The sequence below is a fragment of the Mercurialis annua genome, linkage group LG4 (genome assembly GCF_937616625.2).
Source record: "Mercurialis annua linkage group LG4, ddMerAnnu1.2, whole genome shotgun sequence".
Classification (NCBI taxonomy): Eukaryota; Viridiplantae; Streptophyta; class Magnoliopsida; order Malpighiales; family Euphorbiaceae; genus Mercurialis; species Mercurialis annua.
The window spans coordinates 30,111,248-30,232,814 of NC_065573.1; the positions used below are offsets into that span (position 1 = coordinate 30,111,248).

The 121,567-nt window shown below is 32.1% G+C and overlaps 14 protein-coding genes and 1 non-coding gene across 24 annotated transcripts; 7 read left to right on the forward strand and 8 right to left on the reverse strand.

Annotated features, from left to right (window-relative positions):
* Positions 1 to 3,897: 3,897 nt before the first annotated feature.
* On the forward strand, positions 3,898 to 6,873 carry LOC126679402 (cytochrome P450 84A1-like). The gene is made up of 2 exons (XM_050374420.2): positions 3,898 to 4,918; positions 5,963 to 6,873. The coding sequence occupies exons 1-2, from the start codon at positions 4,022 to 4,024 to the stop codon at positions 6,581 to 6,583; spliced, it is 1,518 nt and encodes a 505-aa protein (XP_050230377.1). The 5' UTR covers positions 3,898 to 4,021; the 3' UTR covers positions 6,584 to 6,873.
* Positions 6,874 to 27,965: 21,092 nt separating this feature from the next.
* LOC126678559 (uncharacterized) lies at positions 27,966 to 30,185 on the forward strand. Its single transcript, XM_056105531.1, has 7 exons — positions 27,966 to 28,204; positions 28,282 to 28,677; positions 28,763 to 29,149; positions 29,231 to 29,329; positions 29,410 to 29,502; positions 29,579 to 29,797; positions 29,880 to 30,185. Exons 1-7 carry the CDS (start codon positions 28,085 to 28,087, stop codon positions 30,183 to 30,185), a joined length of 1,620 nt encoding a protein of 539 aa, XP_055961506.1. The 5' UTR covers positions 27,966 to 28,084.
* A 4,178-nt stretch (positions 30,186 to 34,363) lies between these two features.
* On the reverse strand, positions 34,364 to 39,743 carry LOC126676333 (protein FMP32, mitochondrial). Its single transcript, XM_050370512.2, has 7 exons — positions 39,347 to 39,743; positions 39,130 to 39,261; positions 38,971 to 39,030; positions 35,583 to 35,659; positions 35,441 to 35,497; positions 35,292 to 35,358; positions 34,364 to 34,781 (listed from the first exon to the last, which is right to left on the reverse strand). The coding sequence occupies exons 1-7, from the start codon at positions 39,515 to 39,517 to the stop codon at positions 34,662 to 34,664; spliced, it is 684 nt and encodes a 227-aa protein (XP_050226469.1). The 5' UTR covers positions 39,518 to 39,743; the 3' UTR covers positions 34,364 to 34,661.
* A 554-nt stretch (positions 39,744 to 40,297) lies between these two features.
* LOC126679103 (uncharacterized) lies at positions 40,298 to 44,314 on the reverse strand. Its single transcript, XM_050374042.2, has 5 exons — positions 43,965 to 44,314; positions 43,277 to 43,446; positions 42,869 to 42,938; positions 40,820 to 40,907; positions 40,298 to 40,731 (listed from the first exon to the last, which is right to left on the reverse strand). Exons 1-5 carry the CDS (start codon positions 44,137 to 44,139, stop codon positions 40,611 to 40,613), a joined length of 624 nt encoding a protein of 207 aa, XP_050229999.1. The 5' UTR covers positions 44,140 to 44,314; the 3' UTR covers positions 40,298 to 40,610.
* A 424-nt stretch (positions 44,315 to 44,738) lies between these two features.
* LOC126678044 (uncharacterized) lies at positions 44,739 to 52,209 on the reverse strand. Of its 2 annotated transcripts, XM_050372910.2 has the most exons (16): positions 51,761 to 52,209; positions 51,536 to 51,617; positions 50,899 to 51,453; positions 50,462 to 50,630; positions 50,183 to 50,335; positions 49,383 to 49,480; positions 49,183 to 49,274; positions 48,704 to 48,774; positions 48,476 to 48,611; positions 47,657 to 47,716; positions 46,448 to 46,530; positions 46,289 to 46,365; positions 46,118 to 46,188; positions 45,405 to 45,462; positions 45,173 to 45,287; positions 44,739 to 45,099 (listed from the first exon to the last, which is right to left on the reverse strand). In XM_050372910.2, the coding sequence occupies exons 1-16, from the start codon at positions 52,021 to 52,023 to the stop codon at positions 45,032 to 45,034; spliced, it is 2,151 nt and encodes a 716-aa protein (XP_050228867.1). In that variant the 5' UTR covers positions 52,024 to 52,209; the 3' UTR covers positions 44,739 to 45,031. The 2 variants fall into 2 exon arrangements, with proteins under 2 accessions (XP_050228867.1, XP_050228868.1); XM_050372911.1 differs by lacking the exon at positions 51,761 to 52,209 and having other exon boundaries at positions 50,899 to 51,445.
* Positions 52,210 to 54,011: 1,802 nt separating this feature from the next.
* On the forward strand, positions 54,012 to 59,304 carry LOC126677745 (PHAF1 protein At3g51130). Its single transcript, XM_050372511.2, has 15 exons — positions 54,012 to 54,317; positions 54,419 to 54,501; positions 54,634 to 54,708; positions 54,800 to 54,867; positions 54,969 to 55,074; positions 55,168 to 55,228; positions 55,305 to 55,471; positions 55,695 to 55,757; positions 56,801 to 56,848; positions 57,197 to 57,310; positions 57,481 to 57,571; positions 57,685 to 57,734; positions 58,311 to 58,415; positions 58,560 to 58,622; positions 59,088 to 59,304. The coding sequence occupies exons 1-14, from the start codon at positions 54,194 to 54,196 to the stop codon at positions 58,605 to 58,607; spliced, it is 1,203 nt and encodes a 400-aa protein (XP_050228468.1). The 5' UTR covers positions 54,012 to 54,193; the 3' UTR covers positions 58,608 to 58,622; positions 59,088 to 59,304.
* A 49-nt stretch (positions 59,305 to 59,353) lies between these two features.
* LOC126677746 (probable pectinesterase 53) lies at positions 59,354 to 61,267 on the reverse strand. Its single transcript, XM_050372512.2, has 4 exons — positions 60,794 to 61,267; positions 60,414 to 60,603; positions 59,681 to 60,123; positions 59,354 to 59,594 (listed from the first exon to the last, which is right to left on the reverse strand). Exons 1-4 carry the CDS (start codon positions 61,111 to 61,113, stop codon positions 59,444 to 59,446), a joined length of 1,104 nt encoding a protein of 367 aa, XP_050228469.1. The 5' UTR covers positions 61,114 to 61,267; the 3' UTR covers positions 59,354 to 59,443.
* A 14,240-nt stretch (positions 61,268 to 75,507) lies between these two features.
* Positions 75,508 to 78,191, forward strand: LOC126676178 (protein CHAPERONE-LIKE PROTEIN OF POR1, chloroplastic). Its single transcript, XM_050370330.2, has 5 exons — positions 75,508 to 75,611; positions 75,871 to 76,043; positions 76,162 to 76,241; positions 76,995 to 77,439; positions 77,790 to 78,191. Exons 2-5 carry the CDS (start codon positions 75,898 to 75,900, stop codon positions 77,944 to 77,946), a joined length of 828 nt encoding a protein of 275 aa, XP_050226287.1. The 5' UTR covers positions 75,508 to 75,611; positions 75,871 to 75,897; the 3' UTR covers positions 77,947 to 78,191.
* Positions 78,192 to 79,213: 1,022 nt separating this feature from the next.
* LOC126676210 (fructose-bisphosphate aldolase 2, chloroplastic) lies at positions 79,214 to 81,532 on the forward strand. The gene is made up of 6 exons (XM_050370366.2): positions 79,214 to 79,420; positions 79,573 to 79,842; positions 79,957 to 80,066; positions 80,509 to 80,599; positions 80,681 to 80,950; positions 81,131 to 81,532. The coding sequence occupies exons 1-6, from the start codon at positions 79,250 to 79,252 to the stop codon at positions 81,407 to 81,409; spliced, it is 1,191 nt and encodes a 396-aa protein (XP_050226323.1). The 5' UTR covers positions 79,214 to 79,249; the 3' UTR covers positions 81,410 to 81,532.
* Positions 81,533 to 81,780: 248 nt separating this feature from the next.
* On the reverse strand, positions 81,781 to 87,167 carry LOC126676209 (probable serine protease EDA2). Of its 4 annotated transcripts, XM_050370365.2 has the most exons (13): positions 86,932 to 87,166; positions 86,594 to 86,719; positions 86,266 to 86,421; positions 85,512 to 85,694; positions 85,239 to 85,361; positions 85,087 to 85,140; positions 84,924 to 84,995; positions 83,904 to 84,109; positions 83,709 to 83,803; positions 83,021 to 83,101; positions 82,584 to 82,667; positions 82,070 to 82,168; positions 81,781 to 81,969 (listed from the first exon to the last, which is right to left on the reverse strand). In XM_050370365.2, the coding sequence occupies exons 1-13, from the start codon at positions 87,115 to 87,117 to the stop codon at positions 81,959 to 81,961; spliced, it is 1,476 nt and encodes a 491-aa protein (XP_050226322.1). In that variant the 5' UTR covers positions 87,118 to 87,166; the 3' UTR covers positions 81,781 to 81,958. The 4 variants fall into 4 exon arrangements, 2 of the variants coding, with proteins under 2 accessions (XP_050226322.1, XP_050226321.1); XM_050370364.2 differs by having other exon boundaries at positions 81,781 to 82,168; XR_007640250.2 differs by lacking the exons at positions 81,781 to 81,969; positions 82,070 to 82,168; positions 82,584 to 82,667 and adding an exon at positions 83,386 to 83,540 and having other exon boundaries at positions 86,932 to 87,167.
* A 296-nt stretch (positions 87,168 to 87,463) lies between these two features.
* On the reverse strand, positions 87,464 to 88,756 carry LOC126676984 (glyoxylase I 4-like). The gene is made up of 3 exons (XM_050371382.2): positions 88,516 to 88,756; positions 88,294 to 88,408; positions 87,464 to 88,078 (listed from the first exon to the last, which is right to left on the reverse strand). The coding sequence occupies exons 1-3, from the start codon at positions 88,677 to 88,679 to the stop codon at positions 87,785 to 87,787; spliced, it is 573 nt and encodes a 190-aa protein (XP_050227339.1). The 5' UTR covers positions 88,680 to 88,756; the 3' UTR covers positions 87,464 to 87,784.
* A 2,691-nt stretch (positions 88,757 to 91,447) lies between these two features.
* On the reverse strand, positions 91,448 to 95,919 carry LOC126676981 (probable LRR receptor-like serine/threonine-protein kinase At3g47570). Of its 3 annotated transcripts, XM_050371379.2 has the most exons (5): positions 95,681 to 95,916; positions 94,269 to 94,645; positions 92,478 to 94,196; positions 91,966 to 92,403; positions 91,448 to 91,856 (listed from the first exon to the last, which is right to left on the reverse strand). In XM_050371379.2, coding segments are annotated over exons 1-4 (2,493 nt in total). In that variant the 5' UTR covers positions 95,683 to 95,916; the 3' UTR covers positions 91,448 to 91,856; positions 91,966 to 92,008. The 3 variants fall into 3 exon arrangements, with proteins under 3 accessions (XP_050227336.1, XP_050227335.1, XP_050227337.1); XM_050371378.2 differs by having other exon boundaries at positions 92,478 to 94,645; XM_050371380.2 differs by lacking the exon at positions 91,448 to 91,856 and having other exon boundaries at positions 92,122 to 92,215; positions 92,478 to 94,645; positions 95,681 to 95,919.
* A 2,650-nt stretch (positions 95,920 to 98,569) lies between these two features.
* Positions 98,570 to 103,548, reverse strand: LOC126676983 (glyoxylase I 4-like). The gene is made up of 3 exons (XM_050371381.1): positions 103,354 to 103,548; positions 99,310 to 99,424; positions 98,570 to 99,065 (listed from the first exon to the last, which is right to left on the reverse strand). The coding sequence occupies exons 1-3, from the start codon at positions 103,524 to 103,526 to the stop codon at positions 98,775 to 98,777; spliced, it is 579 nt and encodes a 192-aa protein (XP_050227338.1). The 5' UTR covers positions 103,527 to 103,548; the 3' UTR covers positions 98,570 to 98,774.
* A 6,061-nt stretch (positions 103,549 to 109,609) lies between these two features.
* On the forward strand, positions 109,610 to 117,727 carry LOC126676677 (kinesin-like protein KIN-7H). 4 transcript variants are annotated; one of them, XM_056105630.1, is made up of 15 exons: positions 109,610 to 109,849; positions 110,004 to 110,144; positions 110,822 to 111,063; positions 111,447 to 111,536; positions 111,628 to 111,728; positions 111,846 to 111,959; positions 112,047 to 112,128; positions 112,213 to 112,280; positions 112,378 to 112,443; positions 112,518 to 112,642; positions 113,371 to 113,710; positions 114,748 to 114,852; positions 114,958 to 116,229; positions 116,402 to 116,721; positions 117,115 to 117,727. In XM_056105630.1, the coding sequence occupies exons 3-15, from the start codon at positions 110,841 to 110,843 to the stop codon at positions 117,440 to 117,442; spliced, it is 3,234 nt and encodes a 1,077-aa protein (XP_055961605.1). In that variant the 5' UTR covers positions 109,610 to 109,849; positions 110,004 to 110,144; positions 110,822 to 110,840; the 3' UTR covers positions 117,443 to 117,727. The 4 variants fall into 4 exon arrangements, with proteins under 4 accessions (XP_055961605.1, XP_050226898.1, XP_055961606.1 ...); XM_050370941.2 differs by having other exon boundaries at positions 109,610 to 109,811; XM_056105631.1 differs by lacking the exons at positions 109,610 to 109,849; positions 110,004 to 110,144 and adding an exon at positions 110,151 to 110,600.
* Positions 117,728 to 119,278: 1,551 nt separating this feature from the next.
* On the forward strand, positions 119,279 to 119,350 carry TRNAH-GUG (transfer RNA histidin (anticodon GUG)). The gene has a single exon. It is a non-coding gene; the product is annotated as a tRNA-His (tRNA).
* The last annotated feature ends 2,217 nt before the right edge of the window (positions 119,351 to 121,567 follow it).

The window sequence follows — 121,567 nt, forward strand, 5'->3', positions numbered from 1 at the left end:
TTTAACAATAACAAGAGCTAAGTTTTTATGATAGAAATTAAAGTCCAGTTTGACCATTGATAATCTCCACTTAATTAATTAAATGCATAAGGTATAGACCTATATTTTTAACCTTTTCTTTATAATTATAGGTTGTTTTGCATAATAAGTTCTTGGGAGAAATGTTAAAATTCAAATTCTTTTCTTTTATTTGGAGAAGGAACGAATTTCATAGCTAGAGTGCACGAGTCACCTATGATACTATCATGTTATGTTCTTTGATTTATCTATATATTGGTTAAATTAGTCTGAGTTCTATCGAATATTTTTCATTATTATATGCAAAATCAAATCAATATAATGTTGCTATCTAATCCAAATTAAAGCTGATTAATGATTTTAATGGGTAACCATATAAATGATACTCACCATTTTTCCTCAGAGCTTTCGAAAATTTGATAGACCACACGTTGGGCGTGTGTAGCTATTTATGACCCCTTATCATTGTCTATACAAACTATACTCTCTCTATTTTTTATATTAAAGACGGTAAGTATTTTTTCTAATTTTTCGTTGTTGAGTTATTTTTTGTAATTATATTTAAATTTGGAGTAATTTCTGCAATCCCTTATAGAGTAATTAACCGCTAAATCTTTTCAGAAATTTTGGATCGAAAAGCTAAAATTCGGACATAGTCTCATACATATTCGAGCCATATCCCGAGCTAAGAGGAACCATATCATATGATTCAAAATCTCATTGACAGATAACATCTAAACCTCAACGTTTAAACTTAAGACTTGGATAAATTTAGAAACGATGAATTAAAGAACAATTTAGCTAAAGAACATTGATACTGCACACTAATAATAGTAACTATGATTAATTGATAGATTACCATTATGATATTTAAAACAAGAAAATTACAATTGACAACAAGTAATCTCATCGTAATCCATATATGAATGAATAAGTATCTTGGAAATGTAGTAATTGGTTAACCATGTGGAAACCCTTATAATTGGTTAACCATGCCGTTATAATAATGCTAAAGCGCGCAATAATGAAAATTTATAAGTACGTATTCAAAATCCGTCCACCTTTATCCCCTTTTGTAAATATATCCTGACATAAAAATTTCTTCAATTTTATCCTAATTTATCTTTTTATGTTTTAGTACCCAAAATATTAAATTGACATTTTTTCACTTATAAAAACATTTAAAATAATCTTTTATTTTTTATATTATTAATAATGTTAGGATCTAATGCCCGCACAGATTTGGTCCAGTGGTCTAAGTTTCAGCTATCTGGGCGCCAAAGGTCATGGGTTCAAACCCCGGCTACGCCCTTTCTTAATATGGAGTGGTTGAGGTTGGATTGCTGACCATTATAGCCCGGAATTACCAGGTATGTGGGTTTGCGGGCGGTCCACATCCCGGGGTTTGACAATAATATTGAGTTTCAGCTCAGTAGAATGAGTCCTCGTCACCAAAAAAAAAAAATTAGAGTCTAATTCAAATATAGGCTAAAAATGAAGGGTTATTTTAAACTTTTTTCTAAGTGAAAAGAGGTCAATTTAATGTTTTCGGTACAATTGTAATATAAAAGGACAAATTACGGTAAAATTTGAAAAATTCCTATGTCAGGATATATTTGCAAAAGGGGTTAAATTTTGAGTGATTAGGCCCTATTTTAATGCATCGTTATTTTTTGTATTTCTTATATTTTGTGTATGCTGCATTTTTAATATGATAATCGATTTAATTAAATTACATAAACGGTTAATGGTGAAATGAAACCCTCAATGGTTCCAATGTCTAAACACAGAAAGAGACTTTGGAGTATTAATTAGGTAAAATATCAAAATCTCTCACTTTTCACTTCTGATAAAATATTCCTAAAGCTAATACTTGCTTCTAGCCTCATTATAAGCACTTGCCACTTTGCATGAACAATAAATAGATCATTTTGTTGTAGTAGGTAGCCAGCTCTTCTCTCTAATTTGAAAACAGAAATTAATGCAAATAATATGCACTATTTTGAATTTATTTGTCTCAAATTATGGACAGTAATTTATTATTTAAATGTTTGAATTACATACATATCCTTATTAATTATAATATATCTATATTATATATAAAATACTATATTTGGTCAATATATTATTATTTAAATTTCTATTTTATTATTTTTAAAGATAGAAATTAATAAAATTAAGTTAATTATTTAATTATGGTTATTATAAAACCAAATGAAGAATAAATTCAGTATGGAAAAAAAATTATAGCCGAATATATTATATTTAATTTTACAAAAATTCTTAATTAATTTAATATTAATTATAAATAAAAATTGATATAATTATACTAAATTTACTAATATATTTATTGACGAGTTACGTTACGAGACACGTGCATAGAACGTAATGCGAAACTAGTTACATTAAAAAGAGAGCAAACTCATTTAAAAATAAAATCAACACTGATTAAATAAGGGTAAGTGTGGTATGTTTTTATAAAATTATTCATTCTGCATAGATGTACTAAATTTTTTAATATTCGTATTTGTCTTAAACTGCCTATCAATTTGGAACGGAGGGAGTACATGTTTAGAAGCGGGATTTTTTTTTCTTTTATGTTCTAATGTTCGGACTAAATAATATGTGACCATCTGATCCACTTATGATATCTAGCGGTCTAAATTTGACATCTTTGTAATTTTGACTTCATTATAAATTCTACCTCCTCTAAAATATTCAGACAACAGACGGACTCAAATCTACTTCAATCAAAAAATTCACTTCACATGCGATAGTCATATGATCAATTAATGCATAATTTATTTCAGCAAAATAAACTTATCTACCCACAACTATAGACTTTAAATTAAATATACCGTGATTTTTGAAATTTGTTAAGAAAAATAAGTAAAGAATACCACAATTTTAGGAAATAATTAGAAAAATAGTAAATTGTACGTGCTATGTATTAATCAATAATAATTATTCCTTGTTAAAATTAAATTCACTATTTCCCTATATTAGCAATATTTTATCTTTATTAATTAAAAAAAGACTATAAAATCTGTTATTAAAATAAATCTGAAAGAATCTTTCGGTAAATTTGCTTGTCCCCCCCTCTCATCCGTGCTTTTATATATAATATAGATAGATATAGATATAGATAAAGCTTGATATATTACTCTTAAGCATGTGATGTTAGATTATTGATTAGAGTTGGATTAGAAGTATGGCTGAAAGTATGGTTATATAAGGTGGAGATATCCATGTAATGATTATTTTAATTATCTAATCTCATATATATATATATATATATATATATATATATAATATTAAAAAATATGTGCGTGTTGGAGGAAAAATGAAGTTCCAAATTTATATACTGTTTATGTTTTTCGTCTCTGCTCAAAAACTCTAACATGTATTCGATAGTAATAGAACAGATCCAATTAAGTGTTGTATTCGGTATTATAAGAACAGATATTCAATTAAGTGTGACCTAAATCATTTTTTATGCAAAATTTAAATATCTTAACAATGATTAGCCATAGAAGAAACCAGACCATTGAAGTATGATAAAATGCTATCCACCAAAATTAAATACTATCCAATTGACAGTGATGGTACCTACTTTTTGCTAACTTAATCAAGAGACGGTCTAATTTGTAACATCCAAAATTTCAACATGCAATTAATAAAACTCCACAAAAAAATACATTATTTTTTCAAAAATAAAAAATCTAGACGAAAACTTCTAAAATAATTTAGCATGACCACACTGAAAATGAAAATGAGAAATAATTAATAATAATAAATATATAGTCCAAAAATGTACAGTCCATATTTTACACACTAACTGCTAAATACGTATGAACATAAATCTGTATATAAAGAACCTCACAATATCTTCTTTCACTAGCAACATTTCAAGTTGCATACTGTAAATTAATTTTCTTTCTCTCTGTTAATACACAAAAAAACTACCAAAAAATAACACAAAATCAAACCCAAATTAATCACCATGGATGCACTTCTCCAAGCTCTACTCTTTGTTGTCCCGTTACTAGTTTTACTAGGTTTAATCTCCCGCCGGCGCCGGAGATTACCATATCCACCGGGGCCAAAAGGGCTACCAATTATAGGCAACATGATGTTAATGGATCACTTAACACATCGTGGTTTAGCTAAACTAGCTAAGCAGTACGGTGGTCTTTTTCACATGAAGATGGGGAATGTTCATATGTTTGCAGTATCATCTCCTGATATAGCTCGTCAGGTTCTTCAAGTTCAAGATAATATTTTCTCAAATCGTCCTGCTACCGTAGCGATCAGCTATCTTACTTACGATCGTGCTGATATGGCTTTCGCTCATTACGGACCCTTTTGGCGACAGATGCGTAAGCTTTGCGTAATGAAGCTTTTTAGTCGTAAACGAGCCGAATCATGGGAGTCTGTAAGAGATGAAGTTGATTCCATGGTTAAATCAACTGCTGATAATAAAGGAAAAGCAGTTAATGTTGGAGAGTTGATTTTTACGTTAACGATGAATATTATTTATCGAGCTGCTTTAGGTTCGAAAATCGAAGGACAGGCCGAGTTTATTCGGATTTTGCAGGAGTTTTCCAAGCTTTTTGGTGCGTTTAATATTGCTGATTTCATTCCTTGGCTCGGTTGGATTGATCCACATGGTCTTAGTAATAGACTTGTTAAGGCTCGTAATTCACTCGATAGATTTATTGACATCATTATTGATGAACATATGATCAAAAGAAATCAAGAACATGCATGTGATGATGGTAATAGTGATATGGTTGATGATTTGCTAGCTTTCTTTAGCGACGAGGCTAAAGTAAATGAATCCGAAGATCTACAGAACTCCATCAAACTCACTCGAGACAACATCAAAGCGATCATCATGGTAATTAACTTATCTTTATGTGGTTAAAAATATTTCTGGTACCAAACTATCCATATATATATATATATATTTAATATGCTATCAAAACTTCAGTTTATATCAAAATACTTGGTTAATTTAAACTTTTAGATGAATTAACTAAAGGGTTTTTATACTTCGATTATGATCGTTACATTTTAGTTAATTTCCATTGTTTTTCGAACAATATTGAAAATTACTGAGTGAATTTGAACGAAATATTATTTGTGTGGCTGATGGAAAGTCATGGGCATCCAAATTTTCTGTAGCCACATAAGAATGCCGGAACAGCGACAATAACCTCCCCTTTTGGGAAAATGAAAATTAACTTAGCAAAATATAGAAAATAAAACGATGAATTCCAAAAGATAATATTTTATAAATATTTTGTATAATAATGACAAGTAAACTATATTATTAAATTATATTGTCATATATTGGTCACTATATTTCTTGTATGAGTGAACTTATTATATAGGAAATGTGGTGGTGAAATTTCCACCTTTTAAATTAAAATTTTAAATAATAAAATTTAAATAATTTTTTTTCCAATTTTTTATTTTTTATTTGTCCACCTATATAAATTAAATTATAATAAAACATATTATTTTATAATTTGGTCCATTTTATAAAAAAAATTATAAGCTATCAGTAAATTTGCTCGTTATCTGAATGTATATGTTGCCACAATGCCATTACACCATTCTATTTATAAAATTAAACTTGAAATAAAGAGAATTGAAATTTTGATATCTCTGATACAAATTAATCTTTTTATATTAAATTGAAATAAAAAATAAAAAATGTAGTATCACCAAAATGTTAACCCTAATAATTGCATGTTAACGTAATTCAAACTTTAACTTAACGTATATATTAAATAAATATTATTTTGATTACTTGACAATAACCGACATTCGAACTCAAAAAGTTGAAGTCCAAATCAATCTTCAACCTTAAAATCTCATAGTTAAAAAGTTTACACATACATTTTATTGACAATATTTCACACCGTCCGCAATGCAGGATGTGATGTTTGGTGGGACAGAGACAGTGGCATCAGCAATAGAGTGGGCCTTAACGGAGCTAATGAGAGCTCCGGAGGAAATGAAAAAAGTTCAGCAAGAACTCGCCGACGTAGTCGGACTCGAAAGACGGGTCGAAGAGAGCGATTTGGAGAAGCTGACATACCTAAAATGCACCCTTAAAGAAACCCTCAGACTTCACCCTCCAATCCCACTTCTCTTGCATGAAACTTCCGAGGCTACTGAAGTCGCCGGATATTATATTCCGGCCAAGTCTCGGGTCATGATCAATGCTTGGGCTATAGGAAGAGATCACAACTCATGGGAAGATGCTGAAACTTTTAGGCCTTCAAGGTTCTTGAAACCAGGAGTGGCTGATTTTAAAGGGAGTAATTTTGAGTTTATTCCATTCGGGTCGGGTCGGAGGTCTTGCCCCGGTATGCAACTCGGACTCTATGCACTTGATTTGGCTGTTGCAAATCTTCTTCATTGTTTTACATGGGAGTTGCCTGATGGTATGAAACCTAGTGAACTTGATACGAGTGATGTCTTCGGACTCACTGCTCCACGGGCGACCCGGCTCGTTGCTATTCCGAACCCGCGTTTATTATGTCCTCTTTAAAAAAAATTGAAAAATATTTTTTTTTATGAAATTGAAAAACATATTTAGACCATGATGAAGCGGTAAATAGTGAATTTGCATGAAGTTATTTTTTTCAATGTGAATAATAATAATAAAAATAATATAGTATATGATGGGGAAAAAGGAAAATAATAAGTGAAGACAGGAAAAAAAACATGGGAGAAATTGGATTTGAGGTTTATGTGGTTCGTATTCTTCTATGTGAATTTGATATCTTTGTGTAAAGTGGACATTTTGTTTTTCTGATTTACACTTTGTTTTGTTTTTTATTTGTTTTGTTTTCTTATGACACTCAAATAAAATTATAAGTGTAAAAGATTCAATGTAGATTAAACTAAATTACCTAAATATATTAAATTAAATAATAAATTGAATCAAACCGAATCAAACAAGTTCACTTTGAATGATTTCTCATACAAAAAATTTTACCCACCCTATCCTCAGTCCATTGGATCATTAATATATTATAAGATACAGATAGAAAAATTAATATTGATTTTTAGCTATTTTCAGTATAAAAAAGTTCAATAAATTTCTCATTTTGAGTAATTAGCCATGAGGGAGCTCGAAGTTTTCAGACCTTTGTTTAATTTAGGTGGAATATGGCCAATGGAAATGTGAAAGAAAAGGATACCATTTCAAAGTCCATTAATTGCCTACAAACAAAGATTAACTTAATTTAATTTAGATGGTTTTTATACTTCTTATTTTTATAAATTAAAATATAGATTCGTTGAAAATATATATTCAATTAATTTAAGGGGATTTTAATCCTTTTTTCTATAAAAAATCAGCCAGAAATGAGAATGAAATTATCTTTTCATTTACCATTCTCTAAGAGAATTCTTTAAATAGACTCAGTTCACCACGTCATCCATGAACTAAACCTATCACATTATGACGCGTCATTAAAATAATAGCACTATCGTAATATAACTATTTAAAAGTGTAAAAAAGCAATAAACAAAATTACAATAGTGCCACTATTTTAAATGACGTGTCATAATGTGATAGACTAGTCCATTGACGACGTGATAGACTGAATCTACCTAAAAATCTCTCATAAAATAAATATTTTATTTTATTTATGGAAATTAATTCAAACTCTTGACAAATATTTAATGATAATACGTATAATATTAAAATTTAATAAATAAATAACTCAATTTTTATATATATTAAAAATTTAATATTTTTAATAAAGTAAAATGAAAAAAGATAAAATATTTGTAATTTATCACATAATTACATAATAATACTTCAGCTATATTTAGCTTTAAACTAGATATAGTAATAGATTAATTTTTATTCTCATTCTTATGTTATTTTACCGAACCAAACGACATATATATAAAAAGTAAATCTATTTTTATTCTCATATTTATATAGTATATATCGAACCAAATAACATGTAAAAATAATAAATTCATTTTTTTTTTGCCAAAGATAGACCTATTCTACTTGTTAGCGGGGGTTAGCGGGAGTTAATTGTGATTATATACAATTCCTTTTTAAATCAGCCCACATTCGTGTTTAATATTCAATCAAACACATCCTAATATCATGAGAAGACATTTTTATATAGTTTACTTTTTGTCTTGTCTCTAGCTACTTGTAACTTGATAATGAATGGTAAGGAAAAAACATTATAATTTTCTGCCAAAGCTAGCCATTTATACCTACCATATATAGAGAGTGAAAGCGAAAGAGCATTTATAACACTTAAATGTGAAAATAATATTGAAGTTTAAAATTCTAATATTTTTGTATTATTTCAAAGGAAAAGAATTATGTTTGGTGCCAAAATTTCGTCGAAATGATCGCACTCAATCCGAATTCTAGAACCTCCTAGTTTTTTTGTTGTTTTATGATGTGGGTTAGATTCACAACAAATCTAAAATTACTGAATTAATAGTACTTTCAAGAATAACATTTTCAAACATTTAATTTATTAAGAAAACTAATATAAATTTAATATTTTTATTCAAACTTTTACATAATAAGATGATTTAGAAAATCATCTCTAGTTTTTCATTAATTGTTTTTTGACAAAAAATATTGAATATATTCATATCTTTCGTCAGAATAATAAATATATCAACGATTTAATATCTCAGTTTTAATTTTGTAAACTATAAGGTCCTTCTGTTAAATATAAGTATCAAATTATTAGCGGAACAAAACGTGAGGTACCAAATCGTTTGAAAATGAGGTACCAAAATCGTTAAAATAATTAAAAGTGAGGTAACAAATTGTTTACATAATTAAAACTGAGGTAGCAAATCGTTTTAAAGTAGATATCAAATTATTAACGGAACTAATAGAAAGATTTTATAGTATAAAAAATTAAAATTAAGATAATAAGTTGTTTAATTTTCAAATAAGGGGTATTAAACTATAAATTATGATAAACGTGCACGGCCTTATAGTAATATGCTCTAAATTATAACAAGAATGAAAGAAACACGTACATTCTCATGTTGTTCTGGCCATATAGCAGTAAGTACGTAGTACAAAAATCAAATGATTTAAGAATTACGCATTAATTTTTTCATCAATTTATTAATTATGAATAATTAACATATAAATTAATTTTATGAAAAAATCAATTATGAATTTTGGTGACTAAGGTCAATTAATTTTATTTTGGTAATTTACCCCTTCAACTTGTAAGCTAATTGTTTTTTCAATTGACAATTTATCGCCTCAACTTATAAATTAATTTATCAAAATGGAGTTAACTGACCATGATCATCAGATTCATGGCTGATTTACCCAACAACTAATTTATATGTTACTTGTTCATTATTTACAAGTTGAGAGTTAAACTGCTACTTAAATCTGTGATTTAAGTCTTGTTACCATATAACATACAGATTCCAGACTAAGTGTAATTTTTCTGTAGAAATTGAATTTTTCTTTGATGACTGGGGAAGGAAAAACATATGTGGAAGGATTCGAAATCACGACCTAATAATTTGTTACCCACGCTTATATCATTTGAGATATATCTCATTAATAAAAAAAATGGAGTTTAAACCCGTACTTGAATCGGTTCAAAAATAGTTCTCATTACTCAAAACCAGCCAAGGGCCGGTTCTACATAAAACGAATCAGACCTTATTCAGGTGTAGGGTTGGAAATTTGTGTCACCATATCATAAACGCGTCATGTACCCGTTTATAAAATTTAATGGAGTAATAAATTCAATTCTTTTACTTTATTTTACTTTATTTATTTTTTAAGACTAAAATAAATAGAACTAAAATATTACTGCATATTAAGAAGAAAAAAAACATTCATAATATTAAAAATTAAATTAAAGTCGCTAAATCACTAAACCTCATAATAATATATTTTTTATTTAGACATATTAAGAGGATAAAATTAAAGTTAATTTTTTTTTTGTTTAGTATTTTAATTGAGTTGACTAACACAAAAATAAACCTGCAGATTAAACTATTGATAGAGTGTGGATTATGGCTATGTAGAAGTTGAAAAGTAACTTTTATATACGCATTTTGAAATTAGTTTAAACGTCTTTATAAATTTGTTATTTGTGGTGCCAAATTGCTAAATCCTCAAATTAGCGATATATCTTAGTTTTTTTTTTTTGAGAGGATATATCTTAGTTTGAAAGAAATCTTTTGTTATGGATTTTTTTATCATTCCATAAAATAAGTTTTTTAATTTATTTTCTTATATTTATTGACGTTAATATTTTCATGTTTAATCATTTTATAAAATATGAAGTGAAATATAAATATAAATTTACATAATCTAATATAAGTTAACTACATTTAAATTATGATCTTTACATCGGATTTCAAAAATAACATGACCTTTAAAAAGTGTCAATTACAGACCTCATTTTTTATTTCTTTTCAATTTTACCATGGGCTCATTTTTCGGTAAAATTTTATTGACTTATACACCAGATTATTCTATCACATGTCATGTCACGTCAGTAAAAATTCTACTAAAAATTACCGATATTATTTTGAAAAAAATAAAAAATAATGTATGTAATTGACACGTTTTAAAGATTATATTATTTTTAAAATTTAGTATAAAGATCATAATTTTACATGTAATTAACGCTTTAATACACTTCACTTATGAATATATATATATATATATATGTATATATATATGATTGTTTATGATTGCACTGCTAACTAGGTTGATTAATTTACATGGAATGTTGGGAGATGCCATAATTAATTGAATAAATTTATACACTTTGGGAGAAGATAAAAATTAAATTAGATGTCATTTTTATTGAGAAATTATAATTCAATACTCCTTCTATTTTTTTTAATTATCACTTTTAGATAAATTGCTAGAATTAAAAAAGTGATTCTTTTATCTTAAATAATAAGCACAAAAACTAGTTTAATCCTATTTATGAATTCTAATATTGAAAAATTTAATTGTAAAATAAAGTTTTTAATGATACTATTAGATAATTTAACTTTGAAAATTGAACTAACAGTTAATGAAGTGATTTAATAAGAAGATTAAATTTGGAAGATTATTGTAAAAATCACACAGAAATCCTGCTGACAACTATTAATGGATAAATATGTTATTCACCAAAAAATACCAAACCTTTGCGGGTTATGTCTATTTTAGCCAAACCTATAAAAACCACCATATTTAGCCAAATCTTAGGTTGTCCGTTTCTTTTGTAGCCTTTTGCGAATCAAACCGTATTTCCCCTCCTCGTGTCATCCAAGTCAGCAATGACTCACCAAAACGTTGTAGTATTAATGATGACATGGCCTAATCTTGATCAATTAACCGAACTCGGTTTAAACCACAAACAAACCGACCAGATCACCAAACCAAACTCCCTCATGAATTAAAATCAAATCAGTTAACCTTCTCAAACTCATTAAATGTTGCGTTTTAATTGTGTTCTTCAAAACCCCAAGTATCGACATTTTCAATATTACTGAAAAGCTTTCAAATCCCTAATTTCTATCTCATAACCATTGCCGCAGATCCGTTCATTCCCTTGAAGAAATGTCTTTGATTTCTGAAACATCGCGTGTTATGGAAAATGCGACGAAAGAGTTCCTCAATTTGCCTCCTACCAGAGTTCGTGGTAAATGTAAGCACGGAAGACTGTATCTTTTCACATCGTGGACGAGAATGAACCCTAGAAGAAGGTTTTGGAGATGCTCCAAGTATAAAGTAAGTGAAACACAAGGATTGTTTTTTAAAAATTTAATTAGGGTTCTGCGAATTTTGGGATAATTTCGGGGTTCTCCGAATTAGTGAAAATTTAGGGATATTCTGGATGTATCATGTTGTTGTGGTAGTAATTAGTGTATAATTTGGTTGTATTGTGTTTTTTTTTTTGCTAACTGTTCGGGAATTAGTGGGTTCTGTAGTCGTGCTAGCTTTAAATTTTTGATATGCGTCGAAGAGGGAAAATGAAATTGAGTTTAAGGGGCAAAAATAAAATGCAGCATTTTTCTCCTTCTAAATTTAAATAAAACGCTGCGTTTCATTACTTGAGTTAGATTGGTTATTGATTTGGTCAGGTTGTTTATGGGTTAAACAGAGTTTGGCTGTGAATTCAAACATGTGCCATGTCATCATCAATACTACGACGTTTTGGTGAGTCATTGCTGACTTGGATGACACGAGGAGGGGAAATACGGTTTGATTCGCAAAAGGCTACAAAAGGAACGAACAACCTAAGGTTTGGCTAAATATGGTGGTTTTTAAAGATTTGGTTAAAATAGACACAACCCTTAAAGATTTGGCTTTTTTTTTTTGGTGAATAAGCCATAAATATATTAGTCTAAAGTGATAAATGGAGGGAGTATTTGTCTTTTTAAAGTAAATCACACAAATAAAAAAAATACTTGAAAAGAGAAAAAAAAATAAGAGAAATAACATGAAAAGTTTTCATAAATTTAAAAGTCTTCATAAATTAATTGTAATAAATAAGATTATTTTAAGTAAAATTAATGTAATATTTTGACATTTCTAAAAAGTCGTATATTATGAAATTTATTTAGAACTCTAGAAAGACAAGTATTTAGGAATGGAAGGAGTATGATATAATTGATGAATTTGATAGGAGTATTTTACTCCTATCTTTAGTGTCGTTTCCGCATGCTTTATTAACGTTTTATCACGGTTTTATGGTATTTCGTATGCCTTATTACGTGTTTTAGTATTTCAGGTACTTAGGAGCAATGCGGAAGTATTTTGGTGCAAAAGTGGGAAAAGACGACAAAAGCGATGCGGAAGCTCATTTGCAAATCTGAAAAGCTGACCCCTGGGCACTAATTGACCAATTTGGACTATCTATAAGCCTCAAATGAACTCGTGATCTTCATGAAAGTTAAAGTAGACGTCCTAAGCTTTCCAACGGTTCAAGAATCGACTCAATCAGACATTTCTACACCGAGTTACGAAGGTTTGAAGATCGAGATCCGGAGCAGAAAATGGCAGCTCGAATCGGGCTCCTCATTTAGCCCAAGGAGCTCTATTCGAGCTTGGGCTTGCTGGAATGGGGAAATCTTATTTCAAGATGCAACAAGGCTTTATTAATTTGCTATTTTGGGCCCAACACATGTGTAAATGAATGTTTGTCTTTTTCCTTCTTTTGTAAGTACTATATAAGGAGTCTTATCTCTATTTTAGGTATGGAGGATTTCCCTAGACTTTATTCTATTAGTGTACTTTTGAATCTTCTCCTAATTTTAGAAATCCCTAAATTTTAGTCTTCTTCATCAATAGAATTTCCAGATTTTTATATTTCCACCATTGTTGAGATCTTTGAAGCTTCATTGAATGAACATGTTTTATTTTCTATTACAACTCTTATTTGTGGGTTTTTCATCTTATTGTAAGTACTCTTTAACCATGCCTTCCATTTATCATTTTGTTAATTTAGCTCTTGGTATGTGTAACTAATCCCCCATGTTTGGGGGTTGAGATGATTTCCTTCTTGTTATGTTAAATGGTATGTTTGATTGGTTAAATGTTTGTTCTAATTCTAGTTCCTAATGCTTGTGTTAGCCTAGCTATCTAATGCATGATTTAGTGTTTGCTTGACTCATTGAGAAATGGTTAGGTGAATAGACTTTGAAATTAGAAGTCTAGATTGTAATACCACGGGAGTGGATTAGGATTTAGGTGACCTTGAGTTTGTTGATTAATTGATGTTGGGTAATTGGTTTTGTTTAGTATCACGAGAGTGAGTTAGGCATTAATTGATTACTTGATGATTAATTTTGTCGTTCTTAGAGGCTCGAGAGAGCGGGAACGGTGCGCTAGGCACAACTCGGCCCTTGCTAGATACCAATTCATCCATTACTATGTATGCATGACCTAGGAATGATTTCAACCCCTAGACATCTTTTACTTATTGATTAAACTCGTTCTTATTATAGTTGCTTGAATTTAATTGTTTAGTTGTTTAGTTGTTTAGTGCCTATTTAGTGTTAATCTTACTTGAACTTCAACCATTCGTGTTTCGCTAAACGAATTGAATCGCAACTAAAGTTCATTCTCATCAATCGCTCTAGATTTACTCCTCGTGGGATCGATTCCGACTTTCGGATTATTAAAAGTTGTGCTTTTTGCTCAACAGAATTCTTTTGAATAAATAAAATCTGAAATCTTAATTTATTTTAATATTTATTATTTTAATCAGTATTTTATTAGTATTATTTTAGCATTATACTAAAATTTTTATTTCTATGAATTAATTATTCTATAAAAACTGCTTAATAATAATTATTTTATGTTTCAGTGAATCCCACTTCATATGCTCTAAAATTTGAAGCTCCAATTGGTTTTATACGCTTGTAGAAGTAACCAATGAAAATCTAAAAACAATGTGTAAGCAATATCTATCAGCTTTAATTGGATGAAATGTTTTAGATATGTATCCTTTTAGAATTTAAGATTTTTAGATATGTTTTAGATATCTTAAATCATCAACAACATTTGATTTTGACATTCTTCCATTAATTTGGACAGTTTATCACATAATTTGTTTATATTTGCACCAAAAATTTGGACCTATCACTTTCACTTCTCCAATTATTTACCATATAATTGCTTTCTTACTTAAAAATTATTGTTTAAATTGAATATCATATATACAATAGTGGAATTTAAGATATGATATAATAGTAAAATATATACATGTTAATTTTTTATTATTTAGATATCAAATACTCATAAAACACATGCCAATGATCAAACATATGATATATAAGGATTTGGTAATATGTAAGAATTTGTTTGTTGCTATGCAAAAATTAAAACCAATTAGATGAAATTGGTCAGGCTGGAGATATTATATGTTAATGTATTGACATCAATTTAGAATTAATTAATCATTACCTTTAGGTGATACCAACAAACATTAACACAAGATTGATTTAGATTTTGGGATGATATACTACAAGCAGACAATGACATATTGGCCTAATATGGGGATATAAATTAAGGCGAAGTGTCTTCTTATTATATGCAACAAATTAATAATGTAATTTTAATATTAAATTTTGATAAAAATAAAATATTAAATATCCTACAATTGCAAACATCTATGCGTAGTGGTTAAGCTCTGGACTTGGATTCTGTATTCTGCCTTTTATCTATATATATCTACCTTTGGAAGAAAAAGAGAAAAAAAGAATAGCACAACCGTTGCATGTAATAATTACTCTTTGTACCAATAGTTAGTGTGTGTATATATTTTTTGAGTGTTTATCCCATGTATTGGTTGTGCCATGTCATAATTACAACAAGCCAATGGGGATTTGCGATAGGGAATCTTTCATTTATTACTTAATTTTTTTATTATGAATTTTTCCACATGGCTAACGCACCATTGGTTTATTGCACGAATGATATGGCGCAACGGTTGCGTGCAATAATTTTTCATATTTTTTATATATATCAACCTAATTAAAAAAAGGTTATTTTACAGTATTTAAAACGTCATATCACACATTTTAATTTTTTTCATTTTTACATTGTATTGTCTATTTATTTTTCATCAACTAAAAAAACCATATATAAGTTTTATTTGCCATCCATAAAAAAAAGTGTTATTTGCCATTCATAATATAAAATGTTACTATTTGTTACCCTCTTTGTCCCAAATTAATAAATACTATTCTACTTTTTTTTTATTCCAAATTATAGGTAGTTATTTATTGCTTAAATGATAAAATGGCATAAATATCTTTATTGATTATATTATATTACATTAAAAAGAGAGCGAACACCACTAAGAGGTAAAATCAACACTACAGTAAATACGGGTAAGTATATTATAAATTTACTCATTTTACATAGATTTACTAAATTTTTTAATAATTGTGTTTGTCCTAAATTGCCTATTAATTTCAAACGGAGGGAATATTTTATTCCTTTATTAATAACATGATATACAAAAAAAGGATAAGAAAATGAAAAATGTTATCATTGATAATATTATTTTCAGAATAATCAAATGATCTCTCTTTAAATTCAAAAGAATTTAATCCATGTTTGTGTCTTACATATAAGAATACTCATGCTTGTTGATTTGAAAGATGGTAATTTTTTTTAGCATTGAGCATATATATTTTTTTTTTTGGTAAATGGGCCACATGGGTGATTGATAATAAGCTCAAATTGTCTAATTTTCAGGGGATTGCAAAGCCTTTAAATTGTTCTTAAAGTTGGAGAAATTTAATTAAAATAAGGCCCTTAATATCCCTTTATTTGAGTATAAAATTGGAGTTGGAAATAGGTTCTTCTTTTGGCATAATCCTTGGTCTAATGAGGTTGCTTTAGTTGAGAGATTTTTTGATGTGGAGATAAAGTACACTGATGTCCCTAAAGAAAACTAAAGTGAGTGAAGTTTAGGATAGTAATTCCTGAAATCTGCCTGTTCCTTTTGATGATGCTATGCAAAGAGCTTTGGACTTTGTTAATAATAACTTCAGACTTGATATGGTTTTCTGGTAATGTGCCAAGACATGCTTTTATAGTTTGGCTACCTTTGAAGAATAGGCTTATGACAACGGATAAAGTCTAGAATGTGTTGCCATCTGACCTTTGTTGCTTTTGCAATTCTCACAAGGAAATAGTAGACCATCTTTTCTTTGAGTATATATACTCTTCTAAAGTTTGGAAAGGAGTGATGGGAGTAGAATACTCCTATATATTTGAGTCTTTTCGATATGTTTTATTGTAGGTTATTGTCAATTACGGGCGTTTGTGGTGTCTTATTGCATGTTTGAGCATTTTCAGGAACAATGGTGCATATGCAAATGTTTTTAGGTCTAAAAGCGCAAAAGTATCGAAGATTTGGTAAAGTCGAGGAACAAAGAATCAAAGAAAAGCTCCGAATTACTACATGTTTTGAGACATTTCTCTTTAATGAATGTCTCGATCGAGACCCTTTAGAAAATCAAGGTAGAGAGCTCCCCAAATCCAAACTTTCGTTTGCTAAACGAATTGGGATTCAAAGATAATTTATTCTCATCAAATCCTTTCGTCCTCTTGGGTTCGATACCCAGACTTTAGTCCATTTTATTACGAGTTGCGATACTGTATACTTGCAGTAAATGGCCAACAAGGAGTCTTAAGTTTAATGAAGTTTAGAAGAAGTCCTCTCCCTTGTCGTAGATAAGTTGATTATTTCATTAGAAAAACTGCGGGTAGATCCAGGAGGGCCGTTTTTGGTGATTTATATTCGCTCGTTATGATTTATTTACATTTACATCGTGAGTTCAAATATATAATGAAGCATCCAATATGAATGGAAAGTTTAATAAAGCACTCGATATGTGAGCAGTTAATAACCTATTATCATTATTAAAAATTATTATTACGTTCGATTTATCTGTAGTTGATACGAATAATAATATATTCTTTAAAGGGTTAATTCCATATAAAATCATCACCTTTACACGTTTTTTCATTTTAGTCACGTCCTTTAAAAAGTGTCAAATAAAATTATTATCTTTCTTTTTTTGCAAATCTATCACGAAGTTGAAAATTCGGTAAATTTTTCTTGATTTAACAACCGGAATCAACAAAAAAAGAGTAAGAAGAATGTGTTTTGCGTGTTAATAGGGCATTAGTTAGATTAAAACATTTATTTGAGAGGAAAAAGATATAGAATTTTTCTCATCGATGATAGATTTGCAAAAATATAAAAGGTGATGATTTTATTTAACACTTTTTAAAAGACGTGATTAAAATGAAAAAACATGTAAAAATGGTGATTTTATATAGAATTAACCCTTCTTTAAACTAAATTGTGTTATCAAGAAATATTTTATATCTTGATTCAAACAAATAATTGCTAGATTTGATAATTATAGTTTGGCTCATGATAATTTCTATTTCATTGATTTTTTACACATTTTTTAATATTAATTTTATCAATTATCAGAGAAAGATTGTGAAAGAAATAGAACTAACAATCTTAGGGGCCGTTTGGTTCAAGGTTGGGAATGGAAATCGGAATGGGAATCGGAATGAGAAGGAATGGGAATGGGAATGATTGATTTCATTTTTTGTTTGGTTCAAAGTGTAGGAATGGGAATGGGAATGGGTAAATTTAATTAAAAAATTATTTATTATTTATTTAAAAAAATTATTTTTTTAAATTTTTTATATAAAAAAATTATTTTTTTTAAAATAAAATTATTTTTAAAAAAATAAAAAAATATATTTTTTAATGAAATAAAAAAATAAAAAAATATTTTTTAATGAAATAAAAAAATATTTTTTAAGTATATTTTTTAAAATTTAAAAATAATTTTTAATAATAATATATTTATTATTTATCATTAGAATATTTTTTTTAAATTTTGATTCCCATTTTTAAAAGTTCATTCCCATGGGATAAAGGGGGAATGAGTGATTTCCATTGAAGGGGTAATCACATTTCCATTCCCTAGTGTAATTTGACAAAATAAACACAAACAATGGGAATCATTCCCATTTCCATTTCCATTCCTCTCTTTTTTTGCCCAAACAAACGGCCCCTTATTTAAATACCGCCAAGTGCTTATATTTTTGAAGTATAGCTGGTTGGTGAACCATATCAAATCTTGATTAGGTTACACATATGCCTTTCATGCGGCCCAAAGAGAATCGAGTATCTTTTCGACATTGACATATGTTTCAAGTTCTTTTGTTTTTCGTTTTAAATGCTCTCCTTTTGCCAACTCCGACCCTCATAACAACACTTGTGCCTTTTTAGTTAGTGGTTATGCATGCTTTAACGTATATCTACCATTGATTTTGGGTTTCTTATTGTGTCCCAATATTGCCAACTACCCTTAGAAATACCAACCAAAATTTATTTGTTTGAAAAAAAATGAATGCAAAGCTTTATATAAATTGGAATTTGGTTTTTCCATGGTATCAAACATTGTGGTCACCACATTTTTCATTTATTACAAATTATGTACTATCTTAAATTTTATTTTACTTTTTGGTTATTGATAAATCACAAAAACACCAAATTCTGAGTTATCAGCGATCAGATAAAAACAGAGATCGGATGGAACAGTGAATTTCACCCGTTATTCACTCCGACGCTCATAATAGTTTAGTGAGGAAAAGAAAAGAATGAAAGAGTGTAATAGAAGAAATACTTTTAAAATTTGCAAATAAGGTGATTTATATAGACAATCCGTCAAATCTTGCTGAGATACATCTTTTTTTTCTTTGGTCCCACTTTCTGTTAGTTGAGGTGGCATATTCTGTTGTGCCTCGAGCTGTGTGTCAAATGCGCGCAACGCGAGAGACATTCTCGTGTGTCGGAGATTCTTAGTTCTCGAAAGTTGTTAAGCACGCATGCTCCTCGAGAGGGTTTTTTCCCAAATAATTCCTACTTAAAAAAGAATTTCCCATTTAGTGCCTCCCGCTTGAATCCGCAAGTCATACTTGCGGATTCAAGCAAAAACCTCCTTAATTACCATTAAGGAGGTCATTAACTGATTCCCTGTGGGAATCAGTTTGACCCCTGACGAGTCAAGGGTCAAACTGATTCCCACAGGGAATCAGACTAAATGTATCCGCAAGTATGACTTGCGGATACATTTAGTTATATAAGGCACCCGGGTGTGCATTTTCAGCACACCCGGATGCCACCCAGTACCCACCCTATTTTTTTTTTAAAAAAACCTTTTTAATTTTTTGATTTAAATTTACAATTCTATAATTTACAAATATCGGAGCTAGGAATTAACAACGTATCGGAGCTAGGCGTTAACGACGGACAGCGTATCGGAGCTAGGCGTTAATAACGGATAGTGTATTATTGCTTGTGGACTACAAGAGGTTAGTAAATATTTTATTTTAATTTAAATATAAATTGTTAATTAGATGTTAATAATTAATTTCAATTGATATTTTTAGAGTATTTATTATAACTGTGAATATTAAAATTAAAAATTAGTTAAATAATAAATAAAATTTTAGTATGTTAGTTTAATGTTTAAAAAAATTAGAAAATTCTATTTGTGAATATTATTGATTTATTATATAGTATTTATAATGTAAAATGGTAAGTAAGTATTATCATTATTAAATAAAATACTAGAATCAAGTATAATTTAAAAAAATGGCATGATTTAAAGAAATAGTATAATGGATAATGATGGATACCGAATCCTACTGTAAGTATAATGGAGCCGAGTTGCAGGAGATCTACTCTCAGGTGACGCCGGACTCCCTCTGAAGACCGAAAAGGTATGAAGGAGATGCCGAATCTCTAAGATTCGGTAACACGCTAATGAAGACCGAATCCCACATGATCCGCCAAGAGCGCGTCAGGCCCGGGATTCGGGTAAACGACTAAATATGGAAATCTTGTCCTATTTGGACACAAACACTACATATGGAAGGATAAGCTCTACTTTAGGAAGATAAGACTATTTAGGAAGACGTTCCTAAATAGGACTCTTATCAGATTAAGGTAGATCCCGACAAATCAGGAGAATCTCTACGATACGGCCGAATCCCTACAAAGTAGGATTCACCTGCCTTATACAACTCTACTAGGTATATTCGACTACTATAAAAGGAGCACGAGGTATGCCTAGAATCACAATTACATTCATATACTCAAAACGCTGCTCAAAGCTCTAGACTGACTTTAGCATCGGAGAGTTAATCGGACAACCACCGTCCGGTTAGCTTCTACCCTGTTTTGCAGGTTCACTCACCGGTTCAGAAGGCAGACTCCATCAATTGGCGCCGTCTGTGGGAAAAGCTTAACTAAAACTTCAAAAGAAGGAGCTTTTCTGAACTCAAAAATACAAATCTCATTGAAGAAGATGACTTCTGAAAGAGTAAACCTGAAAGACAAACAACCAATGGACCCAAAAAGCACTCCGGAGATAATCAACGTGACGGAAGACGGGCTTCACAACTCCGGGGAAAAAAGCAACACCGGAGGGCCCTCTTTCTCAACACCCCAGTACCAAACTAATCCAATAAGGGGAAGCATCCCAATTGCTTTCAACCTAGGCACTGAAGAACAAGCACCAAACGCAGCAGCACAAGACTCACACAACGAAATGCTGAAGAAGATACTGGAATCTGTACAGGCAAATCTTGACAGATTGGCTAGCGAAGCCAAAAGAACAAACGACAGGCACGAAGAAACTATGAAAATCCTAAGGGAAAACTTCAGCCCTACGGCTCCCAGAAGAAGAGAAAGAACAGAAAATGCAAACTCAGGCCGACGAGAGGCAAGGGCAGAAAACAATAAAAGCAAGGAACCCCGAACCAGAGGGAACGGAGAAAGAAACGAAGCAAGAAACCAGCGAGAAAATAGAACCAGCGACGAGGAAAGTCCGAACAGAGACAAATCCAACGAGGAATCACCGGAGACACCCAGAAATGAGCACAACCAGGAGGACGCCAGGAGTGGTCTGAATTCAAAGAGAGACGAACGAAGGGAGAAGGAAAAAGAAGACGCCCCGCCAAAGAGTAAGCGACAGGAAAGAGATGCAGGGAAAGAGCAAACTAAGAAAAAACACCAAGAAGGAGAGGGCGAATCGTCAGAGACACCCCAAAAAAGCAAAGCCACATATGTGGTGGAAGAAGATTTGGAAGAGAAGATCGCCAAAGCGCTTAAAAAACTAAAATCTGAAGAATTGGATATAGACGACCTCAGGCTGAAAGGATCACCCCTCTCGCCCGAGATCATGGAGGAAACTATCCCGCACAGCATGAAGTTGCCGATCCTTCCAATTTTCAATGGGGAAGGAGACCCCCGAGACCATACTTCTAGGTTCACAGCGACCATGGGGCTACTCAGCGTGTCAGACGCCATTCTTTGCAGGGTTTTCCCTACCACACTCACGGGCACGGCCCAGAGATGGTATAACAAGTTAAAACCAGGCTCGATCAAAAGCTTCGCTTCGCTCTCAACGGAGTTCCTTAATAGATATCTCACAAACATCCCAGCTAAAACCACTACGAGTATCCTGAGAGCCTGCATCCAAGAAGAAGGAGAAACCCTGCGAAGTTACATCGAACGATTCAACAAGCAAGCTATGAAGATAGACAACCTGAACGTCGACATGGCGACAGAAGCATTGCGAGAAGGGACGCGATTCGGAAAGCTGGTGGACAAGTTGCTAGTCAATAAACCCACAACTTTCTCGAACCTAATGGGCATAGCCCAGAAATACTTCGAGTTAGACGAAGGGCGAAGGGCGATTCGCGGTAAGGAAGCAAAAGGAAAAGAATCGAAAGAGAGATCCAGAGAAAAAACCAAGTCCAAACCTGATGACAGGAGAGGAAGACCCGAAGAAAGCAGACGATTCGCCCCCCAGACAAGATACGAATCGAGATACGATCCCAGAGATGACGAGAATAACTTCACTCCGCTAAACACCAGCCGAACTAATGTCCTCATGTGGATCAAAGAAAACGTCAAAAACGTGGTATGGCCACCAAAGATGAAAGCAGAGATAAGAGACACTAGAAAGTACTGCAAATTTCACGACGATTACGGACATGAAACGGATAGCTGCAGGGACTTGAAGGTCGAGATCGAAAGAATGATCGACACAGGCGAGCTGAAGAAATTTGTGGCCCGAAAAGAGAAGAGCAATGACAAGGGAGAAAAAAGAAACAGAGAAGACAAGCCGAAAGAAAAGGAAGACGAGCGCCCATCCAAAATCCTGGGAACCATACACATGATTAATGGTGGAGGACATAGCAGCTCCACGATCAGGAGGAAGCAGAGGAAGGAAGTAATGAACATACGAGAAACTCACATGCCGCCAGTGATCTTCGATGTAGAAGACTATGAACACGTCAAAGCACCCCACAACGATGCTTTGGTAGTAACTACTATCATTGAAAATTGGAACATGGAGCGGATCCTAATCGACGAAGGAAGCGCGGTAAACCTGATGACAAACGCAGCATACAAAATGCTGGGAGGAACAGCGTCAAGGCTACGCCGAGTCCCAATCCCGCTATCAGGACTCGGCGGCCCCTCCATCACTCCACTGGGAGCAGTCACCTTGGAAGTAATAATCGGCCCAGAAAGAGGAATGAACAAGAAAATCATGTCACTATTTAACATAGTGGACATGGAATTGACATATAATGTCATCCTAGGAAGACCTTTCCTCCATGATTCGGCAGCAGTAACCAGCATCAGAGCGCTAGCAATGAAGGTACCGACTGAAAAGGGAGTAGTGACGCTGAGAGGAGACCAAGGAATAGCCAAGAAGTGCTATGACGAGTCAGTGGTGGATCTCCAAGAAAACAAAACCGAAAAGAAGGAAGAATAGGAACGAAAAACGACCCATCATCGGTAACGACTTTACGTCTTACCGGATGGCGTCAAATCTATCTTTAATTTTTTGTATGCCATCTTTTTATCAATAAAGTTCAATTTTGCCGCTATTTGATTAGCCAGACGAACCAATAAAGAAAAGAAAATCAAGAACAATCACGAATGATTAAATCAAAGATGAAAGAAGAAAACAAATCAAAATCAAGAAAGGCTAAAAGCCAAGAAAATGAGTTTAAATTAACTCAAGGCAAAGTCGCCGGACCAGGCGAATCGCCACGAAAGCCAAGAAAATGAGTTTAAATTAACTCAAGGCAAAGTCGCCGGACCAGGCGAATCGCCACGAAAGCCAAGAAAATGAGTTTAAATTAACTCAAGGCAAAGTCGCCGGACCAGGCGAATCGCCACGAAAGCCAAGAAAATGAGTTTAAATTAACTCAAAGAAAAATCGCCGAACCAGGCAAATCGCCACAAAAGGCTAAAAAATGAGTTTAAATTAACTCAGAAAAGGCAAATTGCCGAAAAAGAGTTTAGATTAACTCGAAACAAAAACAGAAATAAAAGAGTTTAGATTAACTCTATAAAAAGCAACGCCAAGAACAGGGTTTAGAATAACCCTTGAGGCAAGACAATTACATAAAAATTAATATAAGGCGAAAACGCATTCTGAAGAAACACGAAGAAAGTATATTCATTAAATTGCAAATTACAAAAAGCAAAATTAGTACATCAGCCAATACAATCAAAAGAAAAACTACTAGACGCGGTCTTTAGACATCTTGACGAGGAGATCACGGGCGATGGCCTGGGGATCCAACCCGTTAACCCCAGAAAGATCAATATTAGGATTCTGCTCCAGAAGCTTCTTCCCAATCGCAAGGCGATACTCGCTTATCAGAGCAGAGTAAAAAGCCTTCGTATCTAGCAGACGGATGTGAAGACCTTCAACCTCCGATCTAAGACTGTCCCTCTCCCCACCAACAAGGGAATTGATCCGAATGAGCTCCTCAATCTCTTGAGTCAAGTCATCGGTCTTTTTCTCAATCACTTTCACTTGGCGATCATTAATCGCATCCTGCGCCTTGAGCTGCGCCAGAAGGGAATCATGCTCTTCCAAAGAGGCCTTCAATTTCGCCCTTTCGGACTCGGAAGTCGCCAAAAGAGCAGACAGACGCTCGACCTCCTCCTCGGCACACTGTCGGCGGTCGTTCAATACCAGAACAGATTGAAGAGCCTACACACCAAAAATAAACAAATAAGAAAACAACTGAATACAAAAAACATATTACACTCAAGAAAGAAAGCACTTACAGAGAAACCGTGAAAACAAGCCAGATCGGAAAGCTCTCGACCCGGCCTACCACAAAACCATGTGACATCAGCAGGAATCGCCAAAGTCCGGATATATTCCGCTAGCACTCTCGGATTCAGCAAACTGGCAGGATCCTGACCTTCGACCCACTGAACCAAGTCTGGAGCAGAAGAAGAGCTTCCAGGAAAACTCTCCCTCATTGGAGAATCATCAACTCGAAGTCTTTTTCTAGATGGAGAATCCGGGTCTCGACCTAAAGAAATCTCTCCCGAATCAGCAACAACAGGCCCCTCTGAGGCCACACCCCCAACTCCCCCCGAGACGATAGATGATGCTAGAGGGGGAAGTGGCGACGGAACCGCCTCGTCACCTACTGGAACAGCCGAGTCATCACCATCATCATCATTTATAACAATAACCTCAGGCAACGCTATCTCGGCGGAAGCTAAGGGGATATCAACAGGAGCCCCATCCACGACAATGTCGCCAGGAATAATGTTGGCGATAGGAACGTCAGGACCACCCATCGGAACGTCCAAATCTACTTGAAATCCGGAAAGGAAATCGTCAGAAGAAGAAGACATCGTACAAAAGAAACATTAAAAAGAACTTAAGCAAATTAATATACCTTGAACAAAAGAGTAGCAAAGATCCGCCAAGCCTCGAGGAGGATCCTCCAAAGGAAGCCATCGACGCCGAAGATGACTATTGACCAAGACATCTAAAATAGGACGCGATTCAACACTACAGGAAGATATGTCGAAAGCAAGTTTTGACTCGGATAAACTTAAAGGAGAAGAACAGCTCCGAACTGGATGAGAAGAAAAACCATCCGAAAAATGAAGAAAAGCAAATTTATGATAGACAATAAAGAAACGCCTTCGCCAGCGACTGGTTAGGCAAGGAAGATAAATACGAGATCGCCCTTCTCTACCAAGGGCGAAAACGAAGCAACCATCACACTTCCTAAAGTCTACAAAATGATATAACACTTTGAGAGAAGGGGCACAGTCCCGGAGCCTACATGCCTCCGAAAAGGCGAGCACTACTCTAATCGTACCAGGATAAAGTTGCCCCAGAGCAACCTTTAAATCCCTACACACTTCTACTAAAAATGGATCCAAAGGAAACCTAAGACCAGCAGCAAATTGCTCTTCGAAAAGAACCGCCCTACAAGAAGATCCGGGAGAATCAGACGCAGCCATATCGACACCGGGTAATATTACCCTATAATCGAAAGGAAAACTATACTTAAAGTAAATATCTAAGACTTCATCCCTACGAAGCTTTGATCGGGTAAAAGCCATAGCAGCGCATGCATCTTCCACTCGACTAAGAGGCATCCTAGAACAGGGAATCACAAACATAAACACAAAATAAGGATCAAACAAAAAATATATTGAAGAACACGTTGAAGAACACATCGAAGAACAACAAGCACAGAAAAGGAATTTCCAGAATATAAACCATGAAGAATATATACAAAGAAGAAAGCCATATTAACATCCAAACAACGAAAGAAAACATACCTGAAAAATCTCTTGAAAACAAGTCACGAAGAATCAAATGATCAAATGAAGAACGAAAAGGGAAAAGCTACAAGAAGTGAGAGTAAATTCAAAAAATAAGTAAGAGGGAAAAGAAGAAATACAAAGAGATTAAATACAAAACGCTTTTGAATCATTAACCGTTGAAATCATTAAATGCTGACACGTGGCAACGCAGAATCTTACTAAAGATGAAACGTCACCCACAAACATATGAAGCGACTCGCTCGGAATGCAGAACGACTCGCCCGTATAAGAGAACTCAGCTCCAAAAGAGCCAAAATCCACTAAGGCATAAATGCCAAACTACTTCAGCTCACTTGCGGGGGGGCTAATGATGGATACCGAATCCTACTGTAAGTATAATGGAGCCGAGTTGCAGGAGATCTACTCTCAGGTGACGCCGGACTCCCTCTGAAGACCGAAAAGGTATGAAGGAGATGCCGAATCTCTAAGATTCGGTAACACGCTAATGAAGACCGAATCCCACATGATCCGCCAAGAGCGCGTCAGGCCCGGGATTCGGGTAAACGACTAAATATGGAAATCTTGTCCTATTTGGACACAAACACTACATATGGAAGGATAAGCTCTACTTTAGGAAGATAAGACTATTTAGGAAGACGTTCCTAAATAGGACTCTTATCAGATTAAGGTAGATCCCGACAAATCAGGAGAATCTCTACGATACGGCCGAATCCCTACAAAGTAGGATTCACCTGCCTTATACAACTCTACTAGGTATATTCGACTACTATAAAAGGAACACGAGGTATGCCTAGAATCACAATTACATTCATATACTCAAAACGCTGCTCAAAGCTCTAGACTGACTTTAGCATCGGAGAGTTAATCGGACAACCACCGTCCGGTTAGCTTCTACCCTGTTTTGCAGGTTCACTCACCGGTTCAGAAGGCAGACTCCATCAGATAATAATAAAAATTAATTACATTTTAGTAAAATGTTAGGGATTAGTAATTTTTAGAAGAATTTTTCTATTTTATTTAACTTTTAAAAATATTAAAAAATTATAATAGTTAAAAGTAAAATTATTTTTATATTGTTAGTTAAATATTAGAAATAATTGTTATAATTATTTAGTGCTAGTAAAATGTGATTAAAAGATGCTTTGTATTTGAAATTGTTATCTTAATTTATGGACAAATATTAAATATAGATAATTAATTTTTTGTAAAAAAATGTGTAGTAATGTCGACACTCAATGTATCCTTTCTGATATGGTTCGATGGGCAAATTGTAAACTCCCCCCGTGGAGTAGAATATCACGGTGGTTGTCGAGTGGAGATGCCACTCAGTGAACGAATGAATTTCGATGAATTGGTTAACATTTGTAAAAGAGCAGTTTGTAGCGGACCGAACTCTACTAACTCAGAAGTGGAGATTACACAAATTTTATTCAGACTGCCTAAATTTGTAAGGGGTGAAGTAGATTCGTACACACTCTTTTTAGTGCAGGACAATAACCATTTATTTGGAATACTAACTGAATCTATGAGATGTCCGAATCTACGAATTATGGAGTTCTACGTTGAGTACCGGATTTTGGGTGGAACTGAAATTTCGCTGGATAATTTGGAGTTAAGCGATTCGAGCGAGTCAGAGTGGGACAGTGAGTCAGTAAGGAGCAGTGACGAAGATGAAGACGAACACTTTTATGACAGCTATGGGCGTTCGAGCGACTGAGGCCACTTCGACCCCAACTGCTGACCCCAATAATAGCAGAGGATCTACCTTTGGGTGACAGGTGCGTACTTACTAGTATTTATAATGTTTTTGTAAATCAATGTATTTATTCGTCAATGTATTTTTTAACAGGTGGGGCGGGCGTAGGGATCGTCGGGCAGTCCCGAGGCACAGCATCCATGCCGTGAGATTAATTTTGGATGGCCTGCGATACGAGGATGTAAGTTTTGTAGTTATTTCAGTTTAATTTTACATAATTAACCACATTTTGACAGTGTGTTCGATTTTATTGTCCAGATCCACTGGCAGCCATATTCTGACGATATTCTCAGCTCGATCCCTCGAGAGTACCTCGATGGGGCACATCTCTGGCGTGCGCGAGTCCCACTCATTTACTATAACATTGTGGAGTGGCACCAGCCAGACAGGGCGCTTCAGCAGTTCGGCCTAGTTCAGCCTATTCCGTTGCCCCCCTTGCAGACTGAGGAGCTTCACAACGTCCGCTACCGGGGTTCCTCGAGCTTCGCATATGAGATGGACTATTGGGTGCAACTTTGGAACAATAGAAACGCGTTTATAGTTCAGGGCCGGCAGCTTCAGCACCCACCCCATTACCATTCCCAGTACATGGACTGGTATAGGCGTCGATGCCGGAGATGGATTACACTTCAGGGTGCAGAGGCTGGCACTAGTGTACGTATTTTGTAAATTAAAACTATTTACATTTTATTAATTTTCATTAATAATATTAGTGACGGTTTATTGTATATTATCACAGCGCGATTTGCAGGAGAGAACCCATGTTACGGGGGAGGCCAGTTCGAGTGCCGCTCGCAGGATTAGGTTTGGTGCACGAAGTTCTCAGCTTGCTACCATGGAGGATCGCAGGGACGTCACACTTCCCCCTCCTGAGCCAGCCGACCAACCATACCAGCTGCCTCCGCTCCCTCCCTGTCAGGTCGATTTAAGCTCTATTAGAGGACGGCGTCGACAGCCACGCAGAATGCCTCCACAGCCCCGTCCAGAGCATGTGTACCCTATCCCAGAGCCATTATTTTTTCACACGGAGGTGGCGGGTACCTCAGACATACCGCAGCCGGACTACTGGGAAAGACAACATTACGGGTCAACCTCCGGGGCGACACCCCAAGCATCATATCCACAGGTTTGAGACAATTTAATATACTATTTCACTTGATTAACTCGTATTTTATGCTCTTACGCTTAGTGCTACCCGATGTTATAGTTTCAGGTCCCGCCTGCGTCGATGCCGTATGTTGACTCATTTTTTGGAGATACGACCTTTACGACCACTCAGGATCGACCAGGGCCATCTGAGTCACAGGTTTGAGTTACTTTATTATTATTGTAGTTAATTTATAATTTACATTTTTAGTTTACAATTTAATAAGTTACGTTGTTCAGGTCCCCCCGGCGCCGATGCCGTATAGTGACTCATCTTTTAGACATACGGCATTTGCCAACACTCGAGATCCTTTTGCGCCATCTGATTCACAGGTTCGACCTATTTTATTATATTTGTAATTTATAATCTTCTATTTCAGTTTATAAATCTAATCAATTCATTATTCAGGTTCGCCAACCGCCGATTCCGTCTTTCCATTCATATCTGGGAGAGATGGGATATACTCCACTAGGTACGCCGGCTCAGCCAGAGTCAGATCAGTCATGGCCTGCACCGCCGACGCATTCAGATGTCCCATGGCGTACGTCGACAGAGTCGGATTTCATTGAACAGTTGTTCTACTATCCCGCCGCACCTACTGCAGGACAGGCGTCATCGTCACATCAGGTACCACCTTCTGGGTCGCCTCAGGCTCAAGATCCTTCGCAGATGTATTTCTCGACTACGGAGCCGTGGTGCTCTGGTGCAGATCTGTCTGCTGATCCGTTTTCCGGTGATCGGTTTCAGCATTTTACGCCTCCTAGTTTTACCCTTGTATCCGGACATCACCTCGCAGGATCTGCGAGACACTACTCCAGCTCCGGTTATTGAACAGCCACACCAGCCTACAGACGAAGACAGTGACGATTCAGAAGACAACGACGATTCTGATACCAGTGACGAGGGTGACAGTGGCGACTATAACCCTGTGACTGATACCTCACGTCACCGACGCACTCAGCAGGGTTATGACATGAGAACCCGCATGCGGAAACCGGCTCGATATCGTGACTAGTTTTAGTACTTGTAAACAATTTTAAAATAATATTGTTATTTTAAATTATTACAAATGTTATAATTTGTATTTAATTTTTAATGTTTAATATTTTTATCAATTTTAAATTAGTAGGTATTTGTTAAAATAGAATAATATATAAATTAATTTTTTTTAATTGATATATTGGGATTAATGATTGGGCACTAAATGCCCAATCATTAATCCCAATCACCAATCATTGGGAGACAAAATTGTCTCCCAATGATTGGTGTCAGCCCTTAATCACTCGATTAAGGGTTAATCACCCTTAATCGGGTGATTAAGGGTTTCTGGCTTGAATCCGCAAGTCAGACTTGCGGATTCATGGGTCAATCCGCAAGTATGACTTGCGGATTCAAGCAAGAGACACCATTTGGGAATATTGTTTTTATAGGGCAATTATTTGGGAAAAAACCCCTCCTCGAGATACAATTTTACAGAGATACTGACTATATGCTTTATCTCGGTTAACATGTTTATGATTAACTGAGATATTAGCTATGTGCTTCATCTCGGCTATCCTGTTGTGTATCTCGGATAGCATCCACCGGAATACTAGCTATATGTTTTGTCTGTATAGATCTATTTAGGGGATTGCCGGTTATTCGTTTGATTTAGTGATATTACATGTCGATGAAGTTGTTTCATTGTCAGTTACTGAATTTATTATTTTATTTCAACTCAAAATTATTTGTCGGAAAGTAAGTTGTTGGACTGTTATCGTTTGATTTGATTTTAACTTTAAAAATTAACAAAGACTATGCTATTTAATTATTCAAAATACAAAACTCAAAATTTTCGCACAAAATGAAGTCTTGAGCCCCAAAGCGAACCTTTGGTGTGAAATTGGCCATTCTATATGGCCGACTCTGCGAGAGGGAAGCTGTGAGCTAGAGAGTGCGAACGACAAAAAATAATGCACGTCAGAATTAGCCGTTCGAATTGGCACTTTGCGAGTGTGAAAGTTGACGAGGGCGAACCCAATTAAAACAATTTGACCATGTGTTCCTCCAATATGCACCAACTTAGATGAATGGTGACATTGATATATTGTCTAAAAATACATATACTTTTTTTTAAAGAGGTTAAAAACCTCGGCCAATTATCTATAAGAAGGTAAATCATGCTGTGGTTCTTTAAAATTATTACTCTTTAAATTGTTAAGAAGGATTTGAATTAGCCCCAAAACTCCTGTTAGGTTTGATTGAATGAGCATTTGATAAAATTCAATAAATTGTTATGGTTCCAGACTACCCTAGCAAATTTTAAATTGTAAGTATTGTTAAAACTTGGGGTATTAGTAAAATAAATTTTAATGTTTCAACTTTATAGCGATTTAATGTCATTGTTCAAAACGTTATAAAATAAATCCTAACTTTTCTCCTGTTTATATTTTGTAGTCCATTTTTAATTTCCGGCCATTTGCATAAGTGTTGCCATAATTTTTCTATCTCACGTATTCAGTGCCACATGACCCATATAATGCCACATCAGATATATGTATTGACGTATTAAACCTCAACGTTTTAAAATGTTATAAATAATATTCCAGTCCTTCACACTTTTACACTATGTAGCCTAAATCCGGTTTCCGCTATTTCTTAATTGTTTCAAAATAACAGTAAGAAAAAATCAAGTTTTTTAATTTTTGAATTAAATCAAATTAATTATATGAAAATTTTAAAAAATATATAACCAAAACATTTCAAGAGCGCTCATATATATATGCTCTTTTAATCCAATTTTTGTAAAAAATAAATTGAAACATTTTATCATTGAATGAATTAAAAAAATTAATAATTCATAAACTATCTGTATATTTAAAAGTTATAGAAGAATGAAATTGAAAAGATAAATAAAAAAACTAATTTTAATCAATTTAATTACTTTTAGACTATATAATGCAAAAGTGCGAAATATTGAGATTTAATCTGCCAATACATGTATCTTACATGGCACTCCGGTCTGCCACGTGTGCAAAAAAATGGCCGGAAAATAAACTTGACTTACAAAATAAAAAAATAAAAAAAATTGGGATTTAGTAACGTTTTGAACAATGGGATTAAATGCCGATCCCAAATTTTAATAAAAATTCACTCAAAATTTAAAATTTGCTAGGCTAGTTTGGAACCATAACAATTTATTGAATTTTATCACATGATCATTCAATCAAACCATAATAAAAATGTGAATTATGGCATATATGAAAGACCTCAAAATAATTTACTCAAAAATACTTTAAACTGAAATATTTAATCTATATATATATCATTGCTTTGTCACCAGCAATTATCATATTTATTTAGCTAACGGCGTAAAAAGCCAAACCTTTTCGATTTATTGAATTTCTATCCAAACCTTTTAAATGTATAAATATATCCAAGTTGAACTTCATTGGAAATATATTCAATTTTTTAAAATTAATTTAACTGAATCTGCGAATTAAATGTGTAACCTTTGTAAAAAAATGTGGAAAATAATTGTTAATTAGAATATCACATGTTTTAGATAATATATATTTTAAAAAATGTCACATTGATCTTAAAAAAAATTGAACAAATTCTCAATAAATTACCAATTTGATATAAATTTACAACTTAAAAAATTTGATCTATCAGACCTTTTTATTTTTATCTGTTTCAACCTTTTTCTATATAGACAATCGCCAAAAATTATATTCAGTCAATTCAGCAAGGGTAAGAGCTTCTTTAGGCCCCCTTTGGAACAATTCTTTTTACTCACTGGAATTCATTTATAAATGAATTCCACAAGAATTCATTTGCAAATGAATTCCGCTGTTTGAAATGAAAAACTGTAAACTATAGAATTAAAATGAATTCTGCATATTTATGTTTGGAATGAATTCTAGAATACAATTCTTTTTAATCTATTCCTATATTAACCTTATAACCATTTTACTAAACATTAAAAATTAACTAAAATACTATTAAAATTTATTATATGCTAAAAATAACTAACTATATTAAAATATATAATTTATTTTTTAAATTTCAAAAAATTAAAACATAGCAACATAAACCACAAAATTAGTATTTCTGGAAATTACCGTGGGCACGCTTTAACTGAAGAGATCTTCTGTTTTTTTTTTGTTCAAAAAATTTTCGAAGCACCGATTTTTATAAATTTTATAAATTCAAAATATAACAACAGAAATCACCAAATTAAGCATAAGCTACTATTTTAAACAAAGATCAAAATGCATAACTTGTTCTTCAAGTTTTACAAATCCAAAATATAGCATATACTTTGTTAGAAGTATATGCTATATCAACATATTTAACATACATATTATTGAATATATTCATAATCAACAAAATAACAACTAATATAAAAAATTTAAACCATTTAAAAATTATACACATATAATTAAAATCAAATACATAATATATAACAAGAAAAAAATAAAAAAAATTCCACTAGTTTATTTACCTAATTATAAAAATCTGAAAAAATATTAATAAACTAGTTGAAATAGTTAATTAAAAAAATAAAGATAAGGTGATAAAAATAAACTTTTTGGTTTGAGATTTGTTGTAGTAGGTATTATAATGATTGGTTGTGTAATATGGAGTAGAGAAAATTAAAAAAAAATGAGAAGGAAAATTGAAATCAAAATGGAAAGAAATAAAATGAAAAGGAAAATTGAATGAAAATGGAAAGAAATAAAATGAGAAGAAAAATTGAAATGAAAGTGACAACAAATAATGTCAAAAGAAAAGAGAACCTTTAAAAAGTTAAGGGTATTATTGTCAAAAAAGAATTGTTCTTTTTGTCATGTGTTGTTCATTTGTAAATTCTATCTATTTTGCTTGGATTTATAAATCCACAAATTATAACTAACATTAATTCCCTGATTTTAATTCCAAGAATTATGTTTGTCCATTCATTCATTCCAAACATAAAAAATTGAAATTATAAATGAATTCCAAATTTTTTTAAAGAATTCATTCATTCCAAAGGGGCCCTTAGTCTTTTACATATTTATTTTATATAACATGAATTATGTGTTGGCAATGATGTAAGCTTATTCAAATCTAATCAGCATTCAGGCAACGGCAAATTGGAGCAGAACACTAAAATTATACCGTTATAATTGGTCTGAACAGTCCATTGAAGAAAAAATTAAGACATTGAAATAAAAAAAAATGAAAAATGTTATAGCACTAAATTTATAATTATCCCTTTAAACTTACTGAACTATACCATATCATAGTTAGCCAACTAGAATATCATACATCTGAATCAGCTTTAATATCTAGTTTTTATTATGATACAGATACAACAATAACCCAAAATAAAGTACAAAATACAAATTATTAACTCTCTAATTGATCTTATTTTTAATTCCTGTTTGCAAATAATAGCTTCTTAAAAACGAGCTATTATTTTCTTTTTTCTGGTTAGGCAATGAGTTTGATTTTCGATTTTATAGGTTCACATCAAAATCCGAAGCACAGCAAGACCAACTGCAGATATGGAAACAAGAGTACCTATGCAATACTTAATGACATCATATTTTGCTGCTTCTAGTTGAGCCCTCAACGTGTGAATTTCCTGCAAATTATATAGCAAAAGAAGGATGTAAATGTTGTAATCATCACAAAACTTCACAATTTGTTACTTTCACTTAAAACAGCCACCTAATGGTGTAATCAAGTCGGTTTAAGCCAAAACTCTCAAACTCAAACTCTACTAGACTCTAAAATTCGAAACTCAATCTAAAGTTGATCAAGTTTTCTTTTAGGAGTTTTAATTGAGAATCTAATTTCAACTCGACTTGAGTATATGTACAAATATTTTGAAAAATAGATTTTAATCTAAAGTTAAGGGTATTATACTTACATATGTATAATGATAAAAGATAAAAAAAATTAATCAATGTTTAATTAGCCTCGAGAGCTTGTCGAGCCGAGTATCTCTACGCTCAAAGTTGACACAACAATTTCCTTAAGTAGCTCGAACTCGGGCTCGACTCAACTAACATCAAATCAATTTCAAGTATTTTTTAGTCAATCCTGAGTAGTTCGCGAATTGACTCGACTCGATTACACCCTCACAACCCACCCTATCTAGCTTGTTAGTGAGGTTAGAGGTTTCAGCCGTCTGCTCCGCTAATTCATCCCGTATCCTCCTACAAAAGTCATAAACCACAAGACCATGTCAGTTATCAGCCTTCGGAAATAATAGAATGGTTGTACAATCAATTTACACACCCTCTTTCAAGATTCAAATCCAATCGCTGGCCTGCATTGACTTTGTCAATTTCATGCCTGAATCACAAGCAAAGTCTTTAATGTTGTAAATACGGAAATAAAAATTGTACACACAGATATCTTGCAGGTTACTCCATCAAACCTCAGTTGACTGTGCATCTTTTCAATATCATTCCGAAGTTTTTCAGTCTCATGTTGCAACAAAGAAAAATGATGTTCCTGTATCACATTGATGTTCAGATAATTTTAGAAAACCAGATATAGAAAATTTAAGCAGTGTCTAACGTGTAGAAGGTTTAAAAAACAGATTAAAAGCCAACACACACCCAAGTTATGATTTTCCTTTCTCTCTTCTTTTCATATATATACTATCAGGAAATTGTCAGACTAATAACCGAAGTTATGATTCTCCATAATTAAGAACTTCTATACTCAATAGTTTAAAACACTTCCCGCACATAGTATGTAGCTTAGTTAGTGACTTTGTATTTAATACGTTTTTTTGGCCTGCGTTGTCCTAGCGATATCTGCAAAGACTGTAGAAAATGAGGCACTTTACTAAAGGGAGGTCTATTTTGGCTTTTTCTAAGGTCAAAAGTATGAAGTGTAGTTTTTTATAACAACGAGAAGGGGGATGCTTGAATGAACCCAGAACCTCCCAGGTTTAAACCCTAGGGAATGGCAAACTAAATAATATTTAGCAAATACTATTGGCTTAATGACCAAACAAATCCAAATGTTTAGCAAGACTCAATTCTAACTGAACCTTTTAATTTATCAATCATAGACAATTTGTTTCAATTGTAGCCCATCGAAACAAAACGAATCCAAACATTTGAACAAGTTTGCATACAATTGATACGAAATAAATCAAATAGGCTACAACTGACAAAATTGAACGGTTTAGATAGAATTGAGATTCTTGCTAAACGTTTGGATTTATTTGGTCATTAGGCCAATATTATTAAACTAGCAATATTTTTAAACTCATTACAGTTTTTCTTGATTTTTGGTGAAAATTGGAGAGAATGTTTAAAAAAATTATCAATGAAATTGATCTTTTTGATAATTATTTTAAAAAGTTCCAATGCACATATTTGTAAAGATGTCAACTACTTTAATCTTTTCCAATAGTGTAAATTTTTTGAAATTTTTTAAAATAAATAGTGATAAGAATATAACTAAACTGTTGCAAAAGTTATCACAGTATAAAAATGAAATAGAGAAAAGAATCCATCCTGAGATAAAGATACATATTTCCTCCCGTGTGGCTTAAGCATGCTACCAACTGCATCTACCCTACAAACGCAAATGCGTCTCTTCTGAAAACTACACTCTATCTAAATCTATCATTCCAATTTCCAAGCACAATGGTCAAAAACTAGATAATCAGTCATGTTCAACAATAATTCAAAATACCAATTCAAAAATGCAAGCAATGTCTTAGATTTATAAGAATTTAAACAATTCCATGACTTTTTCATTTAAGCACCCACACAAGGAAATAATTAAAAAACAACAGAAGGACATCCAATGTTTCTTTGAATAGATTTATTGAAGTTGTATGTGAGAAAATGAACAAAGGCAATATTTGTAATGAAAGAAAGCAAACAACGTAATCGTAAATGAAATGACAAAAAAGAGGAACTTGAGCCAATAACATGCAAAAAGGAAGCGAAACCCAAGGGAAACAAGGAGAAATAGAGAAAGAAATTGACAGGATAATTTACTTTTAAATATCAATATCCATGTGGCTTGACCACCAATTTATTTAGTAACATTAGAAATACACTACCAATTGAGCTAATTTGATTCATGAACAACATATAATGACTATACTGAAATTTCACAATAGCCAAGAGGTATATTTGTCTACTAGCTAGGCCTATAGAATTTCAATACTTCTATGACAGTCAAGCTCTAGAAATTCCAAACGCATCACAAACTTCCATACTTCTTTTGCCTCAACAAAGCATCTCAACTTCAAGAAAATGAAATCGATGATTAAATGTAAGACTGAAAATGGTTATAGAACACTCTTTTATGTTTGCCAGCATAATCTTACTGCAACGGTGGATATGGTCAGCTACTAAATGATTATCTCTCTTCTCACAACACAAGTAATTAAACAACAAAGCAACCGGGCAACTTTTTCATTCATAATCATAAATGTCGCAAGTTTTTGTGTGCTATCCCTAACCTTTAGTGGTAAGTCGAGGAACAATGAGTACATAATCAGAAATGTTATGATGGCAGCTCAACATCAATAACAATTTTCAATATAAAACACTTGTCTTCCAAAAACTCAAAAAGATTTGAAGAAAAAGACATAGTGACATTATGAAGCATGCCATTGTTATACAAAAACGGTTCACTTGAATTGCCTGCAGTTTAGATATCAAGCAAGGTTTGCGACAAAGCAAATGGAAACGATTCACTCACGTATGGTCTGACTATTGGCAACCAATAAAGCATAGAAATCTTAAAACGGTCACGTTTCTGTGTTGAGAACTTTTCAGAAACTCTAGTGCACATTTCAAAACCTTTAATAAAATTTTGTATATTGTTTAATAGTTAGAATCTTTAAGTAAATTTTATGGAAATGTTTTAGATACTTGAATATTAAAAATAATAAGAAACGTTATTATTATTATTTTTATTTACTTAGTACTCATATATTTCGCTAAATATGGATATGCTTTGATGAGTTTTCGCAAGGTTGTTAATTAATTTCATAATAAGTACTATTTTATCCACTAAAGCTTCCTCAAATAGTCCAATTTTTTCTCCAAAGCAGTAAGGAGCTAAAATCTACTACGTTGCTTTACACTCGTCCTTATTTATATCTAAAAGTAAATAACATTCTCGAATAGTACAATAGTGATTACATTTAATTGTCATTACTTTTGGACCCGAACTTGGGTGATCTAACCATGATCAGGGTGAAACTTGGGTGAAACTAAGTGAAGGTTTGAACTTCCTCATGTTGAAGAATCAGCATTTGAATTTTGATTAGGGATCCTTTATAGCACCAGAACGTTGAAAGGAAAGGTTATTCAGATTCTTTTGCTAAATCATGATGACATAGAAATATTTACAATATCAGGGTTTTATATAATATCTTCCATCCTGGTGTATTTCCTACTGCTCCTTTAAGCTACAATTTGTCTATATGAGTTCAGAGCAAGGAGCATGATGGAAGCCAAGCTTATCAACATTAAGCAGTTAAATAGAATCATAACTTATTTTTCCTAAATTTCTCTTTGTCAATGGCTCTTCACATGCTCAGTCCGGCTATTAGATAATGTTTGTTTGCGAGTTGGTTAATTAGTTTTGTAGCATTTAAACAATTCCCATTAATAAGTATTTCATGGATTGTATTAACATCAACTGCAACAAAAGCTGTGCATTTCTTCAATAGGGCAGTCTACATTACATTACATGCATAGAAATAAATTATAATCTTACCCATAGATGATCAACAAAATACAAACAACTTTCCAAATAAACTAAAAGGCAGTCAATCATACCTGAGAATTCTTTACTTCAGATTTAAATTCGGACATGTTAGTTTCTTGAAGCATTTCAGTCTACAAACAACATAAATAACACCCAAAAATTAGCAAATTTTGGACGACATAATTAAAAATTAAAACTACATTAAAGAAAAAACATATATCTAAGCATACTCTTTGCATTTCAGGCTTAGAGACAACAGATTGAGAAATATTTTCTAAACTGTCATTTAAAACATCAGTAATCGCGTCTGTGATTGCTTCTGCTTGCTTTGATGGCACTCCCTGTGCCTCCAATCTTCTCATCTATTTATTCAAAACAAACACAATTCACAAAAATTAGATAAGAAAAAGAATTGCAAATTGAAGAAGGTAGAAGGAAGAAGATTACAAGGGCTAAAGTGTCAACGAGAAACAAACGCCGTTTGACAAGTTGCGAAATGTGTCTGCTTGCAAAGGAATCGAAATTGGAAGCATGAATTTGATTTCTAAGATGAAATGCAGAGTTGGTCCCTGATTGACCTACTCTACTTCTGATTAATGCAAAAGCAGCACCGGACATTCGATGTTTTCGGGAAATGATTCAATAAATTTATCTTTAAAGGTTGAATTTCGAACATATGTAAGGAATTTAATTATTTTTCCAGAGAAAATGTGATTGAAAAATTGAAAGAAATTTAAATGAGAGGCATTGCTGACAAAACAAAGAAAAGAACCAAAGTTCGATCATTCAAAAGAGCTAAACTTAATAACCAAAAGGAAAATATGGGTTGGTAGAGCATTCGAATTAAATGAGATTGTGGGTTCAACTGATATTCACATATGCAACCGATGGTGAGTTCGAATCATGTTCATATATGCAGCCGTTTTAAATTTAAAAACTCGCAATAAATCTATACCGCTCGAGTGAGAACTAGTTTAAACGTACTTCAAAGTCAAATTTGTCGATTGTATTTTTTATTAGTACATTTTAATTTTAATTTTTAATTTTTCTAAAACGAAATATTTTACTTACAATTGAAAAAAAATAGATTTAATTACAATTGATTTTTTTTTATTAAAAACAAAACATTTTCAAATGAATATATCATGAAATTAAACAAATAGCTATAAATAAAAGATAAAATTAAATAGGTTAAAATTAAATGTTTAAAAAATTTAATTAGAATTTTTAGAATAGACTGCAATAGAAAAGGTTAAAAGATAATTTGAACAAATATTTATATTGTTTTTGATATTTGAACCCGCTTACCAATAATAATTAATATTTTATCAAATTATTTTTAAAATATGTACTGATAGTTATGATCTAGCCCCATAAAGCTCAGTAATTATTCCTAAATTAAACAATTACCATGATCATCTATTTGAAGATTATCAGCTTATTACTGTAATACAAAAACAAGAAGCTTTGCCATCCTATTCTCCTCCATTTGGCTCAACCTTGACAATTCCATAGACAAAATGAACCATATTGTCATGTTTTGGCAAAAGAACGATGCACAGGCGTTTCATTATAAAGAGGGTAGATGGAGATACAAGTGGTGTGTTGGAAAGAACAATTACATTATGGAAATATAAAATAGCACATGAAGCATCATTCTACTTCATCTACCCTTTTTTATCCTCCCCTTAGATACTCAAAACCGACAGCCTCACTTCGGCCGTCTTCTGTACGGGTATACAATGTCATTCAAACTCTCTTTAACGTAATTCCCCACTTTACGCAAGTTTTTGGACACTCCTGACGCAACCAGACTTGCATTTCTCGTATACCTACAGTTTTTCAAAATTGAAATGTTTTGACATTCATTTAAATGCTGCAGCTACATGTAGGGACCGACAATTAAAAGAGTTTACTTGCCTGCTCAGGAAGTCGTCTCCAGCAGAATGGGCCGGTTTCTGTGTTCGAGTTTGATACTGATGCTGAGGCTGAGATAAATCTTGGCCACCTTCAACAAAATAATTTCCATTAAGAAAAATCAAACAGGGAAATAGTTTGATGACAGAGAACATTAGGAAACATATGGAAATCAGAAAAAGATGAGATCACACTTCAGGATCATTAATGAACTCTACATATCACAACTAGTTCACACATGAAATTCTAATATAACAAAACATTTACCAAAAGATCTGATTTCTATTGACTGCACAAATCAAATCATACCATCCCCACATTCCTATGTATCACAAAAGCACAGTCTTCCGTGCATTGCAGATTTTATTTAACCCACTTGGGTAGCTAAATTAAAATTCCAGGAAGCTTTAGCTTATCAATTCCATTTCAAAAGCTCAAACTACAGCAGAGCAGCAACCACTGAAATCTCTAAGGAACCTATGAAGTGAAGCATATAAAGGTAATAACAATCTAACTACCCCCAAATACCTATGTATCACAAATCAGAGTCATCATGCACTGCGGACTCAAATTAATATATATGACACAGACACAACACTAAACATTCCACAGGTTAAAGGGTAGATTTCGCTGACCAGTCTTTAACCCATTTTGGTTACTAAATTGAAAATCCATGAAGCATCAGCTTATCAATTCCATTTTAAAAGCCCAAACTACAGCAGCAACCTCCGAAGTCTCAAATAACCTAATAAGTGAAGCATACAGAACCAATACCAATCTGACTACAACCCCAAATACCTAAGTATTGCAAAGCAGAGTCTCTCATTCATTGCAGACTCCTTTTTTAAATACATCTAGGCACAGACATAATACCAAACCAGTCCACCACAGGTTAAAGGATAGATTCTTTAAACCACTTCGGGTTACTAAATTCAAAATCCATTGAGCATCAGCTTATCAATTCCATTTCAAAAGCCCAAACTAGATCAGCAAACTCTGAAATCTCTAAAGAACCTAAGAAGTGAAGCACACAGAGCCAATACCAATCTAACTACACCTGGATTTCAAATAAGATGTGAAGAACACAGAGCAATTAAATTAAGTTTAGCGTGCTCTTCCTATTACCTTATTTGTCATCTCAAACTTCACTATACCAGAGATTTTACTTTTCAGTTTTCACTAATCTCAGTTATAAATCTTTATTTAATTGCTCAAGAAGTAGCCTTCCACAGAAATCCTCAGATTCGCTATAATAAAGCTTTTTCACAAAAATCAATTTTTTTCATATATTTTAAGCAACAAATTTATATGATAATGACACAAATGACTTCTTCTACTTGATCCCTAAACATAGCCAAAAATTAAAAGAAGGCTATTCAAACTTTGTTGAAGTAAGCGAAGAAAATAAACAAATGGCCAGCCCCAACCATATGTGATTTTACATATGGCGCTTTCTTCTCATACCTTGATTCTTTGCTTTCTATACAACCATGATTGTGATTTAGGGTGTTCAAGAACACCATTGAACTAATTCTTGTGAATCAACGAACTATGTTGGAGACAGAATCTGCTAAATATTGAAATTTAGCTTGCTCCATGTATTTTTTAAAAGAAACGGAAATGGATCCTTGAAGAATTTTGATGTTGCTTTATGTGAAATACTGCAATGTACATACAGCAATAGCATTTGCAGAATTTACATGTACCACAGACACATCGTATACATACACACACAAAGACGTTTGTATATGCAACTATTATTCAAAAAATGAGACAAATAGTCCTCACTTTAGACAGATTGCCCTCATTATAGCTTTTCCATGAGATATAATTTTACCCATTATGTTTCATATCAGACATATTGACCCAACACATAGATCAGTGTAACAATATTTAGTGCAGTACTTGCCAATTATTAAAAAAAATAGTGCAGTCAACCATCAGAGAAGAGATGTCGCAATTTATTATAGCAAAAAAACATGTCTAGGGGATACCAATTCAAACTTTGTCAAGAAAAATAAGAAACTGCATAAACAACATTGATATCCATACCTTCTCTACCGTGAACATGAGCTGGTGCGGATGTAGTATTACCTGCATTGACTCTTCTATCTACTAAAAGCTGCAGAAAGTCGTATCAATAAGCAAGCAGCACTTATGTTATAAGAGTGGCGAAATACAGATGAAAATGTGATGCATTGGGCCAGATCAGACAACTAGCATATCACTTAGCCAGAGCAAAACGAAGAACGTAAAATGCCCTGATGAAATTTCTCTTTGCATCAAAAGTTCGTATGATATGGCAGTCAATTAATCACAACATTTATTTGCAACCATATGCTCAATTTCACAAAACCTATAGCTAAAAGGAGACAGCCTTATGCAGATATGAATAAGAATTTAATAAAACAATTTAATCAATCCCCACTTTCCTCTAATGCGACAGCAAAGAGAAGATACCTCGAGGCCAACGCAAACTGGGAGTTGTGTCTTTGCAGCTTGCTTATCAGAAGAAGGATGATCATTATTAATAAAGACCGAATACCCAGCACAGCCATAATAGAAATCTACAAGAGACCGCCCTTCTTTTGAAGCTTCAACCTCAGTTTGCCCAACAATGTAACTGGGAACTACTCACGGGAACACAAATATTAGAACATGCCAAAATATAAACATTGATTTGAAACTAACAAGTAACAAAAAGGTAGTACTATTTCACAATCAAAACCTAACCAAGATTTCAATGTCTAAGTATATGATCATTTCTCTCACACGGAAATAGTAAAAGTGACCCGATCATACACTGTCATATAGCATAGAAGCAAATAATTCAAGAGAACGAAATATATGATTCACAATACATTTGATCTAGTGATTTTGAAAGATTCTTAATTCTTTTCAAAAGCATTAGCCTCCCATTTCTCTCATTCAGCGCATTCATAAAATAAATTTGCCTAATATCATCCAAGAACACCTAACCTAAAACACAATACTAATATTATGACTAGGAACAAAAACTAATAAATACATAGAAATTAACCTCTAAAACAGAAATTAAACTATAAAAGAATTAATAAGAATCGATTCTTTTTCTTTCTGCAGAAAATTCAAGAATCCAATCCAAGAAGGTCAATTAAAGTAGGTATACCTTGATTGAGAGAACGAGGGACGCCGATGCAGCGAGGATTAGAACCGTTAGATTTGAGATGAGAAGAGTAATACAAATATCCTTTACATGATTTTCCTTTCAATCCAACATTTTTTTCGCTTTCATTTCTGATTTCATGCTTTTCTTCTTCTTTACTGCTATTATTTCCGTCCATCGGAATTCGATTCACTCTCTTTATTTGTCTCTGTTTGTGTTTCTGTTATAAGAAATAAAAAGTTTTATGTATATCCGCCACAAAGATGAAGTCGCTGCATTAGCATTACCAAGCTCTGCACATTAGCGTCCTAAAATGGAATGGAATGGGATGACGTCGTTTTGGCTGTTCCCTTCTAAAACTGAAATCTCGAATATAAGTATTATAAAATTTTATAAGTGTTGAATTCAAATAAATAAATTTTAAAATTGATAATTATTAAAATTATTTAATTTATTAAATATACTGTAATTGTTAATTTTTTAAACATATAAATAAATGATATACGAATAAACATTACTATATGTAATTCTTTGATTCTCGACACAATTTATCGGAGAGCTGATAATTAAATTTTACTACATTACAAATTTAAAATAATTCGCTGCAAATATAAAAGAATTTTGACTCACCTAAACAATTTTCCGCTCAACTTTTTTAAAATTTTCCTGTGGTATTCATTTATAACTTTTTTACTTGTTTATGGTCTAATCACTTGATTTCTACCAAAAAAATTGATTTCCTACACTCAAACACTTGATAAATATTAATAACAAGTGTTTATAGTAAAAATTAAAATCAAAGGAAGTATTAAATTACAACACATATGTACAAGAAGAGTTAGGTTACTATTCCAATGGCTAGAGTAGAAGCTAAAACTATTAACAATATTTTTTCATTAATATATTTAAGTTTTTGGCACCATTACAGAAACTTGTAATAGGCAATATGTACAAGAAGGGCAAGAAAATGATCCAACCATTAAAATCTGTCAGAAATCAGCTTAGCCTGAACCAGAAACACAAGATGCTAACATTTGAAGCATTCTCCATCCAAGCAATTGCAGCAAGAATCAGTAGGGTGTTTGATTCTGTGTCCTCGAGTCCTCTAGTATGACCGGAATCGGTAGGATATTCGATTCTGTTTACTTGCAGATAAAACTAATCAAATTCATACTTAGATTCTACCACATTTGCAAAAATTCATTACTCACGGAGGACAGAGCTCATGAAAACGGGATAATAGGCATCCAATTCAAGTCTTTCCAGTATTTTTTGCGTAGCCCATAGATAGGAAGAGTGCCCTTCAATTGTATCAGTAACATCAATCTGTAATGCAATCAAAACATAATTTGATGCAGGCGAAGTCAATAAATGAAAAATAATAATGAAAAATAAAAGTTAAAGAGATCATAAGATATAGAAAGAGAGAAAGGAAATCCATACATTCTCGATTCCTGGAACATCAATTGGTTGAATTCCTGCTAATCCTTGAGTAAGAAGACTGATAAAGAAAATAAACTATTAGTTTATTGAAGGAATTTTTTTTTTGTCTAGGTCAGTTTAGCTATTTATGGAGCAAGTAATCAGTTTTTGGGGTTAGGAACAGCTTCACCGCCGACACTATATTCTCCCCCATTTCTCTCCCCCACAAAACAAAAAAAGTACCTGAATATAATGCCATACCATTTAAATTGAACCGAATTGACTCAGCATCATGTGTAACTTGACATGAATCAGGGGATCGTGACAGGATAATGATAAATAAAGGGTTTTAATAAAATAATCACGAATCGGACAGAGACTAGCTAATAAGAAATTTAAAATATTCAGAAGTTAGGAAAAGGATCATGCGCCGTAACCTAGCATATCTGGTAATGTTAATAATGGTTTACCACCAACTGAACAGATTTGGCCAAAAACCTAGGCAAGTTGTGCTCACCTTGATTATTTAATTATAAATTACAATTGAAGGCCAAGTAACCTTAAGCAGCCTAAAACCATCGCACACTGTCACTCTTCCTGCTTTCTCCTTCCCCCTCAAAATGTTTCATCTTAATCTAACTTATGGTTATGCGAACATTCAGTCAAATGAAACATAGAACATAGTAGTATACATGAATCCCACATATATATTCTGCTCGAGGCTAAAGGGATACCTAGCACGAAATGCAACTCCAAGAATCCAATCATTCGTAGAATATGCATTCACAAATCTCCCGGCTACCATCTGGAGAGAAAAAAAGCAGAAGCTAAAATGAGTCATTCACGGACAGTAACAATTAGAGTAGATATAGCATAGAACTCTTTCAATAAGAATTGCCAATCACCTTTCTTGCGGCTTCCCACTTCTCAGTTTTGATAGGGATGGGGGCTCCAAGAAGAACAACTCTTTCTACAACTTCAGCTGGCAGTATTCAGAAGAATCACATAAGGATTAGGACGCATAACTTGCAAATCTAACTTTCAAGATGATGAGTATAGACTACCATTATGTTCAGTCTCAGCCAAAGTCTCCAGACATTTGAAAATCACTCTAGCTCCTAAAGAGTAACCCACAAGTGTCACAGGCCTGAAGATAGGTAGCAAAACCAGAGTAAGATGACATTTGATATAACTAAGCATTTAAAAATTAAATGTTGATTTTTTAAGGGCTAAATATAATAAAGATTAAAATTTCTAAGTGTTTAATTTAGTGATTTGTTTGATAACTTCAATTGTTAAAAAAGATTTATTTTTTAATTAAATATGTTTTATAATCTAACATCAAATAATTATAAGGAAGCCAAGTGATTTATAAGGAGGTTAATAACGGTACTTAGCACCAGCCATTTGATTTTTATGCAAGATGAGTTCCAACCCCACTCTATGTCACTTGGCCTAACACTCTCAGGATCCAAGGAATTTATATACAGTATCAAAGCGTCAAATGACTTAACCGTCAGATGATCCTTAGCCCATATTTAAAGACCTAGAGTTGGGCTAGCAAAAACAACAACACTCATTAATTATATTGGACCTCAAAGAGATAGGCCAAGTTGTATTAAATACGGAACAGTCATAAGCGAGTACAACTGGTTCATGTCCAATTGCATTTTGAGGGACAGTGTACAAGATGAGTTGCAATCCTACTATGTGTTACTTGGCCCCAACACTCTCAGAGCCATAGAACTTCTACATACTTTTTACGTTGTAGCCATTAAATATGTAATGAGCTATGAATAAGTACAATCTTAAAAGAATAATTGCAATAAAATTATTTCTATATGAATGTAAAAATATAAGGACGTAATAATGAATAATACTATAGAGACAATAAATAATATAAAAGTGAAATAATGATTTATTAATGATAATTTAAAACTAAAGTGAGAGTATAAAAGTCTATTTAAAGAAACTAACAATGTAAAATTTTCAATTAAATATTTTGAGTTACCGTTTTAAGTGATTCTTGACTTAATTAAATAAATTTCATCACATTTAATTTGCATTATCAAATCAACTTAAAAAAAATAAGCACTGCAAATTTTAAAATAAATCATAACTAATAAATTGTGTAGTCAAACACCACCAAATTTAGCTTTCTTTAAGATATTCTTTTCCCTTCTTTTCTTGGAGGAGAGGAGAGAGGGAACATAGAAGTTTAAGGAACTACAATCTACATTGATGATATTTTGAGATAATTTGGAATTGTATACCTGTTCCCATGTAATCCTTTCAATAGCACTTCAGCTAGAAGTTTCCCTGCTTTGTCCGATCTAGAAAAATATAGCAGATTATACAAATCCAATTAAAAGAACCACAAAGGAAACTGTAATGCTAGAGAGTTGCATGTATCATAATAATCATAATATGGTGAAAGCATCAGATAAATTATCAGATTATAAGTCACATTTCAAAAGTAAACATGATATATCTGCAACCGTAATTTTTCCTCCAACAAGATATCTTAATTTGTTGACAATCTCAATTAACTCTGAAATTCATTGCAACGTAGTAATAAAACATTAGAATTCTTCTATTAACGAAATATTGCAGCAATTTGACAAGTTAACTTCAAAGGCTTCTCATAGTCATAGCTGTCACTCAAACACATAAAAATTTACGGACCACCACGACAAGTTACAACTAGCTTAACTTATTAATTTAGATACTTTACATGCGCAATAGAAATCTTTAAAGATCTATCTCCAAAAGTATTCAACAATTATAACAAATTGCTAGATCTGTTTTCCAGTCCTCTTCTGTAACATCTTGTTATTTTATTTGTTTGTTTGTTCAATGTGCTACCACTACCGGTATGTTATCCAAATATCACAAATATTTGGATTAGTCAATTTAATAATGTTTTCCACGTACCTATACTTCAATTAGATATCTTCCGCTCTCAAAATCTCAAAATATGTAGGGATGTGAATATTTCTGACTTAATCATAACCAAATTCTTTATGGAACATTAACTTCTCATGCCTGCTTTGTCAATACAGAAATAAGCGCTGAACTAGAAGGCATTATACCTGTCAATAGCAACCGACCACTTGCTATCTATAAAATCAGTAGCTACAAGTAATGTTGCTGGCCAGGCCAATGCAGCCAAAAGTGTGCTCAACACAGTCATCATAGCACCTTGCTTCATTAAACCCAATGCAATGCCTACAGCAAGCACAAGCAATATCAACATGAATAAGGGTATTCAATAAATTTAGTTTTAATAACACTAGCAGCCATCAGTTCAAACCAATTACTTGAAGTGAGCCAATCTTGAATTGCAGTGCTCACTGCAATTAGATTTTTAGATTCCCACTGCAGCACATACCTAAAAATATATATTAGTCAGGGATATGCATTATAAAATACTTTTTGAATGTCATAAACCCCCAAATGTTGGTTTACATTTTCAATATAGAAAGCAACTTAATTAGACCTGTTGCAACAGGCCTAATTCGGTTAAACACGAGCGATGCAAAATGCTCGAGTACAAGTTAAAAAAAATACACCGCCGTTTATGTAAAATGACAAATAATTGTCAGTTTTACAAACAACATTTGAACAAATAATAAATATCAAATATAATATTTTGTTTAAAACGGGGAGCCATAGTAAAAGAAGTAGCACATGTACTTTTGAAGTGTCAGCAATCGCCGCAAATTGATTATTCAGATTAAATAGAGATTTAAGGAAGATATGTTTTGAAAATAGAGCAAGGCAGTGTGTATGTCTGTACCTCTCCAAATTATCAATATGTCCTTCCCAAGGCCGTACAAAATCTTCCTCGTCAAATACAAATCCTGAGACCATGATCTCAACAGCTAATCGCTGGCAGAAAAAATTTAAGTTTAGCTTCATAATTAACCAGTAATGCACAAGAAGGAGAAAATGCATTTTTGGTGCATTTTAATGAAATAGGAATCACTAGAAACTTACGCCTTGATTATGGTTTTCCCCTGTAGCTTTGAATTCAAATTCATCAATGCTTCCAGTTCTCCTGGCCATTTTGGTACCTGCAAGTCCTGCTCCAGCAGCTGACTTGAGAAAAAGGAAGAACAGCTTTAGTAAATACTCAATCATGTATCCAAAATAAGGACATCCCAAACAGAATACTTGGCTTTCATATGCATACTAGTAAATAATTGTATAAAAGGATATAATATCATCATGCGAGAAAATTAACCAGACATATTCAGACACAATTGATAGTTTAAATCTCTGAAATGAAGAGGTTATAACATTTAATATCCTGGACCTTAGGTTTTTTGTCAAGTATTTTACATTACATCCACATTATTCTTAAAATGGAATATTCCTTAATCAATGAGACATGAACCAATTTTCCTGAATTTTTTCATTCTTATTTCTTGAAGATCTGAAAAACAAAAAAACACTTTCTCCTTTTACAAAAACCTCTTACAGCATACATTAAAGCCCAGTTTGGCACAGCTTTTCCAACCAACTTATGATTTTTCAATTTGTTTATCATTTTTTTCTTAAATCTTCAGAATCTGCTTTTTGCAATCAAATATTTAGAAGAAGCTAGAAATTTCAGCTTCTTCCAAAAGTGAGTTTGTAGTTGCTAATAAAAAAAATTAAAAAATTCCCAAAAATAAAAAAATCAAAGTCACTTCTCCGAAAAGCTATGTCAAACTGGGCCTAAACTAGACACACTAAGAATGAAATTAAATAAAATGAGATCCTTATAGAACCTTAAGAAAAATATAATTATCTACCTCCAAAAGATGCAGCAACGGCAACAGAACCAGCAATTGTTCCTGCAGCACTAGCAGCAGCAGCAAAGCCACTTGCTCCGATCACAGGAATAAGAGTGCCCAAAGTTGGAGCCAAAGCACCAAATCCTGCAGCAATTGCTGGGGCGGCTAATCCTGTTGAATATTAGAATATGTGTATATATTAGAAGTCAAAAATACTTTTAAAACTGACATGATATTTTCAAGTCAGTACGAAACAATTAGTCCAAGACCAGAAACACTTAAAAGGCCTTCATATACCTCCAGTAATAGCCATCAGTGTTCCTCCTGTTATGGCAGCTGCACCAATAATACCTCCACGCTTCCATTTAGCCCATTTGCCTTTAGTTGACTGACTTGCTTCTTCCTTTGACTCTTCCTCCTTTGCTACAGCCATTGCTGAGGAAGCAATTATTGTTTCAATGGCTTCCTGCACAAGAAAAAGTTTCTATAGTTACCAACATATGCAGCCATACACCAACCCAGAAAGGCTGGTACATATTTTTAAAAGAAATACTGATGAGAAAAATAAGAATACAAAGATAAAGTATGAATACTTTCTTTATTTCTTTCTTCCTTTTTGATGTAAACTCATTAAATTAAAAAACCAACGCTTTCAGATACTTTATTAATGTAAATTCTGATTATCACAGTCCCTTTTATGATACATTAGGAAGATTTCATAGTTAAGAACAAACCATTTGAATCCACTTGATATCAAGCCAAGTAGCCAGCAATCTTGTAGCGACACGGTGTCTAGCATCATAACCCTTTCTTCGCCGAGTACATTTTTTCTTACCACTATCATCACGTTTATCAGCCAAACAGCCAGAAAGAATCTCATAAAGAACAGTAATTTTCCTATGATAGCTAAGCATCTTTTCCTCTTCAATAGGTTTCTCATCAGCTCCACTAACACCAGCCAAAACACCGTCCCTCTTTGCCGCTGTTTCTATCCAATCATTCGCTTCATCAGAGTTCAATTCCACCTGTTCACGCCTCTCTTGTGCAGTCTCTAATAACTTTTTAGCCGCTTCAGTATCCGACTGAACCTCATCATTTGACAACTTTTCGCGACACTCGTTCTCGTACTCCTTATGCTTTTCTTTCTTGGATTGAGAAGAAACAGAGGGTGTTTCCATGTTCTGTGAGATAACATCAACAGCTTTCGACAATGCAAGTTCATGATCAGAATGTTGTGAAGACGTAGCATCATCATCGAGATCATTATCTTCCGAAAGTAACCTTAGAAACTTGAACATAACAAATGCAACATTTTAGAGAACTTATTAAGACCTAATTTAGGTTTAAATTTGAATTCAATATAAAACATACAGCTCCAACATGATGTTTAGCTGGAGATGAGCCTGCAGTTTCTTCAAGACCAAGCCAAGCGTTCGGGTCAATGTCTAGAAATCTGTTTCATCAATTACCATACTGCCATTAATTTAAATGCAAAATAACCTAATTAATTTCAGTACAGCATTTGTAAACTTCGATATGATTATTATTATTCCAATCTAAATAAAATTGGAATTCGTGAGGGAATCAATTAGGAACCTGAAAACGGGTCGGAGCAGGCCGGAATCCTTGTGGACCCAAAGTTCAGGGTCGTTGGAAACGGAGTCGCTGCTGTTACTGCTACTGCTGCTAATGCGATCACCGTCTTGTTGTTGCGTTGGGTCAAAATCAACGGAGAAGCCGAGAGGTCGAGTTTGATGGATTTGAGCTTGGTGAACAGCTATTGCGAATAATGCTCCCGCCGCGTATCTCTGTGTCGGTGATAGAAACGACGGTGCGGTCGTTGTCGTCGTCGGAGGCATGGTTTTGAATTGTACTTGTTGAAATGTGAAAGCAGAGAATATGACGTTTGTTCGTGATTTCAAACACCGGGATGAAGTTCGACGTGGTTAATTCTCAGGTATTCTATTGCCACCATCGTTGACCCAACGGCGTCGTTCTGTTAATCTCAATGCTTAAGGTTTTTTTTTTTTTTTTTGCCAAAGATAATAATATATAAATATATAAGAAGATAGACCATCTCATGAAGAAAATGACCTACCTTGAACAAAGAAAATAAAAGTGGACTTAGAGCATCTCCAATGCAATGTTAAAATGAAATGCTAATACCATAATTTAACATTTAATCTTAAAATACATTTCCAATGCAGTGCTATAGTTTGTGCTAAATTTAGCATATGCTATATCACGTGCTAAATTTAGCACAGATTATAGCATATGCTAAAATTCAACAACCAATAGCAATTCACTATTAATTACAATTTTACCACGGTCATTTTTTGCATTTATTATTTTAATCTATTTTTTTTATTTTTTTTTATTTTTTTTCATTTTAAACCTTGTACTTCTATTTAATTTTACAACATCGATTTGATTTTTTAATAGTAGACCATACATCAATATAATAAAAAAATTAAATAATTTATTTTTATATAATTCATCGATTCTTTTAATTATATCTTTTGAAAAGCTCATTATTAAATTAAAAAAAATATTACATAAATTTTAGTTTAAAATATTTAATTAAAAAAATTATTAAATAATTAGCAATCAGTAAAATTAAGAGATAATTATCTTAATAAATAATTATAACATTTTTTTTAACTTTGTGCATTGGAGTAAAATTTGAAATGTTATGCTATCTATAGCATTTTACCACTTTTTCATGCTAAATTTAGCATAAAAAGTAGCATCTCATTGGAGATGCTCTTAGCGGCTACTAATTGAGCCATCCAATTACACATTCGTTTAACAAATTAAAATACCCATACATGGATAATTTGCTAAACGAATGGTAGCAATATATATGGAACAATACAAATAGATAAATAAAAATTACTTACCGCTGGTACCGGCTTAAATAATATAGTGTTACCTTGATTTGTAGAAGTGCAAAAAATTGAAAAGTTTGGATCATCCAGACCAAGTCACACCAGCATTGTGTACCTGATCATTAAATTTAAAAGTAATATAAAATTAAGGTTAAGGTTAAACTTACCTGATAGTAGAGGAGTTCCACCAATCGACGGCGGATGTCGGAAATAAATACCCACAAGGTTGAATGCCGCTTTGTCACTTTTTTTTAAGAACAAAGAAAGATATTAAATAATCCATCAAAAAAAAGAAAGATATTAAATAAATACATTTTAATTTTTTTATCAATTAAATTAAATTAACTTGTATTTTAGGATTTAATATATTATTTTAAGTTATTTTTTATTTTATTGATTAATTAAATTTCTAAATTCTTTTAATTTAGGTTGAGTAATTGCATAATGTATATTTAAAATATAAAATTAAAAATTTAGTTGACTAAATTAATTAATTTGACTCTATAATTTAATTATCTAAATTATATTTATTTTATTTCGGATAAATTTAAAATAAGGTTGATCTTTATTTAATATAAAAAAAATATAGACTTATAAATGTATTAAATTAAAATTTTAAAAAAAATCTCTCAAATATGAGATACTCTTAATTATCAAAAAACAAAATATGACTACTTTTAATTTTAACGATTTAAGAGATGTTTTAAAAGAAAAACATTAAAAAATTATTTGGTTCAATTTTGGTGTAGAATTTACTTTATCTCATTTCATTTCTAAATAAAATTTCTTTAAAATTTACTTAAAAATGAATTCTTTGATTATATATTTTGAAATAAATTAAATATTATATTTAAAGTATAAATATATATTTAAATTATAAAAATTTATTTAAACTTAATATATACAAATTTAATTAAATTTCATAAATATTGTAAATTTCATTTTGAACCAAATAGACCCCAAAAAATAATCAGAATTCGTGGGATCTCAACACATTGACATTTCGTGTAATAAGCATTAAACACATAACACAAGCAAAGCTTTTTCGTGAAGCAAAATTAAAATCAAAATCAAAATCAATCATCACCTTCTCCGATCCAAGATTTTGTTCTCGAAACAAAATAAAGTTCACCTATCAAAAATGTTGCAGCATCAGCAGCAGCAGCCGCCTCCTCACCGTCCTCGTCGACGCTGCGAGGGCACTGCCATGGGCGCTATCGTACTCGATCTTCGCCCTGGTCTTGGTATTGGTCCTTTCTCCCTCGGTAATTCTAATTTCCCCTAATTTCTTTTATCCTTTTCGGCTATTGTTATTTGATTTTTTCTTCAGAAAACATTGGTTTGAATTTATTTGTTATATTTGGAGGTATGCCTATATGCGAAGCTTTTGCCCAAATTGAACAGCAACCTAACATATACGACGTCGTTCATGTCAAGTACTACGATGAGGTTGATTTTGTTGCATTACTACAGTTTTGTTTCATTGATTACTTCAGTGAATTTGGGTAATTAAATTAATTAATTAGTCAATGATTAGTTAATTAATTAGTTAGTTATTCTTTTTTCTTACACACAAAACAGGAGCCTCTTAAACTAGATGTTGTGATCAGCTTTCCTGATCATGGTTTTCACCTTCGTTTCGATCCTTGGTCCCAGGTAACTTCTTTTCCATGGGTCTTTTTGCTTTAATTGTTTTTTTTTTTAATTTGATCATGACGTATGCTTCCTTTTTGTTTGATTCTGTTAGAGGCTACGCTTGATTGAAATATATGATGTCAAGCGCCTTCAAATGCGCTATGCCACTTCACTTATCGGGTACCAATTTCGTATTATTTTAATTTGCTTTAAGATTCTGTTTGTTCTTTGATTATGTATTATATTGATTGTGGACTGTTGTTTGTTCCTTTTACAATTAGGGGGCCATCCACATTAGCTACTTTTGTGGCTGTATATGCTCTATTTGGTCCAACCTTTCCCGGTATTTATGACAAAGATAGAGGAGTCTACACTCTTTTTTACCCAGTATGTATTTTGGAAACTGTATGCTTGAAATATCTATGTGAAGGTGTATTTTCTTTCTGATGTGTTATTAGTTTTGATGCTAATTCGGTCTAGGGCCTATCCTTTGCTTTTCCAATTCCTGGCCAATATACTGATTGCTGCCATGATGGAGAAGGTATGTAGTTTCTTTCATTCCCTAAAATTCTTCTCTCATGAAGTTAATATTGGATTTAATTTTGTTTCTCGGGCAGCGGAACTCCCATTGGAGTTTCCAGATGGCACCACACCAGTGACTTGTCGAGTTTCTATATATGATAGTTCTACTGACAAAAAAGTTGGAGTTGGATCCTTAATGGATAAGGCTTCTTCGCCTCCATTACCTGCTGGCAGCCTTTACATGGAAGAGGTGCATGCGAAGGTTTGACCCCTCTCCTCATCAGCCTTGCTGCCGTTTTCTTTTAGTTATCTTATCTAGTTAATTAATTCCATCAATTATATCTAGTGAGTAGCTGCCCCCTTCTGTTATTCTCTTAAGTATCATTTTGCTCCGTCAATTTTAAAAGATGAATTAATTAAGCTTGATCTCCTTTCATTTTGCCTCTTTGATATATGTGTATTTAATTTCATATTAATGTCTACAGCTTGGTGAAGAGCTATATTTTGCGACAGGGGGACAACATATTCCCTTTGGTGCATCACCGCAGGTAAATCTTGTCTGTATGCTGTTGAAATCTAATAATAAATTGTATTGAAATATGTTCTGTTCAAGTTTTACAAAGATACTATGACAAGGACAACCTGATTTTGGTAAAGATAACAATCTGGATAGTATACTTTTCCTAGCTGTTAAATTAGGATGATATTTACGGTTGGAATGAAAGTGTGAAATATTTTTTAGTTGGAGAAATGATAGAAGTCCCCTGTTGTTGTTTTCTTCTATTATTTTGGAATTTAAACTTTTGTATATTCCTACTAGTTCCTTTTCACTTTCTTTTTCTTTTTAATTATTTTGTGGTCAAACTCTGAGATTTCATTTTAATTAATAGGAGGTTTCTTCAAAAAGTACACATGTAAGGCATGAATGAACAGACAAAATATGTATTTTCTGAATAAAATTAAAGGTATTAAATATTTCTTTTTTTATATATATAAATAAATGATTTTACTTTTCAAGATTGACTGACTTATTTAAATATTTACATTATTTTCTTTAGAATCTGCAATAAAACAATATTTGCATCTTCTAATATTGTAACAAATGAAATAGTTACAATCGCCTCCAAACTTATATAAGTCATAATAATGGAGAAAATAATTTTATTGCTTCAAATATTTAATTTTTTAATTTGCAAATTAGTATCTCACAAAGGAATATGTGAATTTTTATCATGGAGAACCTTGTGCAAATAAGAAGTGTAGGCATCAAATTTTCATTTTGCAAGCACATTTGCACCACCAATTCAACTTAGTTTCCTTTTGGTATATACACTACCGACATGTGACATCTGTGGAATTTTAATATTTGCGGATCAGTAGAAAATTTAAATTTATTGATTTTGATGCTCTGACATTGATTTATCATGGTGAAGAATTGAGTTTTTGTGCAAAATTTATTATTTCTCTGTTTTTGTTTCTTTCTGATGATATTTTTTGGAGTTTCATGGTGATGATTATCTGAATTCCATATTGGACATTAGTACTGTCAATATTTTACATGCATTTTTTTTCATCTTTCTTGTAAATGCAGGATGTATGGACTGAATTAGGTCGTCCCTGTGGAATTCATCAAAAACAGGTAATGAGAACTTGTGCATGAGGTCTTAACTCTGTTATTGGCTATTTGTTTCCATGGAGAAATAAGTAGGCAGTTGATTAGATATGTGGGAGATCAACTGACCTAATAAGCATGATACTTAAATCTACTACTCTTTTAACCTTCCATAAGCCCATAACACATTTTATGTCAACTGCAAAACACACACAAGAAAAGCATTGTTGCAAGAAAAGCATCCGTGTTGACTAATTTACTACGATCTCAATGTAGCTTAACTATTTAAATTTTCAATTACTTCCGTCAAGGTTAGTAAACTGACATGTTTCACAATGACCTAATACATGTGTTAAATGGTTCATATTATTACAGGTGGATCAAATGGTCATTCATTCTGCCTTGGACCCTCGTCCACGGACCACACTTTGCGGAGATTACTTCTATAACTATTTCACTCGTGGTTTGGATATCTTGTTTGATGGACAGGTGTTAATTTATCTCTAAAAAAATCGGCATTCTTTCTCTATGTCCTTTTCACAATTCCCTTCAGTTTGTTGTTTGTTGAAGCATAGGTTGTTTTGAAGGATAAGGGTATTGTAATCGTTGTAGTTATCTTTTCTAACAGAAGAATGCTGATAGCCATTTTGGTTTTGCAGACTCATAAGATCAAGAAGTTTGTTTTGCATACAAACTATCCTGGTCATCCAGATTTTAATTCATACATAAAGTGCAACTTTTTGATTCAAGGTTCTGACAATATTTCTTTTCAGTTTTTGGACTTTTTTCTTCATATTGTTAGCATGTGCTATGCACTGATAAACTATTTTTGTTTCTTTCTTTCTTTTGGGTCTTGGTCGAAGTCAATAACTCTAAACATATCACGCCAAGCACAAAATGGGACCAGGTTAAGGTATGCTCTTCCACACTGCTTGTTCCAATCTATTACTGGAGTACTCTTTTGTTTTTTTTTTTTCTGTTTTCTTAACTCGTGCAAATTTTCTTTGGGTGTTGATGTAATAGAATAACTTACCCGTGCTCATAAATGTGTCTTGACAATGTCTGAATACTGAGAATTTAACATGATAATTAAGTATTTTAAAAGCATGTTATGAAGGTTTTTTTGCCCTTCACTGTCTTTATTTAATTCAAAGTTTTATGTTCCTGACGTTTGTCTTTGGTAAGGTTTTGTGTGGGTTTGTGGCTTTCCTTTTCATGATCTGTTCTTGGGTTTTAAACTTTTTTTTCCATTCTTGGCGTACTCTTCCACATCTACTTCTGTTTTTCCTCTTTTTCTTAGGCCGCTAATAACTTTTTGTGAAGCTAGTGAGATTATCAGTTATGTGCATCCTTGTTTCTTTCTTAATATTCGCCATTACATTTCAGTTATATGTGCCCTATATCTTTCTGAATATTTGCCATTAGAGTTTTTTTCTACTGTCGTCGTTATTTTCGAAAGGTAGTTGCTATATAATTTCATTCATTTCAGGAAATCCTTGGGGACTGTGGACGAGCAGCTATTCAAACACAGGGTTCTACAAGTAATCCTTTTGGATCCACATTTGTGTATGGCTACCAGAATATCGCCTTTGAGGTGGGTTATATTTGAGATTGTGATAAGCTGGTAGTATAAATAAAAATCTTGGACAGATAATTATGTGAATTGATTTTTCCCATCTCATAGGTGTTCTCTGATTGCATTATTTTTGCTAATGATGATCCATTTTGATGTGATTAGGTGATGAAAAATGGTTACATTGCAACTGTAACACTCTTCCAATCATGATCATTCTCTTCTCTGGTATATACCATCCTATTATTGTGATTTTGTTATTTGCAATCATTAATATGCTTAAAAAAATTCATATGAAAGTCAGTTCAATCGAACTCTATTTGTTCGTTTTTTGCCTTCAGTTATCAAAGTGTAGAGTTCAAATTGCTTAGGAGAAAAATTGAACTAATCTTTTGGGTGGCAAATGAAAAAGCTACATTTGGCATTTAATCTGTTTGCTCTCTTTAACAATAATGAGACAAACTCTATCAAAAATCATAGAAGCCCTTTGCCCTTTTTCTTGTAATTGATGGGGGATAATATGAGATTTAGATTAAAGGGATCACCGATTGAAAATCCGATCAGTCAGTGTTAAAGTTCATTTCGAAAATACAAAATATGCTATAATTCATGATTTTATTTGCATTTGACCCTTTTTGTAATAGCACTTTGATCTTTTGTGGGTTTGTTCTTTTGCTGTTTTTGCTACCCTAGCATTTATGCTGCCACTTTTCTGGAATGGGTGGATATTGTACAGCAAATTTAGCATAAAGCAGGAAGGACTGCCATCATCGCATCATAATTCCCCACATTGGTATTGTTTATAACTGTATCACTTTCGTTCATTTGTACATATAATTAGAATCTTTTCTTTAATTAAGTAAATTATGTAATGTTTCGACTTGTTCGAGCTTAATTACTTGATTTCATATGTATACATCTCGGTTCAAATTGTTTCTTACAAATCAAAATTTCCAAAGTTGAAGTGGAAAAGGAATAATTATTTCATTTGATCGAATTACGATAATCTTATTTCTGCATTGATGCTTCTATGAATACAATTGAATAAGTCATGAGCTTGGAAGCCAGTCGTAGCCATCGACAAAATCAATTGAGATAAATGGTTTCACTTCTTGTTCGGTGAGTTCCCTTGACCATGATACTCTTCCTCCGAAGCGGGCTCCGGGTCCTGAACATTGGTACTGTCCGTAAAATACAGTCCTGCATGATGTTTGAATTGCAGCAGAAGTTAACCAATTATTGTCATATGAATGAAATGAAGGAGTTAGAAATTAGGTTAGACGTACATTTCTCTGTTTTTATCTCCCCAGTCATACCATCCTGTAGGAGTAATGATTTTGTCCATGTAAGTATAAACAAAGACAACCCTAGAAAAAGTGCCCCATGCTCTGCCCAAGTAGAGGGCACCTGACCCTGTGACCTTGCAATTGACAAAAGAGAAGCCTGTTTCTTCAAGCATGCTTTCTCTTTTCTGTGCAGTCAATGCTCCAAAGCTATTTGTTTTGGCATGCAAATGGCAATCCTCGTAGAGCGAGAGCCCGTTTCCGAATATAAAATCTACCGAACCTTCAATGTAACAGTGCTTGAAATAATGTCTACCAATGTGATCATAGAGAGTATCTTGTGCTCCAATAAATTTGCATCTTATAAATGCTGCTGCATCAGCCGATATTCGGAGCGCAACCGCTTGCTTACCTAGAGCTCCTGCTGGTGGTGATGGAGCCTTGTTCTGAAGCGAAGAATTGCATCACAACTTGATGGGTTTATAGAAAATAAAACAAAAGGAAATTTTACAAGGATTTAGGTGCATGCAAAAATTGAACAAAAGTGTTTGGTTTGGTTTGATATTATAAGAGATTTTGATTTTTTGTTCAAATGGAACCAAAAAATCAACCAAACTGACTTGTTTAATTTGGTTCTTTTAAAATATTTTAGTATATTCGGTTCAACGTGCTTTTGGAATTTTTTAAATTTTGACATTTTGGTTCGGATTGAACGCACGGCCCTAGGAGAACATACCTTGAAGGTGATGTTCTTGGCAATGAAATAAGGAGAATTGACGGCAAAGGTAGCAGAGCCATAGGTACCCAATCGATGTCCACCCTGTCCCGGCTTGTCAGCCGTGTCGTCCCACTCGATGATGGTCTTGTCTGCACCAGCTCCCTCCATTGTAATGTACCACATGCTCCCAGGAATCTCAATCTTCTCCCTACAGTTTGAGTTTTAGCATCCTCTTCGCAAGATTTTAAAAATTCACGGAAAAGCAAATGCTGAAACGAAAAAAAATAACAAAACTATATTTTTCACATAAATCCATTATACGTGCAAACTTTCAGAGTTTCAAAGCGTTTTCAAAAACAGAAACAAAACTCTGAAACATTGGATTCGATGTAAAGAACCTGTAAGTGCCTGCACTGATGGAAATAACCACCCTGCAATTATTAATAACCGGTATAGAATTGATAGCTTTTGTAATAGTAGCAAAACCTCTTGCAGACTTTGAATATTTGTTAACACTGAGAGTTAAACAAGGCTTGAACTTATTTTTCGCTTTCTGAAACACGGCATTCTTGAAAGAACCTAACTCTTTAGCTTTAAGCCATTGCAAATACTGTTCTTCATCAACCTTAAAGGTGTTAAAAGAATTATTAGAGCCATTTGATGTAAACCAAGAATTTGCATTTCCAAACAACAACATCAAAAACAATATCTTCAGCATTTTTTCTGCTAAGAACTTGAAAATAGAAAAAGATAAGGTGAAAACTGAAAAGAATAAGTTAATTGAAATATAAGGAGTTGAGAGAATGGGTAAGGGAATCTGAGGAAGAATGGGTATTATGTGTATTGTCTGTTTTGTGAGTAAGACCAATTGTAGAATAGACTCAGCAGTGACTTTTCAGACAAGTATTGGGTATTTCTTCTTGTCAGTTAATGTTTTGTCTGCAAGTCAAAAACTGAAATCAGCATTACCTATTAATATTAGAATGTATTATAAAGTGCATCAGTACTGTTAGTACTTCACAACTTTAGGTCATATGACATGTTTAGATTTAAAAAATAGTTATGTCAAGTTTTTTTCCTATATTTTCGTATTTAGTATATCTATTTTTTAATTTATATGATTATATCTATACTTAGGTGTAATATAATATTCGCAGTTCTGTTAATTTTTGTTTCGAATTATCTTGTCCGTAGGAACATAATCTCCGTACCGAAATTCAGTATGAAAATTTATCACTTAGGTAATGTAATGGAGATTTTATTTTAGAGATCATCAAAATCCCGGCTTGGTTACGAAAATTTATCGATCTCCGGCTTCCCTGAACCATGCACAGCCCTACTGAAAACATAAAAGTTACCACAATGCTTATTTTAGGTGGTCCAGCTTGCAGCATATACATATATATATATAGGTAGATAGACTGCGAGATTAATAGTAACCAAATTTCTGGTAAGATGACCTAACTGGTACTTTTTTATTACTTTTTTCTATTTTTTTTGTTTTTTATAAATTAGTTGCCTGTTTGTCCCTTGAAGGTAATTTTTTTAATGCTGAGGCCAAATGATTGTGAAATAATTAATAATCAGAGGCACAAAAAGCTGTAATAACTAATAACCCAGTACGAATGTTCCTAAAATAAGTCAATAATGAAGGACCAAAATAGCAGTAGCTCTTGAATTATTACTACTACTATCTGTGGTATTGAATTGCAGCATTGCTATAATCTATCTATCTATCTATCTATCTATCTATCTATCTATAACTATCTTATATGTGGGAAGGGGGGGACAGGCAAAATTACGATAATAGGTTTCATTAAGGGTATAATTCATAAGAACTCAAGGAAATTGCATAGTAATTAGACATTTGATTTTAATAAAAGAAAGCTAATTCCAATATAAGTAAAGAGATTTACCGTATGTATTAATTGTAACTGAATTAGGATTGCTTTCTCTTTTTCTAATGGAATTATAGTTGGGTTGGAAGTCCATTTTCCGTAAAACAAAGTTGTAGTTTAATTTGTACACCATAAGAATTATGGTTTAAAACATTCAAATACTTTAAGCTAATTCCAAATTGATGGTTCAGATTTAAATTTTGGTATTTCTTACTCATAACATATAAATAATCAAAGTAGGCTTATAAACCGTTAAATGTATGTTGATTTCACTAGCTAATAAAAGTCTAAATTTTGTGCTTATAATATCTAATCGGTCATTTAGAAATAAATAGATTATAGGTGCAATGATTTTGTTATGCCCCCCCCCCCAGGATGTATAATCTAGATTTAATATTAAACATATACGAAAAGTTATACAAATATCACTAACATTTTATTTTTTTATTTTTAATTAAAATAAAAGATAGTTTATAATTAAAATAATATAATGTTAATATTTATTATATATAGCAGGTCATATAAATATCATAACGTACTATGATTTCAATTTTAATAATTTACTATATATAACGGGTCATGTAAACATCATCACGTATCATAATTTCAATTTAATAATTTATAATAATTTACTATAAACTATAGTAATATATTTTAATAATTTAAGTAATATTATATATATATATATATATATGTGTATATATATATATAAAACGAATTATATAAATATCGTTCATCTATGTAGCACGTGGCTAAATGTTATATTTAAATAAAAAATCATCAACCAAACACCACCAATTTGAAGAAAAAAAACAGCCTTTAAATAATCACCCAGATATCCGGCTCCGAGTGCAAACTATATTCATCAGTATTAACTAAGTGCTATAATTTCAATTTAAATAAAAAATAATTAATTATATTCTATTTAAAATTTAACTATTTATATTTAATAATTTAATTAATATTTAAGAGAAAATTAGGAAAAATACTCTCTTTTTAAAAATAATAGGATTTCCTACCTCAAGAAGGAAAAGATAGAGAAAATACCTCACCCTTTTACTATAATTATTTTTTTACTCTAAGACATATTTATATTATAATTATACCTACTTTTTATTATTATTTTACTCTAATTATATTTTTTTTACTCTAATAATATACCACCTGTTACTCTTTTTTTTCCTTTTTCTTTCCTTTCTCTTTTTTCTTCTTTCTCTTCTCTGCTTTCTTTTTTTTCGTCATTCTTCTTCTTTTTCTTCTTCTTCTTCTTCTTCTTCTTCTTCTTCTTCTTCTTCTTTTCTTCTCCATTTTTTTTTTTCATCATCGTTCCTTCATCGATCCGTTGTCGCTCCGCCGTCGTTTCGTCGTCGCTCCGCCGTTCTTTCATATTTGATTTTAGCGATTTTTTTCTTAATTCGTGGTGATAAATACAATTCATTTTAACTTTCAGATCTAAATAAATTAATCTTGATTTTTTTCAATTTTACATCTAAAAAGCTGCATGAAAAACGATTTTATGATGAAAAAAACGATTTTCTGCAAACAAAACAGCATCTGATTATCATATGAGTATCACTGCATTATCATCACATTATCATAACACTGCAGAAAAAATTATTTTTTTTATAAAAAAACAGCCTCTGATTATCATATGAGTATCACTCTATTATCATGTAGTTATCATAACATTGCGGGGAAAAAAATTCTGCATAAAATAATGTTTGATTATAAAATCGTTATCATAATATTATCATATTTCGTTATCATAACATTATCATATGATACCGAGATGATATTTATGGTATCAAGATGATAATGTTATGATAATATCTATGATTATGTTATGATAAAACAATATTTGATTATCATGTCAGTATCAGTATATTATCATGTTGTTATCATAACACTGCAGTAAGATAACTAGATGATAATGAAATATGATAATGTTATGATAATATCTATGATTATGTTATGATAAAACAGTATCTGATTATCATCTCAGTATCAGTATATTATCATGTTGTTATCATAACACTGCAGTAAGATACCTAGATGATAATGAAATATGATAAGATTATGATAATTGGATGATAACGTGCGCAAAAATATAATTACAAAAGGATTTATGATAACCAGATGATAACGGAGTAAAATCATAAATATTTTTAAACCCAGAGTAAAAACATAAATCTGAAAAAAACGTGAGGTATTTTCTGCAACTTTTCTGTGTTGAGGTAAAATGTGCAAATATTTTTATTTTTGGAGTAAATACCTAAATTTCCCAATATTTAATATACACAACGGGTCATGTAAATGTCGTTCACGTGCGTAGCACGTGGCGGGAAACTAGTACTATATATAAAAGCACGGATGGGGGGGACAGGCACATTTACAATAATATCCTTAATAATAATTAAATTTTGTTAAATTAACTAATTATTCTAATCTAACTCAATTATTTCCTAATGCAATTAAAACTCTATCTTTCATTACTAAAAGGTATATTCCTATTAGAGTTTAAATTCAATACAGAATGTAATTAGACTTCCATATGTATGTATTGATAATACGGAAATCTCTACTTAAAATTAAAATAATTATTTAAATATTAAAGGTAAATTTCAATTAGAGTTTAACTTGAACGCAAAAAGTAATTAGACTTCTATATGTTTGAATTGCTAATACGAAATTCTCCTAATCCAAACAAGTGTGATCTAGAGTATGGAATTGGATGACAAGCAAACACTTTGAATGATCACACTCATCAAATATTATTTAAATTGCACTAATATAAATATATGCTATAGATTTTGCTCAAAGATAATTAGAAATTTGTTTTACTTTATTTTTAAAATCTTTCTATGAAAGTTAGTCTTATTAGGATTATTATAACATTCTTTTATTATGATTATGAAATTCATATTTATAAAATTTAAAACTAACAGTGTATTTTTATTATTAAATTCGAATGAAGAATATATCTAAAGTAAAGGAGTTCGGGGAAAAATTATTTCGAAAACTTTAATTTAATTCGAAATTAATTTAAATTGTAATTTGTGTTTAAAATGAAAAAAACGTAAAACGTTGTGCTATATGGTGACATTAATCCTATATAATATTGATTATACATGAAATACATTAGTATAATTGAAATTTAATTAACATAATAATTTATAAGTAAATATATTGACGTCAATTAATTTTAAAAATTAATTAGTTGAAGTATGATATATATTTATTATAAAAACTGTAACTAATTTAATATTGATTATTAACAAAATACATTAGTATAGCTATATTAAATTTAATTAATAAATAAATTGACGAGTTATGTTACGAGCCACGTGTGTAGCACGTAATGCGAAACTAGTACCAAAAAAAGGACACACAAAGGTTTGTACAATTGAGAATATCACACATGGAAGGGAAGACATTACTTTTAGATTTTTTGAGGTTAAATCTATACTATATATAAAAATACGGATAGGGGGAGAGACAGACAAATTTACTGAATAATCCTTTTCAGTTTACTACTAAATAAAGATTTTATAGTCATTAATTAATTAGTTATTTAATTAATCACTATTGTAATTAAAGTCCTAATTAGAATATATAGTTAAATTATCTCTAATTTAATTTTTAGTATGTAAAAAATAACTAAATTGTCTCCAAATTAGTAGGAATACCTATCTTTTAGTTTAATTGAACTACAAAATTAAAATACTATATCTGATCAATATATTATTATTTAAATTTCTATCTTATTATTTTTAAGGATATTATTAATAAAATTAAGTTAATTATTTAATTATTGTTATTATAAAACCAAAATAAGAATAAATTCAGTATGAAAAAAATTTAATAACCGAATATATTATATTTATTTTTACAAAAATTCTTATCTAATTTAATATTAATTATAAATAAAAAATTGATATAATTATAATAAATTTACTAATATGTTCATTGAGGAGTTACGTTACGAGCCACGTGCATAGCACGTAATGCGAGACTAGTATTTAATAAAAGTAACAAAAATTATGAATTATACCTATAAAATTTAAAATTAAAATAAGTTTGACAAACGAGCAAAAATTATAAATAAGTAATTAAAAACATTAAAATAATTAAGTAAATTTATTTCATTGAAAAATTTTGAATATCATTTATTTTATGGAGTTTAAAATTGAAAAATTATATAGTTCAAATTCAAGTCATTGTTAAAAACGTATTGTATTATAGAAATTGTAATCAGAACACACATTATGTCTAATTCATTTTTAAAAAAAAATAATTGAATTTAATTTTAAATTTTCATTACACATATTTAAAAAGACTAGTTTCGAGTTCTTATCTAATTTAATATTAATTATAAATAAAAAATTGATATAATTATAATAAATTTACTAATATGTTCATTGAGGAGTTACGTTACGAGCCACGTGCATAGCACGTAATGCGGAACTAGTTAAGATAAATGTACCCATATTAATTTGGAGAAATTTTTGATGTAAAGTACTTTCTCTATTACTATATTCCTAGTAATCCATTGATTTTTTTTTGTTCTTCTCTTAAAGCTCAATTAGTTTTCCATGAAGCTTTTTTGTGAGATTTTTTCCCAAAATTATGAAACTTTAGGTGTCTGATAAAACATTATTCTGATAAAAAAATTTTGCTCCTACACTTTTTTTAGCTTTTTGTTTAGATTTTTTTTATCATAAATCAGAAGGAGAAATTTAAAAATATATTTTAGCTAAATAATATTAATATAAAAAAAAGATAAAATTGTCGTCCTGGTACTATCCAGGGGTGAAGAACCCCGGAGGTGACTGCAATGAGCAGAAATCTCACTCACTGGTGTTTCGAGTCAAATAAAAAAAATTATAAATTATTACATACAAAGACTGATAAATATAAATTCTTTTGACAATATCTCCCCTCAAATTTTGTCCATAACTTTTTTAGCCTTTCTTTTGATCATTGGTTTTTTGTTAATATACAGAAAAATCACAATGATGATTGCGAGAATTGGAGAATTTTATTTGGCCTTACCTGCTGGTTCTTATGGAATCACCGTAACAAGTTCATTTTTTTAGCAAGGAGAGGAGCAGCTCCGAGATGATTGCTCAGTCTATTCGTCAAATGGCTCATTACTCTTTTTCTGCTAAAACTTTGTCAAGTTATCTAATCCTGGATTACAGCCAAAAATGGAGCAGCTTGTAGGGTGGGATCCCCCCTCTCAGGGCTGGTTGAAGATCAACACCGATGGTGCTGTCCGAGGCCCAGAGAAAATAGCAACAACAGGTGGTTTAGCTCGTACAAGCAGCGGAGAATGGGTTTTTGGCTTTAGCAGGAACATTGGAGCTTGTTCGGTCCTACAAGCTGAACTTTGGGGTGCGTTTGATGGCTTAAAAGTAACAGAATAGGAGATAACTGTTTTTCAGTTATCTAAGTTATAATCAGCTGTTTCTGTTGTATTTAATAGCTCCTGTACTTAACTTGCTGATTAAGCAATTAGATTGTTAATTTCTGTTAGTGAGTCAGTTACTGGTAGTTAGTTAGTTAACATGAGTCTGTTGCTTTTATTTGTTAGATAGCAGTTACAACTTCTTGTATATAAACAATGATTCATTAATCAATAAAGGTGTGAGATTATTTTTCCAAACATACATTTTGTTATGGTATCAGAGCCAGGTTTTTGAGTGTAGCCTTTAGCAACTAGGCGTGCTTTGTATCTCTCTACTGAACCATCTGAGTTATGTTTGATCTTAAAGATCCATTTGCAGCCAATTGGTTTCTTAGATGGTGGTAGTGTTGTTAAGTGCCAAGTCTGATTATTTTGTAAAGCAGTAATTTCTTCCTGCATTGCTTTCTGCCAGCATGGATATTGAACTGCTTCATTGTAGTTTTTAGGTTCAGATGTGATTGACAAGGCTAGTGAATATTGTTTGTGTGTTGGGGAGATATTTGTGTAGGTGAGTACTTGAGATATGGTATGTGGTGATGTTCTTTGAGTTTTTGGTTTGGAAAGAATGTAATCTTTGAGATGTGATGGTTGCTGAATTGTTCTTTGAGAATGTCTAATAGGATTGGGAACAGGTGGTAATGGACAGGTGGTAAGAGGGATGTTTGTAGTTAAGACTTCATCATTTGGAAGAGGATGCAGTGTAGGTGAATTTGAATGATTTATATCAGTTGTTGTACCTGCAGGTGAGTTAGTTTCATATTCATAATTACATGATGAACTAAGATTAGGAAAAACAGGAACTGATGATGGAGTAGTGGAATTATTTATTTTCTCAAAAGGGAATATGTGTTCTGTAAAGATAACATCTCTAGAGACAAAAATGAGATTGTTAGAGATATCAAAAACTCTAAAGCCTTTGATATTGGAAGGATAACCTATAAACACACATTTAACAGATCTTGATTCAAGTTTGTTCTTATTTGGACCTACTTTAGAGACAAAACATTGACATCCTAGGATTTTGAGATTATCAAAGATTGGTTGAGTATTATATAGCATGAAGTAAGGACTATTATCATCTAGAATTGGTGTTGGAATTCTATTAATTAGGTAGGCTGCATGAAGTATGCAGTCTATCCAGAATTTTAATGGAAGGGATGCTTGAATTCTTAGTGAACGAGCTACATTTAAAATGTGTTGGTGTTTTCTTTCTACAACACTATTTTGTTGTGGTGTATATACACATGAAGTTTGATGAAGTATTCCTTTTGAAGCAAAAAATTCAGACATGTCAAATTCTTTTCCATTATCTGATCTGATGCATTTTATCTTAGTAGAAAACTGAGTTTCAATGAGGATTATGAAATTTTTGATAATGTTTCTTACTTCAGATTTTAATTTCATTGGATAAATCCACAAATACCTACTTTTATCATCTACTATGGTAAGGAAATAATGATGGCCATCAAAAGCTCAAGTGTATTGTGACAATCAATCTGCCATCAAAATTGCAGAAAACCCAGTTTTCCATGAGAGAACGAAACATATAGAAATAGATTGCCACTTAATCAGACAGAAAATTCAAGAGAATTTGATCAACTTATTTCCAGTAACATCAGCTAATCAACTTGCTGATTGCTTCACAAAGCCATTACCAGCTCCATCTTTTCAAGCTTCTACAATCAAGCTGGGTATACAAAACTTGTATACTCCACCTTGAGGGGGGCTAACAGAATAGGAGATAACTGTTTTTCAGTTATCTAAGTTATAATCAGCTGTTTCTGTTGTATTTAATAGCTCCTGTACATAACTTGCTGATTAAGCAATTAGATTGTTAATTTCTGTTAGTGAGTCAGTTACTGGTAGTTAGTTAGTTAACACGAGTCTGTTGCTTTTATTTGTTAGATAGCAGTTACAACTTCTTGTATATAAACAATGATTCATTAATCAATAAAGGTGTGAGATTATTTTCCCAAACATACATTTTGTTAAAAAGCGGCTTGGAACCGTGGATTTATCCACATTATTTTAGAAATGGATAGCAAGCTCGGAGTGGACAGCATGGACAGCGATCACTTTAGAATTAATGCGAACGCCAACCTCCGGAATGCTATCAAGTATCTGATTAATAGAGATTGGTCGGTTGTCGTTCGTCACACCCATAAGGAAGGCAATTGTTGCGCTGATCGCATGGCTAGTCTCGGTTTTTCTCACAATGTGGGGCTGCTGATGTATGATGGTATTCCAAGTGGTCTTCAAAGCTACCTTACTGATGATAATGTTGGGATTTCTTTCCACGTATGTTTAGAAGTATCTAGTGCTTTTATCTTTGGCTTTTGCCTTCTTCTTTCATAAAAAAACTGAATAAATTCATCAAAATAATAACAATTATATATATTATATTATAAACTATTGAATTAATATTTTTTAAAAACTTAATAAACATGAATAAATAAATAAAAGTTTAATTTACTAAAATTTCCAATTGAATTGATTAGATTGAACTTTAATTTATAAGTTTTGAATTTAAAATATAGAAATGGTAAATATATTGCCTATTATTCTATTGTTAAATTTGTAATTCCAATTTTTACATATGGGTGCCTTAAACTTTAAATTAATCAGAACAGGTTTAGTTGTATTTTTCGAATTTCACATATATGCATGTATAGAAATTCGTTTGACAAATGATCATTTTACTCTCTTATTACGTGTCAAAATATTAAAAAGGTCAAAATCACTCTGAACTTGTTAAAATCAAATTAAATACTCCTCTGGCATTTTTCTCCACTCTCACCCAGAGAGTATAACACAGTCTTCAATTTTTTTAGAAAAAAATATGTAATGACCTTAATATCTATTTTATTTTATAAATTGATACTTCTTTTTTAACCAAGATAGATCCATTGAATAAGAAAATTAAAATACAATAATGAAAATCATATAACAAGTAAATAAATGATCTTTTAAATATCCTAATCTAATAATATATGAAACAATTAAAAATACAAGCAAAAAAAATTAATTCTAAACCCCACTAATTAGCCACTTTGGCGTTCAACACGGAACTAAATTTCGGTACGAGGGTCTTAACTTGAAACTTGATCGACTATGCTGAGAAACCGTTTGAACTTTTAAAGTTCTAACCTTTGCAACCTTATTCTCAAGGGAATCTAAAAGATAGAAGTACACCAATAATATAACACTAAATATTTGAAAATAACAATAACAAACAAATAAGATATAATACTAAAGAAGATCTGCAATATTTAAAGGTTCATAGATCATAAAAAAACAAGAAAATTTTGACATAAAAGCCAAAAAAAAATTCAAAAATTCATGTTGGGATCATAGATCATAGATCATAATAGTTTCATAATGATTTCATATTAATTGCATCATAGTTTCATTACAAATTTTATTAAAAGAAAAGGCATACAGCAACATTTAAATGAGTTGTATTAACAATAAGATAACTTACCAAAACAAATGTATACCTCTACAAAAAGTAAACTACTAAGAAACAAACTAAAATTGGTAAAATATGGAAAAAATTCTAAACATCTTCATCGAACTTATAATTGATTCCGAAATCACTCTATTTATCAGAAATTACAAAATGGTCTGAACTTTAAAACATAACATTATAGTTACTATATTTATCAAAGATTGACTCTATAAGGATTTTAAATGATTTTTGGCTTTTTTTGCCCAGTTAACCATCAGTTTATATTTGCTTTTCTCTCTCTTCAAAATCAAACACACAAAAGACGTGTCACATTCCTTTGTCATGTCCTTATTACCTCCCAAAATAAAATTAGGATGGTTTATAACCCCCAACAACGGAAGCAAAGATCTCTTTGTTCACCAATCTTCAATCAAAAGTGAGGGTTTCGATAGCCTCGGTGAGAATGGAGATATCGAGTATCAGATTAAACACCCTTTTGCTGGCCGTATTAACGATGATGACGTCACTGGTCCTAACAGTAACCTCGTTTAAGGTGGTGGAGGCGGAAGAGGCCATAAGGGTAGCTTTGGTGTATATGGAGATGGTGGCAATAGTGGACGGGGGCGATCTAACGGTGGATATGGAGGTTCTGGTGGACGTCGTGGTCGTGAGTGTTATTCTTGTGATTAGCCAAGTCATACTGCTAGGGATTGTTTTCAAGGAAGCGACAGCGGGTGTGAGAGGCAGTGGCTCTAGGGTGGTGTTGGAGGCGGCATGAGCTGTTATCGCTATGGGGGATCTGATCATTTTATAGGGATTGCCCCACTATTAGGCTTTAAGGTTTAATTAGAGACAAATGTGGAACTGTTGTCCATCAAAGCAAACCCGTCCGGTAAACAACATTCGACTAGCATATGTTAAATATGTAGCTAGTTTTCCTTCTAATCCCAATTCCAACTTATGCAGTTAAGATTGTTGTACAATATCTCATAAAAGACGAATGAAAAAAAAAAGCTCGTCCCGTCTAGAACACTCATGTTTGACTCATCTTACACACGGAATAACGGTAAATGGATTTAGGAGAGAAAGATCCCAGAAAAGGAATGAAAAGAGTCCGGCAAGCAAATAGTCTTCTTGTCCAAAGGTGAACAAGGTCATAAGGCTCTTTGAAAAAAATGTAGAAGGACCCTTGTAAAATTGATATATTTATGCAAAAAAACCAAATTAGTCCCACTGCTATATCTCCCACCTCCGCTGCCGCTTCCTTGAAAACAATCCCTAGTAGTATGACTTGGCTGACCACAAGAATAACACTCACTACCACAACGTCCACCAGAACCCCCTTATCCACCGCTAAATCTCTCTCGACCATCACCGCCACCATATCCACCTCTACCCATTAAATCTACCTCTATTTGGTGAACGAAGAGGCAACCATTATAGTCTAGAAAAGTGCATTGACTTCTGTTTTTCTCCAAAATATACCATGAATTTACTTGCTTTTATTCTTGATCACTGAAGACAAAGTGTATGATTATAATATAGTACTACACTATAAATTATTTACAAGCTTAACAAATGTTGCTTTCCACCTTATCCTCTCACGATGTATAACGTTCCAAAAAAATTCCTTAATTTTGGGATTTATGTGATGCTACAATGCTATTCAATGTAAAATATTAATAATTAAAGTTAAATGCTCAATTTTTGACAAAAAAGGAAAGAGGAGAGAAAATAGAAAGTGGTGGCCAGCTAGGCAAAAAAGTCGTGAGAAAAAAACCAAAAAAGGGGGAAGAATGTGAGGACAAACTGATTTTTTTAGGTAAACTTAGAGTCCATCACGTCATTTAAATTTTTTTTAGGTAAACTTAGAGGACAAACTGAGTTTTTTGAATTTCTCATAGTATAATAAAAAAGAAACCAACTAAACATTTAAATATTTAGCATCAAATCATTTAAATTGTAATTAATTTGAACTGAGTTCAAAATTAAAAATCTAAAATCAAACTTGGATTGAGTTTAAACATATCAAACTAAGTATGACCACGATGTATTAATGCAGATACATGTAGAATTAAGCTACTACATTGCAAGACTCCATTAAAAAAATTCATTAAATAAGTAAAGATTTGATATACAAAATTAATTTGCAAACTATACGATATTTTAAAATTTAAAATAAATTACCTATTAGCCGTATTTCAATTGATGTATATCGAGTTTGAACAACCGCCAGTCGGGATCAATTAATCAAAAAATCATAAAAGAACATTGAAATGAGCATGCTAACATGGTGCCCCAAAGGGGTGACCTGAGAACACAGGTGCACCGAGCATCTCGAGCCGATGCTCCTGCGTTCTCAGGGGCCACTCCTCTGGGGTGAACCATCTGTTATATGGAATGTTGAAGTTGGCAGCATACGATCTGTGATTTTATAGTAGCAAAATTGCAAAAATTTCCATGTCATTATGTGAACATTTTAGGGACACCAGCCCTCGCAGGATGTTGTCATCTTTACCACATTAAAAGAAAAAGCTGAGTTGCTCTACAATATAAAACAACCTATAAATAATTAAGATTAAATAAATTAAAAATGGTGAAAAAGTCTCTTCTTATAAAAATAAGAGTTCACTTTTAATCGCGGCAGGAAATTTGTTTATACAGCTCATAAATTTTGTAAATAAATCAACTTAATAAACTATTAGACGATCGATGGGTTTTATGAATTTTTAAACGAGTCAGCTCGTAATATCTGAAGTTCAATTGAAATTGTAAATTCAACTAAATGGAACATTGCTAAATGTAGATTTGATTCATCAATAACTTGTTTTTTTCTTCGAAGAACACTTGGTTCGTTTAATTTAATAAATGACTTGGAACAAGTTTTCTTAGTCGAGAGTTCCGAGTAGCTCGGGAATGGGTTAGCTTATGATTTACAGCCCTACTTCTAGGGTTAACAGTTTAACTGATGCAAATTGTCAAGGGTGAAATCTGAAGTGCAGCCCTACTAACGTGTTATGAGAAATAACAAAAAGAATTGTAATGTCAACATTCTCTTCAATAATGGCGTCAAAGAACAATTACTTGATCTGGATTATTTTCAATGTCAGAATGCATGTGTTAGGCGAAGTTTCATTGCCATAATATTTCCATTACTTTGTTTCATGTTGATTGGCATAATAAATTACTCCCTCCTTCCCGTAAAAATAAAAAAAGTAGCTACTTTTTTTGTCCCACAAAAATAGAAAAAATAATGTTAGTTAACTATAAAATTATTAAAATATTCTTATATTAACATTAATTGATTTAAAGTTTCAATGTTTGCTTTTTATGTATCTAAAATTCTATTGGCTAATGTTTATATAGTGGCTTTGGGTTGTATGAATCACTAATTTATTATAATTTACTTCAAAAAAATTAAAAGGACAATCTAGAAAAATTATCACAAATCATATATAATTAACTATTTTTTTAAATTTTTGTGAAAGAGCTATTTTTTCTATTTTTACGGGACGGAGGGAGTAATAGAATAGGATAAGTTGAGTGAATATGATTTCTGATGTCAATTATATACACTTTTCATGATGATAAAATAAAGATTTAATCACTAAAAATATCAAACTATTTGTCAGCTATATTCAAACTCTTAAAAATCAGTCCATTTCAGTTCCTTATAGCATATTTGATATTTTTATAGTCATTTTTGTATGAACCGATTTTTGTCAATAGATTTACCACGTTACTATTGCTGACGTGACAACACTTTTTTTCCAACCAAACTACATATAGCTAAAACAAATTTAAAACCAGTTTTTAAATCAAATTACTTAGTTATAATATATAAATTTCATAGATAATTAATATTTCTTAATTAACTAATTAAAATTAATTTAAAATTTTAATTAATTTAATTAAATTTAATTATATCCAAATTTAAATCTCAATTTATGTTATCCACTTCATAAAAAAATTATGGGTCAACCAACATATGCCATATTGGCATGATAAATGCTAAAAATGTTTTTTTTTAAGTGAGTTCAACGGTTAACTTAGATAAAAGTTAAAATCAATGTGATAAATTAAAACTATAGTTGAGGGGTGTTGGTGTTGCAGAAGTATAGTTTATGAGTGAAACTATACATTAAACCAATCAGGCAATGTAATGAAGCACCATGATATGTTAACAACACAGCATCATCTATCACCGTCCAATAAAACAAATCAGATCTAAGCCTTCAATTTCAGCGTGCCCAATCACATCTGAACCCTCAATCTCATCATCAAATAAATAAATAATAATGAAATTCTCTAATTAAGCAGTAGCAGGGTTTTAGCAGTACAACAGTTTAGTCTCATCGTCTTCGCAAACCAATAAATATATTCATTTCATTTCACAACTTCAGGTACTTCTTTTTTAACGTTTATTCAGACTCTAATTGCTTAATTTAGTCAATTTCTATTCCAATTTTAAAATTTTCTTAAATTTTTATGCTTATCTATGTTTTTTAAGTTCTTAATAGTAATGGGTTAAATTTTTTTTATTGATGTATTCTTATACTTGCTTTAGTGATGCTTCTGTTATTGGGAATTAGAAATAATTGTATTGCAAAAGAACTAAATATAACTGAATTGATTGTTAACATTGTTTGTTTTATGATGAAGTTGTTGTGGTGCTGCTGCATTCTGAGGATGACTGTGTCTGGACTAATGGGTAGTCCTTCAAGGTGTTGTCTCCGGATACCTGTAAATGGCCCGGTGTCATTTCGCAGGCGAGTTTGCGGTTTTCCTTGTGCTGGAGAACTTAATGAAAGGATAAACTGTCTTAGTATCAAGAGGTAATTTTTAATTTGTGTGTTCAACCATTATAATTCTGCATTAGGAATATGAGCTATTTTGTTGCTTTTGAATTTTATTGAACTCGCAATAACGCCTTTGGATTTTTTTGTTTTGAAGATGTAATGTAAAGAAAACTGGCTTTATCAAGTGTGCAATGGATGCTTCCTATGGTGGTGATATGACAAATGACCAACCTGGTAATTTTGATTTTCTTAATTTGTGGAAGATTGCCTAATTATGAAAATTGCTAAGATGGTTTGAGAACATAAACGAGTGTTCTTGACGAGATGATCAATATGGTGGAATGTTTACGCTGATATCCTATGCCCTAACAAAAAAAGTGGGCCAATTTGTATTCCATCCGTGAAATCATGGTGTCCCTAGATTCGGGCTCTGAGAAGTACCTGAGAAGAGAATGACTGTGATCTCTAACATTTAGAATGTCTACAGAAAATTGTGAGTATCACCTGTGGTGGTATTCGACTATTAGTTGAAGTTGGATATGGATTGCAGTATTCCTTTAAGCCGTAGCTGCTCATGTCACCAAATAATGGTTTCTTAGAACTGTCTCTGTTTTCCATGTCAAATTAAGTAAAATGCTATTCAATGTTTTTTGCCGTATCCCCCTTTTTATCAATTAAAGTCTAATGGGAAAATCGAATTTAACGCGGAAGTTGTTAATTGTTGTATAACAAGCCTAAGGCGACATCTTTTTTAACTCGGCGGAAACAAAATGTATGATATGTTAGTTTACATTTATGTGGAATTGATAACTGCCATTTAAATAATGTATACTATGCTAAATCTTTGTTGAAAACATGTGCCTTTATGTAAATTTACCTGACTGATTATTACAAATGGTCCTAGGTATGAATGTGTTTGAAAGCATCTTTCAACAAGTAACATCATTCACTCTGAATCTTTCTCCATATTTGTCTTTGCAAGTTCAGATATCTTTCCTAGAATTCATGTAAGGGACCCCTACAAACGGCTCGGGATTAGCAAGGAGGCATCTGAAGGTGAAATACAAGGTGCAAGAAACTTCCTTGTAAATAAATATGCTGGGCACAAACCAAGTTTGGACGCAATTGAGTCTGCCCATGACAAAATTATCATGCAGCAGTTTTATGATAGGAAGAACCCAAAGATTGACATTGGGAAAAAGGTTAGGAAGTTAAAGCAGTCCCGTGTTGTGCAGGCTGTCACAAGCAGGTTTCAAACTCCATCCACACGTGTCATCATAAAAACAGCAATTGCATTTCTAGCACTCGGAGTTCTCACGATTCTATTTCCAACTGAAGAAGGGCCTACGCTTCAGGTAGCCATTTCCTTGATGGCTACAATATATTTTATACATGACCGGCTGAAGAGTAAACTCTGGGCTGTGCTTTATAGGTATGTGATGAGATCTGTCTCCTTTCTCTTATTTGTATTGTTTGCTTTTTTTTAAATCTAAGTTTTCTTTCTTTCTTGATAAATATGAAACCTGCTGTTTTTATTGTACTGCTTTGACAGTTTCTATATTATGTAGCAAAATTTCCTCGCTGCGGATATCTTTTCTTTTTCTGAAATTTGTGTACTAAAAATGAAAATCTACTGTCAATTAGCCTCATTAATTTGTATGAATTAATGCTAAATAGTTCTATATTATAACCTCTATCTTTGTGTTAAATGCATTCTTGAATCTTCCTGCTGTATGTGTTAGTAAAAGTGTCCTGATTCATGAGTTTGTTCCCGTGGTGCAGTGCTGGAGCTTTTATATTCTCATGGCTGTTAGGAACCTTCTTGATGGTAGCAGTGATTCCACCAATTCCGGTTATTAAAGGACTAAGGAGTTTTGAGGTTACTACTTCACTGATAACTTATGTGCTATTGTGGGTTTCATCTACCTATTTGAAATAGTACCATCTTTCTCATAGACCTCAAATTTCCTGCGATTGATTAGTGGTTCATCGATCTCATCTTTTCATTTTAAGCTCTACCATGTTCTTAACTGTAGTTTGATATTTACAGCGCGGTAACATTTTTGTCCCCGAGCCACCCGTTAGGAAGAAAAGGTTTGTGGATTTGTACTTTTTGAGAAAGAATGTAAAATTTAGATGTAACTAATGGGGTGAGTTGATATAATTGTTTTATGGTTTCTTGCATGCTTCTCCATAATCTGTTTTTTCTTTTATAAATCATATAAATGGAAATGTTTTCATCCTGCTCAAAAGTTGTACTACTGGGAGTTTGCGATGGACACTGTGATTTGCTGCTTTTTTTTCTTCGACTCTTCAGTCACAATGCGATGTAAATTTTATTTTTTAGCTGGGTTCAGTTTTTTCAGTTTGATTTGTATCAAAATGTGATGAAATTCTAAGACACACTAGCTCCCCTGAGTTAGGGGTATAATCGAGTCGAAACACTGCTAAGTTCGAGTACGACTCGATTCTAAAATCTAAAGTTTGAAACGAAAATCAACCGTGTTTCATTTTAGGAGTTTGAACTTGAAATCAATAAAAAAATTTGAGGCTTGAGCTCGACTCGCTTTTTTGTATATAAATATATAAAAGATAAATATTAATGTAAAAATGAAAGTATTATTGCTAATTTAATAATTATAAAGGGTAAAATAACAAATAATTAAATCTCGATTAGGTTTGCGAGCTTACTGAGCCGAGTATTTTGAACTTTAAATTCAATTTTTTTGAGAGAAGTTTGAATTCGATCCGATAATTAATTTGAGCAGCTTGACTCGATATTAATGAAGTCGATTTTGAGTATTTTTTGAATCAATCCCGAATAGCTTGCGAGTTGGCTTGACTTTGTTACATTATTTCCTGCCTAAAACCATGAAACAATAGTCCATATCTTGCCTTTTCTGTGATGTAGCAGAAAAGCTGAAGAAAAGGCAAATCGATCCCTGCCATAAATGTTTCTTTAATCACCTTTCAAAAAGAACTTAAGAACAAGGAAATTCCAATAATTCTGCTATAAACAAAACAGAAACAGAAACAAAATCCAACCACTAATTTTCATACCCTTCAAAGATGTCCCATATCAACTTGAGAAGTAAAAAACAATCATCATCCTACTTGGCAATCACAGATTGGTCCTCGAATAACAGCCTCAAATGGGATATCACTAGAGCAATCAATGCAACTACAAATTGCAGTGAATTACAGGAAATTTAGTGTTACACCTCAAGACTCTTCTAACAGAAATGGCTTCTGCTTCTCTGATCAAGACCTCACCGGTTATTGACAAGTCAGACTGGGTCAAGGGTCAGTCTATTCGCCAACCTTCTGCTTCCGTCGTTAGATGCCAACCGGTCTCACCCTCTGCAATCTCAATCCGAGCTAGCTCTTACGCCGATGAGCTTGTCAAAACCGCAGTACGTATATTTCTCTGTTATTTTGTACTACTATAGCATCTTTATTGTTTTAGTTATCATAGCTCCCGTTTGGAGCATGTCCCACGAAAACGTATGACTGGACAAGTTTTCGTGCAATATATTTGACATGAAAGTTGTTGAAATGGATGTAGAAAACGATTGCATCCCCCGGGCGTGGAATCTTGGCTATGGATGAATCAAATGCGACTTGTGGAAAGCGTCTAGCATCAATTGGACTAGAGAACACCGAAGCCAACCGGCAGGCATACAGAACGCTCCTAGTTAGTGCTCCTGGTCTTGGCCAATACATCTCTGGTGCTATTCTCTTTGAAGAGACTCTCTACCAATCTACAACCGAGGGCAAGAAGATGGTGGATGTGCTTGTTGAGCAGAACATTGTACCTGGTATTAAAGTTGACAAGGTAATTAAGTTGCTCGATTTCCTAACAATTAATTTTTCATTTATTTAATCTAGATTATTGTTTGATAGTTAGTTCATAAAGAAGTTAAAATCTGAATGATGTGTACTGCTGCAGGGTCTTGTTCCTTTAGTGGGGTCTAATGATGAATCTTGGTGCCAAGGTCTTGATGGTCTTGCTTCCCGCACTGCTGCTTACTATCAACAAGGTGCTCGTTTCGCCAAATGGTATATATCTTTATTCTGTTATTCATTCTTATGTATGTAGCATGGAAACGAACATATGCTGAAACGGCTAATGGTGAAACGAGAAACATGGAAACAATATTTTTTAGAAGAACAGATTATAAATATAGAGTTTCGCAATTTCAAAAGTTTTTCCGTTAATGGAAATGGAACGCCGAAGCATAGGAATTTTTAAAATTGTCATGCAATATAGATTGTGATAATGCATTTCAAAGACGGTTCTTGAAACTTCTAGTTTCAGAATTTTTCAGCATGAAAAGATCATTAGTTTCCACATTTCGAGGTTTCAGTGTTTTTTCGTTTCCGAGCAACCTAGATGTAACATATTTGATTGAAAAATTTACAGAAAATAGATAACAGTTTCAAACTTTAGCATATACGAATACATATTCCTAATTAGAAATGTTATAATCTGGTGTTGAAGGCGTACTGTGGTGAGCATTCCCAATGGTCCATCAGCACTTGCAGTGAAGGAAGCAGCCTGGGGTTTAGCTCGCTATGCTGCTATTTCTCAGGTAATCAAAAATAATGTCAGTTGTATATAATAGTTTCTGGGTAGTTTTTATGTTAATGGCTATATGTTTCGGTATTTACAGGATAGTGGTCTGGTTCCAATTGTAGAGCCTGAGGTCTTACTTGATGGCGAACATGGTATTGAGAGGACCTTTGAAGTAGCTCAAAAGGTTTGGGCTGAGGTGTTCTTCTACCTTGCCCAAAACAATGTCCTGTTCGAAGGTATCCTCCTCAAGCCGAGCATGGTTACTCCCGGTGCAGAGTGCAAAGACAGGGCCACACCTGAGCAAGTTGCCGATTATACTCTCAAGCTCCTCAGCAGAAGAATTCCTCCAGCAGTCCCCGGAATAATGGTAAGTGAATTAACACTATTTCAGATGACTCCACTTGGATATTTTCCCTAAGAACTACGGGTGTGTTCATACAGAACAGAATTAAAATTTGTTTTTTTTTTATCAAAATCGACCAGAATACTATTTCGGATGAAAAAACAACTCAGTTGCTAAATTGTGTAATTTATTCTCATTGGGCAGTTTTTGTCTGGCGGGCAATCTGAAGTAGAAGCCACCTTGAACCTGAATGCAATGAACCAATCTCCAAACCCATGGCACGTATCGTTCTCATATGCAAGAGCACTTCAAAACACTTGCCTGAAGACATGGGGAGGCGAAGCCGCGAATGTGAAGGCGGCTCAGGAGACTCTGCTAATCCGAGCAAAGGCAAATTCTCTTGCTCAGCTTGGGAAATACACAGGCGAGGGAGAGTCCGAGGAAGCCAAAGAAGGAATGTTTGTCAAGGGTTATGTCTACTAGTGATATAGAAGAAATGATGTTAATGCTTATCATCAACAAGACCCTAATGTTATGTTTGTCATTGTAGTAGCCTGTGTCAAGACTTCCTTTGTTTATAGTATGTTTCTAGCAACTTTTCATTCATGCTTTGGTTCATCTGCGTAGCTTTACAGCTCTAAATGCCGGTTTACTGATAATTATAAACTATTTTTAAAAATTTATTTGAATTTTTGCAATTTTATGAATAACAATCAAATCTTTAAACTAAATCAAATATCAAATTTAACTTACGAAGGGAGATTTGATCAAACGTGATGAGAGGAGACACATAGTTGACTTTTGAAAAGTCAAGAACACTCGGTTCATTTGAAAATAAATTCTATAATCAGCTATTAACATAGAGGATCAATGCATATTCATGTGTAATCATCTCTAGTTTTACATAATCATATGTACATTTTGATTTCAAAGCCACAACATAAATAACAAATAACTGAACTTAAAATTGCCAAATTTGCTGGCATGCGCAAGACGAGAAACTCGTACTAGCAAGGCTGTCACACATATGAGCTATGTATCATCTGTTCAGAAGTTAGTACATGATGAGATTAAGATTAGCTTATTCATCAATTCAGTCATTTACAGATTTCTGCTATGAATTGGATCATATGTAACTCCTACCGTCAGGCTGGCACTGGGACAGCCATAAGTCGATGTGTCGAATGATTTGCTGCCTTACTTTCTGAACTGCTTCTGGGGAACTGCAGTTCTGGGCATTACCTGAAATGTACAATAACATCTTAGAAAGACCTATGTTGCACAAAAATTTGTAGAGTTCTACATTTCGACATTTTCTTTCCGTGTTTCTGAAATAAACTTTATATTTATAACCTATTTTTCTAAAAAAAAGTCGTTTCGCAGTTTCTTATTTCAAGTGTTCCCCATTTCAACGTTTCCGTTTCCAGATAACATAGAAAAAGGCTGAAGAGAGCAATCACTGGTAAAAATGCCAGCAAAATGCTGTCGTGGTCGTAGATATGTAATAAATGGTTGGTTTTTGGTCCCCAAATTTGTTTATGGGCCCAAGAAATGACAAACTTGACATGGCAGTAACCTACTTCGAGCACTAAGTTTCTGATTTAAAAACTCTTAGCTCTATAAATTTATTAAGTAAAAAGAAAATAAAATCACATACCTTCAAGATTTAAAGGAGATTGGGGACATCCTCGCATGTCAGTACCATGACCACAATTATGACATGTGATTAAATAAGAAGGCACTGTAAAATGATAAGAAAAATATCAATCGACACAAATGAATCTGAACGTTATTCATATCACGATAATCTAAATAAAAAAAGAAATGTAACTCTCACAGAAGAAAAATACAATAGTTCTAATCCTAGTTCAATTTTCTGGTAGAAGGATAATTATTTTCTGCAACTGATTATTTTATGAATGCCAAGGTTCACTAGAAATGATCTAAACAGAGGCGCATTATTGACCTTTCTATGTATCCAGTTGCCACGGGTGTTATCAAGTTGAGGAAAATAACAAGACATATTGATTGTCCACCCCTCCCCCACTTTCGTTTACCATGATCAGATACCCAAATAAGTTATAAGAAACTTACTATCATTGGCATCAGATGAGACCTGTTTTGAAGCGTGACGCCAGGGATCCTGCGAGCCATTTGTAAAAACAATTTTCGAGCCTGCAAGATGCAAAAGCTATATGTAAATGAATGTTTTGAGTGGCGATCCGATTAAGGTATCAATATAGAGATCAATGCCAGCAAGTAATTGTTTTGTCCCTGTAATTATTTACAGTTACTAATCTTCTAAATTTTCATTTGTTTTCTCCTTCTATCAAAATCATGTGCCAGCTTTTTGAGAGAAGAAAAAAGCATGTGCCAGCTTGATTTATCATATATGGTTATTTTTCTCCAACTACGTAACTTGGCCAAATACTTGAAGATATAGAATATTCACCACATACCTGAGAAAATAAAATCAACTCAAAGGCCGTAATAACCTGATCATAAACTGACATGTAGCCTACAACGAATCTGACATGTTCATGATATTTTTTTCCTTCTTTTCTTTTAGAAAAATACAACTGTGGTCTACGTATGCAGTCTCGCATTTATATTTCTGAGAGGAAATTTTTGATTTCACTAGACTGAAAGAGAATTGAATTGTCAAAGGGGAAAGGAATTTGTAAAATAAGAATTCCGACTGGGTAAAAAATTTAAACAATAAAAGCATAAAAATAGGGGAGAGGGTAAGTACATGCAAAAAAAAATGGTGTGTCGTTTAAACCTGCAATTTTTGTGCCCCCGTAGTATATGTTTGTGACATCAACCTCTGGGTAGATGCCCTCTCCAAAGACATTCTTGCAAAGGTCTAGATGGTACCTGTGACATTTAAGTGATACTTATGTAAATACGCTTTCACTAGAAGAACCAAGAGTTCAACAAAATTAGGACATATAAGACATTCTGATTAACAGCATGCCTTGTGTCAACTTTTGAGGAGCGAATACTATCATTTGAGGGTGCCACTTGAAAATATGCAACTTCAGTGCATACTTGGAACCACCATATCCGATCAGAACTATTTTCGTTGATGGCAGTGTTTTTCAAATGTTTTTGGTTATATGTTGCAACACTGACACCTAAATCTCCAACATAGTACTCTTTGACATACTTGGCATAAACTTCCTGCATCAAAATAGTTACTTGATTATGACTAAAAGCATATTACAGAGGAATGTCAAGATTTTCCTATAACCATAATGTTTTAATATCATGTCAAATCAGAATAACAAGAGCTTGATTAAAAAAATAGGATGAATTTAAAGCAGCACTACAAAGAAACTACTAATTCACCAAATTACTGACTTATCAAAATCATGTGTCACCTCGTTCATCATCAGTTGGGGAAATAGCAAACGTAATCAGACCAATTATTTTGGAAGACATTTTTGTTTAAAGAAATTACTAGAAGATAGTTAACCCAATTAATCCATTTCTAAAATTAGAATCAACATGATTGTATAAGTTTGATGCCAAGCTAAACATCAGTCAGAACCACGAATTCTTCAAATGTAAAATATGCAAGGAATTACATAAGGTATGCACTCAGTATAAAGTCTGGCATGAAGCTTCTACTTTCTTGCATGAACAATCAAATGAACAAAATGGATGGTCTAGTCCATCATTTAGTTCTTGGAAGGGACACTGCGCATGCACTGACTTCATTTCACAGTTTTATTATACCAATTCATCATAGCAAGATTCAGTGAGTTGTCTTTCAGGGGTTCGAGGCATAATATATCATGCACAAGGGTCCACTTTATTGTGGACAAAAGGAAAGAGAGCAATTTAAGTGCAACCAAAGGGTAAAATTTTAGCAAACCTGGAAAGTCAAGGGGAAAACCAGGGCAAGATAAAAGTTGGTGTATGTTTTATCAAGAGTTAGAGAAACTTTTAAAATTTTCCATCAAGAATAACGGCAAGAAAAGAAGTAACCTACCACTAAATCCTCTCCAGCCTTCTTTGCTTGAACAAGAGGAGTGCATAACTTATCAGGATTACCATATTGAATCTGAAAATTAGGAGAAAAACAAACGAAAAAGATTAATATTGAATTACACTAATATGAAAACAGAGAAAAAAAATAAGGATTCAACAATAACTGCTGTAACAGCTGCATCTGCCAGGAAATACAAGAAATCGCCATCAATCTCAAGCTGCATAAGAGAACAAACATCAATACAGAGCTCTGGAGCACAAATTCATCTCTGAAACAATCAAATCAAGGAAAATACTACAAGAGCAGATCAAAAACCTCAGCAGCATCAAATAATGTTTTAAGTTTAACTGCCTTTTTGTTTGATGCCAGCCTTTCTTCCACAAGTTGAGTAATTTCTTGCAGTGCAGCTTTGCATTCAGGACCAGTTGATTCACCGATCTGGCAACACATGAACAAGAACCAAAAACAAAAAAAGCACACAGGCATATGAACAAAAAAATACTTATAAATATAACAAAAGGAAAACAAGTAAGCATGCGAAAGATTTTATGATATTTATGCTAGAGAGTACGGAATCAACATTGTTACCTGCTGGTCAAATTCAGGGAAATCGTAAACAGCAAGAACAACTGCAGAACTTGCAACGCTTCCGCATGTTAAATGTGGAAACTTAAGACGAAACCATGCACTGAGAGCTCCAGAGTATGATGTCCCAAAAACAATCCAGGGATTTTCAACTTTTGTTCTATTTAGCTTCAGGTTTAAGGCAGTCTACACATGAAAGTTTTTTCAAAGGAAATGAATAACTGAGTAAATGAGCAAAGATGGATTACATCAATGAATGTTAATCATTGCTGTGCTCTTCAAGATGCACAAATAAATTCCGAGAACTGACTCCAACTATGACTGTAAAGGCTGTTATGACCGGAAAATCATGCAATAAATAATGCTAATGATGCCTTGTCATACCTGTGACTAACCAACATCCTGAAAAATTCAAAATATGATCTCTCTGAATTCGTCGCATACTTGCAAGCCTAAAGAAACGCATAGGAAATATGGATACTGGAAACATATAGCTGTGTGCCATGAACGTCTAAAATTCTAAATTTGCTAGCCGGTGCAGCTGCACTTGTAGTTGTTGAGATGAGTTAAGAACTGAAAATGAAAGTAATCCATGACTCCCTATATGTAGATTGTATAATTTCTAAACAGTACTGGCTCTGCACCTCGTCATTGCAAAAGACTGATCTAGCTTCTATTCATTTAAATATCAATGCGCAGAAATACAATTCCTTTACCTACAAAATGATCATGATAAATAATTAAAAAATTAACTTGCCTGATAATGCTGACGGAACACAGCCAAGTCAAAGAGTGCTTGTTTCGATGAAAGAAATCTCAAATTCTTAGTCTCTGATGATTTGAAGGGTGTGCTTTTACCATAGTAACGATGCTCTAGGGAAACAACAGCAGCTCCAAACTTTTTAGCCAAAACCTATGTAACACAACAAGTTTTAATTCATACTTTACCTAATCGTTAAACTCACAAAAGTTAATACTAAATTCAATTATTAAACTCACAAAGAGTTCAAATTCAACTATTAAACTAAAAAAACCATAATAAAACAAGTTAAATAATGAGCTAAAATCAGAAAACTGAATCATACACCAAGATAGTCATTGACTATGCCACTGCAAGCAGATTCACCACAAATTTTCAAGAAAACAGGTCCATCAGGAGCTCTAAAGTAATCAAGAAATTCATAGTAACGCTGCTGAAACCTTTGATGATCCTGGAATATTACAAGTGAATTCAAGAATTCAGTAGTCAGCCGAACAAGAAGAGAACCCAGTTGTAGAATAACACATAGAGCACAAAAAAGTATAAATATAGAGAACAAAAACAAAATAATTTTGAACCCAATTTCAGTTGTGCAAAAACAATTGATGGGCCATATCATAATCAACTTTCAGGAGACTATAAATCAAGTGAGAGGGAACATACGTAAGGAGAATAGTGATCAAGAGTCTGATTGAACCAGAGCTCCTTAGTTGTTAAGTATTTGCTACTGTCACTTCCGGACTGGTTTTGAAGAAAAGAACGAGGATGTGCAGAGACATGAGAGCTGCCGAAAAGAAGCAAGACAAACACTGTCCTAATTGAAAAGGTAACATGCTTCGTCGTCGCCATAGTTTGGTTGGGACTTGCTTGCTTTGTTCTCTGTCTAACTGGTGATGTTGTGACGACGGAGTTTCCAGTTTTGTTGTTTGGTTTAATATATCATTTAACTCCTATACTTGAACTTGTTTACTCATTAGTCTTTTATCTTCTTGTTTATCCAATTGAATGCATAAATTTTTAAATTTTGCATGTTTAACCTCTAAGACATAATTTTGTAATAATAAACGCGCGACGGCGAAATTTAAAATTGATCTATAAATAAAAGTAGAGTATAATTTCATCAAATATAACATCTCACGTATTAAAATCCCTTTTAATTTATTTTTACAACTAATTAATTTAGATAGAATGTGCATAACACAAAAGAAACTGCATGGATTCTCATTGAACAAACTTGTATGGTGACACATATATTATACATTTTTTCTTTACTTGACAGAATTCAAAAGCCACATGTTGGCTTTAGGATATCTCATTTCTTACAAACTCTTCATCACCCAATTCAAACATTTTAACTTATATAAATATATATATATTATGTATATTTAAGGCCTTAACTGCAAAAGGCATGCAAATTTTTGCAACATGAACACATTGATATATGTTCAACAAAATAAAACAAAACAAACTGACCATAATTTGATTTCAAACTCATCTTGGAGTTGATGTATGCATGTCAAAATGAAATGTTGAGCATGTCCATGCTCAAGCTCTCCATCATAACATTCTCCATGAACCCACATTTGTTGAGTGTAATTGGTCTCTTGAAGCTGCCCATTCTAGGGCTAAATGTGCATGCAGAAAGTGGAATAATTGGGATATTTTCACAGTTGCAGAGCTCAATCATGTACCCATCTGGGTCATGGAAAAATACTTGATCCACTTTGTTCCCATTGTCTTCCACTAATGCAGTCACGTACCTCATTCCCATTTCTTCCAGCCTCCTCTTAACAAGTCCAACATCAGTGCACTGTATATATGTTGAAATTTGGAACCATTAATTCAATATTTTGGTCAATTAATTATTTCAAAATTGATATATTTGGCCTAATTGATAAAAACCGACAAGTTCGCGAGATTAATAAGTAAAAGAAGTAGAATTTTTGTGTTAATTGTTCCTCGTGTGCAAGTTCAGGAGGTAAACTGATTATTTGTTTGTTATTATAATGTTGGCAAATAATTTACCTGAAAGGAGATGTGATTATCCTTGGGATTAATGGGGCGAGGTTCAAGAACGGGATCAAATTCATCAAGTGATGGATTCTCAATCAAATGTATTCCAATCCCATAATTGTACAACCTATATATACCATAACATCAAATTAAGTCATTAAAATTTACATAAAAATATAACCAGGCTCCATTAATTAATGCATTGCTAATTAAATGTTAATTAAAAAAACTAACCAGGCTCCATTGAAGTTGAAAGAAGAAGGACGTTTGATCATAACAAAGCCTAAAACATCCTCGTAAAACCTCATAGAAGCCCAAACTGATCTGCACATTACAGAGACATGATTTAAGGACAGAAGAGGAAGTGATTCACAGCTGCTCATTTCTTCAATCTCCATTGTTTTTTACTACGATTGCTCACTCAAGTTTTTGTTGGTGAATAATTAATGAGTATGAATATTTAGTAGTACATAGCTATATCAAATTAATGATTGTATTTATAGATAAACAAGTTAGGAAATGTCTCATCACTTTCTATTCAAATTTACGCTTCAATTAGGAACTTTCCTACCACATTCTTTATTGATAAGACAAACTACATAATAAAAATCTGCATTTAGTGAGCTCCCCTTCTACATATCACTAGATAATTCTCATAGCTGCCCTAATCCAGCTTCATTTGATCACAGAAAGCAATAGGATATGGCTGATTCTTCACTAGATTTTCATATCACAAAATGCATAGTACATTTTTGCTAAAATAAAAAATTAAATTTAAGATAAGTGACTAATTATATTTAAAACTGAAAAATTCATTTAATTTACCTCAAATATTGGTTTCTACACTTTTGATATTCTTTGATATTGAATAGCTATGTTTTTTATTTTTAAAATGAGTTTCTTCAAACATGCTTGAAAAATAAAAAAACATTATACCAGCTAAAAAAGTGATCTTTAAAGAATATCAGGGGCATCTAAAATACAAGAAAAAAAACTCTTTTTTGAAATTTCAAAGTATAATAGTATTGATTTTAAAAAATAAAATTCAGTGATTATATATTGTAATATTAGTCAACATTTTATACACAGTATATTCATCAGTTCCATATAGTAATAGGCATAGAGGGTGTCATGTAACTAAAGTTTGTAATGGGAGATGCCCTTTTAGCTCCTGGAAAAATTGTTTAGAGTGAAAGTACAAATTAAGTTTCTAAAACATTAGAAATTTCTTGGATGTTTCCTCTAACAGCATTACATTCTAATTTTTCATATTCACTGAAGAAAAAAAAAGAAGTATATGAAAATAATTGAATAAGTTTATTTATTTTAAAAAACAATTTTATTAATTCAGCCGGATATGAATCAAACCAAACAAAAGTTTAACCGTACGTATTCCACAGCAAGCTAGTTTGTGAAGATGAAAGTGTGTTGTTGTGTAGAAACTCCGCGTTACGGTCTTGTCCGTAAAAGTTTTGCTGCTTAACCTCACATACACACACTCCACTCACTGGATGCATGAAAAATAATATTTGTATATCAATTTTTGTGAATCACTCTACCAAAAAAAACTTTATTATCTTTGAAGGCTTAACATGTCAAAATAAACTTTAACTTTTTTTATATCTCTGATCCCTCTTAAAAGTTTGTTGTTGTACTATTTATTTTTTATTTAATAAATTTTTATGGAAGAAAATTGCGAACGAATAACAAAAGCCCTCATACATACTTTCAAATTTATGTTTATCCGGTCTCTCTAAAATTTGATGATGCAGTATATTTTACCAACTTATCAAGTTAATTGAATATATAAAATTTGGTCTCATGTGCATTTTACGGCCAATGCAATGTACTGTTCTTTCCGTCCAATAAGACCTAAAAATTCAAAATAAATTAAATAGCTAAAGTAAATTTTAAAAAAGAATAGATAAAGTAAATTTTAAGATTACAAAGACTTTAAAATGAATTAAGCTATTTAACAAAAAAAAATGAATTAAGCTATCTTTAAATAGCGGTGTATAGTCATTTAAGAGTGATACATCATCTTATGTTGCATTGGACAGAAATGATGAAAAGGGGAAATATTAAAACATTAATTTATGAAAATAAATTATAAAGATAAAATTTTAAATCAATTCAAGAAAGCTTTGATTAGCATATGCCTTAATAAAGCATTGGCAATCTCAGGTCTGGCTTCCACATCAAGTTTATGAACATTGGTAGGCGTTCGTATACATCAGTAACCTAATATGTGAAATCATTCATGGCATGATTCTATTATAAAATTCCAGTTTTGGTGATTGCCTTGCTGTGTTACCATAAAACATTGATTATTTCTTTGATTTTTTTTTAATAATTGAAAAAGAGGGGCGTTTATGGAAATTGAACTCACTACTTAACAAAATGCTATCCAACGCTTATATCATTTAAGTTACAACTTGTTTGTTTGCAGTCTTATGAGAAATAAATAGATTATAAAATTTATGCTTTTTTCTCTTTCTCGTTTATTCACTTTGTTCTCTTTTCACAAATGCTAACAGATTAACATCGCTGGAGGTGATTCTTGGCCACTTTTAACCAAAAATCACCTCTCAACTCTAAAACTTTTTTTAAAAAATTAAAATAAATGTTTATACTATGCAATATATGGTTATTGTTGTTCTTTCTGTTAGGTTTATCTCTCTGTAATAAAATCATTGTTTCTGTATGAACTTTTTCTATTTCAATTTGAAACTTCTGCAAGGTATTTTTTTTTATTTTGTGGTTCTCATCTAGTTATCGTCACAGACAAGTGTTCCATCAAATTTGAAATTGTTTTGCGCTTTTCGTTTAGAAGAGTAGTTTACAAATTTAAAATTTACAACTTGACTTCTGTTTCTTAAATTTGGTATAAATTTATGGTTTTTCTGATTATTATTATTTAGATCTATATTTTATTATGCTCATTTAACTAAATTTATTTCTAAATATAGTTTTTACGGGTTTAATGTATTAGATCACTTGTTGGGTAGCCCTCGATAGTCAAAAACTATGTCTTCCTGTAAGTTTTGTTGTAATTTTTAGTCATTTTTTCATCAGTGAAATGTTATTTTTTTAACAAAAAGAATAGATTATACAGTAGTACTGATTAGATTCCTCAGTTGGTGCTATCTCTCCTAAAAGAAGATAATAACAGACATCCCACAATACCCATTAAATGAAAAATAATACAAAATCACTTGGTAAAGAAAACGGGAATGAATGAGATTGACATGACAAACTACAACTACATACTAAATATCATAACCAGAAGAAAGTTATAGAATATTGGACTCAACAAGCATGTGCTTGACAAGTTGTTGTACCTAAACTTCTCAAGTCCTAAATTTCAGAATGTTACTTCTGATTACAAAAAACGTTACTGAAATTTCGAAACTCTATATTTATGATCTATTCTTATAAAATGTATGGTTGCACCATTTTTTGTTCTGGAGTCTCCCGTTTTACTATTCTTGTACCCATGCTATTTAAAATAAACCGTTGGCATCTTTGACAAAATAAACCGTTGGCATCTTTGACAAGTAATCGATCTTATGTACCTAATGGTGAAGACAAAAAATTAGTATCATACATTTTTTTTTTTTGAAATCAGTATCAGACTTTATTTAGAAGGTATCATTGTGACATGGATGTGTACAAAGTTAATACCTGCTTGCTTTTAGTGCAGTCATCTCCGACAAGAAGTGATTCATTAGGTTGGACGAGTGGCAAGAAGCTTCTTTCTAATAGAAGAGAGCTTCATCGTAACGTCTTTAATGTCCATACGCTCTCCTGGCGCTTCTATAGAAGAAGCAACACCAATTCCGATTACCGAAATCAAGCATTCTGCAACTTTGTTGTGTTGTGTGCTACTTGAACTTGGAGAATTACTTGCTCTTCTCATTGATTCATCTATTTCCTGTAACAAAATTGGATCTGAAATATCAACCACTCTATCCGGGAAAGCTGACTTAGCAAATTCATGAAGACTTAATCCATCTTTGAACATATTGTGGGTAGGTCTCTTCCCAGTAAACATCTCCAACAAGAGAACACCATAACTGTAGACATCACCCTGTTTTGACACTTCAGCTCCCAGCCCATATTCTGCAGTTTTTGGACATTGCAAATTATGAAACTAGTTTTAAAGGAAATTATCATCTGATAATAAAGTTACTAACCTGGAGGAGCATAACCAATAGTTCCTCGTAATCCGATAGTACTGGACTGATGACTGCTAAAGGAATCTGAAATGAATTTTGCTATCCCAAAGTCACTGATGTGCCCATCTAGTTCATCATTGAGAAGAATATTGCTTGGCTTCAAGTCGCAGTGGACTAACGGAGTTTCACAATGATGATGAAGATATTCAAGCGCTGAAGCAATATCAATGGAAATGTTTAGCCTTTGAAGAAGAGTTAAGCTCTTTGGTGGGTTATCCGCTCTAGGAAGAGGATGCAACCATTCATCCAGGCTCCCATTACCCATGAATTCATAAACTAAAGCCTTGAAGTCATTTCCTTGAGGATCAATGCTTGAACATACAGTTAACACCTTTACAAGATTCCGATGTCTAATATTTCTCAAGGCTTCGCATTCGGCCATGAAGCTCTTAGCAGCTTTATGATGCTGGAGATTAACAACTTTAACAGCAATAACTGCTCTGCTTTCTCGAAGAATTCCTTTATATACAGAGCCAAAGCTACCAGCACCAATAAGTTTTGAAGAGGAGAAACCATCGGTGGCGTCACGAAGATCTTGATACGAGGCTTGCAAAAGTGAATTTGGAAATGATGAGGAAGTAGATGAATGACCCCGCTTTCGTAACCTTACAAAACACAGCAAGGCAATCATCAAAACTGCAGAGAGAAATCCAGCAACAGAACAAGCAATAATGATAACAAGCAATCTACTACTCCTTTTTAATTTGCATGCAGGTAAGTGAAACTCAGGCATACCGCCACAGAGCTTAGTGTTTCCCACAAGTGAAGTAGCACTTAAATTCTTAAATGCCCCTTCAATTGGCACCATTCCTTCAAAATCATTGAAAGATAAATTCAAAGAGTAAAGAGAATTAAATGTTGCCAAGAATTCAGGAATTTTGCCAGATAAATTGTTGCGGGAAATGTCTAAATGTCCAAGACCTCCTAGGAAACGCAAGGACGAAGGAATTGGGCCTTGGAAAGAATTACCCTGCATGGATACTATCTCCAAGCTTAAACAACTGCCAAGAGCGGTTGGAATTTCCCCACTTAACATGTTTGCATAAACACCAAGCGTACCCAGGTTTTTCAAATTCCCAATCTCGCTAGGAAGAACACCAGTGAAACGATTTTCTGACAAGTCCAGCAAGAATAAGGATAGAATGAGAAATATTTGTGGGGTTATAGAGCCATTGAGTTTATTACTTGAGAGAGAGAGTTGTACCAGAGATTGGCAATTACCCAAACTCGAAGGAATGCTTCCATGAAGATTATTCTTCCTTAAATTTATAAAGGTTAACTTGGTTAAGTTACCTAGAGAGTTTGGGATTTCACCAGAAAATTGGTTTTCCTGTAACTGCGAATACACTAACTTTTGAAGCTTTCCAATGACATCGACGGTACCTGATAACTGATTATTCCACATGTCAAGTCTCTGTAAGTTAATAAGATTGCCAATCCCAGCTGGAATGCTTCCAAAGATTCTGTTGTTATCGACGGCCAAAACTGAAAGAGTTATTGATAGGTTACCTATGCATTCTGGTAAAACCCCTTCAAACTTGTTGAAATTTATGATCAAGCTTTGCAAGTTGGTGGCATTCTTCAAGGAGCACAGAAAGCTTAGGCTATTTCCAAGAAAATTCTTGCTAATGCTAAAATGCCGAAGCCGATTAAGGTTTTTCAAAGAAGGAACTTCTCCTGTGAGTTGGTTATCAGAAATAAGAAGGAATTCTAGATTGGAAGCATTGGTTATTGAAAGTGGAATAGTACCAGTAAAGTGGTTAGCAGAAGTGGAGAAATGTTGAATATTAGGAAGAGTAGTTCCTATGTTTGATGGGAGAACCCCTTGAATTTGGTTAACCGCCACATTGAAATTGATCAAAGAAGAGAGGTTAAAGAGTGAGAGAGGAATGTCTCCAGAGAACATGTTGACTCCTACCCAAAAATCTGTAAGATTTTTCAATCTACCAAGGGATTCTGGGATGCTGCCATCCAAAAAATTAGTTTGCAAAAATATCATACCAAGAGATGACAAGTTACCGAAAGAAAAAGGGATGCTTCCTGTTAGATGATTGTTATTTGCTCCAAAAGCTTCCATCTTCGACAAAGAGCCTAACTCCTCTGGAATTTCGCCTTCCATTATATTCCTTGCAATATTAAGAAACACAAGGTTAGAACAGCCAGATATGTTGGGAGGTATCTTGCCGCTGATTGAGTTATTATTCAACATTAACTCTTCTAGTCTACGGAGGCGCCCGATTTCTGCAGGAATTTCTTGACTAAGGCTATTGTTTTGAAGATTTAATACCCTAAGAAAGCTTAAATTTCCAATATGCGGTGATATGGAACCTACAAGAAATGAGGAACTCAGGTCCAACACGACCACTCGTTTATGTCGACTACCACACGTGACACCATGCCATTGACAAAAGTGGGTGCTGCTATTCCATGAAAGCATAGTCCCAAGAGGGTCATCACTTATCTTGGCCTTGAAGTAGGACAATGCTTGCTCATCAATCTCAATGGATGATGCTTCATAGAGGTATGTTAAGGCAATAATTACATGCATCAAGATACAAGGCAATGACATTGCAATTCTCTAAGTTTTGTTTTTGGATAGTCAGTGGTACAATCTAGGGGACTGGCGAAATTAAACTTTTAGTACTCATGAGTCAAGACCAAACACAAGTAAACTCTAGCGGGACTATTCTAGAGTCCGAGGAATCAGCAAGTAATTCTAAGTTATATTCATTGCTTGTTTAAGCAAGAAACTGCATTAAGAAAACAGGGCTGCGCAGTCTTATTTGTATGATTTATTTAACTCTGTCGGGACAAATCCGTCGTGAAATTAACAAATGCATACAGAATTGACCCAGTATTTTAAATGCAAATTATAATTCAAACAGAACATTAAATATTAAATGAATTTTTCAATCTTACAGGATTTTAAAGTAGTTATATGCATATACTTGACTTATTCTGTTATCTAATTAATCACTAACTAACTAGAATTCTTCCAAAATCGACTTTTGATCTGGGTAATTTAGGGGTGTGACCTGATGGATATGGAACAGACCATCATGACCTAACCAACCAAAATGCAGAAACCTGGTTATTTTTCAAAATCTTAGAACGGAACCGAACCAAAAATGGGTTGAGTTTGGATTTTTTCAATTGCTTACATGCTCACTCCATGAGGACAGCTTCCAATTGCTTCCAGATGCCGGCGTCAAAGTCACCACCAGCGTCGGCTTCAACCAGATTGACATTCCTGAATGTCGCCGTCGTGGAATTGAAACTGCTAACTCCGTGCAACCAGGAGCAGAACTCATCACGAAATTTCAGTTTCTTTATTGACTGTCTCATTAAACTAGATTGCATTTTGTGATAATTGTGAAAAAGAAGGATCCAATTTGAATAAAGTACTGGAGTAGAGAAATGAATAAATAATTTAATTTTATAATAATTTAAAAAAATATAATTAATAAAGATATATTTGAAAAGAATTATTTCAAACAAATAACCAATTAAATTTTATTATTATTTATAATATATCTTCATATGTGAATGACTATTAAATTTCTAGAATATATATAGGTAAATCTACCCTTTTTTAGTTAAAATAGTTTGTTTAATAATGTATAATGACTTCTGTTTCTATTGAATATATCAATTATATAGCTAGAAGATTTAGTCGGAGACGAATTATGAAACAGAAAATTATAATCATGATCTTTTCATACTAATCACGGCAAAGTTTAGAATTATTTTTTCTCTAAATCAGCCAATTCCGACTAGGACGAGCGTATAGCTCGGTTTGTGAATGGCTCCACGACTGATTGACTATGTAGGAATTTTATGTGTTTTCACATATAATTTTAAAGAATATTATGAATGTATTTCGATTAATTACAAGTGGAGTTTTTCCTTGTATCAACAACATTTTGTTGGTAAGTTTTCTAACTTTAATCTTTCATGTTGTTTTATATAATTTGTTTTAAATTTATTTCATAAGTAATAAGTGTTGCAAATGTTCAATATTTGATTTTTTTGATTTTGGGCAAAATTAAAATTTCATGACTGCCATGTGTTTCTATGTTCTTGTCATTTTTGAACTTTGAGTTTTGCCATTTTCAAAACATCTGAACTAACCCAATAGATTTAAAGTTTTGGTTCCATCGTCTACATTGGTAAGTGGTTTATCCTTTTTATTAAACTCTGTTAATTTGGTTTATGAGTTTTGTAGGATCTTCACATTAGTCTGAAACAAATCCATATTTAAACTAAATACTCACACATTATCAATTTCGATGACAACCTTTAATTGTGTTTGATTCCTTAAACGAAGAAGGAAATCCTCAATTTTTGTAGTTAAAATATGATTTTTCTTCTTATTTTTTTATATCACTGTTAACAAAAAATCTTTCCATTTAAATTTCCTTTAATAATCCATAGCATTATGTTAGTGAAGAATGATTATTTTTGCTTTTTCTTGACACGTTTATGTGGCTATCATGCTATTATCACTATTTTGTAAAAAAAAATTGAAATTCTCATAAAAAATTATTTTCGTGTTTATTATTATTTTGGCGTGATTTTATATCACTATTTTGGCCTAGGAAACACGGATACAAGAAAACACAAATATTTCAATATATTTCTATTTTCCGTTTCGAACTAAAAACTACTGAAAACTCATTCGAAATCTAATCTATTATTCATAAAGTGTATTATTCAAATTACCTATAAAATATTTTTTTTTTGAATAGTTATAGAATTACATAATTTTTTCATAATATATATAAAATATTAACTTCAATTTTAAACGAAATTTTATGATTTTATTTGATAAATTTGAATACAATTAAATGGTCCATTTCAATAATTTTCGTAAATATATAAATTAAATTCAGTAATTTTATATTTATAAATATTCTGTCTATTTTTATTATTAACATATTTTTTTTTCCATATTTCGTGTCATTTTTTTTGTTTATTTCTAAATGTCATTTGACTATACCCGTTTTATGTTTTCTGTATCCGTGCTACCTAGTTTTTGGCGTGATTTTATATCACTATTTTGGCGTGATTTTATATCACTAATTTGGCGTGAGTTTTCATTATTTTGGCGTGATATCATATCATAATTTTGACACTATTCTTTTACATAATGAAGTTACTATTTTTAGCAATTATATTCTCTATTTTTTCTTATAATTTTTTCTACAATCAAATGGAATGCATTGGTTTAAAATTATATCATCTCAACATTTAGAACTAATAGAACGATGAATCAATATTTTATGGCTTTTTATAGTTTTATGAAAAGTTGATAATGTAATTATTATAATTTTTTTTCTTTTTACTAAAACACATACTACTTATATATAATTATTTGATAGTTTATTAAATCATCAATTAGCATTAAAATAAAATAAGACTTTATGGCAACGGTGTATTTGTATAATTTAATGGCTTTTCTATAGTTACTTTATTTTTGTTTAGTTTATCTATTTTACTGTTAGATGAAAATTATTTCATCTAACGGTAAAAAATGGATAAAGTAACCTTTAATTTATTAAAATTAATAAAGTAACTATAGAAGATGCATTGGCAAGTTGGCATAATAGTTTTATTTTGACAGGAGTTGGCTTTTTTAATTGTGGCGGAAGTATTGAGATTTCAAGCGGTGATAGAAGAGCTGTTATTCAAAGACTATTATCATTTTATGATATCAGAAATTCTTCTTTTAATGATGATAGTTTTAAGTGGATGATAGCTTTTCTTAATACGTTGTTACTATAATTGGGTGGCCCATTGATGGTCAAATAAGCCCTTGTGGATGACTATTTTTACAGTATCTTCATTTTTTTTTTAGACTGGCTCACTCAGCTTGTTGAGGAGTCACATATTTCTGTAATTCTAACAATTCTATCAATGAAGATTAGCCTTTGGTAAAAAAAAAAAAAAAAAACGAGTCATTCCTTACTTTAAAATAAAATTGATTAAAAGTAAAAAAAATATAATAGACGTGTATAAAACTAAACCTATGATAAGCTTGACATGCTGTATTCGTAAAATTAATTAATATAAACTTGAAGAAGGATTGAATCTTAAACACATTTCCAATAACAATTTTACAATGATCTCCAGACTCCAATGACATTAAAATTCCAATATACACTTTGTTTAATCCTAAGGGATTGCAAGATTTATAAAAGATAACCCAATTATCTTGGGGTTGATGATGATGATGTATACATGTATGTATGCATGTCAAAATGAAATGTTCAACATGTCCATGCTCAAGCTCTCCATCATAACATTCTCCATGAACCAGCATTTGTTGAGTGTTGGTCTCTTGAAGCTGCCCATTCTAGGGCTAAATGTGCATGCAGAAATTGGAATAATTGGGATATTTTCACAGTTGCAGAGCTCAACCATGTACCCATCTGGGTCATGGAAAAATACTTGATCCACTTTGTTACCATTATCTTCCACTACTGCAGTCACATATCTCATTCCCATTTCTTGTAGCCTTCTTTTAACAAGTCCGACATCCGTGCACTGTGAAAATAATTCACTTCAATTCTCCACATGTATATGTATTACAATTTTCAAATCATCAGAGATTCATTTTACCTCTTAATTTACGTATAAAAGATTAAATAAAATTAAATCAGTGGCTTTAATTAAAAAACACTCTTAAAAAGAACATATTTGCTCGTTTATCTTCTCGGTTGAAATTATAAAAAAAACGTTAGCTGAAGTGTAGAAAACTATTGAATAAATTTTGGATGGATAATGTTACCTGGAAGGAGATGTGATTATCCTTAGGATTAATAGGGCGAGGTTCGAAGATGGGTTCAAATTCATCCAATGCTGGGTCTTTAATCAAATGTATTCCAATGCCATAGTTGTACAACCTGCAAAATATTATCCAAATAAGGTACTAATGTTAGAGAGAATAATACTAATCTATAGTAGTATTTTTGGGTGATTTAATTTTTTAAATGATATTGAAATCTCTTTTAATTAGTTATCATCTATACTATATATAAAAGCACGGATGGGGGGAACAGGCAAATTTACGAAATAATCCTTTAAAATTTATATTAATAATTGGTTTTATGGTCATTACTTATCCTAATTAAATTAGTAATTAATAAAGAATAAAATACTGTTAGAATAAGGAGATTGTGAATTTGATTTTAATTCACTACGTTTTCTATTTATTTCCTACAAATGCTCCTCCTAAAAAAGAAGGTTTCTTGCCCTCCTTTCTCAATTCTCCTGGATCTAAAAAATATATTCCTCGGCATCATCAATCTTATGTGGCACAAGTAAATACTACTAAATACTAATTGCACTCCATTAAAGCTCATCCTTGTTATATATACCTATTATTTATAATCATATAAGGAAATTAATTTGCCACTTTCATAGGTAGAGTTTTATTTTGATATAATTGAATTATTAAAAAAATATTAATTTAAAAGCTGTTATTTGCATAGGAAACATATGATTAAGTAGTATGTTTTATTTGACGTTTAATATTTTATATGAATATATAAGGTGGTGTTTAATTTTGAGCTTAAAATTTCTTACAAGTAAATGTCTTTTATAAATAAAGAGTTTAATTTGAAGTCAATTGAAATTTAACTTGAAGTTAACCGGGAGTTTAAAGATTTTATAACGATTTTTTGCAATTGTTTTTATGTAAAATTATGTATAAGTATAAAATCATCGTGACTAAATTGATTTACGGAATTAAAAATTATAATCCCTTTTCCTAAGAATTCTTTTAAATTTATTTATTAATTAATAATCTAATTTAAAATTTAATAGCTATTACTCCAGACTACTAATTAAGGATAAAATTAAAATATAATTATTTCATTATTTTTTTTTTTATGAAGTTGTAGTCGAAAAATCAGGGATCGCACCCGAGCATCTCAACTAGGTTGACACTCTCTTAGCGAATACATCATTTTTCTCGCTACAAAAATAAATAGAATGAAAAATTACAAAATTCGAGAAACCAATTACAAGAAAAGCTCCGGAACAAAATCCAACCGGAAAATCTAAACTCCCTTAAAATCATAACTAACAGGACTAAAAAGTGCAGAACAAGCATAAGCTCCATATCCATGATAATTATGCTCCAAAAAAGCCAACTCGAATTTGTTCCCAGACCCATGAAATATTCCATAATCAACAAGCAGCAACTTTACTGGACCACCAAACCAGAAATCAAAAAGGATAAAGCTTTCAACCAAACTTTCAAGATGACCAACATCAAACTGGACAAATGAAAACTCATGAAATAACATCAATAGTTCGCAAATCTGCAATTCTCATGACCATTTAAGTCATCAGAGATTAAAGAATTAACAAATGAAGGATTTGACTGCCACCAAAAGTCTCCATTACATGAACCATAACGAGCCAATGCATCCGCAACTCTATTGCCTTCTCTATAAATATGTGTCACCACCACTGTCATTCTATTGAGCTGATAAAGACTATGCAACCAACGAATGCGAAGTCTCCAAGAAACAGCCCTAGATCGAAACCTAATCATGTTGACAACGTAAGTGGAGTCTGACTCAATCCAAAGATGATGCCAACCATTCTCAAAGGCTTTATTAATAGCATAAATAGCAGCTAATAATTCAGCCTCAAATGCAAAAACGCAATCAAAATGCAAAGAAAATGCACCATGAGAGAACCCTCTGTACATTCGAAAAATACCTCCGGCGCCCCCTATTCCTGGAACTCCTTGAGACGAACCATCTATGTTACACTTCATTATTAAAAATAGAGTTCTATGTAAATAAGGAATTGAATTCCATTTCATAAAAATAATTTATAATTCAAAAAAAGTATAACTAATTTAATGTTAGGTATATGTAAAATATATGGTACTATAAATTATAAATAAATATTATTAAAATCAATTAATTTCAACGAATAATAAATTAACAAATATTATTTATTTTTAACAATTTTAACTAATGTTGGTTATAAATATATTAAATTGATATAATTATATCAAATTTAATTAAAATGACAAGTCACATTACGAGGCACGTGCGTAGCACGTAATGCGAAACTAGTATAAGTAAATGTGGACATGTATTTTTTTCCCTCTTTTTTTGATAACAAGGCATGTAATTTTTCATACTTTAAGTCCAATCGGTGTTTATGTGCGGGTGAATTAGAAACAATAATAAAATTATAATTATGATTTCACCTAACAACTTAACTTTAGGATGAGTTAATTGGAGTTTTCGATTTTGAGTTCCTGTACTTTTTTATTTTACAATTTGATTATCGAATTTCAAAATATTATAAATTGGTTATTGTAATGGAACTGGTGATGGGATAAAAGGGCGTGAGATGTCTCTTGTTTGTATGGTTGATATTGAGATGAGATAAAGTTAGTACAAATCGGCTGTCACGTAAGCATAAATTGGCCGGATTTTATTAAAATCTCGCTGATGTCACTACAAGTATAATATGGTAATCAATTTGTAAAGTTTCGAAGTTTGATAATTAAATTGTAAATAAACAAATATATGGTGACTCTCATAATTAATCACCCGAATTAATTGATTCACAACTAAAATTCCAAACCATAATTTCTAATCTGAATTACTAAATACCGCCCCTTTTTACTACCTACCGCCTCCGCACTTTACCCTTTTGCCCTTTTTCCTATTTCAATACAAAATTAAAACCTTTCAATCCATTCAAACTAAAATCATATTCTACGTGGTTGTCCCCTTCAAGGGACTGTTTCCGGCTGCGACCGAAAATTTCACAGCCGGATTTTTTTTGTTAAAAAAAAATAGAATTAATTTTTTTTTGTAATTTTAGTTATTGTAGAAACTTAATCGATTTAATATTTACTGAATATTTTTAGTATGACTTAATATTTTTCGTACGGCTGAATCAGAATCTGTGACTAAAAAGACTGATCGCTAAAATCAATTTCATCACCGCCCAAATTTTCTAAATAAACTTACACAACATAAATAATTACGTTTACAATTCGTCGGATAATAATTATCGACGTTCGGAAATAAATTTTTCCGATTTTTCCGAAAAAACATTTTCTTTTTTTTTATTTTTCCAGGGATGTCCACAAGGAGGGACGTCCTCCTCATGGAGGGACGTTGCAGTCCCTCCAAAAGGGACGTCCAACGTCCCTCCATATGGAGGGACGTCCCTAGGGGACGTCCCTCCTTGTGGAGGAATGTCCCTCCGGGACATCCTCGGAAAAATTTAAAAAATAAAATAAAAAAATGTTTTTTTTTCAGAAAAGCCGGAAAACTTTATTTCTGAACGTCGATAATTATTATCCGACGAATTATAACTGTTTTCAGTCATTTTAATCAATTTTTTACGTGTTTGTTCGAATGAGTTGAGAGAATTTTTTGGTTTTGGTTTTGTTAAAAGGGCGAAAATGTCTTTTGCGGGGGCGGTGTTAAGTAAAATGGGGCGGCGAATAGTAAAACCCAATCCATAAGTTAATACACCATAGGAAAAAATATGTAAATAACACAAGTTGAGGTTAAAACAAAGATCGTAAAATAGCCGATGAGCTATAACTCAAATGATATAAACGATGGGCGGCAAAATGTTAGGTTGTGAGTTCAAATCTTCACAATCTCACTCTAATTATATATAAAAAAAATAGTAAAATTAATTAGTTTTCAAGATTATACTCGTATAAAATAATTTTACAATTGTGAATTTCTTGTGAGAGATCCACGAATCAATTTAGATAAGAAAATTTGAGTAAAATAAATTTCTCTAAACATAATTAGAAAAGAAAAAAAAAACTAACCAGGCTCCATTGAAAGTGAAAGAAGAAGGTCGTTTGATCATAACAAAGCCTAAAATATCCTCATAAAATCTCACAGAAGCCCAAACTGATCTGCACAACACAGACACATGATTTAAGGACAGAAGTGGCAATGATTCAAAGCTGCTCATTTCTTCAATTTCCATTTTATTCATATTTCAAATTTTAATTAATTTCTTTTTTTTTTCTCTTGCTGATTTTGAACAAAAGATCGTATTTATAGAGCAAGAATTACGGAAATATCACTTTCATTATTCAAATTTACGCTTCAATAATCAGGAAGTTTCCTACCGTATTCTCATTTCACTAATATAGTGCACTCTCATGACTCCATTTTTGAGCTTCTGATTAAAGATTTTAATCATCTACTATGGGAAAAATATTGTGACTTTTGTGTTTAGTTTTAATTCTAGGTTTAATTTTTCTATAAGATCTACTGACCTAAATATTTTAAATGTTCGGATCTTTTGAGGTGTTGCATTATGAGTCTACGGATGACGTGGTAAACTCGGTCTACCTAAGAATTTTTCTTTGTTAAAATTAATCTAACTTTTAAATTTTATTAATTTCAACTTAATCTAGAGGATTTAATATCAAAATAGATTTAATCTCGCTAATATGGTAACCATATTGAATTATGGCCTAATGGTTTGAAAAATATAAATATTTTCACCTTTTTACAAACTAACCCAAACTATTAGTTTCAGTAATTTTAATTTGATGTAAAAAAATTATTACAATTTTAACCAATTTTGATAATTGTTCAATTTATTTTTAATAATTTCATTTTACCATATTTAACATGCAATTATTAAATTTTAGGTTCGATGGAATGAAAAATCTAAATATTTTCGATTTATGAAAAATTCTTACTTATTTCCGGTCCATAAATTTTCCATACACTTGTTAGAAAATCTAATATAATTTTCTCTCTCTTTTCATTATTCTTGATGAGTGATTTCTGAAAATGCCTTTTTAGCAAGTAGCACCTCCAAAGGCTTATTTCTTTGGGTTGAAAGTACAAATTGAAATTCCAAAAGCATTCGAAATTTCTTGGATGTTTCATTTAAATTAGCTGAATCTCAAATTATTTTTTAAATACTGGAATTATTCATAAAAACATGATGTAACTATTTCATACTACATTTTACTTCTCTCGGGCATATATATATTGTTAATTCAATTTTTTTAATTTTTGAAGCGATCTTTTTTTACTCAAAAGTAATAATAACCGGAGTAATCTTTATTCAAATTACATAAATTCAATATATTTTAAAAAATGAAAATGTAGCACAAACTATCAATTTAAATGTAACTCAAACTTTTATATATATATATATATATATATTTACAATCAATAATTATTATTTATAATGAAATTCTAATTTTAAATTTTAGCTTAATATGATTGTGAATTATATCAGACTTCGTAATTCTTCACTCTCGCAACCAACCTCTCGTACTATACATGTTTCTATTAATTGAACTCTAAATTTCATTTTTGCTCTTTTTGATTTCTCAAGTAAGAAAATATGTTACTTTAAATCCTTTGTCAATGTCTATTAAGAGCAAGCTCTCACGCCCCGCTAACCAATAAAAATTATAAAATGAATTTTATGTAGAAAAATGGTTGGAGTTAAAACTATTTCAAGGTCTTTAAACTATACATGTTTTGATTAATTAGTCCTTTATTTTTTATTTTTATATCTTTAACTATTATTTTTTCGTTAAATTAAGTCATTGTTTTGATGTCCGTCGAATGCATTCACTAACAACAAACCACGTAATTAAATTTCACCTGTGAAAAAAATCTATTTAAATGTTCCAATTTCTCTCTAAAAAAATTTCTCTACATTTTTTCTTTTTTATACTAGAATTTATTAATCTCATAAAAAAACAACACAAAATAAACAAATAAAAGTATTAATTATTTGCAAATTAATAAACATAATTAAATATGAGTTCAAACTCTAAAGAAATCTAAACTTTTTAATTTGGCTCGAATAAATTTGAATTCAATAGACAGTAAAAATAATTATTAAAATATAATATTTAATGTAATTAATTATTTTAGATACGGAATTCAACAAATTACAATAATATATATTTAAATCTAAAAATATAAAAAAATTATATCATATGAAAATACTGTGCATGTAAGAAACTCATTTAGACTTATTTTAAAACTTTAAAATTATTTTTAAATAATTACTAGTATTCCAAATTCACATACAATACTCCGGTCTATAAGTGAAATTACCTATAAGTGTAAAACTCTAAATTGAAAAGCATACATAAATATAAAAAGATATTCTTATTATGTTTTTCTTCACAAATAAAATTAATTTTTATTTTGTTAATAAAAACATATCTGTACATTTCAGATAAACAAATAATGTATGGTACATGGATCTAAAAAATGTTTAACCTTTATCACTCTCCAATAATGGAGCAGAAGGGCACACTTTCAACAGACATCCAATAAGGGACTTAAAGTAACATTATTTTTAGTTAAAGGATCAAAAAGAGCTAAATTAAAGTATACGTAGTTGAAGGATTTAATTATGAGTTTAGCCTATAATTTAAAAACTTCCACAAATAAACCGAAATAAATTAGAATTTCGACCAACTTTATGATTGCCACATTAATATAAACCGAGAAAAAGTTGTTGGATGACATTATCTTTATGAACACATGCAAAGAGGGGACGAATTTGAATAACCATTATTACCTTTTTTCTCACCACATGGGATGTCACTGCACATTTTTCTTTTTTCAAGTCAAAATAAGTCCCTACCCTTTTTAATTTTGCACCCTTTCTGGGTTTGTTTCTTTGTCGAGCCAACTCAATTCAAAAGCTTCCAAAGTTTTTTTTATCAATTTCAGTCCAAGTTCAGTGCAAATGTATTATTAATGCTTCAGTTTCATTAGATTTTTTTTCCATATATTTCAATTAACTCAACAAGAACAAGACAAATTGAATTTTTTTGACATATTTTACATTTTAAAATAGAGATAACTGTAAAATAAATTATGAATTTTAACGAAATATGATTGCTTTGTAATTCAAGCAATTTTTAATATAAATTTATTGATATGGATGCCTGAACAATCCATTTCGGCATTTACATCTGTATATTTTCATTGAAAAATTATCCAGTGTTTTAAATTATAAAAAAATTAGTAAATTTTAAACTGATAAAATTAAAAATTTGTGTTAAAATTGTAAATTATACTAGAAATATTTTGCAATTAACAGGATCAATATACGAATATAGCTTTCTATTAGAATTGTGATTATTAATTATATAAAATTATAAAAAAAGTCAAATATTTTAATATTCTATATTTAATACTTCACATTGAGGGAATTTATGTTCAAAAGTAATTTGAGGGAATGTTTGTTAAATAATCCTTTTTTTTTTCTTCCGCAGTGTTCTGGAATGAACTTTTTATATATTTTAAACAAGAGATGCATTATTTATAGTGATTGTTTTTTTTATTTGAACAGGTCACAAAATAGATATGCATTTCCAAAAAAAAAGTCACAAAATAGATATGCATTTCCAAATCATAGTGCAATTTATAAACAACACATAGAAATATGACCTGTTCAATTAATTATATAAAATTAAATATTTATATTCTCTAATATAGGATTTGAAATCTAGGGAATTTATGTTATAAAATTTCAAGAGAATATCTATAAATTAAATTTTATTTTCTTTCATAACATGCTGATAGGAACATTTCGTTATAAAACTACAGATATATAATATTATTGTTTATATTTAATATTTAATATTTTACTTGAACAAGCAAAATAAATCTGTCTTTTCAAATTGTCAAGTGCCACTACATATTCTAAAGGTATATATCCCTGTAATTTAATAATAACAATAGTAATTTTAGAAAGATGTAACCACTAAATGTTTAAAGCTGATAAGTGATTATCCTAACTTAATTAGTTCTGTGTTATTTTCGAGTTTGAGTTTTATTTATACAATCACCTTAAAATATTAATAAAAATGTAAGGCTAATTTGATTTCTCCTAAATTCAAATGCAACATACTGATTTTTCTAATGAAAAAATAATCTCAATTTAGAAAAAACTAAAATTTTCAATTGATTGATCCAATCATAAAATGTCGTACAAGTATTGTCCTTGTTGAGAGAGACATTAATTTATAATTAGATATCTCTCACCGTGAATTCATATGAACCATTAATTAACAATTAAAAATGTGAAAATGAGCTATGACACGTAAATATTATTCATCTAATACAAAAAAATAACAAATCAGGGCTGAAATAAAAGCATATTTATATTATAAACGCGTTCGTATTAATAACAGTCTGGATTTAACTAATCCAAATAAATTTTCAAGCTTAATCTACTAGCCTAAATAGTTAACCAAGTTAATTTATAGTACTTGAATTTCAAACATGATAAACCACTCAATTCATTCTTACACTCGTAATGTGAAATATTAAGATTCTCTTTCTCTAAATCGAATTAAAGAAAAAGCAAAATAGCCTTCACTGTTTTTTTTTTGTAAATATTTATCCAATTTTTTTGCTATGTATCGCGTTTGTATTATCCATTCCAGTTGATTTAAATAAATGAGTTAAATATATCGTATTGTTAATGATTCATAATCCATCAAAATCTAATAAATTAAGTTAATGAGTCATGTTTGTGTTCGTAATCACAGTCGTTCTATGAAATTAAGAGACTTATATACGAATTAAAACGCAATATTTATTTTATTTTTATATTATATTCAAATTGACATGAATCATAAATGATTCGTATTTATATTTAGGATTAATGGTAAAAAAAACCCAAACCTTTACGACTTGTTGCAATTATATCCAAACCTTTTAATTTTTGCAATAATATCCAAATTGCATTATTTTGTTGCAATAATATCCAAATTGCACTTTTTATGTGAATTTTTTTGAATTTTTTGCCATTTTTTGGGACTTTTACTATATTATTATACATCAAAACATAATAATAGCCTAATATCTTAATTGAAAACAACAAGTTTAGCCATCAATTTGACTATTATTGCTACAAAAAATGCAATTTGGATATTATTGTAACAAAAAAATACAATTTGGATATTATTGCAAAAATTAAAAGGTTATGATATAATTGCAATAAGTCGTAAAGGTTTGGGTTTTTTTTACCATTAGGCGTTAAATTTACCCTAATTAAAGTTAGTCGACAACACAAATATTACCCATTAATCCATTTTGAAACCGTAAGAGATTAAATTAATAAAGCTTGATTAAGAGAGTATGGTTAATTTGATCCAATCCAACAATGTAATGACTTTTAAGTCCTTATCTTTGACACTTTACAATTACTAATAAATAATCAAGCAATAAAATAGTCTAATTAGCAGTTCCTTTCTCCTACCTTGTGGACGGTGGAATTTATTTTCAGATTTACTTTTTCATAAACAATACCTTTCTCATACCCAACACCTTTACTAATTTTTTAATTTTTCAATATCATATTATATTATGGTAATTTTCTCATATATCAACTCTCGATTATACTGACAGAATTCATATAAAATTCATTATGATTAAACGTCTGTTCAGATTAATAATTAACCCTTTATTTTTGGATAGTTATGATTTTGCCTAACATTTGGTAGCGGATGAGAGTTCATGTGGTAATTGTCATTCTTGGTCACTGCATCTCCCCTTTTATGGTTACAAAAAGTTGTTTAAATATAATATAAATAATTAATCAATATCAATAATCTTGAATAGTAAGCAAAGTAGGTGCAAATTACATAATTACCAACAAGGCTAAAATGGTCCAAATAACAAAATATCATAAATTTATGTGTCGATAAAGGTTTATTTTACACCTTCAACTTAAAATAAAAAATCAAATAAGACTAAATTCATGACTTTAAGCAAAAACACTCGTAAAATAAACGATACGGATAAAAACACTTTTAAAATAAGCTTTTTGACTCGTTTTTATCCTTCATCTTCAAATAGTTTGATAGTTAATCTCTACTTCAGCTCCAATTGTTCCAATTGTTTTAAGAATCGATAAATAAAAGGATCATGAATTAGATTAATCAACTTATGAGTATTTTTGCCTAAAATTATAAATTTATCTTTGATTAATATTTTGTGCCAAATTGAGGGGGCAAAATGAACTTTATCGATTTATGTATGCTTAACTTCTGATTAGCGCGGTAGTTTTAAATCAAAAGCTTAACAAAGAAAGCAACTCCCCAACCCCAAATAACTTTATAATTTCTCCCCGATCCCATTTTCCCTCACATTTTCCCTCCAAACAAACACAAACTGATAAATACTTTACAAAAATTTCCGTTTCTTTGTGTTTTCTTGTCTCTCAATTTATTTTTTCAATTTTCTGTTTTAAGATCAGAGCTTGCACCAGGTGCCACATTTATACTCAGATTCTTCCTCCTTTTCTATGTAAATTTTGTTCCAATTATTTTAAGAATCGATAAATAATCGAGAACTTCGTAGTTTTTTTTTCCAGTTTTCCTTAGGCCTTGTTTGGTTGCGTTGTTAATTGATTTTGAGTTATGCTCTCTGAGAATTGAGAACTTCTCTGTTTGTTTTGCAGCAAGGAAAACGAAAGAGAAGAGAAGAATCCCAAACGATGTCGTTTTCAGAGAGTGATTGGCCGGTAGTAGTGTACAGATAATCTCCGCACATGGAGTCAGTAACGAAGATTCTTCCAGATGCCACAAAACATTCTTAGACTGTGAAATTTCTCATTTTTTTTCTGTTATTTAATTCTTTTTAATTAATTGCCAAATATAATAAATTAATTGCTATATGTGGATTTGGTGTAATGTAGTAAATAGGTGTATGTATTTGACAGTCTGTTAATGGGGACCGGTTTAGTAAAGCTCCAAAAATTGTCAAATTAAAAATTAAAATTAGACAACCACTCTTTTTGTCTTGCTTGTTTGACTCCAATTATTTATTATTAGTATATTCAAACAGGTAATGGGTGATGATATATAATATGGGATTATATGGGCTTATGTATTTGCTCACTCTTTTGTGTTTTTTGATTTTTTCTGTTACTTTTCCTGTTTTATTATATAAAAAATGATATTTTGTTTGGGACAAAGAGCTCTGATCCAAAAGTGTCGGTGAATTAAGCACTAACCTATGATTAGTTTGCTTATGTGTAATGATTGTGGCTGTTAAGGTTCGCATGGCCCTTATGTTACACCAAAATTCTTATTTATTTTTAAACAAATAACAACCCATAATGTGCATTCAACTGTAACAGAAAAGAACATTAAGTGAGGAAGAAATAAAGGGAGATAGATAGAGCTTGAGGAAAAAGCAAAGATTTTTATATTTTGTATGGTTTGTGTCAGCGTACATTTGATTTCTTTGTATGAATTTCCAATCTTGTTGGAACAGACGGTGAGAGAGAGGAGACATGGGTGCAGCTGATGAGGAGGAGCTCACACAAGGGCCTAGCGGTGGTAGGGGTGGTGGTGATGAGAAAATTCTTGTGTCTGTCAGATTGCGGCCTTTGAATGAGAAAGAAATTACCAGAAATGATGTGTCGGATTGGGAATGTATTAATGATGACACTGTCATTTATAGGAACAATCTTTCTGTTTCCGAGAGGTCTATGTATCCAACTGCCTATGTTTTTGGTAAGAAATTCTCTTATATCAGGACATGATCTTATTTGATTCATGTCCCTTAATTGCATCTATTATTCTCTTCTGAGTTTTTCTAATTTTGTTGATATCAAGAAAGGATTAATGCCACTGGCACAGTTATGTTAATGCACGGTTAATAAACCAATGGGAAGATTAATCTGCTTTTCGAGATTTGAGTTGCTTGAATCTGTTAGTAATGTTGAGAACCTGGATATATTGTTTATCTTTGAATTGTCCGTGAATCTCTCAATGCTGAAAACCTGGATACATTTTTAGGCTTTTAGCAGCGTTTTTAATCTGCTTACCATGTTATGAAGTTAATTACTTTCATTTCTCTTCATTAACATTGTTGGAAAATTAATTTTTGATTCTAGACAAAGTATTCAGACCTGATTGCGCCACGAGCCAGGTGTATGAGGAAGGGGCCAAGGAGGTTGCACTTTCAGTTGTCACTGGTATAAATTGTGAGTACAGCCTCCTTTTGTTTCTTCATCGTTTTTGTTGTTGTACTTCAGTCAAAGCTCGTATTTTACCTTTCTGTGACAACTTTTTCAGCAAGTATATTTGCATACGGGCAAACAAGCAGTGGAAAAACCTACACCATGAGTGGTATTACCGAGTATACTGTAGCAGACATATATGACTACATGAACAAGGTAACACAGAAAGATATTTTTTGGCGTTCATTGCTGTTGACCCTGGGTTTTAATTATGTTCTTTATGGTTCTCCTTCATTTGGTGAATTCATTCTGTTTTTCTTATCCTCTCCGCAGCACAAGGCAAGAGAATATGTTTTGAAGTTCTCTGCCATGGAAATTTACAATGAATCTGTCCGAGACCTTCTTAGTACGGATACGGCTCCTCTTCGGCTCCTTGACGATCCTGAGGTAACTTTTATCGTAGGGTTTGGTAACGAGCTGCTCTGTGGATACAATTCCTTGTAGTGACAGTTTTCAATTTGTCATCATCCATAGAGAGGGACTGTTGTTGAGAGACTTACAGAGGAAACTGTAAGGAACTGGAATCATTTTAAAGAGCTTCTATCTGTCTGTGAAGGTAAATCATGTCCTTGAATATTTTGTTTTTTAACTAGAATATTTACGACCTGAAATTGTATGATGTTTTGGAACATTTCTTCAGCTCAGAGACAAATAGGGGAGACTTCCATGAATGAGGCAAGCTCAAGATCTCATCAGATTCTGAGACTGGTATAACTCATTTGTTGGTTATTACTATGAGGTTTCAAGCTAAACACTGCTTAATAATATCTTGCTGTATGGTTTACTAATAATGAGGCCATATCAGACAATTGAAAGTTCTGCTCGTGAGTTTCTAGGAAATGACAAGTCAAGTGCCCTATCAGCGACTGTGGTATGTATCTTGAATCAATTGTTTATCCAGAAATACTGACAAGAATATCTGTAATAATCTTGTTTTCTGCATAGAATTTTATTGATCTAGCAGGAAGTGAGCGGGCATCTCAAGCTTCATCAGCTGGAATGAGGCTGAAAGAAGGGTGCCACATAAATCGAAGTTTACTGACACTTGGAACTGTCATCCGTAAGCTAAGGTTATCTTATGTTGCATGTATATCCTTTATTTTCAAATATCAGTAATTCTTAATCAACAGTGTTACATCAGATTCTGGTAGTGCGGGATCAGACTCTGTACATCCATCTGCCATAATATGAATGAAGTGCACTGATAAGATATGGTTGGAATTGATGCTTGTAAATACAAAATAAATTCTATTTTCCTATACATATTCAGTTTTCATTCATCAGAAATACAAAATAAATTCTATTTTCCTGTACAAACCCAGAATTTGCAAAACCCAAATTCAACATTCTTATTAAAAATAGTAAGTCATTTGGATAGTGAAAACTTGGAAGGTTCCTCTCTAAATTCAAACCATTAACTCAGTAATTCATTACATTGTTCAAGAGGAACTGTCAAACTTTAAATTACATGGAAAAATGTTGATTTCGTTGATGTACACATTTGATATGTCATCTACCATATACCTTGGATTTTAAGACCTTTTATGGAGTCAAGATATACACACTCTGTAATGTATAAGAATATAATATGTTGAAAGATTCTTACAACATAAATTTTCATGGTCTTTCCCCCCCTTCTTATATTTTATTTCATGCAATTGATGCTGGAAGCTTCTGCATTTTATGAAGCTTTGCTGTTTTCCCAATTTTTATTTTTTCCATAATGTTTACAAAATTCAAGTTTATTAAATTGTATCAGATTTGTTGCTAATCTATGTATTGCTCTGGATGGATGCAGCAAAGGAAGAAATGGGCATATTCCTTTTAGAGATTCGAAGCTGACACGCATACTGCAGTCCTCGTTAGGAGGCAATGCTAGGACTGCTATCATCTGTACTATAAGCCCTGCACGAAGCCATGTTGAGCAATCTAGAAACACCCTCTTGTTTGCAAGTTGTGCGAAGGAAGTGGCAACAAATGCACGTGTCAATGTAGTTGTTTCTGATAAAGCATTGGTTAAGCAACTGCAAAGAGAGTTGGCTAGAATGGAGGGTGAATTGAGAAGTGCAGGGTCATATCAGACTGTTACGTCAGATTCTACAGCAATCCTGAGAGAGAAAGACCTTCAAATTGAAAAGGTGATGCATACAGTCCTACTGTTACTTCGAGTACCTGTTACTTCGTCTTAAGTACCATCAGCCACTTCCTAATGTCATGACAGCTTACTTGAATGAAGAAAAACTGGTGCAAAATTAGAAAACTGACGGAGGTATAATGCCTCATTCAGTTTAGCCACAATTATTACATAGATAGTGTGTCTGCATTATGCTTATGATGAAAACGAGCGAGCTCTTTAACCTTTTCAATTTGGACTAATTGCACTGTCATTACATCTCATCTTCAAATGGCATGAGTTACGAATTTCTCTCTGGATACAACCCTTTGTACCATGCATTATATCCACACATGCACAAATTCATGCATATACATATTATGATGTGTGTGAAAACATCACCCAGAGCTTTAACGGGAGAAACTTGGAAAAACCTGTTCCCTTCCATATCCCACGTAATTCACAGAGAATCCATTTTAGGATTTAGAACCTTGACCATCTGTCAAGCATGTACAATTCTGAGGGGCTAATCCATGGACTTGCTATATGCTGATAGAATATGTTATAGGGTCATGTCTAGTCTACTTGTGACCTCAGTAAAATCTCATTTAAATATCAAGATCCATACATTTTAAAACGCAACGTGTTATAAATTTGGTAGAACTCGGCTAGAGCAGAGAAAGAGGTTAAAGAGGTTAACCTAGGCATCATCTATGGTTAATTCCCCGAAACACATGCCATCTCTGGCTCTCTCTTATTTCCTATTGCATGACGAAATCGCTTAATGCACTCTGTCTCTCATATTATATTATGAAACCTCTCAGAGCCCATTTCATTGCCCCATGCATGAAATTGGTTCTGGATCAAGCATCAAGTATTGTTTTCTCCTTTTTCTTTGTAATTTCATTTGTATATTCTTTCTGGTTTTAACCATATTCCAAGCACATCTGCATATGCATAGAAAATTGAGGATATGAATAATTTTATCATTGAGTTATGCAATATAAAGCTACTTTCTTTTTGGTTAAACCTTGAATCTTTTTGTGTTCCTACTTCATGCAGCTAACAAAAGAGGTTGTCGAGCTGAATCGGCAACTAGAACTTGCTCGTTGTCAGGTTGAGAATCTATTAAGAATGGCTGAAGATGATGGATCGTCGATAGTATCGGTATTCACATAACCCATTTTTTCTACTTAACATAATCTTTATCTAGCTGAAGCTTCTAGTATGTCTTTATTTTTCTTCTCGACCTAAGATGTATCCCTCATCCAGGGAGATCCAGATCATCTCTACCCTAAATTGCGAGTGCGGAGTTCATTCAGATCTGAAAACTCAGTTGCATATTCACCTGCCTCAGAAGATCCACGATTCCTGGATATTGGCATCAGGTCTTTTGATGCATCTCAGTGCTCTGCTGGGGATGCTAGTAGCACTTCTGATGAGAACTTTATTAACCTCACAGATTTTGAAGAGAATTTTGTTCAAACAGATTCCTCCTTGGAACTGTCAATTTGTAATCCTAATCCTGTTGAAGATGATCGCCATTTAAAGAACAGTGAGAATGAGAGTCATGAAACTTTAAGCAATATTTGCAAGGAAGTTCAATGCATTACAGATGAAGAGTCAACTGCAAATAGATATCCAGATTCACAAATGTTCGAGGCTAGTCCACACAGATATGAAGGCTCTAACTCATCATCTCCTAATATAACCACAGGCACCTCAGGAGTGACAATTTGTAAGGAAGTTCTATGCACTACAAATGAAGAGTCAACTGCAAATGGATATTCAGGCTCAAAAATGTTTGAGGTTAGTCCACACAGATATGAAGACTCTAACGCATCATCTCCTAATATAACCACAGGCACCTCAGGAGTGACAATTTGTAAGGAAGTTCTATGCACTACAGATGAAGAGTCAACTGCAAATGGATATTCAGGCTCAAAAATGTTCGAGGCTAGTCCACACAGATTTGAAGACTCTAACACATCATCTCCTAATGTAACCACAGGCACCTCAGGAGTGACAGAGGTTGAAAATGAAGATAGAGAAATTCAAGAACTAGGATCATCTCCATTGAAAGAGCAGGAAGAATTGAGTTGCTTGAGTTCTGATTTTATAATACAACCTCCTGAAGAACAATCTCCTGACGAACAATCTCCTGAAGAACAATCTCCATGGCTGCTAGAAGAAGGGATACCTAGGGATAGAAGCTTGAAGATTGTCAGGAGTAAAAGTTGTGGGGCAAGACTTACTGATATGCCTGCATGTTTATTTGAGAAGGTAGAAAAAATGGTGAGCGCAACACCAATGGTGTTTGCGAAAGATTTCACCAAGAGAACTGAAGCATCTCAAATGAATATAATTGAAACAAAGCATGTTCTTGATGTTACAAAGCTATCACGAGATGTCTCCTTAACTTTTGCTGGTAGCGCTGCTGTTGATGATTATCAGTTGCAGAGCATTGAAGCTACCATTGGTTGGCAAAGTGCTGCCAGTGTTAGTAACTCAGATATGGGAATGAAGGACTTGGTTGCTCATTTGGTCAGTATTCTTCTTTTCATTATTTCGTTCCTGAAAGCTCGATACTGTTTTATTCTCACTTTCTTTATCAGTGATTTGTGGACGTACTAGATAAATAGGGAATGTTATAGATGACTGATTTACCAATAACTGACCATCTCAGTAACTTTATTTTGGTTATCATGATTGATAGGAACTAGAGACAAATTCACTTGCCAATGAACCTACTAAGAATGTAAAGGATATTGGATTGGATCCTATTCAAGATGATTTAGATAACGCTCCAAAGTGGCCTTCGGAATTTAAGAAGCTTCAAGGGGATATCATTGAACTTTGGCATGCTTGCAGTGTCTCACTGATTCACAGGACCTACTTCTTCCTTCTGTTTAAGGGTGATCCAACCGATTCTTTCTACATGGAAGTTGAGATTAGGAGGTTGTCCTTTCTCAAGGACACTTTTGCCAACGGAAAAGAAACTATGGTGGATGGAAGAGCTCTAAGTCTCGCTTCAAGGTATAGCACTTACATATCTTATCTAACTTAGATATCAATTTGCTCCCTCAACTTGCATAATTTGGTCAATTAGCACGGAACCTTTTTATCAAATTGGTCATAAACTTGTCTGATATTATCAATTTGATCAGAAATATCTAATTCACACGCTGATCTTGGTATATACGCCAAAATTTAGAAGGCAAATATATTACTTGATAAATTTCTGACTAATTTGATAACAAAGTTAAGCTCTGTGTGAACTGATCAGCACGAAAGCTCACGAGGTAAATTGATATTTTATTCTGTTTGATAACTTATAAAGTTATAGACACATACAAGGTGGAGTAAGAAGATAATGAATAATATGGCGGAGTAAGAAGATAATCTATAATATGTTTTCTTTGTGAACAGCAAGAGGGACTTATATGATGAGAGGCAGATGCTGTGTAGGGAAATGCAGAAGAGACTGACTAGAGAAGAGAGAGAGAATGTTTTCCTGAAATGGGGCATTTCGTTGACTGCGAGTAACAGAAGAATGCAGTTGGTCCATCGCTTATGGACTAAGACAACCGACATGGATCATATCTTAGAAAGCGCCACTCTTGTCGCCAAGTTGATTGGTTTTGAAGGGCAGGAGCAAAATCTAAAACAGATGTTTGGTCTTCTCAATTTTACACCGCGACGTCCAAGTAGGAGGAGATCTTCTATCTGGAAGCGCAGTGTGATGTTTCTTTTGTAATAACCTAGCGGAAAATGTTTGTGGCTAATTGAGGATTCTGACGGTACAAATACAGGTAGATTCTTCTTGTTCACCTTAAAAACAGATACTATTTGCATTTTCTGATTCTGACTGCAATTGGTTGTAAGAGAGCTTGTAAATCTGTTTGTGCTAGAAATGTTGTATACTTTTTTCCTGTTCTATGAGGCTAATGTTTCCACTTGTAAGAAATTTTGTCATTTTTCTTTTAAAGATGTAACAACAATACAGATTTATATATACATTAGATTGAGAGTGTCAAACAAATATAGTTCTGTAATCTGCATGAGCTTACTAGGAAAGTTTTTTGATTGTAGTGGGTGATGAATGTGTACGCGTAGGAAATTATGAATTGGTATTATGCATGAAAGATTTTATTCCATTTTTCCTTTCTGTATTCTTATTTTTATTCCATTTTTCCTTTCTGTATTCTTATTTCTTTAGCGAACATTGCATGGAAATTTGTCCAGTTCTACGTATTAGTATTTCATTTTTATTTTTAAAAACATTTCCAAAACTTTGAAATTTTATATTTGCAATTTATTCGTGTAAAAATATTATTTTGTCTTTTCACGGTTCACGGCTCAGTATTTATGGTTTTCATGTTCCGTTACCTTACCGTGCAAGATAAGTGACTTTTAACTATAAGTCACCCTTTTCCACTTTGCCAGTAACCTAAACTTATTACTTTTTTTTAGAGGTAATCTAAGCTTATTACTTGTGATTGCTTCAGTCTTATCGATTTAGTTTGTACATTAATTGCAATATAATTAAGGACCAACCCCTTTGCCACAGTTCTTTTTGCAAGCAGAAAATTTCAACTCCAAACAATATATTAACGAAAATATGCCCATATAGTTTAGGTATCTATCTACATGCAATGCAAGCCAATTCACCACTTTTGCAGCACATTTTGACTAAAAATTTGTTTTTAAAAACTTTCAAGTCCTTTTCTTTTGTCTTTGGTGCCTGTCTTAATCCATTCCTTACCTTCTCAATCTATAATTAATCATCTCAATAGCCAACTTTTCTTGTCTTATTACACAAAAAATGGTGAAAAATCCAATGCTACAGCTTATCCAAAATAAGTACAATCACCCCCATTGCTCATTAATTTCAAAAATAACTTGTAAAATTTTCTGTGCTCTCTCTTGAGATTTATGTAATGGAGAGTAACTGGGTAGATAAGTTATTCAGTTCATCAATATTTTGGGTAGTGATGGGTCTTCAAGCAGCAGGAACAGGTGGATTTATAGTATTAGCAGTGACTATGGATATAAAATACATTGATGAAGAGGACAGTCCAGCTCCTGCTTTTATTACAATCAGCACTTTATTTGGTATTCCTATAGCCTGTTTCTGTTTCCTCTTTGCTGGTGCAGCTTTCTTCAATGTCTGCCATAAATCTCCTTCTAACAAGAATTTTTCTTCTCAACTTTCATTTTCTGCTACAAAGAACAAGATTGCTTCTCCAAATTTGATTACTTTTATACCCCAAGATGTTCATTCCATTGTTTAGTTTCCCATAATGCTCAAGAGAATCAACATGTAATTTTTAATTGTTTTTGACTTTGTTCTGAGTATTTTTGCATGATATCTAGAAATTTGTTACTAATGTGTTTCTATTTGGTTCAGTTTACTTTTAGATTTGAATAGTACTAAATATAATTGATTATATAAAATTTTAAAAATTATTAGTAATGTAAATCATCATTTACAAATAAATTCTATAAACTTTTTTAAAAATCCATTTTATCTAAAACAATTGCTATGTAGAAACTAAGACTTATAATAAATGATTTGGATATGTACCACCAAGTGGCTGTAGTTTAGTGGTAAGAATTCCACGTTGTGGCCGTGGAGACCTGGGCTCGAATCCCAGCAGCCACACAATTTTTGATGGTTTTTTTCTCATTTAATTGTTAAAATATGAAGTTTTTATGTAATAATCATAACATTTAAGTTTCAGAAATGTCTGGGTGGTGTAGTCGGTTATCACGCTAGTCTCACACATAGAGGTCCCCGGTTCGAACCCGGGCTCAGACACTTTTTAATTTATATTTTTATTTTAATCCACTCCTAATTTTTGATTTTGCCACTTGTGGCAGTAAAATAAAAACAAGTAATTAGTAATTGTTTATTCCTCCCACACAAAAATGAAAGAGTCAATAATTGAATCAAATGGTTAATAAATTTTAGGATATTATTTAATTTTAGTTCAATCAGTTCAGATAATTTGTTTCTTTTTTTGTATTTAGATTCAATTTTCTTTTAACAATAATTTATAAAATACTGTTTCTTTTGGGACTGTTGGTGGTGTGCAAAACCGAACCGAAAATTTCCGGTTCGATTTTAAAATTAAGATTTTTTAATACATCTCGATTCGGTTTGGCTTTGAGCTTTCAAAAACTGAAAAAACGATATTTTAAAATTTATTAATTTTTTATTGAAATATTACTATTATTTTTTAAAAATAATACTATTTTCTTTCATATTTAAGTGTTATTGTGTGTAAAACATCACAATTGACTTACATTTGAATTTTAAATTTAATTTTTTTATTTTTTTTATTTTTATTTTAATTTTTTTATGGATAAAATTTAAAGAAAAAAGAATTATTTTTCTATTTCGGTAAAACCGAACCGATTTTTTTGTTCAAAGTTTTTACCGGTTTTAAAACTCTTAAAAAACCGATCGGTTTTGATAATTCCACTTCCGAACCAAAAAACCGAATGCACACCCCCTAGTTGGTGGATAGCTTCAGTTATGAGTGTACAGCAGCTTTTTTTGCTCTTCATTTTTGAATTCTTCTTCTTTTAGTTTTTTTTTATCCTTTGATAGAAATAAAAGCCTTGAAGGCTATACAGGGTAAAAACAGACTTAAAGAAGAAGAGCAAATTTTTCCTTCTCCTCTTTTGCTAATTTGTGGGCATCTAGATTAAATTTCCTTTCATTCCAGATAAAATGTACCTCTTCGAATGAGTTTTTTAGGAGCCAAATGTCGTGACAGATTCCCCAACTCATAGCTACGGAACAGGTACCGTCTCTGATGTTTTGGGTAACCTAAATGGCATCACCTTCAAAGATCACATTTTTTCACCCTTGATCAAGGCTTCAGATCATGGCTTCCCTTAAGGCAAGGAACTCTGATACACCCGGGTCCCATATTCCCCTAAAGGATCGCAGGTTGATGATGCAAAGGGAATTTGGCTTCTTTTAATGATCAGTTTAGATATTAATTTTAGTGTCTTTTCTTTATTAGAGATTATGATCATTTTTTCTACTTGGACACTTTGGTGTTTTTGTAATCGACTCTTATATTCATCGTGTTTATTTTAATTTATTTGGTAGCAAGAAAAGTGATATTTACGCTAAGAGGGTGTCAACCTAGTTGAGATGCTCGGGTGCGTTCCCTGATTTCTTGACTCCAACCTTTTACTAAAAAAAAATAATTTATTTAAATAAGTATTTAAACCTAATTATTTAACCAAATGGATCAAATTAACCGAATAATTCAATCAATTCTATTCAATTTGATCTCTAATTTGATTTTAATTAACTTAAGAAATATAATTTAGTTTGATACTATAATTTGATCCAACCAAAAAAATCTAACATTTATATTTTAGTTTGAATTAATCTTATGCTATAGGATTAATAGTTCTGGAGCCATGTACTAATTGATCTTACTGGATAAGTTTTATTTCTCAATGGAAATAAAAATGTGACTTATGTCTAAGAGAATAAAAGGTATTACTTTTAGGATTATTTAATAAAAATATTTATTTTTATTCAATTGTTCGCAAAATTGCCCTCGTTTTGTAAATGTGATTATTTATAGATTTTTTTGTTATTTTTGATAAATTTGAAAAATAAAAACATAATTTTATGAAATAAAGTTAAAGAACTCATATTTCCTAAAAAAAATCACATTTTTTAACAAAATACTACAATATTTTTAAAAAGTGCATATAGTGGAATTTTCTCTATTTTTATAGCCCTCTAATGCCTAAATATATGTAAATTTTATATATTAAAAAAATCAAATGAGTGTGCCTACTTAACTATTATATTTAGCGTGCATATGCAATTGGGTAGATGGAGTAA

Excerpts from the sequence above, each read along its gene's own strand:
- LOC126676178 (XM_050370330.2), top strand. The coding sequence starts at position 75,898 with ATGACTGTGTCTGGACTAATGGGTAGTCCTTCAAGGTGTTGTCTCCGG. Across the intron at positions 76,044-76,161 it reads AACTGTCTTAGTATCAAGAG|ATGTAATGTAAAGAAAACTG; the intron begins GTAATTTTTAAT and ends TTTGTTTTGAAG. Across the intron at positions 77,440-77,789 it reads CTCTGGGCTGTGCTTTATAG|TGCTGGAGCTTTTATATTCT; the intron begins GTATGTGATGAG and ends CCCGTGGTGCAG.
- LOC126676984 (XM_050371382.2), bottom strand. The coding sequence starts at position 88,679 with ATGGAGATTGAAGAAATGAGCAGCTGTGAATCACTTCCTCTTCTGTCC. Across the intron at positions 88,409-88,515 it reads TTCAACTTCAATGGAGCCTG|GTTGTACAATTATGGGATTG; the intron begins GTTAGTTTTTTT and ends TGGTATATATAG. Across the intron at positions 88,079-88,293 it reads ATAATCACATCTCCTTTCAG|TGCACTGATGTTGGACTTGT; the intron begins GTAAATTATTTG and ends ACATATATACAG.
- LOC126678044 (XM_050372910.2), bottom strand. The coding sequence starts at position 52,023 with ATGCCTCCGACGACGACAACGACCGCACCGTCGTTTCTATCACCGACA. Across the intron at positions 50,631-50,898 it reads ATATCAAGTGGATTCAAATG|GAAGCCATTGAAACAATAAT; the intron begins GTTTGTTCTTAA and ends TTTCTTGTGCAG. Across the intron at positions 49,275-49,382 it reads GGGAAAACCATAATCAAGGC|CGATTAGCTGTTGAGATCAT; the intron begins GTAAGTTTCTAG and ends TTTTTCTGCCAG.
- LOC126676983 (XM_050371381.1), bottom strand. The coding sequence starts at position 103,526 with ATGAATAAAATGGAAATTGAAGAAATGAGCAGCTTTGAATCATTGCCA. Across the intron at positions 99,425-103,353 it reads TTCACTTTCAATGGAGCCTG|GTTGTACAACTATGGCATTG; the intron begins GTTAGTTTTTTT and ends AATATTTTGCAG. Across the intron at positions 99,066-99,309 it reads ATAATCACATCTCCTTCCAG|TGCACGGATGTCGGACTTGT; the intron begins GTAACATTATCC and ends TTATTTTCACAG.
- LOC126676333 (XM_050370512.2), bottom strand. The coding sequence starts at position 39,517 with ATGTCCGGTGCTGCTTTTGCATTAATCAGAAGTAGAGTAGGTCAATCA. Across the intron at positions 39,031-39,129 it reads CTAAGCCTGAAATGCAAAGA|ACTGAAATGCTTCAAGAAAC; the intron begins GTATGCTTAGAT and ends TGTTGTTTGTAG. Across the intron at positions 35,359-35,440 it reads GATTTGAATCTTGAAAGAGG|GAGGATACGGGATGAATTAG; the intron begins GTGTGTAAATTG and ends TGACTTTTGTAG.
- LOC126678559 (XM_056105531.1), top strand. The coding sequence starts at position 28,085 with ATGTATTTATTCGTCAATGTATTTTTTAACAGGTGGGGCGGGCGTAGG. Across the intron at positions 29,150-29,230 it reads CCCAAGCATCATATCCACAG|TTTCAGGTCCCGCCTGCGTC; the intron begins GTTTGAGACAAT and ends CCGATGTTATAG. Across the intron at positions 29,798-29,879 it reads AGGCGTCATCGTCACATCAG|ATCTGTCTGCTGATCCGTTT; the intron begins GTACCACCTTCT and ends GCTCTGGTGCAG.
- LOC126676981 (XM_050371378.2), bottom strand. Across the intron at positions 92,404-92,477 it reads TATTGGTTATGCTCCTCCAG|AATATGGGCTGGGAGCTGAA; the intron begins GTTAGTAACTTT and ends CAAAAACTGCAG.
- LOC126676209 (XM_050370364.2), bottom strand. The coding sequence starts at position 87,117 with ATGGCGACGACGAAGCATGTTACCTTTTCAATTAGGACAGTGTTTGTC. Across the intron at positions 85,695-86,265 it reads TGTTCCGTCAGCATTATCAG|ACTGCCTTAAACCTGAAGCT; the intron begins GCAAGTTAATTT and ends TTTCATGTGTAG. Across the intron at positions 85,141-85,238 it reads CATTATTTGATGCTGCTGAG|CTTGAGATTGATGGCGATTT; the intron begins GTTTTTGATCTG and ends TCTCTTATGCAG.
- LOC126676210 (XM_050370366.2), top strand. The coding sequence starts at position 79,250 with ATGGCTTCTGCTTCTCTGATCAAGACCTCACCGGTTATTGACAAGTCA. Across the intron at positions 79,421-79,572 it reads ATGAGCTTGTCAAAACCGCA|AAAACGATTGCATCCCCCGG; the intron begins GTACGTATATTT and ends AAATGGATGTAG. Across the intron at positions 79,843-79,956 it reads CTGGTATTAAAGTTGACAAG|GGTCTTGTTCCTTTAGTGGG; the intron begins GTAATTAAGTTG and ends GTACTGCTGCAG.
- LOC126679402 (XM_050374420.2), top strand. The coding sequence starts at position 4,022 with ATGGATGCACTTCTCCAAGCTCTACTCTTTGTTGTCCCGTTACTAGTT. Across the intron at positions 4,919-5,962 it reads ACATCAAAGCGATCATCATG|GATGTGATGTTTGGTGGGAC; the intron begins GTAATTAACTTA and ends TCCGCAATGCAG.
- LOC126679103 (XM_050374042.2), bottom strand. The coding sequence starts at position 44,139 with ATGGACGGAAATAATAGCAGTAAAGAAGAAGAAAAGCATGAAATCAGA. Across the intron at positions 40,908-42,868 it reads TCATGTTCACGGTAGAGAAG|GTGGCCAAGATTTATCTCAG; the intron begins GTATGGATATCA and ends ATTTTGTTGAAG. Across the intron at positions 40,732-40,819 it reads GGAGACGACTTCCTGAGCAG|GTATACGAGAAATGCAAGTC; the intron begins GCAAGTAAACTC and ends GAAAAACTGTAG.
- LOC126677746 (XM_050372512.2), bottom strand. The coding sequence starts at position 61,113 with ATGCTGAAGATATTGTTTTTGATGTTGTTGTTTGGAAATGCAAATTCT. Across the intron at positions 60,604-60,793 it reads ATCAGTGCAGGCACTTACAG|GGAGAAGATTGAGATTCCTG; the intron begins GTTCTTTACATC and ends CTCAAACTGTAG. Across the intron at positions 59,595-59,680 it reads GGAGATAAAAACAGAGAAAT|GACTGTATTTTACGGACAGT; the intron begins GTACGTCTAACC and ends AACATCATGCAG.
- LOC126676677 (XM_056105630.1), top strand. The coding sequence starts at position 110,841 with ATGGGTGCAGCTGATGAGGAGGAGCTCACACAAGGGCCTAGCGGTGGT. Across the intron at positions 111,960-112,046 it reads GGCTCCTTGACGATCCTGAG|AGAGGGACTGTTGTTGAGAG; the intron begins GTAACTTTTATC and ends CATCATCCATAG. Across the intron at positions 112,281-112,377 it reads CTCATCAGATTCTGAGACTG|ACAATTGAAAGTTCTGCTCG; the intron begins GTATAACTCATT and ends AGGCCATATCAG.
- LOC126677745 (XM_050372511.2), top strand. The coding sequence starts at position 54,194 with ATGTTGCAGCATCAGCAGCAGCAGCCGCCTCCTCACCGTCCTCGTCGA. Across the intron at positions 54,502-54,633 it reads ATGTCAAGTACTACGATGAG|GAGCCTCTTAAACTAGATGT; the intron begins GTTGATTTTGTT and ends CACACAAAACAG. Across the intron at positions 58,416-58,559 it reads ACCAGAATATCGCCTTTGAG|GTGATGAAAAATGGTTACAT; the intron begins GTGGGTTATATT and ends TGATGTGATTAG.